At 35.6% G+C, this 142,170-nt stretch overlaps 10 protein-coding genes, 3 long non-coding RNA genes, 5 other non-coding genes and 2 pseudogenes across 24 annotated transcripts; 9 read left to right on the top strand and 11 right to left on the bottom strand.

Annotated features, from left to right (window-relative positions):
• Positions 1 to 17,561: 17,561 nt before the first annotated feature.
• On the bottom strand, positions 17,562 to 22,958 carry LOC112790245 (subtilisin-like protease SBT6.1). 2 transcript variants are annotated; one of them, XM_072232789.1, is made up of 10 exons: positions 22,078 to 22,958; positions 21,715 to 21,843; positions 21,477 to 21,629; positions 21,039 to 21,165; positions 20,655 to 20,839; positions 20,110 to 20,373; positions 18,865 to 19,930; positions 18,132 to 18,629; positions 17,967 to 18,027; positions 17,562 to 17,883 (listed from the first exon to the last, which is right to left on the bottom strand). In XM_072232789.1, the coding sequence occupies exons 3-10, from the start codon at positions 21,503 to 21,505 to the stop codon at positions 17,792 to 17,794; spliced, it is 2,322 nt and encodes a 773-aa protein (XP_072088890.1). In that variant the 5' UTR covers positions 21,506 to 21,629; positions 21,715 to 21,843; positions 22,078 to 22,958; the 3' UTR covers positions 17,562 to 17,791. The 2 variants fall into 2 exon arrangements, with proteins under 2 accessions (XP_072088890.1, XP_025688339.1); XM_025832554.3 differs by having other exon boundaries at positions 21,039 to 21,155.
• A 496-nt stretch (positions 22,959 to 23,454) lies between these two features.
• On the bottom strand, positions 23,455 to 24,790 carry LOC112790246 (protein SYM1). Its single transcript, XM_025832556.3, has 3 exons — positions 24,578 to 24,790; positions 24,380 to 24,471; positions 23,455 to 24,034 (listed from the first exon to the last, which is right to left on the bottom strand). The coding sequence occupies exons 1-3, from the start codon at positions 24,734 to 24,736 to the stop codon at positions 23,632 to 23,634; spliced, it is 654 nt and encodes a 217-aa protein (XP_025688341.1). The 5' UTR covers positions 24,737 to 24,790; the 3' UTR covers positions 23,455 to 23,631.
• A 1,135-nt stretch (positions 24,791 to 25,925) lies between these two features.
• Positions 25,926 to 27,477, bottom strand: LOC140182597 (uncharacterized). Its single transcript, XR_011878522.1, has 2 exons — positions 27,201 to 27,477; positions 25,926 to 26,479 (listed from the first exon to the last, which is right to left on the bottom strand). It is a non-coding gene; the product is annotated as an uncharacterized lncRNA (long non-coding RNA).
• Positions 27,478 to 32,264: 4,787 nt separating this feature from the next.
• Positions 32,265 to 35,755, bottom strand: LOC140183410 (uncharacterized). Its single transcript, XM_072231824.1, has 5 exons — positions 35,545 to 35,755; positions 33,261 to 33,823; positions 32,972 to 33,164; positions 32,649 to 32,859; positions 32,265 to 32,460 (listed from the first exon to the last, which is right to left on the bottom strand). The coding sequence occupies exons 1-5, from the start codon at positions 35,753 to 35,755 to the stop codon at positions 32,265 to 32,267; spliced, it is 1,374 nt and encodes a 457-aa protein (XP_072087925.1).
• A 7,863-nt stretch (positions 35,756 to 43,618) lies between these two features.
• On the bottom strand, positions 43,619 to 44,365 carry LOC112776116 (uncharacterized). The gene has a single exon (XM_025820125.1). The coding sequence runs from the start codon at positions 44,363 to 44,365 to the stop codon at positions 43,619 to 43,621; it is 747 nt and encodes a 248-aa protein (XP_025675910.1).
• Positions 44,366 to 56,888: 12,523 nt separating this feature from the next.
• LOC140183771 (uncharacterized) lies at positions 56,889 to 59,760 on the top strand. Its single transcript, XR_011879766.1, has 3 exons — positions 56,889 to 57,445; positions 58,424 to 58,570; positions 58,670 to 59,760. It is a non-coding gene; the product is annotated as an uncharacterized lncRNA (long non-coding RNA).
• LOC112793565 (small nucleolar RNA Z43) lies at positions 57,032 to 57,129 on the top strand. Its single transcript, XR_003198258.1, has one exon. It is a non-coding gene; the product is annotated as a small nucleolar RNA Z43 (small nucleolar RNA).
• On the top strand, positions 57,634 to 57,726 carry LOC112793563 (small nucleolar RNA snR60/Z15/Z230/Z193/J17). Its single transcript, XR_003198256.1, has one exon. It is a non-coding gene; the product is annotated as a small nucleolar RNA snR60/Z15/Z230/Z193/J17 (small nucleolar RNA).
• Positions 57,902 to 58,006, top strand: LOC112793576 (small nucleolar RNA snoR99). The gene has a single exon (XR_003198271.1). It is a non-coding gene; the product is annotated as a small nucleolar RNA snoR99 (small nucleolar RNA).
• Positions 58,111 to 58,234, top strand: LOC112793670 (small nucleolar RNA SNORD14). Its single transcript, XR_003198372.1, has one exon. It is a non-coding gene; the product is annotated as a small nucleolar RNA SNORD14 (small nucleolar RNA).
• LOC112793659 (small nucleolar RNA SNORD14) lies at positions 58,450 to 58,573 on the top strand. The gene has a single exon (XR_003198361.1). It is a non-coding gene; the product is annotated as a small nucleolar RNA SNORD14 (small nucleolar RNA).
• A 784-nt stretch (positions 59,761 to 60,544) lies between the features above and the next one.
• Positions 60,545 to 62,848, top strand: LOC140183409 (ATP synthase protein MI25-like; annotated as a pseudogene).
• Positions 62,849 to 63,940: 1,092 nt separating this feature from the next.
• On the bottom strand, positions 63,941 to 66,482 carry LOC112790243 (chloroplast processing peptidase). Its single transcript, XM_025832553.3, has 5 exons — positions 65,798 to 66,482; positions 65,013 to 65,150; positions 64,637 to 64,723; positions 64,335 to 64,402; positions 63,941 to 64,229 (listed from the first exon to the last, which is right to left on the bottom strand). The coding sequence occupies exons 1-5, from the start codon at positions 66,305 to 66,307 to the stop codon at positions 64,088 to 64,090; spliced, it is 945 nt and encodes a 314-aa protein (XP_025688338.1). The 5' UTR covers positions 66,308 to 66,482; the 3' UTR covers positions 63,941 to 64,087.
• Positions 66,483 to 67,686: 1,204 nt separating this feature from the next.
• Positions 67,687 to 72,443, top strand: LOC140183770 (uncharacterized). The gene is made up of 2 exons (XR_011879765.1): positions 67,687 to 67,823; positions 71,976 to 72,443. It is a non-coding gene; the product is annotated as an uncharacterized lncRNA (long non-coding RNA).
• On the bottom strand, positions 72,418 to 76,023 carry LOC112790242 (protein LIKE COV 1). 2 transcript variants are annotated; one of them, XM_025832548.2, is made up of 8 exons: positions 75,885 to 76,023; positions 75,541 to 75,767; positions 75,074 to 75,126; positions 74,231 to 74,340; positions 73,982 to 74,149; positions 73,791 to 73,888; positions 73,117 to 73,243; positions 72,418 to 72,764 (listed from the first exon to the last, which is right to left on the bottom strand). In XM_025832548.2, exons 2-8 carry the CDS (start codon positions 75,682 to 75,684, stop codon positions 72,670 to 72,672), a joined length of 795 nt encoding a protein of 264 aa, XP_025688333.1. In that variant the 5' UTR covers positions 75,685 to 75,767; positions 75,885 to 76,023; the 3' UTR covers positions 72,418 to 72,669. The 2 variants fall into 2 exon arrangements, with proteins under 2 accessions (XP_025688333.1, XP_025688334.1); XM_025832549.3 differs by lacking the exon at positions 75,885 to 76,023 and having other exon boundaries at positions 75,541 to 75,873.
• Positions 76,024 to 92,586: 16,563 nt separating this feature from the next.
• LOC112770216 (uncharacterized) lies at positions 92,587 to 93,226 on the top strand (annotated as a pseudogene).
• A 578-nt stretch (positions 93,227 to 93,804) lies between these two features.
• On the bottom strand, positions 93,805 to 96,416 carry LOC112790241 (protein ABIL1). The gene is made up of 8 exons (XM_025832547.3): positions 95,699 to 96,416; positions 95,511 to 95,593; positions 95,182 to 95,329; positions 94,999 to 95,098; positions 94,878 to 94,914; positions 94,568 to 94,725; positions 94,410 to 94,474; positions 93,805 to 94,299 (listed from the first exon to the last, which is right to left on the bottom strand). Exons 1-8 carry the CDS (start codon positions 95,789 to 95,791, stop codon positions 94,213 to 94,215), a joined length of 771 nt encoding a protein of 256 aa, XP_025688332.1. The 5' UTR covers positions 95,792 to 96,416; the 3' UTR covers positions 93,805 to 94,212.
• On the bottom strand, positions 96,386 to 100,073 carry LOC112790240 (proteinaceous RNase P 1, chloroplastic/mitochondrial). Of its 4 annotated transcripts, XR_011879764.1 has the most exons (8): positions 98,425 to 100,056; positions 98,255 to 98,344; positions 97,991 to 98,172; positions 97,774 to 97,894; positions 97,555 to 97,623; positions 97,245 to 97,409; positions 96,957 to 97,078; positions 96,386 to 96,743 (listed from the first exon to the last, which is right to left on the bottom strand). XR_011879764.1 is itself a non-coding variant. In XM_025832546.3 (7 exons), exons 1-6 carry the CDS (start codon positions 99,979 to 99,981, stop codon positions 97,272 to 97,274), a joined length of 2,157 nt encoding a protein of 718 aa, XP_025688331.1. In that variant the 5' UTR covers positions 99,982 to 100,056; the 3' UTR covers positions 96,819 to 97,078; positions 97,245 to 97,271. The 4 variants fall into 4 exon arrangements, 2 of the variants coding, with proteins under 2 accessions (XP_025688331.1, XP_025688330.1); XM_025832546.3 differs by lacking the exon at positions 96,386 to 96,743 and having other exon boundaries at positions 96,819 to 97,078; XR_003196554.2 differs by lacking the exon at positions 96,386 to 96,743 and having other exon boundaries at positions 96,819 to 97,409; positions 97,774 to 97,877.
• A 3,368-nt stretch (positions 100,074 to 103,441) lies between these two features.
• Positions 103,442 to 104,269, bottom strand: LOC140183408 (uncharacterized). Its single transcript, XM_072231823.1, has 2 exons — positions 104,017 to 104,269; positions 103,442 to 103,881 (listed from the first exon to the last, which is right to left on the bottom strand). Exons 1-2 carry the CDS (start codon positions 104,267 to 104,269, stop codon positions 103,442 to 103,444), a joined length of 693 nt encoding a protein of 230 aa, XP_072087924.1.
• Positions 104,270 to 131,493: 27,224 nt separating this feature from the next.
• LOC112790239 (protein tesmin/TSO1-like CXC 5) lies at positions 131,494 to 136,241 on the bottom strand. Of its 2 annotated transcripts, none has more exons than XR_003196553.3 (9): positions 135,329 to 136,071; positions 134,762 to 134,869; positions 134,466 to 134,643; positions 133,748 to 134,101; positions 133,515 to 133,615; positions 133,347 to 133,441; positions 132,387 to 132,806; positions 131,927 to 132,207; positions 131,494 to 131,682 (listed from the first exon to the last, which is right to left on the bottom strand). XR_003196553.3 is itself a non-coding variant. In XM_025832543.3 (9 exons), exons 2-9 carry the CDS (start codon positions 135,646 to 135,648, stop codon positions 131,987 to 131,989), a joined length of 1,797 nt encoding a protein of 598 aa, XP_025688328.1. In that variant the 5' UTR covers positions 135,649 to 135,660; positions 136,107 to 136,241; the 3' UTR covers positions 131,494 to 131,986. The 2 variants fall into 2 exon arrangements, 1 of the variants encoding a protein (XP_025688328.1); XM_025832543.3 differs by adding an exon at positions 136,107 to 136,241 and having other exon boundaries at positions 131,494 to 132,207; positions 135,329 to 135,660.
• Positions 136,242 to 142,170: the final 5,929 nt, after the last annotated feature.

Raw genomic sequence — 142,170 nt, 5'->3', positions numbered from 1 at the left:
GAAAATGACTCTTCTAAAGCAAAACTTGAGCAAATTATACAAGGACTAGCTGAAGTTCGCAGAACAACACGTGAACTGAGAAAACCATCATGGCATGCCGATTATGTCATGACTTGCCATGATTCATATTATTTTGTTATTGAAGATATAGAACCTTCAACCTTTCAAGAGGATGTTGAAAGTCTATATTCTGCTTTATGGATGACTGTCATGTAAGAAGAAATGGAGGCATTATGCAGAACAAGACGTGGGAGCTTGTCCCACTTTCGGACAGAAGGAAAGCAATTTATAACAAATGGGTTTACAAAATAAAGCATGACAATCACGACCAGATAGAACGTTATCATGCAAGACTGGTGGTGAAGGAATTCGCTCAGAAAGAATGTATTGATTTCAATAAAATTTTACTCTAGTAGTTAGAATTTCTACAATAAGAGTAGTTCTTGCTATATGTGCTATGTATGACTTACATCTAGAGCAACTAGATGTAAGACTACATTTCTTCATGGTGAACTTGAAGAAGAAATATATATGCTCCAACCAGAAGGCTTTGAAGAATCAGGAAAAGAAAACTTAGTTTGCCAGTTAACCAAATCTCTGTACGGCTTAAAGTAGGCACTGAGATATTGGTATAAGAGATTTGATTCCTTCATTATTAGCCTTGATTACAATGGACTTCAGTCAGACCATTGTACTTATTATAAGATGTCTAGTAATGGTGATTTCATCATTCTACTGTTGTACATGGATGACATGTTGGTGATAGGCCCCAACAAAGATCATATATAGGAATTAAAGACTTAGTTGGCTATGGAGTTCGATACGAAGTATTTAGGACCAGTAAACAAGATTTTGAGGATGCAGATTTTTTGAGACAGAAAAGATAGGAAGATTTTGATATCCCTAGAAAATTACTTGAGGAAGGTCTTGCGGCGCTTCAACATGCAAGAGTGTAAGCCAATATCTACCCCACTTCCTGTTAATTTTAAATTATCTTGTGAGATGTGTCCTAGCAGTGAAGCAGAGAAGATATAAATGTCTCGAGTACCGTATCCATCTGCAGTGGAAAGCCTTATATACGCCATGATTTGTATCAGACCAGATATCGCTCAATCTGTCAGGATGGTCAGCAGATTCATGGTCAATCTGAAAAAAGAGCACTAGAGTGCTGTGAAGAGGATCCTGAGATATATCAAAGGAACGTTTAATGTTGTTTTATATTTTGGAGGATCTGAATTTACCATCAAAGGTTATGTTGACTCTGATTTCGCAGGAAAATTTGACAAAAGAAAATTCACTATGAGCTATGTGTTCACACTTGCAAGAGGTGTAGTAAGTTGGTTATCAAAATTACAAGCAGTTGTAGCATTATCAACTATAGAATCTTGTAAGGAAGCAATTTGGTTGCAAAAGGTTAATGAAGGAACTCGGGCACAATCAAGATATGATTCCAATATTTTGTGACAGTCAGAGTGCCTTACACATTGCAAGGAATCAAGTCTTTCACTCAAGAACGAAGCACATAAGCATTCAATATTATTTTGTTCATGAAGTAGTGGAGGAAGGAAAAGTAGATATGCAGAAAATTCACACCAATGATAATCTTGCAGATATCATGACAAAACCAATCAATACAGATAAATTTGATTGGTGCAGATCTTCTCTTAGCCTATTGAAAATATGAGCAGCAAGAATACATTATACACCAAAAGAATAATTGAGTGGGAGTGTGAAAAAAGAAGGAACAAAATTCTTCTTTTAGTTTGAAGTCAACAAAAATGGCTAGAGGTTACAAGTGATACAAGTGGAGCATGATGACGTTTCAAGAAAATTAAAGAACATTACAAAACTTAAGCTTGGTCTAGAATCAAGTATGATGCAAATGGTTTTTATCAAGTTAGAAGACTCATAAAACTACTTGCAAGTTGTCCAACTTGCATAGTCAAAGTTATAGTCAAAATTTGCAACTTGAAAATAAGTTAGCTTAGTTGCAATCTTTGACTTAGTCAAAGAATGAGTTGTTACATAAGTTGATATTTATCTACTTGTCATACAACTTGATAAAGATGAATGTGAAAGAAGATTCTAGTACACACACTTCTGCAATTGGTGCACAATTTTATCAACTTGTAAACCAAATGCACCTCCACAAAATATTATATATAAAGGGGTTAAAGCATTTGCTAATGTATGCTATGTTTTGTATAGAATTAGTGAGTGAAACTTAGAGAAAAAAGTAGTAAGGTCTCTCATATGTGTAATCCCTTTATATGAATTTCTATAATACATAAGAGAGTATTATAGACTTTTCTATGTATTATGAGAAATTATAATTTTACCACTTTATCATATTATTTTCACTATTGTCTATATTCTTGTTCAGTTCCATCTATTTCTCACCTACAAATTATCGTTGTATTATTTTGTCCCTATTAACTTTGTTACCTATCAATTCATGTATTACTATTTTCTTTTATTGCTATTGATAGTGAGTCTGCATGTATCTGATCATGTAATGCTGTCAAGCAATGCCTTTGCTGAAACGTGCTTTACAGAGTAATGCTTTTGATGCTGTGGTTGATCCAAGGCTCCAGAATCTATATGAACCCTCTGAGATGGCTCGCATGGTGGTATGTGCAGCCGATTCCTTACGTTATTCAGCTGATCGCCATATTTTGATTATTGCCAGCATAATTTTAATATGACTTATCTCCAATGCATTGTATGGTGCAGATAGTTTGTGCACTGAAGGGAGACGCGTTTCAAGTTGCTGAGTGCACTTCTAATGTAAGCTCAGATTGTGGCTGCACAGTACAAGCAAGACATAAATACAAATTTATAATTTCTTAAATTTTTTTAGTGAAATAATAGTTTTTTTTTTGGTATTAAGACGGGGCTAAAGCCCGGAAAAGAAGACCTAAATACAAATTAAACGGGACAAGGAAATCCCTTTTTCATCATCAAAAAGGATGCTCACAATCTCTCTAGGAGGTGTATCCCAAAAGTGTAATCCTGGTTCTAGCTCTAAGCCTTTGCGAGCGAGGCAATCGGCACCTCTATTGCCTTCTCTATAAATATTTACAAAACAAATATTCCAATCTTTGACTCTCCAAGCATTGATGTTTCTAATCATACTATTCGGATGATTGGTGGTGGACAAAATTGTGATCCATATTCTTTTGTACTTGTATGAAATCATTATTATGGCACCAGTTGAATTCACAACTCCGTTCAACTAACCAGCAAGTGTACTGGGTCGTCCAAGTAATAAACCTTACGTGAGTAAGGGTCGATCCCACAGAGATTGTTGGTATGAAGCAAGCTATGGTCACCTTGTAAATCTCAGTTAGGCAGATTAAATTGGTTTATGGGTTTTCGAAAATTAATAATAATTGGAAAATAAAAAGGGATAGAAATACTTATGTAAATCAATAGTGAGAATTTTAGATAGGTGTATGGAGATGTTGTGCTCCTCTTGAAACTCTACTTCACTACTCACTCTTCCTTCAATCCTTCTTACTCCTTTCCATGGCAAGTTGTATGTAGGGCATCACCATCATCGGTGGCTACTTTCAATCCTCTCGGGAAAATGATCCTATGCGCTGTCACTGCACGGCTAATCGTCTGGAGGCATCACCCTTGGTTGATGGCTACATCCCGTCCTCTCAGTGAAAACGTTCCTATGCTCTGTCACAGCACGGCTAATCATCTGTCGGTTCTCAATCAGGTTGGAATAGAATCCATTGATTCTTTTGCGTTTGTCACTAACGCCCAGCCTTCAGGAGTTTGAAGCTCGTAACAGTCATTCAATACCGGAATCCTACTTGGAATACCACAGACAAGGTTAGACTTTCCGGATTCCCAGGATCCTACTCGGAATACCACAGACAAGGTTAGACTTTCCGGATCCTCATGAATGCTGCCATCTATCTAGCTTATACCACGAAGATTCTGTTGGGGAATCTAAGAGATATGCGCCCGGCCTAAGGTAGAACGGAAGTGGTTGTCAATCACGTGCGTTCATAAGTGAGAATGATGATGAGTGTCACAGATCATCACATTCATCAAGTTAAGTATAACGTATATCTTGGAATAAGAATAAGAGAGAATTGAATAAAAAGAAATAGTGATTGTATTGAAACTTGAGGTACAACAGAGCTCCACACCCTTAATCTATGGTGTGCAGAAACTCCACTGTTGAAAATATATAAGTAAAAGGTTAAGGCATGGCCGAATGGCCAGCCCCCTTGAGTGATCAAGAGACCGAATAATCAAAGGCTAAACAGTCAAGAGATTAAACTGTCAAAAGATTTCTAATACAATAGTAACTTATCCTATTTATACTAGACTAGCTACTAGGGTTTACATGAGTAAGTAATTGATGCATAAATCCACTTCCGGGGCCCACTTGGTGTATGCTTGGGCTGAGCTTGATCTATCCACGAGCTGAGGCTTTTCTTGGAGTTGAACTCCGAGTTATGACGTGTTTTGGGCGTTCAACTCCGGATCATGACGTTTTTCTGGCGTTTAACTCCAGACAGCAGCATGTACTTGGCGTTCAACGCCAAGTTACATCGTCAATTTCCGAATAAAGTATGGACTATTATATATTTCTGGAAAGCTCTGGATGTCTACTTTCCAACGCCATTAAGAGCGCGCCAATTGGAGTTCTATAGCTCCAGAAAATCCATTTTTAGTGCAGGGAGGTCAGATTCCAACAGCATCAGCAGTCCTTTTGTCAGCCTTTTTCAGAGTTTTGCTCAAGTCCCTCAATTTCAGCCAGAAATTACCTGAAATCACAGAAAAATACACAAACTCATAGTAAAGTCCAGAAATGTGAATTTAACATAAAAACTAATGAAAACATCCCTAAAAGTAGCTTGAACTTACTAAAAACTACCTAAAAACAATGCCAAAAAGCGTATAAATTATCCGCTCATCAGTAACCTTGAATACTGATGGGTCAAGAAATAATGAATTGAAGAAGGCAAGTTGTGGAGGCCTCTTGAGGAATGAAAATTGAAAATGGCTTGGAGGATTTTCTTATTTTATTGGTGATTGCACAGCTTACAGAGCTGAGTTGTGGGGTATTGACCAAGGCCTCAAATTGGCGTGGATGTTGGGACTAAAGAAGGTAAAAGTAGAATGTGATTCTAAAGCAGTGATTGAAATTTTAAATAGTGAGAAAAACTTATCCAAGTGGGCCAGCTGAGTAAGAAAGTCATTGAAACTCCTCCCAGTATTCTCCCAAGTAATACAGAAGAGAATCCAAAAGGAGAGTGCAAGGCCATTGATGTGATCAATGTGGCCAAATGCACTAGGGAGGAGGAGGACGAAAATCCTAGTGAGGAAGACCTCCTGAGACGTCCCTCAAGTAAGAAGGAGTTTCCTATTAAGGATCCAAAGGAATCTGAAGCTCATATAGAGACCATAGAGATCCCATTAAATCTCCTTCTGCCATTCATGAGTTCTGAAGACTATTCTTCCTCTGAAGATGATGAAGATGTGACTGAAGAGCAAGTTGCTCAATATTTAGGATCTATCATGAAGCTACATGCCAAGTTGTTTGGTAATGAGACTTGGGAAAGTGCCTTGCTCATTAGTGAACTAGATACCTGGATTCAGAAAACTCTACCTCAAAAGAAACAAGATCCTGGCAAGTTCCTAATACCTTGTATCATAGGCACCATGACCTTTGAAAAGGCTCTCTGTGATCTAGGGTCAGGGATAAACCTTATGCCATTCTCTGTAATGGAGAAGCTGGGGATCATTGAGGTACAACCTGCCTTGTTCTCATTACAATTGGCAGACAAGTCATTGAGACAAGCTTATGGAATAGTAGAGGACGTGCTAGTAAAGGTTGAAGGCCTTTACATCCCTGCTGATTTCATAATCCTAAACACTAGGAAGGAAGAGGATGATTGCATCATCCTTGGAAGACCTTTCCTAGCCACAGCAGAGGCTGTGATAGATGTCAACAGAGGTGAATTAGTCCTTCAATTGAATAGGGACTACCTTGTGTTTAAGGCACAAGGCCATCCCTCTGTGTCAAAAGAGAGTAAGCATGAAGAGCTTCTCTCAGTTTAGAGTCAAGAAGAGCCCACACAGTCAAACTCTAAGTTTGGTGTTGTGAGTCCACAACCAAACTCTAAGTTTGGTGTTCAGACCCCATATCCAAACTCTAAGTTTGGTGTTGGGACTACACAGACATTGACCTGATCACCTTGTGGCTCCATGAGAGCCACTGTCAAGCTATTGACATTAAAGAAGCGCTTGTTGGGAGGCAACCCAATTTTATTTATCTAATTTTTATTTTATTTTATTGTTACTTTGTGTTTTATTAGGTACATGATCATGAGGAGTCACGAAAAAAATAAAAAAAAAACAGAGTCAAAAACAGAAGAAAAAAATTTTCACACCCTGGAGGACGCACAGACTGGCGTTCAACGCCAGTAAGATGCATCTGGCTGGCGTTCAACGCCAGAACAGAGCATCATTCTGGCGCTGAACGCCAGAAACAAGCAACATTCTGGCGCTGAATGCCAGGAATGTGCCCAGAGAAGAAAAGCTGGCGCTGAACGCCAGTAACAAGCATGAAACTGGCGTTCAACGCCAGAAACACGCTTTACATGGGCGTTGAACGCCCAGAACGTGCACCAATGGGCGTTTAAATGCCAGAATGGTGTGCCAAGGCATTTTACATGCCTATTTGGTGTAGGGATGGAATTCCTTGACACCTCAGGATCCTGTGGACCCCACAGGATCATCTCAGGATCTGTGGACCCCACAGGATCCCCACCTACTATATTCCCACCTTACCTCCTAATCCTATTCTTGTGATTTGTATTCCCCATGTCACAATTCCCAACACTCCTCACCAATCACCTCAATTCCTCTTCCCAATTACCCCCTTCACCACTCACATCAACCCACTCTTCCCCATAAACCCCACCTACCTTCATAAAATTCAAAATCAATTTCCCACCCATTCCCACCCAAAATGGCCGAACATACACCCTCCCCTCTCCCTATAAATACCCTTCCATTCTCCTTCATTTTCACACAACACAAACCCCTCTTCTCCCACTTAGCCGAACCTACATCTCTCCCTCTCTACCCTATTCTCTTCTTCTTCTTCTTCTCTTCTTTTCTTTCTTGCTCGAGGGCGAGCAAGATTTTAAGTTTGGTGTGGTAAAAAGCATAAGCTTTTTGTTTTTAATGGCACCTAAGGCCGGAGTATCCTCTAGAAAAGGAAAAGGGAAGACAAAAGCTTCCACCTCTGAGTCATGGGAGATGGAAAGATTCATCTCCAAGAGCCATCAAGATCACTTCTATGATGTTGTGGCAAAGAAGAAGGTGATCCCTGAGGTCCCTTTCAAGCTCAAAAAGAATGAGTATCCGGAGATCCGACATGAAATCCGAAGAAGAGGTTGGGAAGTCCTAACCAACCCCATGCAACAAGTCGGAATCTTAATGGTTCAAGAGTTCTATGCCAATGCATGGATCACTAGGAACCATGATCAAAGTATGAACCTGAATCCAAAGAATTATCTCACAATGGTTCGGGGGAAATACTTAGATTTTAGTCCGGAAAATGTGAGGTTGGCGTTTTACTTGCCCATGATGCAAGGAGATGAACGCCCCTACACTAGAAGGGTCAACTTTAATCAAAGGTTGGACCAAGTCCTAATGGACATATGTGTGGAAGGAGCTCAATGGAGAATAGACTCCAAAGGCAAGCCGGTTCAACTAAGAAGACTGGACCTCAAGCGTGTGGCTAGAGGATGGTTGGAGTTCATTCAACGCTCCATCATTCCTACTAGCAACCGATCTGAAGTTACTGTGGATCGGGCCATCATGATTCATAGCATCATGATTGGAGAGGAAGTAGAAGTTCATGAGGTCATCTCCAATGAACTCTACAAAATAGCCGACAAGTCCTCCACCATGGCAAGGCTAGCCTTTCCTCACCTTATTTTCCATCTGTGTTACTCAGCTGGAGTTATCATAGAAGGAGATATCCCCATTGAAGAGGATAAGCCCATCACCAAGAAGAGGATGGAGCAAGCAAGAGAGACCATTCACGGTCCTCAAGAGGTGCATGAGGAAGCTCATCATCAAGAAATCCCTGAGATGCCTCAAGGGATGCACTTTCCTCCCAACAACTATTGGGAGCAACTCAACACCTCCTTAGAAGATTTGAGCCACAATGTGGAACAATTAAGGGTGGAACATCATGAGCACTCCATCATTCTCCAAGAAATAAGAGAAGATCAAAGAGCAATGAGGGAGGAGCAACAAAGGCAAGGAAGGGACATAGAAGAGATTAAGGACATTGTTGGTCCTTCAAGAAGAAGACGCCACTAAAGGTGGATTCATTCCTTGTTCTTTATTTCTTTCTGTTTTTGGTTTTTAATGTTGTGTTTATCTATGTTTTGTGTCTCTACTTCATGATCATTAGTATGTAACCATGCCTTAAAGCTATGAATAAAATCCATTAATCCTTCACCTCTCTTAAATGAAAAATGTTTTAATTCAAAAGAACAAGAAGTACATGAATTTCGAATTCATCCTTGAATTTAATTTAATTATATTGATGTGGTGACAATACTTTTTGTTTTCTGAATGAATGATTGAACAGTGCATATGTCTTTTGATATTGTTGTTTATGAGTGTTAAAATTGTTGGCTCTTGAAAGAATGATGAACAAAGAGAAATGTTATTGATGATCTGAAAAAATCATGAATTTGATTCTTGAAGCAAGAAAAAGCAGTGAAAACAAAAAGCTTGCGAAAAAAAAGAGAAAAAAATTGGCGAAAAAAATAGAAAGAAAAAGAAAAAGCAAACAGAAAAAGCCAATAGCCCTTAAAACCAAAAGGCAAGGGTAAAAAGGATCCAAGGCTTTGAGCATCAATGGATAGGAGGGCCCAAGGAAATTAAATCCAGGCCTAAGCGGCTAAATCAAGCTGTCCCTAACCATGTGCTTGTGTCATGAAGGTCCAAGTGAAAAGCTTGAGACTGAGTGGTTAAAGTCGTGATCCAAAGCAAAAGAGTGTGCTTAAGAGCTCTGGACACCTCTAACTGGGGACTCTAGCAAAGCTAAGTCACAATCTGAAAAGGTTCACCCAGTTATGTGTCTGTGGCATTTATGTATCCGGTGGTAATACTGGAAAACAAAGTGCTTAGGGCCACGGCCAAGACTCATAAGTAGCTGTGTTCAAGAATCAACATGCTTAACTAGGAAAGTCAATAACACTATCCAAAATTCTAAGTTCCCAGAGACGCCAATCACTCTGAACTTCAAAGGAAAAAGTGAGATGCCAAAACTGTTCAGAAGCAAAAAGCTACAAGTCCCGCTCATCTAATTATAATTAATATTCATTGATATTCTGAATTTATAGTATATTCTCTTCTTTTTATCCTATTTGATTTTCAGTTGCTTGGGGACAAGCAACAATTTAAGTTTGGTGTTGTGATGAGCGGATAATTTATACGCTTTTTGGCATTGTTTTTAGGTAATTTTTAGTAAGTTCAAGCTACTTTTAGGGATGTTTTCATTAGTTTTTATGTTAAATTCACATTTCTGGACTTTACTATGAGTTTGTGTGTTTTTCTGTGATTTCAGGTAAATTCTGGCTGAAATTGAGGGACTTGAGCAAAACTCTGAAAAAGGCTGACAAAAGGACTGCTGATGCTGTTGGAATCTGACCTCCCTGCACTCGAAATGAATTTTCTGGAGCTACAGAACTCCAATTGGCGCGCTCTCAATGGCGTTGGAAAGTAAACATCCAGAGCTTTCCAGGAATATATAATAGTCCATACTTTATTCGGAAATTGATGATGTAACTTGGCGTTGAACGCCAAGTACATGCTGCTGTCTGGAGTTAAACGCCAGAAAAACGTCATGATCCGGAGTTGAACGCCCAAAACATGTCATAACTCGGAGTTCAACTCCAAGAAAAGCCTCAGCTCGTGGATAGATCAAGCTCAGCCCAAGCATACACCAAGTGGGCCCCGGAAGTGGATTTATGCATCAATTACTTACTCATGTAAACCCTAGTAGCTAGTCTAGTATAAATAGGATAAGTTACTATTGTATTAGAAATCTTTTGACAGTTTAATCTTTTGACTTTTTAGTCTTTGATCATTCGGTCTTCTGATCATTCAGGGGGCTGGCCATTCGGCCATGCCTGAACCTTTCACTTATGTATTTTCAACAGTGGAGTTTCTGCACACCATAGATTAAGGGTGTGGAGCTCTGCTGTACCTCAAGTTTTAATACAATTACTATTACTTTCTATTCAATTCTCTTTTATTCTTATTCCAAGATATACGTTGCACTTCAACTTGATGAATGTGATGATCCGTGACACTCATCATCATTCTCACCTATGAACGCGCGTGACTGACAACCACCTCCGTTCTACTCTAGACCGGGCACATATCTCTTAGATTCCCCAACAGAATCTTCGTGGTATAAGCTAGATAGATGGAGGCATTCATGAGGATCCGGAAAGTCTAAACCTTTTCTATGGTATTCTGAGTAGGATTATGGGATTGAATGACTGTGACGAGCTTCAAACTCTTAAAGGCTGGGCGTGATGACAAGCGCAAAAGAATCAAGGGATTCTATTCCAACCTGATTGAGAACCGACAGATGATTAGCCGTGCTGTGATAGAGCATAGGAACATTTTCACTGAGAGGATGGGATGTAGCCATTGACAACGGTGATGCCCTACATACAGCTTGCCATGGAAAGGAGTAGGAAGGATTGGATGAATGTAATAAGAAAGTAGAGATTCAAGAGGAGCACAGCATCTCCACACACTTATCTGAAATTCCCACTATTGATTTACATAAGTATTTCTATCTCTTTTATTTTCTATTTATTTATTAATTTTCGAAACCCAAAACCTTTTAATCTGCCTAACTGAGATTTACAAGGTAACCATAGCTTGCTTCATACCAACAATCTCTGTGGGATCGACCCTTACTCACGTAAGGTATTACTTGGATGACCCAGTACACTTGCTGGTTAAGTTGAACGTAGTTGTGATCACATATGCCAAAGAGCCATTAAATAAATCTCATGCAAATACAAAGAGGGCAATCACAATTTCATCCACCAGTTACCTAATTGTGTGGTGGAGGGTGCCATCTGATGTGGTGTTCTTCTCTGTTCTTGACCCTGCTTTCTCCCTTTTTTTTCCCAAAGGCATCATTTATCTCCTTTATTTTCCTAAGAATTTCAGTATGGGGGTTTGGTGGTCTGTTATATCCTTGTTCAAAAATCTCCCTATTTCTCCAACTCTAAATCTTCCAACAAGCTGTGATAAAAATGTCCATCCAGTTATTATTCGCTCCTCTCCTCAATTCTCTACCGAAATTGAGATTGACCCATTGCTCTAAGTTTGATCCGAAGAAAACCTGCGTTGCTTCTGGATTGATGAGTTGTGACCAAAGGAGGGCGACTCCCCGGCAGTTCCTGAACGCATGCAAGGTGCTCTCCGGCTGGTTAGTGCAGAAGGGGCATCCATCACTCCCCCCAAATAAACGACTCCTTCTCTCATTAGTGAGGAGTCTATTATGCATCATTCTCCAGAGAGTGATTTTTGCCTTTTGGGGTCCCTTTCATTGCCACAATTTGCTCCAATTTGTGGTTGATGGAGGGGGCCAATTGGCTAGGGCTCTATAGGTTGCCGCCACGGAGTAGTCACCATCTTCTGAGAGCCTCCATCCTTGTCTATCCTTACCATTATTGCTGTTGGGCGGCGGTTGGGCGAGCAATCTTGCTGTAATGTTATTTGGGAGGTAAGATTTCAATTTTTCTTTATTCCATCCTTCAGTATCATTTGCCCATTCCCAAACTGAACTGTTGAGGTCCAGATTAAGTTGGGTTGCATGATTTTTCAGGGTATCATCAATTCCTTCGACCCATCTGTCTAGCCAAAAGTTGGTAGCACGACCGTCTCCCACGAAGGTCACCGAGAGATTTTGGAATGTGTCCCAGAGTTTTGCAAGGTCTTTCCACAGATTTGAGTCTGAGCTTTTTGCTTATTTCTGTGTAGGAAAATTGTTGTTGTTGAGATATTTCTGGTATAGGATTTTGGCCCATAGTGTATTAGGGTTCTCCTTTAGTTGCCAAATTATTTTGATCAGGAAAGAATCATTCATGAGTTCCAGGTTCCTGAATCCCAACCCCCCCATACTTAGGTCGGCAGAGGGTCTTCCAGTTAATGCTGTGAAGTCTTCTTTTGTTGTTGTCATCTCCCCAGACAAAATTTCTCTGGAGTTTTTCAATCTCTTTACACACTATTTTTGGGACTTTTTCATGTTGCATGTCAAAATTCACGCTAGGACTTATCACTGCTTGTGCTAGCGTTATCCTGCCAGCTATTGAAAGGCATTTGCTCTTCCACCCCTTGAGTTTGTTGCCCACTCTATCAATCACAGCTTTGTAGTTTTCCTTTCCTCTTTTCTTATTATTCAACATAGCGCCCAAGTATCTTCCCAGCACTTTATTTTCTGTGAAATCAGTCTTTGTCAATATGTTGCTCTTTATCTCCGGAGTTGTGTTTTTCGAGAACACTATAGAAGACTTAGCATTACTGATTTTTAGGCCAGAAGCTTTGCAAAATCTGTCCAAAACTGCATTTATCTTCTCTATTTGCTGGACCGATGCTTCTGCAAAAAGAAGTAAGTCATCAGCAAACATCAAATGAGATAAATGAACTCTATTTCCTCTAAAAGTAAAAGGAGTCCAAGATCTGTTATTGACTTCCTGTTCAATAAACTGAGACAATTTATCCATACTGATGACAAAAAGATAAGGGGATAAAGGATCCCCTTGTCTTAGTCCTCTAGAAGGATAGAAAGTTTCAGTTTTGTTTCCATTCCAAAGAACGCTATAGCTGATAGATTTAACTCCTTCCATAATAATATTGCTGATTTGCTTGGGTAGCCCAAATTCTGAAAGTCTTTGACTGAGGTACTCCCAATTTAATCTATCATAGGCTTTTTCGAAGTCAATCTTGATAGCCATGTAACTTTTCTTTCCTCTAATTTTCTTCATAGAATGCATCACCTCCTTGGCAATAATGATATTATCGTGAATTTTCTGATTAGGGATAAAGCTGGATTGGTGCGGGGATATTCTATCATCTAGCATTGGTTTGAGCCTTTCTACAATGATTTTGGTTATGATTTTGTACTTCACATTACACAACGCTATAGGTCTAAATTGGGATACAAATTCCGGATGATAGAGTTTCGGAATGAGGGCCAAGAGAGTCTTATTAGTGTCTTTAATTAAGCTAGGTTCCCTCCAACACAATTGGACAAAGTTACAAATTTTTTCTTTCATGAGATTCCAATTATTTTTGAAAAAAATCGCTGGGAAGCCATCTTCTCCGGGAGCTTTTAGAGATCCGATGCTAAAAAGAGCTTTCTTGATTTCCACTTCCAAGGGGGTTGCTTCCATATTCCTGCAAGTGTTAGTATCCAAATTAGGGAGAGCCATATGATCAATATTCAAAGGAGATATGTTTACCTCTTCCCTATAAAGGGATTTAAAAAAATTGGTTATGTGAGTCTCAAGTTGATGCTCATCCTCAATCCAAATGCCGTATTGATTCCTAAGCTTTAGGATCTTGTTTTTTCTTCTCCTTATAATAGTCTTCGTGTGATAGAAACTAGTATTTCTGTCTCCTTCCGTGATCCATTGTTCTCGAGACTTTTGAAGCCAAAAAGTATCTTCCTTGTCAAGAATGTCATTAAGATCCTTATTGAGGGAAACTTCTAACTGATCCAAGAACGGGTTCTGCCCATAACTGTTGCTCCTTTGAATGCCAGCAAGTCTGTTCATAATTCTTCTCTTGATTTTGAAAATGTTTCCAAACGTGTCCCTGTTCCATATGTGCATCTCCCTTCTGACTTTGTCAAGGGTGCTAAGAACGTTGTTATTCTCATTGTTGTTCCATTGTTGTTGAAGAAAGGGTTCAAACTCCGGGTGATAAGTCCACATGCACTCAAATCTAAAAGGCCTGTTCCTGTTAAGGGTGTTAGAGACTTTTTCTATAATGAGGAGGGGGTGGTGGTCAGAGTTAGTTCTTGGAAGGACCTTCACAACCGCCTCATGATGGGTAAGCCTCCAAGCTGGATTGGCCAAGGCACGGTCCAGCCTTTTGAAAACTCTTTCATAACCATTCCAAAGGGGACCTTTCCAGGTGAATCTGCTACCCATGAAGCCCAAATCAATAAGACCACTATTATTTATCCAAGCACTAAACCTACTACAAGCTCTGTAATCAACTTGGCCACCCCCTTTTTTCTCTGTTGGGTCCTTTATCTCATTGAAGTCTCCTGTGAGAATCCAAGGACTTTGCATTCTGTTGGCTAAGTTTTGGAGCTTTGGCCATAAAGCTCTTCTGCCTTGTGGTTGAGGGTTGGCATAAACAGCAGTCATGAACCAATCTTCTCTTCCTGGACTGGTAATCTTGGCGTGAATATATTGAGGATCAGATTCAATCGTGTTTATGCTTATGTTGTTATCATTCCAACATATCCATATGCCACCTGAAAATCCCATAGCGTCTTCCACAATAAAAAAAGTTAAAACCTAGATTTCTGATAACATTTCTAGCATTATCACCACTAACTTTAGGTTCCAAAAGGATCACTAAATCAGGTTTATTTTGTCTAACAACTTCTTTAAAGGTACGTCTAAAATCATTGCTAGCCGCACCTCTCACATTCCAAGATAAAATAATCATTAAAACAAAAGGGAGGGATTTAAAATAGCTGCATTTCAGCAGCTTCATGGTGTCCTAACTCATTTCCATCAGGAGAGCTAAAATCAACTCCCTCAATTAGATTTCTAAATCTTTCTGCGTTTCTGTTTCCATGTGATCTGTGCTAACATATTCTTTTTCTCCAGGGTCAGGCGACTTGTCTTCCCCTTTTTGGATGTTTGCTTTTTGTGTTTCCATCCCTCCGTGGATGGGAGTATCCGGATCAGGTGAGGCGTCTTCCTTCGTTGTCCAGTTCTCTTTATATTTTTGCACCAAATTGTTTGGATCTTCCCTGTTGCTATAGCTTTATTTGCTTTGGTTGTTGTCTCTTTTTTCCGTGGGAATATTCCTAGTTTGGAGTTGTGTGTGCATTTGGTTGTTATTTGTAGCTTTGGTGTTGCTTCTCTGGATCTGGTTGGTTCTCTGGGCAATTTTCCTGACGCTGCTACTCCTATTTTGGTTGTCATTGTTAATTTTGATGAGATTTTCATTCTCCGCAACTGTTTCATTCATATTTTCCACTTGGTTGGTTTCTTCTATTTCCAGCACACTAAATCTGGTTTTGCCTCCTTTGTATTTATCTTTGTCCTTATCCATATGGCTTGGGCCAGCTCCGTCTTTTCCTGTGTCCTTTCTTGTTTTTCTATGCCTTTGGACCACCATCCAAGGTCCAAAGTTGTTGCTGTCCACTTCCAATATAGCTTTTCCTTTTTCTGTAATTCTTTGTTCAGCTTCTGCTTCTTTTTCCGGATTGATGTCTACTCTTGTTGTTGTTGTCCTCTAGTTTTAGTATTCTCACCTTGTTTCTCCTGGTCTTTCTCATTTCTTTCCCTCCAAATGGCACAATGCTTTTGTTCATGGTCCGCTTTGCCACAAGTGAAACATATTTGGTGAATGCCCTCGTATTCCACTTGGTAGACATTTCCATTTACCATATATCTTCCTAGCAGTGGCTTGGTTAGATCAACCTCGACACAAAGTCTCGCGAATTTTCCTCTGCATAAATGGGAGGTGTTGTAATCAATTTTGCAAGTCCTTCCAATTAAGTCACCGATTTTTCTTAGAATTTTCCCATTATATAACTCTATAGGTAATCCTGGTAAGCGAATCCAAGCTGTGATCTTATCAATTGTGGTTGTAAGGGGGTTGAAATTTGGCTCCCACAATCTCACTGCCAAGTAGTGATCATAAATTTTCCATGGTCCATCCACCAGGGCAGCATCCAAGTCCTCTTGAGCATAGAATTTCACAAGGTAATAATCGTTTCCCAAGTCAATCACATCCAGTTCCCCTAATCTTCCCCACATGTTTTCTATTCTTCTCTTCATGGTTACATAGCCTACTTTCCTTCCCATTAGCTTGACTATGAGAGATCTCCACCAAGGCTTCCATAGTTCCTTTTTAGCTTCCTCATTGATGACAATGTTGTAGAGCCCTTGTCCCATGTCTTCTACTGTTATCTCTGACTTGCTATTCTCTCTATTGGATTCTTCCATTCCTTCATCTATTTTCTCTGTTTCAGGTACAGTTTCATCCTCGCTGTCCATGACGTCTTCTTCTGCGCTCAAAGGATTATCTTCAAGGTCTTGGTTCTTTCCTGTCACCATGTCTGCATAGGTCCTGTTGTTTGCTCCTCTTTCTTCTTGCTGTATCCATTCTTCAAATCTTGGTACTAATGCTTCTGTTCCAGTAAAACCTTCATCTCCTTTACGCACTTTTTTGACACTTCTCTGTAGGAGATCTCTTTCTTGCTCTGATGGGTCACATTCATTTGGGATTTTTTCCGACAACCCTGCTCTGGTCATGGGGCCGGATAAGAACTGTGACGGTGATAAAGTCACAGTAAAAAGAGCCGTTAAATAATAGTTTTTACTCCCTCATAATTTCCATCAAATTTTTTTACTAATTTCTATAATTTCATCTTTTGATTTTTTGGGTCTAGTATAACTCCATCTTAATCATGGGTCAATACAACACCACTAATTTCCTTTTTATTATTGAAAACCCAATGTCAAGTGAAAAAAAAAATCCAACAACTTCTATTTTTGGACAAATCTTGAATTTTAAAAAACGTTCCTACCAACCTACAATTCAATAGTCCATTAAATCCAACACCTAATTACACAATTAATTACCACATAATAAATAACTACCAGACAAAATTACCACATAATAAATTAATAATTTTCACACGCAGAACGGAACTCTTTCCCTGCACTGTTTCAATGCCACAATCACGCTCACGTGGCATTCTCTCCTATTGACACTCAAAATCAGCATAGTATGGTGAAAAAGTGAATCAACATGATAAAATTTCTCTTTTTATTTTATTAATAGTTATTCATGTTGTTTAAAAAAATCAATAGTTACCTAACATAACCCTTTCTTTATATTTGAAAACCAAGATTGAGACAACAATACTTCTATTGTAAAATACTTAATTAATTTCGATATTATCTTGTAAATAAAAATAATATATACTGTTTTTAAAACATTATTTATCTACAAATTAGATACAAATGCATATAAACAATTTTGATATTATCTTAAACAAATGAAGTGAGTTATTTTCTAGTTGTTGCCTTGTTGGGCATTATCAAAATAGCAAAACACCTGCCATGAAAGCTTAAGGCATTGATTCAAAACACAGACTTGGCAAGGTTCTCACACAGCAAGTTTCTTGATCAAGCTGGATTCGTCAGGTCCTCACAGTATTTTACTCTTGAATTACGGTAACCCGTTCTTAATTTAAAGCTTAATATGCATATAGCTAAACACAAACAACTTACATATCTATTTCTGTTGAATGAGTAGATAAGAGCGTTTCAGATGCATAATTTCTTCATCTGACTCCAAGTATCCCAAGAACAAAACATAATTGATTTCTCATCACCTTATCTGACTATCTTCCTAAGATGACCATAGTTGAAACGCTCCAATTTATCTATGCTACAGGAAAATTTCTCTAGAGGCTACTGTTACAATAAATTAAATAACACAGCTATAATAAGTTGGCCAATCTACCAGCGCCTGATCCTTTCCTTCGCCGCCGTCGCTTTTGGCGAATGCGCCAAAAACATAATAGCAGAAAACCTGCCACAAAAGATAAAGCATTGAAGCGCAAAACGGATATACTAATCTAAAATTGAATGAGCAACAATCAAGTGTTCACTAACCCGTTGCTGCAACTACAGCTGGTACAAGCCAGTTAATACCAACAAGCTTAGGTGCATCAAGCTGCAAGATAAATGAGAAAATTTTAGATTATCAGCCATATGCACTATCTACTGGTATCATACTACAACAAACATGAAAAAGATAAAGTGATTATAATTTCTTGCCTCATCTCCATAGAATAGGCCCAAGTACGTATTCCCAACGGAGTCACCCTTGTTCCGTGTGTTAAATATTCGGTTCCTTCTAGAAGAAGTAGCCAGAGTTGAGTTCAACCCTCTTCCCAAATCAATGAGAGGATAACCAGGCAACTTTTTTGTTCTTCCTTGAAGCTGCAGACTATAGCCCTTGGTTCCCCATACTTCAAATCTTGTGTCAGTTCGGCAAATCAAATCCTTTCCCACAACCGCCGAATATGTTGAGAAATTGACATCAGTTCTCCGAGATGGCAACTGATTATCATCTTCGTACAACGAAATGTCTAGTTTAACTGAATTGGAGAACAGCACAGGATCCCTTGCATCTGTACTAGTAAAATCAAGCATTTTCTTTAGGAGCCAGTAACAATTAGTGACCATATGGCTACTGTCCAAACAATTAGAATCCCCGTAAACAGCTATGCGACCTTCACCCATCTCTGTGAAACCAAGAATTGGAGAGTCGGGCTGTTTCAACCAAAACACACCACTATAATTTAAGAAAGCTTCTCAATGTCAACATTACATGTTAAACTCAAGAACACTAAAAGTAAAAAACTAACTTTCAAGATGATGCCGTATAAGAATAAAATAAAATAAAATAAAATAAAATATCATAGAATGAAGCCATAAAAAGATTGCTTGGCTAGTATAAAATTTAATATATAACGCAATTATAGAGTGCTCTATTAAGTTAACTCACTTTGGTTTCAGAATTCAACAGCACATTCTGAGTGGCTCCACTCTCGGAACTATCCAAGAAGGGAAAGCTATGTACATGGCCACCTCTAGGAAACCTCACAATATTTGTTCCAGAAGCATATCGGCTTTGCTCACCTAAAAGTGAAAAATCACCATTCAGGATCTTGTCTCCAAAAGCAATCCCAAATGGAGCCAAAAGATCATTCAGTGCTGGAATATTTGATCCTCCAGTAACAGGGGTCCACCAACTTCGTGTATTGTCATCAAAAAATCTCATCTTCACCATAGTATCTACATTATACCACTCAGCAAAGATGGCTAGCCCCAATCCAGTATACATGACATCGTCTCTAAGTTTCTCAATCTCCTCGGGGAAGTACTCATCTTCAAGATCTACCATCAAAAGTGTTCCATATTGACGAGCATCAAAGCATGTAAGAGGAGATCCAAGTGTTTCAACATAATAATCAGCATCTCTTAACATGTTGAACATAATGTGAAAATTCGTATGCAGATGATCACCATGCCAGTCAAGAATATCATTTCGAACATCCAAGGAATCTCTGGGAATGTAACCAGGTGGGTATTTAATACTATGAAACTGATCCCACAAAATTCGTTTGGATCGAGGTGGTGTTGGTACCACTTTCAACTTCAATTGAAGCACACAAATGCTAGTTTGAGGGCGCTCTCCTTGAGCAGGTGGGCTAGAAACCGTAAGGGTTACATTGCCTTCAATAATTCCAGAAAACTGGGCACCTTCTTCCTTGATTTGCATGTGAAGTGCTAAATAACCAGTCCAAGGCCAGATTATCTCTGAATGTGTAAAATGAATGCTTAAAAGATTCCCCACCTCATCAGAAGGATGCCATGTTGGTGGGCCTTCTACATAGCCAATAACACCCATTCCATTCAAAATGGTGGCATTGAAGATGACAGGCATAGATCCTGCATAGAGTGGTTGGCGACAAAAAGGCCATGTGTAAGGACAATCTGTATAATCAAGGATGTTGGGGAAGATACTTGCCCTAGGCTTGTAGCTCTTAAGAATCCCATATGATTCGAGCCTGACAATTATGTTAACAAGTAAGAATACATAAATGAAATTATTAAAGAATCTAAAGGTAAAATCATTATTAATTTATTATAGTGGAAATGGCAATGGTAATGACGATGATCACCATATCAAAGTTCAAAATAAGACAAAGACAAAAAGAAAGGGGACCCGTCAAAAAGTGGAACTTACAAATCAACTCGGCCAGCACCTTGCTCAAACATGTTAGGCCCAGAGAGCTTTGCAGCACCCTCAACCAATGCTTGTTTCATACTTGCTGGGTTTAAGATGTCTTTTCGATCGGATGCAGGGATGATACTTACAAGCAAGCACACAACACCGGCAACTACAGGACTTGCTACACTTGTTCCTGATAAGCTTTTGCAACCCTTGCTAATCTTGGATCCCATTATGTCCCGTCCGTATGCAACTATGTCTGGCTTCACACGACCATAACTGTAAGGTCCAGAGGTTATTAGAAATTCAAACACAATGATCTTAAGTATTAAAAAACCAACTTTGCATTTAAATGGCATCTTTTTTAACAAGAATCAGCAGAACCCAACTATTACCACGAGATTGAAAGTAGATGATACAACCCGACGAAATATCTATTGTATGATGAACTCAAAAAAGTACAAATGCTAAAAAGGAAGTAAGTGCAAGAAATCCTCATCAAACCTGTATTGGGAGAAGGATCCATGAAATATAAGTAGAAATAAATAAGTAAACATTACCCATGAGGAAGTTCCCAAGTACTCATGCCACGTGAGGAAAATGAAGCAATATGGTCACTATAGTCAATGCCACCAACGCCAATAACATCACTTTGATCAGCTGGATTGTTCAAAGTTCCATAAAGTGGTCCATCATTTCCAATTGCAGAGACCATGATTATATTATTTGCTGTTATTTCCCATATCTGGTCAACAATTTATCAAAATAACACTTTGTAAGAGGAAATTTCTTACTCAATTGTCAACAAAAGATGGTTTATTTACACATAATAGTTATGTTATATAAATTTAAAACCAATCTATATTCTTTAAATCTTAAAATCACATCAAACATATAATGTTATCAAATTAAAAAGCAAGAATGGATGGATAAAAGAAAATTACCTTCTCAACAAATGGAAGATCCAAATAATCAGGTCCACCAATGCTCAAGTTTAGCACATCCATATTGGTTGCAATTGCATAGTTGAAGGCATCAAGGAACCATGATGTGTATGAAACCTGCAATAGGCTGAATGAATTCTTCTCAAAATATTGCCAAATATTACAAAATAATAGTATTATTAGCATAAGAACTGCGAAACGTATGCAACTTAGTTATGACAGGCCTTTATCAGCTGTCAACAATTTGTGACAACTGCAGTAAAAAACACATGTACATTTCCCTATTCAGATCTTGTTGATGATTTCTTGGTTAGTAACCATATGACAATGGGCATTTAATGAGTAAACAAACAATGAAGATAGTTTTGGCTAACTGAAACTCAAATGTAGTCAAGGAAAAGAACAGTGAGTGTGACAAGAATATCCAACAGGCATTACCTGTGCATCAGTGAAAACACGAAATGCATAAATCTCTGTATCAGGTGCAAAACCAAGGCACTCTGCGTCTACCCCAGCAATAACACCAGCAACAAAGGTCCCGTGTCCAAGATTATCATTTAACGTATCCTCATTGGTCCAATTTGTTCGTTCCTGTAAATGTCCTCAACACTAAGAACAACCAAAGAACAAAACATCTCCAAACAATCGTGGTAATAACAGTTCCAAGAATCAATACCTTGATGTTACGAAAATGAGGGTGATCAGCTCGAATGCCTGTATCAAATATAGCCATTTTGACTTTTGCACCTGTGTACCCTTTTGCCCAGAGATCCTCCGCCCCAAACATGGAAGTCACTTGAGATCTCTGCCACAAGAAGACACAAAAACAAGTCTCACTGTGTGTGTGTGGGTCTCTGAGTTATCTACATTCCCTTTCCCCACTGATTGAAATATAACGAACGCGCAAATAGACAACTTATCCTTAAACTTACACATTAATTCTTAATCCACAAAGCTCTAATAAAATCTAATCCATTTTAGAAACAAGAAAGACTAACCATATGAAACAAATTTTATGACTTTAAGATTGAATCTTCACCTGCATCAAGAGTTGGCGTCCCAACTTGACGGAAGAGTTTCGAGTGAAGGAGCAATGGGGTGGTTCATCATCTCCATCTCTATATGGTTCCTCAGTAAACGACATGGACGTGAATATCTTGCCAGGGCGCTTCTTGCCATCCACAAAGGCACCACCTTTGCCTTTGTGGGTGCGATCCTTGTGGAGAAGACCCCTGGTGTAGCTCATGTCCAAATGCAAGTCCTTGACCAGTGGCAGAGCCTCAATCTGTCGAATCAATCCATCCTCAACAGAAACCAAGGCAAAGTCGGTGGGGAACTTGGCGGCAGGGTTGTGGCGGTGGATCCAGTGCCAGCCTCGGGATCGGAGGTTGGATTCAAGATAGGAGCGGTGGTGGTGGGCGGTCTTGTAGTGGCGGAACCGCACGATGTAGTTGCGGCGAGAGGGGGTTCCGTGGTCGGTAGAATTTGGGGGTAGGGTTTGGGATGGGTTAGGGGAAGAAGGTTGAGATTGAAAGTGGAAATGGTAGAGAAAGAGGGCGATGAATATGAAGAAGATGGAGAGAGAAAAGGCGGAGCTGCTTTGGGTGGAAGCCATGGTTGTTAAGGATGAAGAAGGAGGAGGATGTGGTGGTGATTGGGGTTGTTTGCATTGGTTTAGTTCACGTGGGAGCTAGCTGCTAGCTACTAGCTACTAGCTACATCGGATACTACGAACTGGTAAGTGTTCGGCTTGTCTATAAAGCGTTAAGGACACCAACACAGACACTGTTTCGTTGTTGAATTGAATCTGGTTTTGTTTGTAAAGTACATCTCCGAATCATCACCACATTCAGGGTGCCTGCCCCTGCCCTCTCCTTTTTCTTCTCTCTCCTTTCAAAAAGCATTAGAAATGAAAGTGGTGTTTTTTTTTAACCATTTTTTAGCTTACAAATTATTAATATTGGTGGAGATTTGAAGTTTAATCCCAATTAGTCCAATCCACATGGGTAAGCATGTAAATTTTGTATATTTTACGGCACATATACAAATTGAATCAAACTAGTTATACTTGATAAGTAAGACTTTGGATTTGAATTTCTATAGACTTGATTTTGTAGAATTAACTATGATAATTTTACCAAAAAAATAATCTGAAGTATATTCACCTTCTTTTTAATTGTCCAACATATAATATTCGTTTATTTATAAAATACCAAAAATACTCCTGTTCTCTTCTCTAATTCTCCCCAACCTAGAACCTATATTCATCTCTCTTTTCTCAGCATGTGGCAATTAGCTAACAAGCATAAGTCAAAAGAAGGTCCCAAATGGAGGTGGCATAAGCCGTTATAATAAGTTCATTTTTAATTACCAGTTACCAGACACAAGAATTCTGGGGGCTGGGATAAAAATCAGATAAACAAAATATTTAAATACTAATCAATAAATGCATCATGTTGAGTTTCACCTATGTTTACTCAATGTATGTATGTAGGGTTAGAAACCATTTTGATACTACAGTGAATTTCCAGAACAAGGTTCATGGAGGAGAACCAGGAGTAAAAATATCAATAATCTTTTCATGAGCATTGGCTTATTGGCTTCTTTTTTCACGGGAAGAATGAAATGGTTTAAACCACTGTTTCCAAGGTGCATCCTTCTGTTGCTCCAACCAAGAGAGGAAAGCACTATCCAGCAGGCAGAACAAGTTCACATAGAGAAGCTGGTACTTCACAGGAACATACCGGAAATTGAAGACCTGCACAAATGGCCAAACACCACCTTCTACAATCAAAGCTGGGAAAAAGTTGTTCTTCAAGTCTTCCTTCACCTGAGGAATAGTCTTGCCTGAGCATAATCCTATGTAAGTAAAGAACACAAACAAATGGATCGGACCAAATATGATGCCATCCATTGCTACTTTCGTGGCTACAGCTCGCGCAGACTTTGGCATAAGGTGAAGCTTAAGTCTTATGAATTTGTCCAAACCCTCATACCTACATGAAAAATTGGCATGAGACAGTTAGCAAATTGCTACTATCATGACTTAATTCAACGATGTTTCACCCTCTTTTGGTACACTTGAGAATCATATGTTCTAAATGGAATTTCTGAATTTCAATTTGACAAGTAGTTTTCAATTGTAACCAAACATTAGGCAATAGGCAAGCCTGGAATCTATTTCGAAATAAGCCCTAGTCAACTAAGAACATGCACATCAAAGAGGGATATAAATCAAAATCGATTCAGAAACAGTTATCGGATTCCTTGACAAATTGAGATCTATGTGAATCACTGACGCGACATTGAAGAAATGAGGAGAATGAGAAATAGGTAGGTACCAGAAGTGGCCAACAGGTCCAACGAAACCGAATCCAAACATACTTGTAACAGCAACGCGGTTCCAGTTTATAACAAATTTAGGTTCTTCATCCTACCAAATGCAAGGGAACGGAAATTGGTGAGTGAAACCCACAGCAGAGACGATAATAACAATATAAAAGAGTTGAGTTGCGAGTTGCGAGTTGCGAGTTGGATACCGTGGCAGAGAGTTGAAGACGCTTCTTGGCGGCGGAGTGAGTAATATATTGAGCAGTGACGTCACCAACAGCCCAGAGGACGCCGGAGCTGATGACCTGGGTCTTGACGGGATGAACAGAAAGGCAATTCTGGTACCATTTCCACGCCTTCAGCATCATCCTGCCTACACCTAATCCTCCTCGCTTTCTCACAACTTACAAGACGTTTTTGACCATTCTGCTCAGCATTTTGGGCCAACATAACCCCATTTTGGGCCTTTACTTGGGACGTTGATTGAAAAGGCCTTTTTAATACCGTGTGACTCAGGTCCAAAAAGGGCCTTATTCTTAATTTCTAATTCCTAAATTATGTACTAAAATGAGGCTATTGGGAAATAATATTACTTGTACACTAAAATCAGTTACTAAAGTCAGTCACTAATATTAAATATATATATAAATACATGTTAAAAGTAAATTAAATCACACATATATTTATACACAAATACATTGGTAATATATTTTAGTTAATTTTAGTGTATGGATAGCATTTTTTATTAGAAGTTTAGGATTCTTATATCTACTTAAAACTATAGTTATCAGAATTGAACCAATAATTGAACCAGTTGGACTATTAGATCATATTGATTTAACCGATAAGTTACTAGTTGAACCGATTAATTCGGTCTCACAAAAATAAAAAATAATCAAAATTTTAAATTAAAATTTAAAATACATACTAACATTTTAACAACAATTGTCTCCATTTCTAAAAGTAACTAATTTAAGACTTATTTTTAATAGGTTTAATTACTCTGCAGGTCCCTATAGTTTCACCAAATTTTCAATTAGGTCCCTATACTTTTTTTCTTTTTCAATTAGGTCCCTATACATCATTTTTTTTTCAATTTAGTCCTTGTTAACGTTAAACGTCAAAAAAATGTTAGTAAATTGTGAAATTACCTGTATACCCTTAGGGACCTAATTGAAAAGAAAAAAAGTATAAGGACCTAATTGAAAATTCAATAAAACTATAAATATTCAATGAAAGATATTCCTATAATCCTTATTCAATGATTCTACGACATGAAAGATATTCCTATAATCCCTTTTATTTTGTCATTATCATTCTTTTGCTTATTTATATATAAAATGTACCAAAAATAATTTCTTTTTATTTTTTTGACTTTCAAAATACCTTATCTTAAGAACATACAAAAAACGTAATGAATAAAATGAAACAGAAATAGTAGTAAAAAGTATATATAAAATTCAATTTTCATCATTCAAGTATTTATTATGATCATGTAATATTTTACATTTGTGTAGATTCATGAAATATAATTTATGTCTTTATCATATCATGGTATACTATAGAAAACCACAAGGCTATGTAATTTGAAATCTAAAAATGAAAACCATAGAAAGCATAGTTTCAGTATAATACATAAAATCTGGAAATCAATTATTGTGTTGTAGCCTCCCACTCTCTGAACCGGCATAAGGATCAACAATAACATTAATAACAACCGGTTCTAAAAGAGAAGACTTGAAGCAATGTCTGAATTGAAACCAATGTCACTATCACAAGGCTTTCTGCAGCAAAACCAGGGAACAGAGAAGCTAAGAACTCCAAAGGGTTCAAATTAGTATCATCCACGATTGCATTCTCAGTAAAGATGTCAGTTAAGAATCCATGTCCTGAGTTGTCATCATAAGTAAGCCCCTCTTGACCACTGCTAACAAGTTTGTTGGCACTCCCAATTGGCCTATCCCAAGGATTCGCTGAAGTGTTCAAAGTGCTTTCTGAAGATGGATCCTCCCGAAAGCTAGAATTGGGAAACCTTGGTCTATCAGTAAAGTTATTTCCATTAATGTGCTGCTGAGATAATTCTTCCTGCTCATTGAATATAATTCTTCCTGCTGAGATAAACCTTGGTCTGTCATTATAAACTGCACCAACCATCTTTGACTATAGGATTTTGATTTTATTTTCACCATTTATGAACAAGGACATCAATTTTATATGAATCTGTGTCTTAACTTATAAGAGCTGCAAATTTTCGTTCACATCAAGAACACACCAAAGTAAAAAGAGCACCATGGAAAACTAATAGTTTCCCTTGATGGAGTCTAGCAAATATCATATAAATTTGAACATCTTTTAAGTCTGAACTTCTTGGTGCATGTTTAAATCAATACAGCACCACTTAAAAAGCGAGGAATAGCCTTAAACACCAATTGGTTCAAGCAAGCTAGAAAGTAAAGCAAAAGCAACCAACAAAATCAAACAGAAAGAAGGCAAATTCTTTTGCTTTATTTGGTTTCCACTTACATTTCAACATTAACAAAATATAACAACATTAAACATCCCCCTGCGGGGGAACCCTTTTTTTCAGAGTCACTTAGGATTACTAACAACTCTGCTAATTAGAGTTCAATGAACAGAACCATGAATAAAAACCACATGAGCCTATCCAACTGCAAGTGGATCAGATCACAAAATATTTTCTAGCCCCCAAGGAACATAAAATGAACGATTTTTAATTAATTAAAGGGTAATTAAAGCTCATAACAAAATAAAAGGGGGCATTTAAAGCTAATCCAGCTCCATTGTCTAGGATGACGATAGTTAGAATCTAACCTGGGTTTAAGATGGGAAGGATCTGCCATGAAAACGAAGAAATTGTTAATTGGAAAAAAATATGGGATTTTGGCAGATCGACTTCAGGCAGCAAGGCGAGGTGCGGCGAGGTGTGGCGACGCGAGTAGCGGCGTAGCAATCCACGGCGAGGGAACGCGACAGAAGCGACACACCACCAGTGGGAAGCAGAGTAGAGCAGACGCACGACCAGCGCAGAGCAGTGCAACGCAAACCAAGGACGACGGACGATGACGACGATGGACGCTCACGCCGCCAAGGACGATGACAACGACGCCGCCGCCGCAGATGGAGGACGACACCAACGAATGGATCAGAGGAGAAACGCAGTGACTTCACAGAGAACAGGCGCTGACTAGGTTGTTTTTGGATAAAATGGCAAGGATGTTTTTGGTATTTTAAAAAAATAGAAGTGGGTTTAATTAGCTATTATAACTTAATTAGGAGAATATTCAATTTTTGAATAGAATATTCTGTTATTTTAAACGGTTTTGTCACTGTAGGGACTAAATTGAAAAAAAATTAACATCTAAGGACCCAATTGAAAAGAAAAAAAGTATAGGGACCTAATTGAAAATTTGATGAAACTATAGGGACCTGCAGAGTAATTAAACCTTTTTAATACTTTCCATAAAAAACAATTATGACTAGGACTTTCAAAAGCATATGATTATAAATCCTTCATGCACAGAATATGAATTAATTCAGCTAAATCTATTTGTCAAAGTCGTGTGATGCAGATAAAAGAGATAGAAAAATGTAACACTTTACTACACAAATCCTTACGTTATAGTCGTAAATCAGATGTGGTGAGGCATTACGATACTTAAAAGCAAAAAAGAACATACATAATGTTCTTGTATGAATACTTGGAGGGAGAGCTCGGTCTCTGGGAATCGACGCTGAGTTGTTATTTTCGGTGCCAACCTTTGAGCTTTGTGGTAATCTGAGCTTTACTCCAAAGGGATGTCCAATTGCGTAGAGCTTTCAGCAAGAAACAAGGGGGGAGTGTACCTGCAAAGGCACTTTGAAACTTAAGTCAGTATTGAGAATTCAATGTGTCCTTTTAGGATGGAAGATCATACCTTTTATGGGTGACTATGTGCAAGTCGGTTATGCTTCTGCTTTATTGCCTGTATTAAAGAGCAATAATAAGGATGAGATGTTAGGTTGGACGTTTCACATTTGGAAAGCAGTCTGTTTAGTTGAGTTGTAACGTAAGTGGCCAATTAATAACGTTGATTGCCGATTAATAACTGTAATGCCGAACTAGAACGCCAGCTTTCTGAATAATAACGTGAATAATTCCGAGTTATGAATGATAATGCCGATTTATGATGTTGGATTTGTAATGGCCAGACATAGCCCCCAAGCTAAGCCTGAGAAAATGTTAAATGAAGCAGGTTGAGCTTTAAATGGATCATAAGTCGGCTTATTTAGTGATGTTATAGGTCGGTGACCGGATTGGCCTTGTAGCCCCCAGTTCAAGATGCTTCATTTGAAAAATTAAATGTGTGTCAGTAAGAGAGAGAAAGATTTTGAATGTTAATTAATGAATGTGCGTATTTCCTATGCGCATGATGGCTTTTGATATGACTGATATGATTGTTTAGTGGAATTGAAAAGCGATTTGTAGTGGGAAGTTAATAGTTTTTGGAATCCAAGGGGTTTTGTGTGTTTGTTCAAGGTATGTGTGTTTATCAGTTGCATTTGGAGCAAAAATGAGCAAAAGAGGTATGCTACTTCTCTCTTCATCTCTATAACTTCTGGTCTTCTTCTTCTGGCTTTTATTCTCCTTTTGTTTTTGTTCAAATGGGTTTTGAGAAAGAGAAGAAAGATAAAGTTGATTGGTCATATAATTGGGTGAGTGATGATATTAGGAAATAATGCTCGCTGTTCTAGGATGAAGAATCTATGAAAGAGATAGACAAGGGAAAAGTTTCAAAGGGTGGTTCTGGTGTTTCATTTGAGCTGCTTCCCTATGTTTCTAGTGATCGTGTTTTCCATAGGAAGGAGGGGTTTGAGTTTTTCTATATGTATAGCTGTGTGTTGGAGGAATTGAGGGTGAAGCTTCCGTTTAGTGAGTTTAAGTGTCAGGTATTGAGGCAATTGAACTGTGCACCATCTCAATTGCATCCTAATGGGTGGGCTTATCTTTGTACTTTTGAGATTTTGATAGAATTTCTGGAGGAGGCACCTACAGTGAAGTTGTTTTTCTCCTTGTTTCAAGCAAAATGTGTTTAGAAGGGGGTATGGGTGAACTTGAACAGTTCACCAAGGTTTGTTGTATTCAAAATTTACAAATCCTCTTTTAAGAATTTTAAGGAAATATATTTGAAGGTGAGGAGTGTTTAAGGTGACTTCCCGTTTTATATGGACGAGCATTTTGAGAGAGATTCCCAATTTGGTGGTGCTCGGAGCCGCAGAGTATTCTGGGGCCAGAGGTTATAAGTGCAAGAAATAAGTGTATCATTGAGTATTTGGTTATAGCTATTGATTGGAAGGAATTAATTTCGATGTTTGACTTGCTTCAATGGGACGAGAATAGGGGAGCGGTGATAGAGTATTTAGGTGAGTTATGTGATGTTGTAGATTGAGTGGGATTGTATAATTGTTCTAATTTTTTACTTTGCTTTTTGGTAGGTGGGAAATATCCTGGTGTGTCTGCTGCAAGTTTAAGAGCTCGGGGGAAGAATAAAGGTCTTGACAAAGAGGGTTTTTCATCAAAAGCGGAGAAGGTTGGCACTGAAGAGGTTAATCAGCTAAAGCCAAAAAAGAAAAAGGTAATTTTGAAAAAGAAGAAAGCAGACGTAGTGGATTTGTTGGAAGATTATGAAGACGGGATAGAGGTTTCGGCCGAGGAACTACAGAGGTCTTATGATAATCAGAAAAAAATTGCACGAGGTTATTGATCAGAGTGAGGGTTCCTCTCTTTGGGGGAAAGATTGTCCCTTCATGATTACTACCGATGAAGTTTGCCAGACTCTTACCGATGTTATTTTGGCTGAAGAGGTGGGAGATGTGGCTATTGATCAGTACAGGCAAGTAATGTGCCATCCTTTATTTGTTTTGGTTGATAATTTTATGGATGTCCTTGTTTGTGAATTTTGCTTTTGTTTGTGTAAGGTTGTTGGTCTGCGGCTTGCCAGTTTAGGGCGTAGCCGAGAAAAGAAACAACGTCAAGTGGCCGAGCAGAAACTTGATGTGAGGTTGGAGAAACAGTTGAGCTTGAAGACTGCAAGGGTTACAGAGCTGGAGCTAAGCTTGAGAAAGATTTAAAATTAATGCGGGAGAATTATGCAAAAGAGGTGGAAGATGTTAAAAAGAAGGAGGCGGATCTGTCGAGTATGAGTACTCGGGTGGTGGAGTTGACTGTTGAGTTAAAAAGCTTAGAAAAGAGTAAGGAGATAGCGATCTTGGACTCTTTTATTGAGGGGTTTGAGCGAGCTTCTCTGCAAGCCAGGTTCTTAGCTCTTAATATTGATCTTGATCAGATGGATCCCGGTAAGATTGTTTGTGATGGGGTTATGGTTAAGGATGCTGGTGCTGAAGAGAAGGGGGATGAAAATGTTCAGTAGGTTGTGGTTTGTTGTATTTTTTGATAAACTAATTTTTCTCTTGAGTTGAGCTTGTTTTGTGTTTTGGTATTGCTTCCTGTAGAAAGTGGTTTATGGTGCTTCTGACTTCATGCTTTTATGCATATTATTGTATGTTTAACAGCATTTATCTGTTTTTGTTTAGCCATATTGCTTTTGATAGGGATAAAACGTATCATAGCGTTTCTTAATAGGCGCAGACTTTATTTGTTTTGTAACCTGCTAAATGGTCGGCACTGTAGTTTGGTAGATTTTGAATGGTTGGTTTCCCAGTATTGCTCAGCAATCTGTTTAGTTCAGAATAATCTGATTATGGGTAAGATCGGTTATTTTTTACTGAGAAATTCCAAGTGGTCAATAAGATCGGATATTTGTTTAGATTGACTTGTGGGATTCGGATAAAAATCAGACTTTTGATTGAATGGTTGTTTCCGAATGATTGGTATTTGGTTGAATTGTTTGATCGTAGTGGTCGGATTCTTATGTATATCGGATATTTGCTCGATTTGAATGATCGGCTACCGCTTTAGATAGGATTTTTGAATGATCAGATTCCGAGTTAGATCGGATATTTGTTTGATGGAATGATCGAATTCCGAGTTAGAGCGGATATTTTTTTGATTGAATTTCCGTTTTAAGGTTGGCTATCAGATTGATTGATTGTATACGAGTTATCAGGTTACGATTAGGATCGGTTATCGGATTGATAGATTCTAAATGATCTGTTTTGGAATATGATCAGTTAATTGTTTAATTGATAGTATCCGAAAGGTCAGATCGAGAGTGTAGGTCAGCATTATATGAATGTTATAAATGAAGGGGAAGTATAGAATGGAAAAAATAATGAGTTGAGGAACCTTTGATTTCAAAGGCCCAGGTAGGCTAACCTCGTTAAAACCTCTCCAAGCAAAACCCTTGTGGGAAAAATCTTGGTAGCAGGAAAAAGAGTACTGGCCTGTCCCTGGTATTAACTGTAATATGACTTTAAAGAAGATACATTCCAAGTGTTAGGGAGATCTTTACCCTCTAAGGTTTGTAATCAGTAAGCTCCATTACCGATGACTTCTGTGACTCGGTACGGGCCTTTCCAATTAGCTGCTAATTTGCCATGTGTTGATAGTCTTCTAGCTGCTTCTGTTTTAGTGAGCACAAGGTCATTTACTTGGAAAGACCTTGGGTGAAGTCTTTGGTCATATCTTCGGGCTATATGCTGTTGCATGGCCAAATGTTTGACTACTGTGGACGATCTGAGTTCTTCTATAAGGTCAAGTATGGATTGTCGAGTTATGTCTTTTGTAGTTTGGTCGGCCAATTCAGTGCGCAGTGAGGATTGGGAGATCTCCACTAGTATCATTGTGTCTGAACCATAGACTAGCCGGAAGGGCGTTTCCTTTGTGGTTGAGTGAATGGTGGTGTTGTATCCCCATATGATCTCTGGGATAAGCTCGGCCTAGAGGCCTTTTGCATCATCCAGCTTCTTTCTTAGAGCATGTAGTATTACTTTATTTGCAGCTTCTGCTAGCCTGTTTGTTTGTGGATGCTCTACTGATGAAAAGTATTGTTTGATTTTCAAGTCCTGCAAGAAGGATGTGAATTTTTTATCAGCAAACTGGCGACCATTATCTGTGATAATGTGCCGAGGAATGCTAAATCGACAAATAATATATTTCCAAACAAAAGAAAGCATTTATTGTGATGTAATCTTGGCTAGAGGATGCGCCTCTATCCATTTGGAAGAATAATCAATTGCTACAACCAGAAATTTTACCTGTCCTGATGCTGTGGGGAAAGGGCCGAGGATATCAATGCCCCATTGGTTGAACGGCCAACTTACCTCAGAACAGTGTAGGAGTTTGGTCGGGAGATGTTTGATCGGATTGTGTTTCTGGCAGTTGTAACAGCTTTTAACTTTTGCTTGACAATCCTGTCGTATTGTTGGCCAATATAATCCAACTCTGAGGATTTTTGAAGACAGACTTCGGGCTTTGAGGTGTGTACCACAGATCCCTTCATGCGCCTCGGCAAGTGCAAGCTCAGCTTCTGATCTGCAAAGACATTTTAGTAATGGACGAGAGAATCCTCGTCTATATAGGCAATTATTATAAATTGTAAAAAATGAGGCTTGTCGGCGGAAGTGTCGAGCATTTTCGATGTCGCCTGGCAAGATCCCTGTCCAAAGATAGTCTATGTATGGAGATCTCCAATCTACTTCCTGTGTTACACTTAAGATTTGTGTGAGTTCAATGCTTGGCTTAAGCAGTGTTGACTGATAAAGGGATGACCCATTTGGTTGAGTACTGGCAAGTTTAGACAGAATGTCAGCTCGGCCATTACTCTCCCTTGGTATGTGCTGTATTTCGTATTTAGAAAATTTTGAAAGTAAATTTTGTACGATGTCCAAGTATTTAGAAAGCAAAGGGTCATTTACTTGGTATAAGTTGTTTACCTGCTGGACGATTAGTAAAGAGTCGCAATATACCTTAAGTTCGGTGATGTTTAGGTCGGCAGCGAGTCTAAGGCCAGCAATTAGGGGTTCATACTCACTTTGATTGTTGCTTGCTTTAAATGAAAAATTGAGGGAATGTTCAATGACGTTGTCGTGGCTATCATCAAGTATGATACCTGCTCCACATCCTTGTGGGTTGGAGGACCCATCGACGTATAAAGAACATTTGATGTAATCTTCGGTTGTGTCTGGTACTGAGAACTCGACGATGAAGACAGCCAAGAATTGGGACTTCATAGATGTTCGGCCTTCGTACTTGATATTAACTTCTGATAGCTCCACCGACCATTTTACTAGTCGGCCAACCAACTCAGGTTTCTGAAGGACTTGTCGCAAAGGGTGATCTGTCCAAACATGGATTTCATGGCTCTGAAAATATGGTCGGAGTCTTCTCACCGAGAAGACAAGGGCTAAGGCCAGCTTTTCAATGGTCGGATATCGAAGCTCGGCATTCTGCAATGTTTTGCTGGTAAAATAGATCGGGAACTGCTTCTTTTCCCTTTCTGCAACAAGTGCGGAGTTTATAGCCCAGTTAGTGACAGATAAATATAAGAAAAATGGTTCCCCCTGAAGGGGTGATAAACCACTATTTTATGGTTTATATTGTGTTTATTTGAGTGATTTTTATCAAGTCTTTACCCATTTATTCATATTATTAGCATGTATTTACAATTCCTTCCCAAAATTGTTCCATGGTTGAAAACTTGCTTCCTAGAGATCCTTTAATTACGTATTTTAAATCTCCTTTATACCATTTGATGTCGTGATCTGTGTGTTAAGTGTTTCAAGCTTCATAGGGCAGGAATGGCTTAGAGAATAGAGAAGAAGCTTGCAAAAATGGAAGGAACACAAGAAACTAACGGGATGACCAGCGAACACCGACGCAGACGCGTGGCTCACGCGACCGCGCGAAATGGAGAAAATCACAGTGATGCGTTCGCGTGCCTAACACGAACGCGTGGATTGGAAGCTGCACGAGTGACGCGAACGCGTGGACGACGCGTACGCATGGCAAGGAAAAATGCTGAATAACACGCACGCATGGACGACGCGTACACGTGACATGCGCGATCTGTAGAATTAATAGAAAATGCTGGAGGCGATTTCGGGCCGCATTTTGACCCAGATTTCGGCCCAGAAACACAGATTAAAGTCAGGGAATATGCAGAGACTCAACATATCAGATCATACACACAATTTTAGGTTTAGAAGTAGTTTTTAGAGAGAGATGTTCTATCCTCTCGCTTAGGATTTAGGATTAGGATTCCTCTTAAAGGAATTAGGATTTCTTCTTCTCAATTTTCAGGTTCAATGTTCCTTTTACTTATTTTCTCAATTTGGTTTATGAACTCTTTATGTTTGGATTGATTTTCTTTTATTAATGCAATTTGAGGTATTTCAGATCTATGATTTTATTTAGCTTTTTACATTCTTAGCTTTGGTTGATTAATTGGAGACACTTGAGTTATCAAACTCAGTTGTTGATTGAAATTGGAATTACTGATTGATCTGGATCACTCTAAAGCTAGTCCTTCCATAAGGATTGACTAGGACTTGAGGATCAAGCTAATTAGTCCACTTGACCTTCCTTTGTTTAGTAAAGGCTTACCAAGTGGGATTAAAACCCAATTCTCATCATACCTGATAAGGATAACTAGGATAAGACTTCTAATTTTCATACCTTGCCAAGAGTTTTCCCATTATTAATTTATTTCCTGCAATTTATTTCTCTTGTTCAAACCTTTAAAAACCCAAAATACTGTTTTCCATAACCAATAATAAAACACACATCCCTGCAATTTCTTGAGAAGACGACCCGAGGTTTGAATACTTCGGTTATTTATTTTTTTTGGGTTTGCTTAAGTGACAAACAAAACTTTTGTACGAAAGAATTCTCTGTTGGTTTAAAAACTATACTTACAACGCGATCATATTTGTGAAATTCTTTACCGATAGAAAATCCGATCGTCAAGGGGGGTTTGTAAGATTGGCGGTTTTGAAAGATTTTCTTTAATAATTTTGAATGCTTGTTCGCAGTCATCGGTCCATTGGAAAGCTTTTTTCTTTTTTAAAGTTTGGAAAAAATATAGAGATTTAGAAGCAAGGCAAGGTAAAAATCTAGAGAGGGCAACAAGTCTCCCTGTTAACCGCTGGACTTCTTTGATGGTTTGTGGGCTTGTCATGTCTAAAACAGCTCAGAATTTTTTTGGATTTACCTCGATACCTTGGCTAGTGAGCAAGAAGCCGAGGAATTTGCCGCTCTGGACCCCAACTGCGCACTTCTTGGAATTTAACCGCATGTTGTATTTTCTTAGTTGACCGAAGATTTCTGCGAGGTCATCAAGGTGATTGTTGCCAATTTTTGTCTTGGCGACCATATCGTTAACGTAGACCTCAATGTTTCTGCCGATCTGTTTGGCGAAGACTTTGTCCATTAGACGTTGATATGTTGCACCTGCATTCTTAAGGCCAAATGGCATGACTTTATAACAATAGTTTCCATATTCAGTAATAAAGACTGTCTTATTTTGATCGGATGGATGCATTTGGATCTGGTTATAACTAGAATATGCATCCATAAAGCTGAGTTTTTCATAACCAGAGGCATTATCAACTAAGCAATCAAAAGAGGGCAAAGGATAGGAATCTTTGGGGCATGTGATAAACCACTATTTTATGGTTTATCTTGTGCTTAATTGAGTGGATTTTATCAACTCTTTACCCACTTATTCATACTATTTGCATGGTTTTACATTTACCTTCCTAATTATGTGCTTTGATTGAAAACATGCTTCTTTGGCCTTAAGTTCCCTATGTTTAATCCTCTCTTATTACCATTAGATGCCTTGATATGTGTGTTAAGTGTTTTCAGATATTATAGGGCAGAAATGGCTCAGAGGATGGAAAGGAAGAATGCAAAAATGGAAGGAATACAATAAGTTGGAGAAACTGCTAAGCTATCCAGCCTGACCTCTTCGCACTCAAACGGCTATAACTTTAGCTACAGAGATTCAAACGACGCGGTTCTAGTTGCGTTGGAAAGCTAACGTCCGGAGCTTCGATTTGATATATAATACGCCATAGTTGTCCTGACTCTAGGTGACGCGAACGCGTCGCATCTGTGAACTTCAACCCGCGCGGCTGCGTGGGCGACGCCTCCGCATCACTTGGCCGCGACCTGTACGGACCAGAAAGCGTTGGAAGAGACTTCTGGGCTGTTTCTGACCCAGTTTTCAGCCCAGAGAATACAGATTAGAGGCTATAAAGTGGGGAAATGCATCCATTCATCATCATGCTTTCATAATTCATTTTCCATGATTTAGATTTAGTTTTGAGAGAGGTTCTCTCCTCTCTCTCTTTAGGATTAGGATTTAGTTTTAGGATTTTATTTGCTTCAAGGATTATCTTTTTACTAGGTTCAATGTTCTTTTGCTTGACAGTTATCTCTTATTTTCAGATACCATTAATGCTTGCTTGTATTAGTTATGTTGCCTATTTGGCTTATGCTACATTCATGTTATGATTTTCTTATTTAAATATTTCAGTTCAATATTGCTCTTTTTATTCATGTTATTAATCATTCCCAATCTGAAGATATTCTTATTCCGGTAGATTTAATTTCCTTCCCTTTTGGTCTTGGTTAAGAAATCAGTAACTCAGGAGTTATCTTAGCTCAACATAATTGATAACTGTTATCTTGCTAATTGAACTGAACTTCAATAATCCCAACCTTTTCTTAGGAAATAAATAGGATTCGAAGGTCTAACTAATTAGTCCCTTGACTTTCCTTTGCTTTAGCAAAGGTTAACTAAGTGGAATTAAGATTCAACTTTCATTATTATTGATAAGAATAACTAAGTCTGGACTTCCAATTTCTCATACCTTGCCAAAAGTTTGCTTTACAGTATTTATTTATTTTAATTGTCATTTAAATTACTTGTCATACTTCTTCCTTAATTCCAAAACCCCCAATTTTACCTTTTTCATAGACAATAATAAGAACATACCTCCATGCAATTCCTTGAGAAGACGACCCGAGGTTTGAATACTCGGTTATCAATTTCAAAGGGGTTTGTTACTTGTGACAACCAAAACGTTTGCACGAAGGGATTTCTGTTGGTTTAGAATCTATATCTACAACGCGACTATTTTTGTAAAATTCTTTACTAGCAAAAATCCTAACGTCAAAATGACCCACGCGGCCGCGTGCCCTAATTTTCGACGTACAAAGGGTGCACAACGAATTATTGTGCAAGAGTGGTGCTAGATTGGTGCTGGACGCACAATCTCTATTACGGGACCGCGTCGCCGACGCGTCCGTGTCATTCCCTTCTCAAGCCCACTCACGCGATCGCATGCCCCACGCGATCGCGTCACCCCAAATTTGGCAAAAATAAAAATTCGAACAGAGAGTTGTGCGAGCGCGAGGCTGCCCTCGCGCCAGTAGCATAACCTGAGTCACGCGTCCGCATGACCGACGCGACTGCGTCGATTAATTTAAGCACTAGTCGCACGACCGCGTCCCCCACGCGTCCACGTCGCTTGCGCCGCACAACTTTTTCAACGCAGCCAAATATCTTATCTTCTCTTCCCTATACCTAATTCTTTTCTTCCTTTCTTATTTCTTTTCTTCCTTCTTCTTCCTTTTCTTACTTTCTTCTTCTCATCTTTTTCACCTCTATTCTATTTTATTTAATTTATTTGCATACTTTCTTCCATTGTATTTTAATTTTGTGCATCTTTTTATTTTCTTTTCTAAATTTATTAATTTTTCCATTGGTGTTACTTGTTCATATTCAACTGTTGTGTCTTTTCTGGTATTATTTTGGTACTCAGTGACTTGTTTTACACTGTTGGGTAATATTGTTTAAGTCAATGCTATTCTTTTATGATATTTGTATTAATTTTGCATTGACATGAATTTATATTATCTTGCACTCTCTTTCCCATTGTTACAAATTTTTGCACTCTTGCTTTGCCATGTACTTCTACTGTTTTCTCACTTGCATGTTGTAGCTACCATGTAATTGAGACTCTTATTATCTGGCATTAACACCCATATTTTATTTATTTTCTATCTTTATTTTTGGGTTACTTTTTTTCTTTTCCCTCTTCTTTCAGGATGGCCACCACGAAGGGAGAGGAAAAGCTTCTTAATGGGAAGACAAACAAGTCCACCTGTACAATCTTTGGAGAAAGGCATCAGTTGGAGCAGCCATCCACTTGTTCATCTTAGCATGCACTGAGGACGGTGCAATCTTTAAGTGTGGGGAGGTCGATACTGATCTCCATGGGTTAGTACTTTCTTGTCTCAACACCAATGTTTAAATTTTCTTTGTAGCTAGTTGTTGCATTTGCATATTTATTTGATTTTGTGCATATTTTACCACTTGGTTGAAGAAATATTTTCTTTTTCAAGAAATTTTTATAGTATTTCACTAATTTAAATTGAAAAATTTGTGTTAAACTTGTTTTGAAGTTGTATTTGGAATATGGTTTTTGAGCCAAAGAACACACAACCTGTGAAGATTTTGAGCTTATTTATATGGTTACATTATTTAACCATAAATTTTTATTCTTGTGTGTTTTCTTCTCTATAATTGTAATCTTTGCTTTGTTCCATTCTATATGTCCAATATTTAATATATTTACATGCTTGCATATGATTGAGGCCATTGTTTGATTCTAGCTCACTTATCCCAAAATTAGCCTACCTTTTACATCACCCTTGTTAGTCCCCTTGAGCCTTTAATTCCCTCTTATTCTATAAACCACAACACTAGCCTTAAGCAGAAAAATAAATTTAAAATCCCAAGTTGAATCCTTGGTTAGCTTAAGATAGAAATTGTGTAACTGTGTAAGTGTGGGAAACCTATTGGGAACATGGATGATAAAAATAAAGGGCAGGAAGTTGAAAAGAATGAAATAATTCAAAATAAAAATTTTGGGAAGCATGCTCATGTGAAATCAAAATAATTGAATTACCATGTGCATTTAAAAAAAATTAATTCAGTATTTGAATAAAGGGGATACAAAAGAATTCCCTAAATGCAAAATAAAGCAATGCACATGGGACAAAATTAAAACTAATGCATGAGCATGTAACAGCAAAAGTGGGAAAATTATAGGAAGCTAAGTATAATTTTAAAATTTTTATAGAGTATGTATATGTTAGGTGAGATCTTAGACTACTCAAGGATTCACTTTACTAGCTCACTTAGCCTTATATATACCCTTACCTTTACCTCAGCCCCATTACAACTCTGAAAAGACCTCATGATGTTTGCATTGGTATGCTAAATATTTGTTGATTGATTAGATGAAGAAAAAAGTTTTAGAAAGCATGACTAGAGAAGAGTAGAGTGATTACCCTATACACTAGAGAGATTTGAGCGCATATACACTACCAGTGAGGGTTCAGTGCTTAATTCTATGTTCCCTGCTTTCATGAGCTATCTTCTTACAAGTTTACTTGTCTTTATTTTATATGATTTGAATTAGTGAAATCTGATTTATGTTTGTCTTGGAGAACTTATTTATTTTTAACCAAGTAGGTAGAAAAATTTTTGCATGTAGTTGCATTCATATAGATAGGTTGCATTTCATACATCCTACCATTCCTCTTCATCTTTATAGTTTCTCTTGAGCTTAGCATGAGGACATGCTATTGTTTAAGTGTGGGGAGGTTGATAAACCACTATTTTATGGTTTATCTTGTGCTTAATTGAGTGGATTTTATCAACTCTTTACCCACTTATTCATACTATTTGCATGGTTTTACATTTACCTTCCTAATTATGTGCTTTGATTGAAAACATGCTTCTTTGGCCTTAAGTTCCCTATGTTTAATCCTCTCTTATTACCATTAGATGCATTGATATGTGTGTTAAGTGTTTTCAGATATTATAGGGCAGGAATGGCTCAGAGGATGGAAAGGAAGAATGCAAAAATGGAAGGAATACAATAAGTTGGAGAAACTGCTAAGCTGTCCAGCCTGACCTCTTCGCACTCAAACGGCTATAACTTTAGCTACAGAGATCCAAACGACGCGGTTTCAGTTGCGTTGGAAAGCTAACGTCTAGGGCTTCGATTTGATATATAATACGTAATAGTTGTCCTGACGCTAGGCGACGCGAACGTGTCGCATCTGCGAACTTCAACACGCGCGGCTGCGTGGGCGACGCCTCCGCGTCACTTGGCCGCGACCTGTACGGACCAGAAAGCGCTGGAAGAGACTTCTGGGCTGTTTCTGACCTAGTTTTCAGCCCAGAGAATACAAATTAGAGGCTATAAAATGGGGAAATGCATCCATTCATCATCATGCTTTCATAATTCATTTTCCATGATTTAGATTTAGTTTTGAGAGAGGTTCTCTCCTCTCTCTCTTTAGGATTAGGATTTAGTTTTAGGATTTTATTTGCTTCAAGGATTATCTTTTTACCAGGTTCAATGTTCTTTTGCTTGACAGTTATCTCTTATTTTCAGATACCATTAATGCTTGCTTGTATTAGTTATGTTGCCTATTTGGCTTATGCTACATTCATGTTATGATTTTCTTATTTAAATATTTTAGTTCAATATTTCTCTTTTTATTCATGTTATTAATCATTCCCAATCTGAAGATATTCTTATTCCGGTAGATTTAATTTCCTTCCCTTTTGGTCTTGGTTAAGAAATCAGTAACTCAGGAGTTATCTTAGCTCAACATAATTGATAACTGTTATCTTGCTAATTAAACTGAACTTCAATAATCCCAACCTTTTCTTAGGAAATAAATAGGATTCGAAGGTCTAACTAATTAGTCCCTTGACTTTCCTTTGCTTTAGCAAAGGTTAACTAAGTGGAATTAAGATTCAACTTTCATTATTATTGATAAGAATAACTAAGTCTGGACTTCCAATTATTATTGAGACTGTTGTTGTAGCATTCCCTGGCTTCTCGGGCATCACTGTGAATGGTTGCAATTGTGTTATCCTGCAAAGAGAACTTAACACAGAGATGAATTGTAGATACTATAGCGCCGAACCTATTTAAGAAAGGTCGACCAAGTATTAAATTGTAAGGACTAAAGCAATCAATGACTAAGTGCTGAATGTCTGAAGTTTTTGACGAGGGAAACTCACCGAGTGTGGTTTGTAACCACACAGAGCCCATGACCAAGACTCTCTCACCTGAGAAACCTACCAGGTCTCCAGTGGAAGGTTGGAGGATATTACTGCTTAGTTTCATTTTCTGGAATATGGAGTAAAATAGAATGTTGGCACTGCTTCCTGGGTCCAGTAACACTTTTTTGACTAGGAGATCTCCGACCTGCAGGGCTATTACGACCGGGTCGTCTAGATTTGCTACACTGTTGTTATGATCGGCTGTCTAGAATGTTATCTGTGGAGATTGTGGTAGTGTCTGCTGTTGAGTTTGATCAGCGTTGATGGATAGCTGGTACACGAAATCGTGAGTTCATACTTTTCTCATAACTCCGCGTAGCTGACCAGCAAGTGCACTGGGTCGTCCACGTAATACCTTACGTGAGTAAGGATCGATCCCACGGAGATTGTCGGCTTAAAGCTAGCTATGGTTATCTTGTAAATCTCAGTCAGGAAGATTCAAATGGTTATGAGGTTTTAATGATAAAAAAAGAAATAAAACATAAAATAGGATATAGATACTTATGCAATTCATTGGTGGAAATTTCAGATAAGCGTATGGAGATGCTTTATTCCCTCTGAGCCTCTGCTTTACTATTGTCCTCATCTAATCATGCGTACTCCCTTCCATGGCAAGCTGTATGTTGGTGGATCACTATTATCAATGGCTACCATCCATCCTCTCAATGAAAACATATCCGCTACGGCTTCCCACATGGCTAATCAGCTGTCGGTTCTTGATCGTGTCAAAGTAAGATCCATTGATCCTTTTGCACACTGTCACTGCGCCCAACAGTCATAAGTTTGAAGCTCGTCATAGTCATCCCATCCCAGATGCTACTCGGAATACCACAGACAAGGTTTAGACTTTTCGGATCTCAAGAATGCTGCCAATTGGTTATAGCTTATACCACGAAGACTCTGATCTCACAGAATGGAAGGCTCTGTTGTCAGGAGAGGCAACCATGCGTCGTGAACCAGGAGGCCAAGAGATACACACTCAAGCTCTTGCAGATAGAACGGAGGTGGTTGTCAGGCACGCGTTCATAAGGGGGGATGATGATAAGTGTCACGGATCATCACATCCATCAGGTTGAAGTACGAGTGAATATCTTAGAATAAGAATAAGCGTGAATTGAATAGAAAAATAATAGTACTTTGTATTGATTCATGAGGAATAGCAGAGCTCCACACCTTAATCTATGAGGTGTAGAAACTCCACCGTTGAAAATACATAGGTGATGAAGGTCCAGGCATGGCCGAATGGCCAGCCCCCAAAACGTGATCAAGAGATCAAAAGTGATCCAAAGATAGTCTCAAAAATGATTTAAAGATATGAATACAATAGTAAAAAGTGCTATTTATACTAAACTAGTAAACTAGGTTTACAGAGAATGAGTAACTAAGTGTAGATAGTGCAGAAATCCACTTCCGGGGCCCACTTGGTGTGTGTTTGGGCTGAGCATCGAAGCTTTCACGTGCATAGACTCTTCTTGGAGTTTAAACACCAGTTTTGGTGCCAGTTTGGGCGTTTAACTCCAGCTCTGGTGCCAGTTCTGGCATTTTACGCCAGAAAAGGGTCTCTGACCGGCGTTTAGACAACAGTTTGGGCCATCAATCTCAGGCAAAGTATGAACTATTATACATTACTAGAAAGCCCAAGATATCTACCTTCCAACGCAATAGAGAGCGCGCCAGTTGGGCTTTTATAGCTCCAGAAAATCCACTTCGAGTGCAGGAAGGTCAAAATCCAACAGTATCTTCAGTCCTTTCTCAGACTCTGAATCAGATTTTTGCTCAGGTCCCTCAATTTCAGCCAGAAAATACCTGAAATCACAGAAAAATACACAAACTCATAGTAAAGTCCAGAAATGTGATTTTTGTATAAAAACTAATAAAAATATACTAAAAAGTAACTAAAACATATTAAAAACTATGTAAAAACAATGCCAAAAAGCGTATAAATTATCCGCTCATCAATAGCATAGCTCGGTAAGATCGCTTTCTTGCCGAACTTGTGGTTCCCTCACCTGCAAAACCTCCGGAAATACACTTAATAATACGCCTTGGTTGGTCGGGATAACTGGTGTCTGGCCGATCTTTATCTCGGCCATGCTGTGTCGCTGAGTGTTGTTCACCAGAGGTGTTTGTTCGTCACTGTATGTGGCCACCGATGTATTTGTCCAGGTGGCCTTGTCGAGCTAATCGCTCCAGAAGGTCTTTGGCGATGACACACTCGTCTATAGTGTGTCCGTGCTTTTGGTGGAAAGAGCAGTATTTTGATCTGTCCGCGCCTTTTGAATTTGGGTAACTGCCAGCTTTTCTTGGCGGTTTGATCACCTTCGAATTCAAGATCTTCTTGATGATATCATCGCGCTTGGTGTTGAATTGAGTGTAGGACTCATATCGCGAAGTCAGTTTGAAGTTCTTCTTTTTGTCTCGAGTTCTGTCGTCGTCTCTATAATGAGGCTTTTCTGTTTTCCGAGCTTGCCGGAGTTCCTCAACGTTGATCTGACCTTTAGCCTTTTCACGGAACTCGACCATAGTCTTAGGTTTGGCTACAACAATAGTTTCCTGGAATTTTCCTAGTTGTAGTTCACTTTTTATGGCGTGCAGTTCCACCTCGGGGTGGAGGTCGGGTATACTCATGGCTATCTTTGTGAAGCGCGTCATGTAGTCCTTGAGACTTTCGTACTGGCCTTGCTTGATTGTGTTCAAGTAATCGGAGTCATATAGGTAGATGGCTGATCCAGCAAAGTGCTCCTCAAAGGGCTTTGATATGTCTCGAAATCGAGAAATAGAACCTACAGGAAAAGAACAAAACCAATCAAGTGTAGGACCGTCTAAGTAAGATGGAAAGCAACGATATAAAACTTTATCAAATGCACCATTTACTATCATTATGAAAGTGAACTTCTTGATGTATTTCTTCGGATCACCTAACCCATCATAGGGAGTTAGGGTGGTCGGCAGAGTGAACCTTCAGGGTAGCACGAATTTCATCACCACGGCCGTGAATGGTCCAATGGAGCTTTCCTGATCGTCATTCTCGTTGTCTTGCCGAGCTTCCTCGTTATGCTCGGGTTGCTCCTCTTCCTGTCGAGCAGTGTTTGAAACGTGTATTGGCCCTGACTACTTCTCGGCTTCTTCTGTTTGTTCTTGCCGATCATTGTTGTTTTTGATTCGAGTGTTATTCAAGTTGGCAATTTGCTGTGCCATTCTTTGGTTCTCCTTGGTCATGCGCTAGTTGGCTTGCCATAACTCGGTCACAATCTGAAGGAGTTCGGACAGTGTGGGTGGAAGTTGTTCAGCCATGACTCAGGTGAGAACCTTGAGGCTGATGATATATGGAAGGGATTATATTCTCGGCCCCACGGTGGGCACCAATTGTTCTTGTATGGATACCTGGAGGGAGAGCTCAGTCTCTGGGAATTGACGCCGAGTTGTTATCTTCGGTGCCGCCCTTTGAGCTTTGTGGTAATCCAAGCTTTACTCCAAAGGGATGTCCAATCGTGTAGAGCTTTGAGTAAGAAACAAGGGGGAGTGTACCTGCAAAGGCACTCCGAAGCTTAAGTCAGTATTGAGAATTCAATGTGTCCTTTTAGGATGGAAGATCATACCTTTTATGGGTGGCTATGTGCAAGTCGGTTATGCTTCTACTTTATTGCCTGTATTAAAGAGCAATAATAAGGGTGAGATGTTAGGTTGGACGTTTCACATTTGGAAAGTAGTCCGTTTAGCTGAGTTGTAACGTAAGTGGCCGATTAATGACGTTGATTGCCAATTAATAACTGTAATGCCGAACTATAACGCCAGCTTTCTAAATAATAACGTGAATAATGCCGAGTTATGAATGATAATACCGATTTATGATGTTGGATTTGTAACGGCCAGATCACATAATATTTGAAAAACACTCGAAGCATCAAAGATAAGAAGCGTCGAAAACGGAAACAAAAGGGATATATATATATATATATATATATATATATATATATATATATATATAGTACTAGTCTCGACCTGCGAAGAAAAGACCAATTAAAAAATTACAAAACCAAAAGTGTACAAAATACATCATGTTTCTTCAAATAAAATCTCTAAGAGGAATATGCAATACAGTATTCAAAAGAGGAGAAAAATACTAAATAAGCCAAAATAAAGTCAAAAGATAAATCTTCTTCACTTCGCCAATGGGTCCTGTACTCTCAACAAGATGTGCCACGTCTTGTATATGAAAAACAAAAATTTCATGATGGGTAAGAACCCAAAGATTTTCAGTAGGATAATAGTTCCAAATAGAAATTATATAAAGTGACATAAATCCACTAGACAATCCTAATCTCCAAATATACAAGTTCAAGCCTAGGGTCAAATGGTGCGGTATTTTATAACCCACAAACTAACTGGCAAGTGCACTGGGTCGTACCAAGTAATACCTTACGTGAGTAAGGGTCGATCCCACGATGATTGATGGACTAATCGACATTATCACCCTCCAAAATAGCGTCCAACTCAGATGTTTGACCAATCGACATCAACCGACCGCCAATGACTTTAGTATCAACCATATCAGATGCAGGTTAACATATACAAATAAAACACAGTATCAAAACACGGTAATAAAAAATAACTCTCTTACAAGTACCGAGCTACACCAATCTTACCATCTTCATCTCAATTTTCACATCAGCATCAACCTATGCAAACTCATCGCAGCAGCCATAAAAGGATAACTTTTTGTCCACAAAGAATTCATGGGACCCTCTTTATACTCATGAAGAACCAGCTGACTCTCATAAGCAGTGTTGATCTCCTCAGTCGTAAACACCCCACTATTCTCCTTCAGCTCAGTCAAACCAACAACTTTTGACGATGTATTTCCTCTTTTTCTCTTCAAATTCTCCTTCTGGTAGGCCACAGAATGAGCACCGTCCATCTTACCGACTTTTGCCACATTAATGAAAGATCCTTCTTTCTTGTTCTTCTTCACCTTATTACAAAGGCCTTCAAATTAGCAGTAGTCAGAGTTGAGGCTTTATCATCTAAAACGCAAAGTACAAATACAACAATTTAATCTCATTGCAATCACTCCAAAATCACAAGATAAAACATGCAATCTTAGATTACCTAAATACTCCTCCATTTCCTCTCTATCTCCTTCAAACTTCAACAAACTAGAAATTGATAATAACTCTAACGATGACATTACAGACACTAGAAAATCTAGAATATAATCCTCACTTTTCACCCTATTTTCACAATTCAAAATCTATTTTGGTTCTGGAGACCAGAACACATGAAATCTTTCACTCATCAATGAGTCCAAAAAGAAAGGATATAACTCCTCACTAATCTGAACTTTTACAAACATCTCTTTAAAGTCCTTAAATGAGGACTTATACTGGCTAAAGATGCTACGTCCTGAGTAACTACTCAAATTCACCCAAGCCCTTTTTCATACGCCCTTCGCCTGAAATAAAGAAAAAAAATCCTAAAGACAGGTAGCACTCCAGATATACCATCAAACACTAAAAAGCTTGTACAAAGGCCTAAGATTTATGATGCAGTTGTGTCGGAGCACAGCTCAATTGAGACAGAACTCCATGTTCGAAATCTGAAAATAGAAGTCTCATGGCCAGCTGTGTCAACATGCAAGTATATAAATAAAAGTAAGACCACCCCCTCTCATATACTCTATCACTTTCCCTACAAGGTAAAAACTTCACCTCCAATTGTTCACCATTTTTTATCCACATCACTTCATTCAATTGCAACACTAAACTCATTGTGCTAAAAATTGAAACTCGACTTTTTATGTCACCATCAACCCAACTATATGGGTCTCCCTCATCGACAACAGCTATTTTCTTCTTTCCCATAACCCGACAAAACCCACAAAAGACAGACAACACCAAATCCGACAAACAAACACTAACCTTTTTTACTCATGGTTTTCTCTTCCTTCATAAACGGTACAACTCTAGGAAGATAGAGTTTACAAGATATTTATCTTACTTGGAAGTTATTAAGACAACAAAAGCACATACACTCTCTCTCTTCCCACTAACTGAACGTTTCTTATCACAAAAAACTACCAAATAGAATCCGCCATCCCTAACCACGATCCATACTAACGGTCCAAAACAAAAGAATAATGTTGACCTTAGGGGCTTACAACTATACTCTCTCTGAAATATACTCCAAAGCGAGGATATAAAAAAAGCTCAACCTGTTTATATTTTACAAGCTAAGTTTAGGGGTTGTGAACTATACTTACAACTTCGGTAGCAAAGCTGACAAATGAGTATATATCGAAAAGAGCCAACAAATCAATAACGTTCCAAAAGCCGAAGTTTAAGCAATCAATAACACACTATAAACACAACCTAATATTCAAAATTCGAAATATACTAAATCACTTGAATAATAGGGACCACTAAGTATAAAGCTATTACAAAGTGGTAAGCTATGTCACCTATAAAAAATGAAGATATCAAATGAACAAGACACAACAAAAAAGTGGTATCAAAAGAACAGAAGAAAAAGAGCATTTTATTTCTAGAAATTTTACTAACTTGAACGTTAGAGTATTTTCTACAAGACTTCGGATAGATTGGAATTTCACCGAGCAAAAAGGAAAGGCCAGCAACGTTGAACAAATAGTGCGCTCAAAGAGTCAGAACTATATACCTCAGTTAGATCATTGGTCTACATAGAATAATTTTGTTTATGGGTTTGAATATGGTAGCTCAAAGTTGTTTTTGAGAGATAGAGATACAAAGAGATAACATAAAGGTGATAAAAGCTCTGAATTCTACAAATACTTATGCTGGATTTTTTATAACAATTATTGTAAATCTATGAATTATAAAGTCCTTTTGCATAGATTTAGGTTTTACAAATTCGTAGTAACACACACTAGGGGTGTGCATGGGTCAGGTGAAACCGGGTTTGATGTGACCAAGACCTGACCCGGAATATATACCAGGCCTATTTATTTGACCCGAACCCGACCCTAGACCCGATGAAATCTATACACTTTCGAGCCACGGTTATACAGGGTAAAAACTGGGCCGTTAACATTACATTACCTTGATACCTTCTTATAAGTTAGCATATGAAAATATCCAAATTTCTAATACTCCAACCATTATTTGACATGGTAAAATTTACTTAAAAAATATAACAAGAACCAACTCTTTTCTAAAATTAAAGCATAATCATAATCAATGCTAATATTGTCTAATAACACCAAATATTTAAATCAATACAAATAACACAATATTATGCATTAATTAGGCTAAAATCTTATGCATTTTAAACATAAAACATTAACTTATAGTCTTATAATAACTAATAACACAAAATATTTAGGTTTACAATACTTAAATTCCACATAAGAATAGCCATCATCCATTACTAATAACAAAAAAGATTAATTGTGTATGATAACTGGGCCACCGGGCCAATTTCGGGTGACCCGAGCTAGTCATGGCCCGGATCCGACCCAAAATAATGATCGAGACTATTTTTAAGACCCTTATCCAGCCCTAGACCCGGTAAAATCACATCAAATTAGCCCCTAAAGTGTTTGAGATTGGACCGGATCTTCAGGTCGGGTCGGGCCATGCACACCCCTAACATATACTTGCTAGTTGCTACTAGGTGTTACATAATCCATTCGTAGTACTAAGTTATTTTGGAAGAGACTCTTATAGAAATTTGTAATATGATTTATTTAGACGTCTTAAACCTTTTTTCTTAATATAACTATATTTTATTTTTAAAAAATGTATAATTTTTATATACTTTTTTTGTGTGTGTTTACGTATGAAAGAAAAGAAAAATAAATAAAAAAAAATAAAAAAATAAAAAATTAAGTTAACTGGCTTAATTTCTATCTAAATATATAAAATGATGAAGTATATTCTGATACTGAAGTCACTTTACTCACTTTTTTATATCCGAGACAATAATTTTAGCTATAAAATCAACTACACGACTAACTGTTTTTTGAATTAAGATGGTATAAATTTTTTGATTCTAACTTATAATTTCTAATTTTTGGGTTAACTACTAAAAATGTCTCCGAATTTTTTAAACGCGGACAAAAATGTATCCGAATTTTATTCTCGACAAAAATATTTTTAAATAATTTAAAAAATAACAACAATACCAAATAGTAAATATATATTTTTAAAAAATATCTTAGAGATTGAATTTTGATGTGATTTTTTACAAGAATAATTAAAAAATGAGATATTATTATTATTAAAATTTTGTTTTTTTTCTAAGTATATATTTTTTGTGATTTTTTAAAAGTATTATTATTTGTTAACAAAAAAATTACAAAAAATATATACTCAACGAAAAATCACCAAATTTTAAGGATAATAATATCTCATTTTTATAATCATACTTGAAAAAAATTATATCAAAATTCAATCTCTAATATATTTTTTGAGAAATACATATTTAATGTTAGATAATCTTACAAAAAAACTAACATTAAATATGTATTTCTTAAAAAATACATTAAAATTAAATTTTGATGCAATTTTTTGTAGGTACAATTAGCAAAATAAAATATTATTATTCTTAAAATTTGGTAATTTTTTGTTAAGAATATATTGTTTTGTAATTTTTTAAAAGTATTATTGATTGTTAACAAAAAAAATTATAAAAAATATATAATTAATAAAAAATTGCCAATTTTTATGTATAATAATATCTTATTTTTATAATCATACTTGTAAAAAATTCTATCAAAATTCAATTTCTAAGATATTTTTTGAAAATATATATTTACTGTTAGATATTATTGTATTTTTAAATTATTTGAAGATATTTTTATTGATAGTAAAATTTAAGTGTATTTTTGTTAGCGTTTAAATAATTCAAAAATATTTTTAGGGATTAACCCATAATTTTTTTAACTAGGTATCTTTTGAGAATAACTAGTGTATGTTCCCGTGTCCTGCACGGGGTAATACATAAAATTATATAAAATTTTTTATTAAAGTTTAAGGAAAAATATATATATAATAATTATTATTATAAATATTTTACAACTTAAAAATATTTAAAATAATTAATATTTATTTTAATCAATTTAGATTGGTTAAATGATAATTTTATTTGTCTGCTTAAGCAAGTATTTGGAGTTCGAATTTCGTCTTGTATGTATAAGCAATCCATTAATTAGTGACAAACCCTTAATAAATAGAACATCAATATGTGGTGAATTAGTCATCGACTTGCCGAATTAAGAATCCGTAGAAAAAAATTGTATTTTTCTTTAAAATAGATTAATTTTTCATTAATAACAATACTTATGAACTTTTGTCTTTGTTAAATTTTACTTGGGACAATTTTATTCGTTGGTATCATATTTATTCTTGAAGTCAAAATAATATGATTAACATTGTTACTCGTTAAAACTTCACATTTTATGAAATCATTTTTAAATTTTCAAATTCATAAACTTATATCATTACAAAAGTTATTAGATCGATTAATATTTCTTGGTAACATGGTGTACCGAAATACCATCGTTGAGTATTAGTTAGTGTGAAGAGAAACCAATACTAATTTTTTTTATTCAATATATAATTTATTCTATTGAAAAATAAATTAATATTTTCTAAACTTGTAAATACATTTTCTTTTAATTTTTTACACCATTATTTATCATTAAAAAATAGTAAATGACCATACCATCTTACAATATATACGATGTACAAAGTAATTTCTTATCTTAAATTTAATTCTGGTTAGTGAGATAAATTTTAAAATATTTTTTATTTTCTTACTCAAATTTAAATTTAAATTTAGAATTGATTAATAACTCATCCTTTTTTAATTTCAATAAAAAAATAAATTGGTTAGATGCAAAATATTCAGGATTTAATAATTTCAATCATTTAAATTTTAATTACAAAAAATTGGGTTAAAATTAATTATAAACTTAATAATCAATAATATATATTATATTAGTACTTAAATAATAATATCTAATGTATTAATTATTTATTTTTTTTACAAAATTAATGTATAATTTATTGAGGATTGATTTATTATCTAAAATTTTTTTCATAAACTTTGTAATATATGAAAATAGTGATCTTATTTTTTTATTATTATTTAAAAAATTCTTCATAATTTTTTAATTATGTAATTAACTTTTATTATTACTTTTATACTAAAAAATATCAATTTATACTATTTACATATTTTTTACTATTAATAAATAAATAAGTATTTGCAGTATTATACTTATTGTCTTAGATGATGACTTAAGTTACTTATTTTGTATGTTAAATTTATTAAATATTAAGAAAAAACAATTGTTCAATAAATTATATAAATAGTCATTACAGAAAAGAAAAAAAAATTATATATCATATATAATAATCCTTGATATATATAGTGTCATGTATATATTAAGATTATCTATTTTAATTATGTGAGTGATTATTATTATTTTTATTTTTTTGTTACATTAGAAAATAATATTTAAATCTAAAAAAAGATAATTAATTTTTTTAATTGAATTAAAAAATGTCTTGTAAATATATCCAACTTTTATATATATTAAGTGTTATAATATTAAATAGTATAGTATTTACTATAATAATGACTCAAAATATTAATTCAAGATATAAGTAGGTCTAGTAAGACCTCAATGCAAGTAATATCAACTAAAATTCATTATTAGGATCCCAAATCTAACTTATGTTCATTACCTTAAAGGCCCAATGCAGCTAAAGTCCACATGTCCCCTCTTAAATCTACTCAGATTGGATCTCCATTACTAGTTAGATATGGTAATGAGTACTTAGGGGAGCGTGAGAATCTCCCTTCCCATCCCTCATTCCTATTTAAAAAAAAATACTCTCGTTCCTTTTTCGTCATTGCAAGTTTCCATTTAATTATCCCTTAGGAAACGCAAATCTTCTCAGGTATCTACGAATATTCTTTGAAAACTTTTGGAAAAAAATTAACATAAAAAGACATAATATAATAATTATAAAATAATCAATGTAATATAATTCAATACAATTTATAACATATTCATTATGAAAAATAACATTTTAAAAGGAGAAAACATAAAAATATATTCCAACATAATAACATAACATACTTTTTTGGAACGATATTGAGCGACGTAGTGACGGACTTGAGAAGCAAAGAAAGTGAGTTAGAGAGAGAGGATCGAGGCTGAGAATGAGAAAGAAAAAATTCGAACTGGAGACAGAAATTAGGGTTACTAAATTCAAGAAATGGATTTATGTATATACAAATTAAGATAAATTAATAATTTTATATTTGTGTATGTTTTAATAGGTTTTATGGGGCGGATACTTATGTCCGTGTCTCCATTAGGGGTGGCAAACGGAAAAACCCGCCCTGTCTCGCCAAAAGTCCACCATCTAGTGGGTTGGTCTGCCCCGCCCCGCCTAAACATATAAAATCGATGCAATAAGGTCCGATTTATATGGTCCATGCTAAATCGAAGCAATAAAAAAGTTCGATTTATACTCACTTAATAGCAATCTGACTCATTTTAAATCGAATCTCTTTTGTTCGATTTAGTAGCATAGATAGCATCCAAGTAATTCGAATCTTACAGATTCGATTTACTACGAAAATACATAATTCGAACTTCATAAATTTGATTTACATATATATGTAAATTGAGACATGTACGTAGCCTTTTTTAATTTGGGGATATACGTAAAATTGGTATGCAAATGGTTTATAAAGGTGATTTATCCCACATATTATATCTTGTGAAATCATAATATTTTGAGAAGTGATATATAAACAACTTAAATGTTGATAAATCTAAAAAATTTTAGAAAAAAAAATAAAAATATAAAAAAATTACATGTTGATCTATAAGATTTTTTTAAAAAAAAAATTGTCCATAGTCTATGATTAATAACTTTAAAATTATATATATGTTATTTATTTTATGTATTTTTATTTTATAGAGACTTATAATTTTGTTATCGGCGATGTTAGTGGTTATAGAGAAATTTTTACCTTTAAATAAATTCTAGAGAAATTAAAAATAAAAGTAGTTGCTATTTTTCTGACAATTCATTTAGTTTTTAGTTTAAATTAAAATTAAATTATATATTCAATTTATATTTGTTTGTTTATCCTAATGATTGTATATAATAGATAATATATTTAATCATATTTTGAAAGAAACTATTAACTTTTATATAATTGAAAGTTAACTATAAAATTAAAACTAAAATGAAGTGAAATACAATAAACATACGAGGAGTGAAAGTAAAATAAATAATTAAAAATAAGGTAATAAAATAATTAAAAAAAGTAAAGAAAGACATTAAAATAGTGTCTGTAGTTGATAAAAATAGACTGTAAAAAAAATTAGTATAATAAATAAATATAAAAGATGAAAGATAAAAATTAAGATATATTTTTGTTAAAAAAATCAAGAAAAACGTTATGAAAAAGAACCTATTAATCAAGTTTTGTGAAAATATTATAAAAAATTTAAAATGTTAGTAAATAAAATAGTAACTCCTTTAAGAACAATTAATCAAAATACATAAAAGCACATTCTAATTTCTAGATATAGAAAATAATAAAAAAATAATTCAAATTAAATTTATTTATTTATTTTTTATTTATTAAATAATTTAATATTTATTTAATTTTGGTTAAATCAGATAATATAATTGATTAGTTATAATTAATGTTTTTCACTCTAATAGTATAATTGAAACATATTGAAACTCTAAATGTAAAATTAAAACTAAATGTTAAGGATAAAATTAAAATAAAATTGCATTTACTATCTTGTAAATTTTTTTAATAAAAATCTCATTTATATATCTTTAAAATGCATCACTTTAATATAATGATATTTTTATTAAAAATAAAAATTATGATAAATATCTCATATATTTGTTAGTAAATTATATACAAATATTTTTTGAAGCATATCACTTTTATTATATGAAAATAACTTAAATACTTTTAAATGTGATTGTATATGATAATTCATTAAGTATTATATTTTGTTTGCTAATTTATATTTAATAATTTATCTCTAACTTTTAATTATAGTAAAAATGTAAGATATGATGCTAATAAAAAAGTTAAAGCGACATAAATTTTTTACTAACAAAAAAATATTTTTTTCATTTTTTAGACACGTATCTATTTTTTAAAGTTATACATTTTAATTTATATAAATTAATGATAATTAAATGTACAAAAAATACTAATTAATAAAAAAATAAAATTTAAAATAAACATGTCCTGAACAAATTAAAATAAAACAAAGACTTTTGATTATGATCATTAATTATAATCACATATATTTACTTCAAGATTTATATTTCGAAAATTCAGTATATTAATATTTTATATTTTTATTTTTCAATTTTAGACTATCACAAAAATTAGTTACTCTCCAATAATGACAATGCTTTTGAAAAAATAAACATAATTAAATAATCTTAAAATTATATAATAATTTTTAAAATAACATAAAAAATATATAATTACCTAAAATATAATATAATATTTGTGTAGTAACTTAAAAAATATGATGGCTTTTATAATTTTGTGTGGCTATCTATATATAGAAAGACCAAAAGACCATGATTATCTAACAAAATTAATTTTATTTATTGCGTTCAATTTGAATGAGTACAAAATAATCTTATTTTAGTTTGGTCCTTAATTCACATTATTTAAATTTAGCTCAATAAATATAATTTGATTTGATTTAATTATTAGTGAAAAATATCTCAAAAACCTATTTTATTCATAAATTTATTATTTTAATAATTAATTAATTAATCTAATTAGTTAATTAATACAGATAATTAGTATAATTAATTTGGTTTAATAAATTAAAAAAAATAAATTAAAAATTACTAGCTAACAAAATATTAAAAGAAATAAATTAAAAAATACTACCAAATCAAATTGACATAAATTATGTGATATTTAAATATCTAATCAAATCAATTAGTTGATATAGTTCATAATAAATTGTATTTAATGAGTTAAAAGAAACAAATTGCTAAACACTCTCATAAGCATGTCATGTTAAAGTGCAGAAACCTGATTTTTATATAATAGAATAGATAATAAATAGAATATATGAGAATATGATACCTGACATATTTTAATTATGAAATTGGTATTATATAATCGATTTTTTCTAAATCCTTATTGCTTGTTTTTTGCTAATTTTTACGTAATTACTTAATAATTTTCGCCTATAAAACTATCAACTACCTAATATTATGATTTAATTAATAAAAATGATGATATTAATATTTTTTCATAAGTCTTGTTATTATTATAATTAGAAAATAGCCATAAATAAATTTATTTTTTTAATGAATGTTATTTTGTTGTCAAATTCTAAATTACCTTTAAAATTTTAGCGTAATTGAGTCTAATTTCTACATTTAATTTTGAAATAAATTTACTCAAAAAAATTAATATGTAAATCATATTATTATTATAAAATTACTTTTTTAACATAATTAATGGTGCTTGTTTGAACTATTAAATTTAGCTTCTAGTAATATTAAAGTCAACCTATTTTATTATCTTGTGCCTTTAAAAAATTTACACGACTGACATAAAAATATAAGAATTGAAAAAAAATCATTACAATTGGTATATTCATTTTAAAAAATATTCTTTTATCTAATACTATAAAAAAATACATTGGACATTTTGAATTGTTACAGGTCAACTTCCATCCACAGTAGTAGAATGCCTAAATTGAGATATATTCATCAAACAAACAATCAATAAAACACTCATTCATCAAACAAACAATCAATAAATTTATTATTTTAATGACTAATAAATTAATCAAATTAATTAATTAGTACACATAATAAATTTAGTTTAATAAATTAAAAAAATAAATTAAAAATATTAACAAATATTAAATTAATAAATAAAAAATACTACCAAATTAAATTGATATAAATTATAATAAATTAAATGACATTTAAATATCTAATCAAATTAATTAATTGATATAATTAGTTTATCGTAATAACTTGTATTTAATGAGTTAAAAAAAATAAATTGAGAAACACTCTTAAAAACATGTCACATCAGTTCTATCATTAAGTACAGACATCCAATTTTTATATAATAGAATAGATAGATATGCTTCCTTAATTTATAATAAAAGAATATTGTACTTAAATAAACAAAAATATTGTATTTTATAATGAGTTATTCGGTGTAGTTATTTTCTTGTTATGATGTGGCAGTGCAGGTTAAGGAGCGGCGCACCCTTCGCACATTCTAGAGATTTGACCGTTTCAGCGCATCACCCAAAACCCTAGTTGCCTCTCAACCCCTCTTTATAAAGCATCCTCCTACTTCTATTTCCCTTACGCCTCGTCTAAAATCTAAATCTAACATCTAGTCTAGGGTTTTTACATCCACTTCCAAGCTTCAAAGATCGGATCTTTATCCTATTCATTCTTCGTGACCGTCTTCAATTTTATTTTACAATCAATCAAACTCATGTATTTGGGACCGTGACGATTATTGTGATTAGGTCTCGTTCGTCGTAATTGGCCTTATCGGCCTTGCCGACCATTCTGCTATATCACCACCCATATTCTGAGTCCCTTTTTTCTGCAACCATTTCCTTATTTTTCTTTAATTTTCGATTTTTTGTTGCAAAGGCTCGTGCTTTTTCAATTGGCCAATGATTAAAATTACAAAAAAGACAAGCATATGTCTGAAGTAATTCGTGTGGATCAATCTAATCTTCTCTATGAGGCCGATCAAATTCCAGAATTTAGCTGAAAATTTTAAGTTTTTGTACTTTATTTTTTCCATAATGTCTTGTTTTTGCTGCATAGACTTAAATGCGTGATTTTACTTTTTCCCTCAGATACCCAAATGCTTTGCTTGCCAGTGATGAAGGTTTATAATAAATGGGTAATGTATGATATTCCATGATTTCAATATAACTGCTGCTTTCCTTCTGAGGCCTGTGTTTTTTATAATTAGGAAGTCATATGCTCTTGTTTGTTTGCGATTTTCTTTTCACATGTTTTGTTGATGTTATTCTGCAATGTTCGGTTGAATAACCCAAAATGTATTGATCTGTGCGATGGTTTTCATAAGGGGGTCATATGATGATTAGAAATGCATAGTTCAGATGATTTTTCTGTGATTAATTTCTTGTTTTAGTCTTTCGCTCCTATCTGATGACTCCTCATGTTATTTCATCGCACTCCCTTATCTGTTCTAGTTTCTCATGATTCCATTTTAGATTAACAAGTTATTAAAATCACATCAATTGTTCTGAAGTTGTATTTTTTGTTGCTGATTATAATTTTGGAATGAAATGTATATGGGACTTTACGTCTGCCCCTTTAGCAGTGTTTCTGATTGCTTTAGGGATGAACATGTCCCTAACATTTAATTTACCATCCAATCACTTTGTCAGTTTGTTTTCTTTTCATATCTCGCTGATCATTATAGGATGGAATATTTTAAATTTTACTAACTCATTAACTGTTTAAGTATGTTTTCCTATGTTGGATAGGTTTTATTGCTCTAAGTCTTAGTGTCATGCATTTATTGTATTTGAGTGTTTCTGTCGATGATGATATCCTGTAAGGCTTGTTTCTCAAAACATTCGCAGTGGCCGCCCAAGAGCTTTCGCCTTCGCCAGGCTCGAGAGCTAATGCTGTTTATATCCTTCCTTGGATGTCTGAGCTTTCAAAACTAATATTTCAACTACTTTCTAGTTTATTTGTACATATAATGTTGTTTGAGTACAATGTGTGTGGCTTATTGCTACCTTGAGTTTTTTATCTGCTTTAATATTTACTTGGATGTTTAAGAGTTTGTTTATTCGAACTTCTCGTTGATTCTGGTTTTGATTTGTCTTGTGCTATATTTTGTTAGATGGTTTAGTGTGCTCAAGTTTAAATGGCCAATGATGATAAATCCAAAGGCTTGTTTCTCTAAACATTCGCAGTGGCCGCCTAAGAGCTTTCGCCTTCGCCAGGCTTGAGAGCTTGTGCTGCTTTAATCCTTCCTTGGATGTCTGAGGTCACTTAATTTGCCAAAATTTGTCATTAATATAGTTTTTGCTGGTTTTTTTGGATAATGTTACGGTTTCTAGTAAAATGTTATTGGCTTTGTTTTCAGGATTATTAAACACTTACTTCGGTGCGGTAGCCTATGGTTGGAGCTTTAGTAATGAAAATAATACATAAGAGGGTACATTGAAATCAAGAGGATTGACATTAAGTCTGGCCAAGATGAAATCAAATTAATGGGGGCCTGTTGCTGCGTTTTACATTTTAAAAAAGGAAAAAATGGGACCTTATCGATCGTGCAAAAATCCCTTTAAATCCGAACCACCAATCACATTAACGTCTTCTACGTGAAGGGAAAATAGAAAGATTATTTTGAAGAAGTGTATGGTTAAAGGGTGGAATTGATTAAGCTAAATAGCCAATGGCAATAATACACAATTAATATGAAGGGATTTTAATCAGAGTTTGAGGCTTGAGCATGAAATTAGCCTCTCTTCCAAGATACGTGCTTCCAACTCCGAGCTCCACTGAACATGCCTAGTATCTATAAAAATAAGCAGAACGTCATACATTTTTGGTTAATTTGTATTGGTTACTAAATATTTTCGACATTTTTGAATCGCCAATTTTAAAAATTGGAATTGAATTAGAAAATAGGTCAAAAATTGGTTGGTTGAACTGAAGGGTAATCTGACCGGTTTTCCAAAAAATTTTCAGACGAAAAATTGTATGACAACTCTGATGCCAAAAATTTTCCTCTTTACTCTCAAAAAAGGAAATCTCAAGGTGACTATGAAATCTCAGGATCTTGAAACTGGAAGCTCAAGCTGCTATTTTCTCCTTTTTCAAGCGCAAGTAGTCCCTTTCCTATACAATCGCCTCATTCCATTCTGCTCTCTTGCAGTGGACAAAGGAGGCGGTGGCAAACATGTGCGGATAAGACTTATAAGTGGTTATAAGGTGCAAAGGGGAGAGGTGCTCTAGAATCGAAAGGGAGTTAAAGAGGGAGAAGAAAGGAGACTAAATTGAAAGAGGTTTGCTGCCATAAAGGAAGATGTGATTTTTAGTTTCGGTTCCTTTTTCTAGATGATTAAATGAGGGCACAGATTTGGTGCACCAATGTGTTGAAAAATCTGTATGTAATTTTTTTTTCTTTGGGTCTATTCTGTTATAATTTTTAAGAATTGGGTGTTTTCTTAATTTTCTTTATCTATTCGGTTAACCTCCTTACCTCCAGTTTTGTCTCTTAATTTTTCTGGGTCTAAAGTCTGAAATCGCAAAATTGGAGTGTCGCTGTGGCATGTGGCTGGTAGTAGTGTAAGGTGGCTCAACCACTATCTCTGGTATTTTTGTCCTGGTTTGATGCTAGCTTTGGTGCCTTTGGCTAAAGTTTTGCATCCTTAAAGCTTCTTCGTAATAAAATTGATTAGAATATCAAATTGATTTGAAGCTTATCAGCACAAGGCTTATAAATTGAAGTTCCTGAAGAACACATTTCCTCTGAAGGTTATGCCTCTGTTCCGAACAAAAGAAAACACTAAGTCCTTAAGGCATAAGTCACAACTGATTTCATGGGGTAACGGTCAGATATCACAATGAAAAACGGCATCCCAAAAGGCAAAGACTAAAAAGGGGAGGTCAACACCAAGTAAATATACGAAACTCTCTTACAACTTCACACTCTTGACTTTAGTCTCCAATTTTTTCGGTCTGCACTTGACGAAGTTGAGATTTTCAGTCTCCACCTCTCCAGATTGTGACCTCACTTCGAGCACGAACAGCCTCCATCCATTATATTAATTCTACCCTAAACACGCACAACATTTAATCTTATCCAACCTCCAAACATCCCAATATAAAACATTCTACTGGTAGAGTAAACTCTGTGCAAAGAGAAAAAAATTTTGGAACTCTAGCTCAGTTCTTATTAGATTGATATTACATTTTTCTAGTTGTAATCTACTCTTAAAAATGGAGGATAAACATGTTATCTTATAAAAATGTGACTTTTTTGTCCTTGCTTGTGATTCTGCTGAGAGGTGTTCGAATTACTGATTCAACTGATGTCTCACAAGAAAGATTTGCAAAGATTACACCAAATATTAGCATGTCAAAGGAATCTGAGCCACATGATGCTCTAGTTGTCGGAAGAAATGAAGATCTAGTCACACTTTACATTTCAAATGGATCTGCCAATGTTAATTCTTCAACTATGAAGCACGGACCGTGTCTGCGTGTCAGACACATTTCGAACACAACACTCACCGATACTCGACACGTGTGTCTACTGTGTTCAAATCGTGTCTCAATAAAAAATAAAAAATTCTTCTCTGTACACATTTAGACACACTTAAATATCATCACGTGTCAGCGTGTCCGGTCTTATTTTTAATATATATTTTTAAAATAAATTTAGATACAGTATATATTATTATTTATTAAAACAAAAAATATTTTAAATATATAATATAATTAAAATAAAATATTAAAAATAATTTAAAAAATTAATTTATATTTTAATATCAATAAAATATTAAAATATCATTATGATTTATCTAAATAATACTTTATATTTTATATGTATATGTGTCCCCGTCTCATGTAAGATTTTAAAATTCGCATATCGATGTGTCTCATATTATGTTGTATCCCGTGTCTGCGTTAGTGTCCGTCCATCATAAATTCTTCTTCTTCCTTGGCCACTGTTGAAATTCCAGTTTCTCTACGCTTCCCGTGTGGTCTGGATGACACTTCACTAGTGAATCCTGTATCTAATAATTCACCTAGTTTAGTGACGGTTCCAAAGAACATTTTTGTGCACAAGAATAATATATTCTAGGAGCTTTTTTTTTCAATAAAGAAAGTATATTTTGATCTTTCATGGACCAAAATTTTTTATAAATCGTGGCTGTTGAAAATTTGAACTAATGACTAAGATTTAAATTAATTATATAATAATTATATTTATATTCAAATATTATAAAATATAATCTTATTTTAAAATTTTACTTTTGTCTCTTTTTATTTTTGTTCTAATATCTTCTATCATTTAAATTTTTTTTTTCATTTAGCATCTTTTTTACTATCTTTCACCCTTCCTTAACTACTAACCACCACTTTCTATTCTCTTTTTCTTTTCTCCATCCATCTATTGATCATGTCCAAAGTCCACAATCTTCTAAAGCACAGTACTTCCAATCCCAAACTTTGTCTTCTTCTCGGCCTTGCCTCACCACTGCCATTCTTCTTCTCACCGTATAAGGCAGAGTAAGGAGATAGACATAAGGGAAAGAAGCTGAGTTTGTAGCCTTAAATATATGTGCATTTTGTTAATATTGTAAGTGTGAGGAGTGTATGAAGTTAGTTACACATTAAAGAAAACAAGGAAGCGTGAAAAGTTTATAAGACGAAAGACTCTTTAATTAATAATCTTAAGGTTTTAAGTTGGATATGGTGTTTTTTCATGTTATGTTATACGTAATATTGGTTCAAGAGTTTCAAGGTCATCAGCTCGTGGGGCTGCATACTCCAGATCTTATAGGTTAAACATGACTCCTAGAGAATTACAAAAGTACGAAGTTCTATTTTCTCCTTTTGTTCTCTTTTTTCTTTTTGATTTTGACTTGGTTGGCAGGGTCAGGGCCTTTCTCGTTGGACGAGCGCATCCGATTGATTCTAAAGTCCTTTCCTAAATCACTTCGGTTCAATTGCTGAAAGATAGAGAGAACCTTTCTAAATGAGATTGAGTTTCACGAAGTGCTACTATTCCATCTATTTGTGCATTTAGTTCAAAGAAGTCTCAATCTATAATGAAGAAATGATAGTAGCTCGTTGTTTTATAGGCTTCATCATATTCAGTCGGAAGAGTTTAGGTAAGACTTTCAAAGTAACTCTCGACGGGAGAATCTAAGCTATTCAGGAAGAATCACAACAATTCTCCCATCCTAAAGAAGTAGTTCCTCCGGAATTTAATGAACAACAAGATTACTTAGGATCAATTTACGAATTTGTAGGACCGTAGTAGAATCATTACCAATTGCACGTTGTGCACCTAAGTGCGAAAAGACAGTGCAAGCTTTGTTATGCCCAAACCTAAATGTTAAGTCAGCAACACTTCCAAATGCCACTTCCTCCCGGTCGCATCCGTCTTTAGGACGATCTAGGCACAAAGTTTAACTTATTAGTTAGGAGAAAATTTTGTCTCCAGAGTATCTCGAAAGCAGACAAAATAGAACTCATTCGAGAGAGCTTGGTGATCTTACGAATAAATAAGACGAATAGAATCTAATTCATGTTCATGCTAACAGAAGAGCGGATCCAATACAATGTCAATATTTGCTCCTTCGACAAAGAGTTCTTCTATGCCTTTCTATTTGTTTTATTGAGTTGCATTGAACTAAGAAAAAGACTTAATGGACGAAGAAGAATATTAGACCCAAAATTTGCAATTCCAAATGCTTAATTACAGATACAAGTGATAGAGTGCCATGAAAGAATGGTCATATTTTAAAATAGTTTACTGAAAATTTATAGTACTGAAACCTTCACCACCCATTCTTTCATAATTAGTAATAATAATATGAAAAGGAGAAAAAATTAGTTATAATATTATAACGTTGGTTGCACAACAGTAAATAGTGTGTTGGTTGCTATCGTTATGGAGAAAGATAAGGATACAGTAAATGGTGTGATAATTGCTACCGTTACAGAGAAAAACAAGAAGAAGAAGATGATAGTATCCTGTCTTTATAAACAAACGCAACCTAATTTACTATCTTTTATATATATATATATATATATATATATATATTTTCATTTGGACCATCAAGGTCCCCAATATATCTTTCCCTACCTAAGACAACCAACCTTGAAATATTAAATAGCTTGTATTCGAATTACTCATCTCTTCCATGTATGTTAACAATGGCATTCGTACGACATATATCCAATTATATATTTCATTGTTTAATTTATACAATTCAATATGATCTTATTTTTGACATTTAGAGTTTCAAATATAGTACACAAAGCACTTTCGAATATGTTCCCTTATATTCGAATATATGAGAAGTTATAATGTGTACTATAAATTAAAGAATTAAAAAATGTTTAATGTTTAAGGAGAAGAGAGAAGAGGATGTCAATGATTTTCTATTTCATAAGTAGGGCTGATTTTGCAATTTTGGAATTTCAGCTTGTTCCGTGTGTTCATGGAATGATAGGGAAGTAGAGCCATATTGGCTTGTTGACAATCATGACTTGGTTTATCAAATAAGTTAAAATCTTGACTAGTTAATTAGCATTGGATTTCAACTTGTACCACTTACTCTTGCAGTGTGAATTGCAGAATAACAACAGAAATGAAAAACACAAAAAAATATTTTAGAAAAGTTTGTCAATTACTCGTTTCTTTCCTTCTCCAACTAATAGGATACATAGGAATACATAAATAAGAATTGATGTACTGAAGAATACATAGGATACAAAAATTACAAAATTCACAATATCCTTTCAGTTAAAGTGGGCATCATTGAGAAGAAACTAGAGTAGTTGTGTCCTGCTTGGTTTCAACGGGACATGTATCCTCCGAAACAGTGCCGGCTATTCTATTTGGAGGCCAGTATCGGAACACTGATCTTCCGATGATATTCTTGGCTGGCAACGGACCCCTAACAAAACCAAATCACACCAACATTTAAGGAACAAGAAAGGAAATAACAATAGTCACTAGCCAGATAGTATGCATATGCATTATTCTGATTTGTGAACATTACCACACATGGGAATCATAGCTATTATTGCGGTTGTCCCCCATCACAAAGACGTAGTTTTCCGGAACACGCTGCAAGAACAATATCATCAGTTAATGAAATGCAAGGTCAATTAACAGTAGTCAATGATAGAAACTAGTTAAGCCGGAAACAAATATGCCGCCTTCTGCATAAGAATGCCAATCACACTTATATTCCAAAGATGATGCAGTGATTAGTCCCCAGTACTCTTAGCATACCACATTGCACAAAGGGATAGAAGGAGTCTCAGAGAACTGAGTTTTAATGCAGAAGGGGGAACTTACCGTGGGCTTCATCTCATAAGAAGGTGGTTCAAGGATGAACTTTTCACTCCTCTCAACCCCGTTAACTATGAGACGACCTTTGCGAACCTGCAATGATTCAGTTGTCAGCCTTTAAGAGACCAAGAATATGATTCAAAAAATAAAAAAAAAGACAAGTTCTCAAGCCTAGGTTGTAACTGAATACTAACTGCAAGATCCTACAGTCGTCAACAAACATTAAGGCTATTGATGGAAATACACGTAGAAAACACAGTATACATAGTAAGCTAAATAGGTTGTTTGGTCACAAAGTAGAACACTGCAAGATATACCAGATATTGAACAAACAATGAAAGACCATCATTAAGCAATGGGAGTGTCAATCTCAAAAATCTACCTCCACAATATCACCTCCCTTTGCAATAATCCGTTTTATGAAAACATCATCATCAGTATATCCAACTTCTTGAAGGACTGGAGGACTTTTGAATATCACTATGTCATTTGCACATGGCTTTCTAAAGTAGTATGAAACCTGAAAAAAAGGAAGATGTTTACATAGAGTAACTTCAACACATTACATCTGTGTCAAAATCTATTGAAGATAGCCTATATATATATGGTATTGTTCCAACTTTTGAGACCATCAGCTTAGCATTCACTTTTTGTTTTTGTTTTTTTTTTTTTTTGGGGGGGGGGGGGGGTTACAATTTCTTATTGCAGTTGTCAACTTAACATAATCTCATTGCATTCAACATGTACTCACAAGTCGTGAATCCATCTACTATTATTAGTAAACACCTCAGCAAAAATTATTCTGCTTCAACAGAAAATCAATCAAGTTACCAGCATATTAAATTTTATTGATCAATGCATATTGCATCGTGAACTTCTATAAACAAAAACATGTTTACACCATAAATTTCCAAAATTAGTATGTAAGATGACTAAGCTTCCATGTTACCTGTGCCTGCCAGGCTCCCTATATGCTATAAGGCACTAAATTCCAACTAGGTAACTGGTGATAAATTACAGAATGAAAGAGGAAAACTTAACTTAAAGCCGTTGTTTTGTAAAGTTTTCTTGTCAATAATTATAGTTGGGGCAGTTAAAATGCAAAGCTTATTACAAGTTCAAGCACATCATTGTGAAACTCCTAAAATATAGCAACGAAGTTACTACCTTTTCAGCAACAATTCGATCTCCAACATCAAAGGTAGGATACATTGACAGCGAAGGAATGTACCTCGGCTCAGCCACGAACGCACGAAACGCAAGCGATATAGCCAGAGCCGCGAACACCGTCTTTGCGTCATCGGAATTGAAATTCAACCATTCTGGCAAGGGCCCCGAAGACCCTTCTTTCTTCTTAACCTCTCTCTTATCCCCACCATCGCCATCGTCGTCGTCGCCGCCGCCGCCACCTCCGCCGTCGGAGTCCAAAACCACCTTAACCTCTTCCCCAGGATCCTTCAAGACTTTGCAGTGTATCCTCCGGGACGGGATTCTATGGTTCTGTACCCTAGAGAGAAGAGAGAGAGTGGCTTTGAAGTGGTGCGAGAAGTGGCATTGACACTCTGTTCGTGAAGTTAAACTGAAATTTAGGGTTCCGATGGATTTGAAGAGGTGGGCATGCTCCAAGTTAGGGTTTTGAAGCGATGGCAGTGACGGGAAGATAGACAGAGAAGGCATATCTTCAGTCTTCGTTTGTTGCTCAGTCTGTTACACTCTGTTGCTGCCAACAAATAAAATCTGTTCTTCAGTTTTTGGTGCTCTTTATCTTCTTCACTTCACTTCGTAGGGGTTTTAGACTTTAGTATTGAACTATTCATATATGCCAACTGTTATACTAGCTTTTACATAAGCTGTCTCATTTATTTCTAATAGATGTGAAAAAATATTAAAAATTTGTAAAGAATGATTGGTTTGTGAAAATATTTTTTATTTTTATTTTTATTTTTTGAAAATAATTTGTTTTTAACTTTTTCATATTTTAAAAAATGTAAGTGGTTTGTGAAAAGAAGATTATTTTTAAATATCGAAAATAATGAAAATATATTTGGTTGGTTTATTTTTAAAATATAATGTTCAATATTTTAAAATCATTAAACTATATTTTTATTAAATGTATGATTTTAGTTATTTAATTTTTTATTAAATTAATAATTAATTTTTATATGGTATCAATATGAAATAAATTATTATTTTATTAGTTGGTTTTATATTTTCTATGACACTATATAACAATAAAAAATATCAATTGAAACTAAAATTAGTTCTACACCAATCGAATCAATTAATTAATATCAAAATTTATTGATGTAAATAATTTTTTTAATAAATAATTTAGTAAGTAAATAATAAATAAATAAATATTAAAGTTAAAAAAAATTTAAAATAAAAAACCAACTTTCTCGTCAATGTTTTTAAGTTTGTATGTATTCTTTTAATTTTTATTATCGATACTTTCATAATTGATATAATTTAAAAAAATTATTTTTATAACAAAATTATTTTTTAAAATGAAAAAATGAAGGTTAAAAATAAAGAAATTTAATAAATACATATTGATTCAAAAAGTACGTACTCAAGGATGTGTCTAAATTCATATTTTAATCCTAGTTAGAGATTTATTTTTTCTTTAATTATCTCGTCTATTTACTCAAAGATATAAAAATCAAGCCTAAAATAATATATTGTTTTCAAGTGTGCTATAGAACATTGTAATTTTAGAGTTGCATACGTTGTTTTGAAGAAGAAAAAGAAATGCAGAGGACTATAGAGTCATATAATTGATTTTGACTTTCCTAGTTTCAATGTATACTAATATTAAGAACATGTTCTGATCTGTATTTGCAAGTGAATGTGATTCCCCTAAGATTATGAATTATATATAGAGTAAGTATAGTGATGTGCATACTTGTATCCTATTTTTGATACCTAAATTAACTAATTAAAAATTAGTAGTAACAAAGGAGAGTTACCTGTAAGCACATATTAAATTGGAATTAATTTAAGTGTTTGTGATTATGAATTGAATTGTTTGTGATTGAAGCTTTCGAACATGATGTGATGGCTAAAATTGATGTCTCAGCGTCTTCTCTTACTTGATGTCTTGTTTCTCTGATCATCATTTTTCTATCAACTAATTCACCCAACTGGACGGCTTGAGCCCAGAGTCACCATGCTTTCAGTTTCAGAATCAGAGGTAACAACAATAATTCACAAATTATACTCATTCTCTCTCTCACCCTATATATATGCCTGCTTTTTCCATCCATTTTCTTCTGCTATTAAGCATAATTTTTTTTCCAGCAAGTTTATTAGATCATGTATATCATTATTGAATAGATGTGTCGGTGAAAGACGATAGTGACATTTATTTTCTCTGTGGTGCTACTCATGAATATATATGTCAAATATGTTTTGGACTGTATGAGGTGTTTATACTGGAATTGCAATTGAAGTTGTGTTATATGTGTACCTCTTGTTAAGTAGTCTCTTTAATTTTCTCGGTTGATGAATAATCCATTAAATCAGTGATGAATCTGTTTTAGAGAGAATGAAGCACAGATTTTATATTTGTGATTATTAGTTTCTGTTTGGTCATAAACTTTTAATTTAATAGAAAATAATCAAAATGAATACCTACCTATGCTCTTATTATGAGAGTTTATTGTTATCTTTCTATCTGCAAGTGAAATTTTGCATTTTCCGGATGGACTTGCATCAATAAATGAATATACTGTGAAATTTAATTTGTACCTAAAATAAATGAGTATACAAAAGGAGTAGAAGAATTTATTTCCTTTCGATCGGTACATATAACTATAATGAATTTTTCACCGGAATATGTATAATTTAGAGTGACATCTCAGGTTAACTCGTAACAACTTCTGTATTGGATAAACTAATACAGCCCACCATTTTATCTTTTTATAGTGCTGCAAACCTTTTCGCTTCACTAATTTTCACGAGTATTATTATTAGGGTAGGTTTTTGGTGGCCAAAGTTATAGTGGCTAAAAATGGTTAAGTTTTGACTGACTAATTAACACATGATACATACGTGGAAAGTTAGGTGCAAGTTGGTAGTTAAAATGATGGATCTATTGTTAGTGATTACTAAAGAACAAAAAAATGAATAAACTAACTAAAATGATGTGTATATCATGTGGACTTGTTTTTAAAGAAAAAAATCTGTTAGTGTTTTTTGAGTGGATAATTTCAAAACTTTACTGGTTGGGCCTTAGTGTGAAAATCTATTATAATGTTGGATCAATAAAAGGTCATGAACTATTAATGATAAAAATAATTTAAAAAAAATAAGAACTAAATCATGAAATATTTATGTGAGCTCTTATTATTAATATATTTGTGTGATGAAGTATATGAATATATAAATTTATAAAGTATTAAAATTTTATAATTAAATATTTTTATTTTGAATAAAAATAATTATTAAATAGTATTGTTGATTTTATCATAGTTATTATTATTTTTGTTCTTGTTATTATTTATATTATTATTATTATTAAAAGATAAATAATAATTTTATTAATGTTATGTCCTAATATTTTTAGAATCACACCGTATAAATTTGGTTAGACTTTTATAAAATTTTTTATTATAATTATTTGTTATTTTAAAATTTTAAATGTAAAAAATTTATACCGAAATACCACATTAGAAGGTTATATATAGGTTATTAATTTTTTTTCGAAAACAAAATTTATGGTTTAAATTTATATATTTGTGGATATACAATTTTATTTAAGTTGCAGTTAAATACAAAATGTGAATTTCAGTTTTTATTCATTTTTATTCTGTTTTTATCTTTTATTGTAATATGTATGAGATAGTTACAGCTTCGATCATCTAAATATTTTGAAAAACTATGTCTACATATGGAATATATATCTAAGGAAATAAAAAATATTATATAATTTAGTAACTTTATATGTATTAATTTTTTATTATGTAATGGATTTATATTTTAATTATTTAGATCTCTAATATTTTTTACTTAACCAATTTAATATCATACACTCAAATTTTTGTACTTATCAAATTAGTTTTTATGTATTTATCCCTATATCTAATTTTAAGAAAAATTATTTGTTCTTTTAATAATAACATATTTAGCATTTATATTATTATATAAAATCTTAGTAATAACTTACAGAATTATGTTATGGTAATTATATTGTGTATTTTAGATGTTATTTTCTTGTAAAAAAAAATATTCAATTTTTGGTTTAATTTTATATTCTTAAAAAAAAAAATAAACCTAACTTTTTTTTTATCTTAACTTATTTAATTCTAGCTACCATTTTATTTTAATATTCGTATCTTATATTTGATAACAGTATTATACCTTCTAAATAATTAATAATTTATAATTTTTTCAAGTAATTTTAATTAATAATTTTTGTAACTAAATACACTATAAATTGTTGGTCCATCATAATTTTATAATATATTATCGATATTGTTGTCTCTTTTATGTAATTGTCATATAAAAAATGATATTATAAAAATAATTTATAAGATTTTTTTATATTTGGATAAAATCAATTCAATAACTATATATTATTCCTAAATTACTTTTATGTAATGAAAAAATCTAAAAACAAAAGTTAAAAAAATTGTCTATAATTCAACCCCTCCATATTAAAAATCTTAGATTCGTCTTTGGTAATCTAAATACAAAAATATTTTGTACACTATTATGATTAAAATATCTTTTACCATAATTTTACATGAATATCCTTAAAAAATACGAGTGGCTCTTTTTTTTATATTTTTACGTTTTCTGCTTGTCAATGCCCATTTCTTCTTTAGTTTTAAAAGTTATATCATGGAATTAACAAATAATATGTATAATCATGGATATACAAATTAAAAAACAAAGATTTTTTAGTTAAATAAAAATTAACAAATTAATATCGTAAAAAACCATAAACGTTAATAAAAACTAACAAATTTACTTCACAAATCGTGGTGATTTTGCAGATTTTATATTTGTTTCTTTAAAATTTTATACAAGGACCACATTTTATATAAGTATTAAGAGAAAAAAACAAAATTAATAGTGAATTCAGTTTTAAGACAATCTGGTATAATTGATTTTCAATTAGTTTATTTAAATAAGTTATAGAAGGTATGGCATTATAAATTTAAGATTTACGGACGTTGATTTTAGTGAATTCACAAAGTAAAAAAGTAAATCTTATTAATAAAACTATTATGAAGATTTTTAATAATTTGTACTTATATTTATAGAGATTTTATACACAATAAATATACAATTTACACATATGCTTATTAAAATTGTGCACATACACATAAATCATTACCATTTGCACTCAAAATTTTTAGAGTTTGAACATATAAATTAATAAAATTTATCTGTTTAAAATAATTTTGTATTTATATTCACCAAAAAATGAACAAAACTACTAAAAATTACCAATTTTCAATAATAATAATAATAATAATAATAATAATAATAATAATAATAATAATAATATCAATAATAACAAGAACAAAAATAATAATAACTATGATAATATCAATAATACTGTTTAATAGTTACTTTTATTCAAAATAAAAATATTTTCTTATAAAATTTTAACACTTTATAAATTTATACTCTCATATAATCATGTCACAAATACATTAATAGTAAGATCTCACATAAATATTACATGATTTAGTTCTTGTTTTTTTTATTACTTTCATTATTAATAATTCATGACCTTTTATTGATCTAACATTATAATAGATTTTCACACTAAAACCTAATCATTAAAGTTTTGGAATTATTCACTTAAAAAATATTACCAGATTTTTTCTTTCAAAACAAAAGCCCACATGATATACACATCATTTTGGTCCTTCTATTTACTCTTTTACCCTATTACTCACTAACAATAAAGCCTATCACTCTAACTAACAACTTTCACCCAATTCTACACATGTTATGTGTTTATTGGTTAGTCAAAATTTAGCCACTCTTAGTCACTATAACCTTGGCCACCAAAAAACTATCCTTATTATTATAGGGTATAAGTGTATGTACAACAGTACATAGATGAATATATAGGGACAAAGGATGAATGCATGCAGTGTAAATAAAGAATGAATAATTGGAATTGGAATTGGAATTGGAATAGTCGGCACATAGCAAGTAGGCTCTGGATTTTGGAGTCAGTCTCTACATTTAATTTGTTTGCTTCTTGACTGGTATCGCGACTTACCATTCTCTTTCAAAATTTGTCTCTTGTTGGATCTTGTTATTTTGTTATCATGATAATTATATTGAGAGAATTAAGGCATGTCTAGATATATATGTTTAGAGCTATTGAAAGAAGAGGAACAAGGCAAGGATGACCACAATCAACACAGAGGTAGACTATATGGGGCAGCAGCAGCAGAATCGTGGTGCTGACAACTGTAGTAATAGACGTTGCGATGAAGAACGGCGACAACGATCTTCTACAATCCTAGGAGAGCAAGGAGGCAAAGGTGTTATGTGGTGATGAGTGATGACAAAAGCAGTGGCGGAGGTGCTGAGTATGCTGCAGGGTGGATAATAGAAAAGGGAAAGACCCCTCTTCAAAAGAATGTTTTAAAAGGAAAGGAAAAAATTTTGGAAAAATAAAAATATAAAAGATAAAATATATAATTATGAACTTATATATAAAGAAAAGGATCAATTTGTAATTATCTTTGTGATGATCTATCTTACTCTCACATAAATGTGAAAGTGTAAAATCTTTGGCCTTAAAAACATAACTATTTTAATAAATAACTTTTTATCATAATTATTTCACCGATTAGGTGTAAATTGTAAAAGCAACCCATGATATGCACAACTAAAGTTATTTGAGACTCGAACAAAAAACTAGAATCCTCTGCGCCTGAATTATCAAAACTATATTTCAAACAAACTAACTTTTACACCTTAATACACAGAAAAAAAAATATTACATATGCCATCAGAACCTCATAAGCTCCTAAAAGAGCAAACTATAATGCCCATTAGCCTCGTCATCTTATCTCATGTCTACTTGAATCCAAAGGAACACGAGAATCCAGGGTTGATAGGATTTGCGGCATGGACATGCCTCCAGAAACGACAATCTCTGCAAAACTTAGCACATGTTAATATATTGGAAGGAATTAAATTAAATTGGATTAGTTTTACAGTTTAATGTTTGCTTGTATTCCCACTTAAAATGGAATATATTTGTTTATTGTTTCAACATGAACGCATGAGTTGGCCTACAAATGTTAGTTTGAGTAACACTCAAACTGCAACATGACTGGAGACCATGTTCTGGTTTGCACAGAACGCATTCAGAGTATCTGATTGAAGTGTAAATACAAATACCATTATCCCAGTCCTTTAAATAATTAGGAGTAAATAATTAAGGCTGCTGTTTACTCTCACTTCTATAATAAACACCCTGAATAATTTCCAAAACTATAACTCACCGATCCCTTCCCGGACTGATAAGTTTGGTCTAATGACATCCCTGGTGTTGATAAGAAATATGTCACCAATATAAAGATGGTTTGTTGGAACATAGACACAGCATAGCTCCTCATCTCCAGCATAATTCTGTGAAATAATAAACTACATAAACATATTTTCATTTATTAACCCAAGTACAGATTGTTTAAATCTCTGGTAATCATAAAACATTTTCACTTATTAACACAAGAACTGACTTGGAAACCAAAATTATATAAAATAAACCTATACAGATGGCTACATGGCAAGTTGGCAACCAAAATTATCAGAAGAATAATAGTTGTAATATTAATTAACCCAATAGAGAAACATCAGCTATAGGTGCTAAAGAATATAAATAGATCATAAATTCGTAACACATTAATTCATAGTGCATTATCATGTGGACCAGTACTACTACATATATCACCAGCAACACATGGATCACCACACTATCAGTAAGTGTTAAGCAATGGAATAGTTCAAACTATTAAATATGCAGACTGACACAAATCCATTGAAAAACAACATTTACGAAAATAAGCAACTTTAAAATAGTGACATCATGGCTTTCACAATTGAAATATATTCAACCAAAGATGAAATAAAATTTTCTGAATTTATAAGCTATCAAACATAGAGGTGTCTAAGAAACCTGAAGGACGACTGATGAGGTGATAAATCCAAATGCATATTCACCAATACGTGGATGCCGAATAATGGCTACTTCCTTGAAAGCTTGCGTATTTTGATCTGTGATAAACGTATATGTTAACAAAAGTAGATCCCACCCAACAGTACACTCTTATAAACATCACAATATCAGTGTTGGGTCGCTAAACACACCTGGTGAGATAGCAGCGCTAATCTGCTTGGAGGCATTATAGATATGACGAACTAGGGGCATTCGCTTGATAAACCACTCCCCGAGTCCCAGGACAGATGCACCCAACCATGATGACATGAAAACCCCAATCAAGAAGATGAAAGTTATTGACGTTACAAATCCAAGACCTGAACACACCCTAGCCATTAGCAACTAATATCAACATGTAAAGGTTAAAAGTGGAGTATCATAAAAATAGAAACTCTTACCGAAAATATTAATGCCAAGTTGAGCATAGATTGGAGAGAAAAACCCATCCACAAAATGAATAAACCACCATGTTATGTAAAAGGTGATTGCAATTGGAAAAAGAATGACACTGCAAAACATAAGAACAGTAATCTATCACCAATTCACCACAACAGGTAACTACAGGAATTCATACACTTGGTTGCCAGTGCTATTATTCAGGTATAGTGTCCCGGAACCGGAATAGAACCTAAATGACAAGATAAAATACAAAAAAACGCAGGCATGTGCTAATAAAAAGGAAAGATGGCATAATAGACCATATTATAAAACAAAGCAACTGAAAGTCTAAAAGGTTGGAACATGAAGACAGCCATGAGACACCTAAGATACGCACAAATAGAAAGATGAATACTGGATAAGAATGAAAATTCTTTGCCGTAAGCCTTCTAAATAGAATCATCTTTGATGACTTAAGTATAATAATAACAATAACTTTCTCCATCTCTTATTCTTCTAAAATCAACCACAGGGATAGTATTGAGGACTGTATATATTTTTACTCTAAACATCATGGGGAATTGGGAATACAAGGGCTATAGTTTGGCTAGTATGGTTCTATAAGCAATTCGGAGATTCATGATCAGAGAGAGAGAGAGAGAGAGAGAGAGAGAGAGAGAGAGAGAGAGAGAGAGAGAGAGAGAGAAGCATCGAAAGATTCCTTCAGGAAATAGTAATAACTAAATGAAGATCAAGGCGCAGTGTACACAGTCATTCAATATTTAACGGAGGTAGGTATAATGACATAGCACTTATCCAAGCGTTTAACCGGAGCACGATGGTGTGAAGAAAGAGTTACCCACCATCCAGTCATGAACTTTTTTGAAGCCCAGCTCCTAACAACTTTGTAAAAAGTCTACAAATTAACAAGAGAGAACACAAGGCAGTTTGTCAGACAAAAACTCATTCATAAATGCCGAGAAATTCACATAACAGAAAGTGTCAGATAACTCTTGCTAGATATTCAATCAAAATCCACGATAAAATACACTCCAATACACGAGAATGCAAATTTAATGAAATTACACAAATCGCTTAATTCTATCACCAAAATGGGGGGAATTAAAAAGAGGATTATGTTGTGAAATTTTATTATCTATACTGGTATGAATTTCAAAGCAACGAGCTCATCGAGTGATATGAAAAGAAATGAATCAAAATTGAAGTTCATAAAATCCCTAAATTGAGTCCAAAAAAAAGTCAAAGAAGCTCCTAACACAGCAAGCATGAACAAGTGAAACCCTAAAAGAGTTGAGGAAGAAATAGTGACCTCGCGACCAGCATGATGCACAGAAGAGGAGGAGGAGGAAGACGGTGATGGCTTGGAGGAGGCGCCTTCATCGCCGGAATCACCGACGGGGATAAGAAGCTCTCGATCTCTATCTCTGTTCGCCATAGCTTTTTCCTCGGCCATCACTTCAGAAATAGAAAGCCCACTAACGACGCCGCCGTTTCGAGATTCCGGAAGCACAGAACCTTCTTTCTGCAACTTTGGTTCTGAAACCGATAGATTCAGAAATGACAATATTTTGGAAATTACCTCAAAAGTTGAAAATTTGAAATAATAATATTTATTTAAATTATATTAATTGGTTATTTCGATATTTCTCTTACGCGTGAGTCGTGACGCCCCGCTTGTAACGCCTTTTGTCTTCTTTTTCCCGTCGTGCCTTGTGAGTTGTGAGGGATTAAGTTAACTCAGGTGAAGCGAAAATTCAGAGTAATGCTGAGCTATTAGAATTTAAGTTTTTTTCCACTAATAATTAGTTAATAATGTTGGATTATTAAAAATATATTGTTGAATTGTTAAATTAAAAAATTAGATTGATGATTAAAAATATTATAAAAATAATAAATTTTATTGATTCTTAGACTTTTTTCGTAAAATAAGAATAGAAAAAAGAAAAATAACAAAAAAAAAACGAAAAGAAAAAGAAAAAGAACTATCCTACTTAGTATAATTTTAGTTTAATTAGTTTATTAACTTATTAATAAATTGAGAACTAGGCGAGGTGAGTAAATTTATTTCATCCACTTAGTTAATTTATTTAATTATTTAATAAATTGGCTACTTAATCATAGTAGATTAGTAGTAAACTAATTAGTAAAAAATTAGATATTAAATTGTACCACTCTTTTTCATTAAAATGTTTTTTTAAAATAAGTTTAATATAAAATTGGACCGATTAGTAACAAAAAATATATACAAATTATTGATTAAAATACCCTTAAACTGAAAGTAGAGTCTAAGTTACTACATTGATTCATGTGGTTGATTGTTGTAGGTAGTTAGGGACAGAATGTATATTATGAGGGACCGTGGGAGGATGTGTAGTTTAGTCTATGTTAGTTTTGAATTTTGATCACAGGTGCTTGTGTAGATACATCAGTTTGTCGCTGTCAAGTGTGGTTATGAGTTGTCACTTGTCACTAATAATCCAATGTTTGTGCTAATTCTATTTAGTGAGTGTCCATCTGACTAGCTAAGAGAGGCCGTTGTGCAACCATGCATCTCAATCTCAAATATAAGAAATGAGGCATGTTTTTTAGAGAGGGATTCAGTGTGGCTGCAAAGTTCCCAAGCCTATCTCTAATCTCTTGGTTGAATTTGTCAAGATGAAGAGTCGAGATTGCGTAAGTGTGATGAGGTATGAGAATTTAGAAGAGTCAATGCTGTGTTTCAGTTGGTCTCATGATCTCATCCATATAAGGCGGCACAATACACAATGCAATGCACCACCTCTGATAACATTTTTCTCCCCCCTTCTTTAAAATTTAAATTAGTTAGATATATATTATCAGATTTTTTATTTTAATAAATAAAATAAATATAATAATTACTGAATTAAATAATTTAAAAAAAATTATCGAAATCTGCATTCTTTGTTTATCTCCTTTATACTGTAAACGAGATAAGATACGTCAGTTTGACACGTGTGTTTACATTATAAATGAGATACGTAGATGCTTATTTCGTTAAACATGTGGACACCTATAAGTATATGTCGTTCACAATGTGTTCTGGGCTCCACTTTGACCTTGTCAACCCACTTTCTCGCCTATATTATCTCTTTCTGACTATATTATCGACTGACAGTGCGATGGCGTACTAGACGGGGAACAACGGAAATATCAATAGGCTGAATGAGACATTGCACTATGCCGGGACAGCCGACTTTGAGGTTAGTTTAGTTCTGCTTAATTCTTTGCAATCCCATATGGTACTTATTTTGTATGTGACCATGGTTAGGGTAGTCGCGTATAACCAGAACATAGTTTGTAGTAGATCTCTAGTAGAAATTTAGAACTCTTTTTTCTTGTGGAAGGTTGTTAGGACATAATTTATTAGTTTGGAACTCTATTTTACTTGTTCTAGGTTGTTACTACTTACATCGTTCTACTTAGGTTTCATTTAGTATGTAATATGTAATTTAGAAATATGTGTAACTTTGAAACATAGAAATATGTTCTTAAGTCGAAGTAGCAAGTTAGAAAGAAATATTTATTTAACTTAATTTTGTATATCATACTAAATTGATTTAATGAAAAAACTACAAAAGAGTTTAAGAATTCAATAAATAAAAAATTTAAAATTATTTTCGTATAAGGCTGAATTTGTTTTATTTTTTAGAGGCCTCGCCTTCTACTGCCCCGCCGTGTGAGTCATACCCTTCCTCCACCGGATGTCATCGTCCCGTATCTGACGGAGGCTGGATTCGGCGACACGGTACCCTTCAGGGATTTCACTTTTGACAATTCCCTGATTTTAGCATTCGTGAAGCGATGGCGTCCGGAGACGCACATGTTTCATCTCTCATGGGGTGAGGTTATGATCACTCTGCAAGACGTGGCGTACTACCTAGGCCTACGTGCACACGGGGTGCCAGTTGGGGGTGCCTCCGTGACTTCGGTAGGTGGTATGACATGGAAACGTGGGCGCTGGTGGAGCAGCTGCTTGGTGCGAGGCCTCCCATGGCTCCACAGCAGGCGGCACAGAAGAAGGAATCCTTCACGATCAAGCTGGTTTGGTTGCGGAGATAAGTCTCAATGTGGTCTCTGAAGTTGCACTCGAGTCTCATAGTAGTCCCTGAACTTAAAAGTTCCTCAGAGTCATCCCCGAACTTGCACTCCGGGACTCAAAGTTGTCCTTCCGGCAATTTCTGGACACCTGGCGCAACCGGAAAGTTTAGCTGGCAGCATTCATGACATGTGGGACTTACTAAAACGACGGCGTTTTGGCTGTAGCGCCAAAATAAAATGAAACGACGTCGTTTCACGCTGAAATCCTCCTTCCTTCAACGTAACTCTAACGTATAATCTCCCTCCTCTCAAAACACAAAACAAACACAATAGAGACTGAGGTTTCTTCTTCTCCGAGACAATCACCAATGGCGCATATACGATTGCATTAACCGCACCGATTTAAGTCGAAAACTCAGGCCCTGGAGCATCGCTTTGTCATCTCCTTCATACACAGAGTTGGGAAGGCTAGTTTCTCTGAAACAGGTAAGCCAAAAATAAAAAAAAATACGTGGTTTCTCTGTTTTTTGATATTGTTGTTAATTTAATATTCACAAAAGTTCAATCCATTTTTTTCGAGTGTAATGTGTGGGTATGAACGCTGCTATTTTGTGCTCTTTGCTAGGATTTGATCAGAACTATTACTTCATGGTTCCCCTTAATCTGAAATAGTGAACTGTGATCGTTTTTACTTTTTTTTTTCCTCTTTCTCTTATGGATATGGGTACTGCACGCTACAATTAAAGTGAACAAGAAAAAAATATCTTTCCTTTGAGTTTTAGTAAATGCATCTCAAATTCATATCCCTAACTGCCTAAGGAAGTGCTTATGCTAATTAGCTTAGATTTCAGGTAAGAATTCAGTTACTAGGTAAGAATATATTGTTAAAATTCGTTTTATTATGCAAATTATCGAGTGTATCATCCAAACTGTGAAGTTGGTGATATCTGCGGGTTTGAAATGTCATGATATGGGACATAGGAACTAAATTCAATCTGTTACGAGTTGAATTTTTAAATTTGGTCACATTTGACAAAATACACAGATTAGATTAGGAAACCTTTAACTTCTGTCTTCAAGAGTATTTAAACTGCTTACATTAGTTTGATTGACCTTAAAAGTTATTTACTACTTACTATAGTACATAAAAAAGCATCTGAAGAAGACATAAGAGTACATAGATATAAGAAGACACTAATTTTATATTGTGTTTGGTAAGTTAGACATGATAAAAAAATGTAAAAAAATTAGTGTCTCAAGTTAAAAATTAGTATTTCAACATTTTAAAAAGACACAAAATATATGATTTTAATGGGTATTTGTGTATGACCGTATCTTTCATCATTTTTGTCTCAATAAACAAATATTATACATATACTCGTGTGTACTTCCGTGTCTATATTAGTGTTTTGTATTCTATAGAAGATGATAAGTTTGGATAAGAAATTACCTATGTTATTAGATGGAGGGAGTATAACCTAGTAAATTACATAATTGAATTCAATTTCTTGTTTTGATCCAGCTTATAGAGAATTGAATAATCTATTTTTTACTATTATTCCCTTCATTAAATAAAATATTGAAGAAATGCCTTACAGCTCATTGGTAATTGAGAATAATTTCTATATATAAACTAATTCTATATTGTCATCTTCTTATGTCATTTTTTTAAATTAGTTTAATATAACTGCAAGGCGACATGATACTTTCTTGTATTTTTATTGTATGACAAATGTCGTTGCATAGATATTATTATCTAATATTATGATTAAAGTTGTAAGAGTGTTTCAAAGAAAGGAGACAAGTCTAATTAGTTGTGTTCTGGATGAGTGAGTGATATCTAATATGTTCTGGATGCAGGGATCAATTGATTGAGTATGTGCACGGCCTGATATTAATGATTATTACTAATATTGATATGGAAACTTGTTCTTTATGTGTTAGGATTTATTGCAGTTATTTGTGGAGTTTTTAAATTATTAATGTGTTTGAGGACAATGACTCTGATCAATGAATTTTTTTTTTTTAAATTACAGATGGGTGATCCGATGATTACCATCATATTTCACCATGGAGGGTCATCATATTGCAGATGAGTGACTTAAAATGATGTTTATACACTGGGCTGCTGATTATATATGTTGAATTAATCTATTGTGACTTAAAATGATATTTATACACTGGTTGTGACTTAATAGTTCTTACTTATAACAAGTCACTGGTTGTTACTTATTGTTACCTATTGGGTGTGTTTCAACATGATGTTTATACACTGGACTGCTGTCTATATGTGCTGAATTAATCTATTGTGACTTATTTATACACTGATTGTGACTTAATAGTTCTAAGTTATTTAGTGTCAATCTATCTGTTGTTACTTATTAGTTACCTATATGATGTTTATACACTGGACTGCTGTCTATATATGTAGAATTAATCCTAGACTAATTACATGTTGCATAATGTTCTGTCAATCTATTGTTACTTATTTATCCTGTTCTGCATAATGTTCTGTAACAGTGCTGTGTAGGGACTAGTTTGATGTCACTTACATAAGTGTAGGGACTAGTTTGATGTCACTTATAGAAGTGTAGGGACTATTTTGATGCCCGAAACAACTATCTGACCCATTCTTTGGTATCTGAAACAGGGCCTTATAAATGCATTTAAGGAGGTTTTTCCAGATGTCCATCACAGATTCTGTGTTTGGCATCTGTGGAAGAACTTCAATAAGCAATGGAAGGAATAAGGTGAAGCTGAATTCGAACACTGGAGTTCTACCTCCTATACAGCGCAGTAGGTTAGAAAAGATACGGAAGGAATAAAAAAGTTGGGTCCCGATGTGGTCTGGTGACGCAGATTATGAGAAGTTCGAAGTACATGGCTGGCCGACCAACATGGTTGTGGATTTGGGAAAGAGGCTCTGCACATGTGGTTTCTGGCAATTGAGTGGTAATGTTTTTTAAATTCATTATTTTAGTCTTATTATCATTATCAACCTTTGTTGTAGGCTTACTGTTGTTGTCTTCGTTGTTGTGTGAATGCTATTTAGGGATGTCATGTGTGCATGCGTGTGCTGCACTGGCAAGTGCTGGTAAGAGACCGGAAGACTTTTGTCATCAGTGGTTGACCATGGAAGCATATAATAACACATATGCCTTCCATATCAATCCAATTCCAGGTCAAGCACTATGAAAAAAGTCACCATATAACAGATCACAAGCACCAAAATTTAGAAACAAGCCCAGACCACTTAAGAAAAAAAGAAGAAAAGATGCAGATGAAGAGCCAAGTGGGAGTAAGAAGTTGAAGACCAAGATGAAAAGAATATATAAAAAGGTCGATGTCGTTGTTGTGGTGAAGCAGAACACACCAAAAGGAACTGTCCAAAGAGAGCTGTTGCTGAAGAGGCTGCTGCAGCTGTAGAAGTTGCTGCTGCAGAGGCTGCCGCTGCACAACCCACTGTTGCTAATGGTGGTGAAGGTCAGGCCAACTTTGCTGCCCCTATCCCACAAGCCCCAACCGAAATCAATCTTAACCAAAGTGAACCACCCTTGGAAGCAACTGATGACTCTCAACAGGTTCACAAAGTTATATGATTTTAAATTTATCATATTCACATCCTTACCTAGTTTACTAACTATCTTACATGTTTTCGCTAATAGGTTATACCTTCACCTGTTAGGCCGCCAAAGCTCCCTCTAAAAAGAAAGTTAGCCAAGCATTATGAAAAACCGGCTTTAGGAAGTAGCAATCCACCAGCAACCACCCCACCTGCTGCTACCCCACCAGGAAGTAGTCATACAGCAAGGAATCTCCCACCTAACTCTATGCAAGGTGCAACACAGGGAACTGCTACAAGGCTTGCAAACTTCATGAAGTTTGTGCCCAACCCTGGATTCAAGGCACCCATACACAAAAAATGAAGATTAGGATAATTATGTTTAGGAAAAGAAGGCTATTTTTTTGTATCTATTTTGCTGAAGTTGTTTACAATGCCTTAAACGTTGTCCTAGTGTTGGGAATTTTAGTATTTGAATTTTATCAGGTCAATATGTTAACAACTTTGATATACTTGGTGTTTTGGCTCTATAATACCTTTTTTGAATCAAACATTACCAATATGAATTATGACTTTATTGAACTGAGTTTTGTCATCCTTTTGTTTATATTTTATCCTCTGTTACAGACTTAAGAGTAATTCAAATCCTGTCCATTTCTATTTCATTGAAAAGAAGTCCAAGAACAGAAGTATGCATATAATCAAACACTTTAATTTGCATTTCTTTCAAACAAAAGGACAGGAACAAGTACATGAACAACATATGCATATAACATGCATGTCATTTGTTTTTTGCTAGATACAGTTGACCCTGCTGTCTATCCAGTTTTAATACAAGAATACCAATTACAGTCAACAACATGAACACAAACATCAAAATTTTCCCCATTTTTAGAACCCTAATTTCAGGTTCTAATTTACCAAATTTCCAAGCCATCTTCATCTTCCATTCTTCATCATCAACTGAATGTCTTGTTCTATCATCACATGGCATGACATCTTCCAAAACTTTATCAACCCACAAAAATAATCCACACCATTTCTTACCCACAGTCTGCACATCTAAGAAAATTCAATCAGCAAAATTTATATCCATAAATACAGCAATTAACAACAATAATACTTACATTGTAGTTTGGGCAACCCAGGAACGATCTCCCTGGATTAGAATCTGTCCCTGACCACCGCAGCACTGGTCTCGACCCGCAGGTACACCATTCTGGCAAACGAGCTTCTCTGTTTCTGTTCATTCTCCTCATGATGTTTCCAAATAATCGTGGATTGTTCGAACTCCCAGCTGCATTGCTCGTGCTTGCCATAACCGTCAGACTTCAAAGAGGGAGAAGACAAGTATACAGCACTGACGAGAAGAGAACAGAGTGAGCAATGTGGCCTTCAAACTTGGGGATTAGGGTTTTAACTTCACCTGAGGGACCAAATTGATGCGGGAGAGTTTACTCTGCCACATCAGCTAGCCATTGTAAGTCCCACGTGTCACGAACGCTGCCAGCTAAGCTTTTCGGTTGCGCCAGGTGTCCAGAAATTGTCGGAAGGACAACTTTGAGTCCCAGAGTGCAAGTTCGGGGATGACTCTGAGGAACTTTTAAGTTCAGGGACTACTATGAGGCTCGAGTGCAACTTCAGGGACTACATTGAGGCTTATCTCTTTGGTTGCGGGATCATGTCTACTAGATGCCTCCTACGGACGGCCCAGAGACCCTTCGACAGTACACCAGATACTACATTGTGTTATTGATCAGAGGATATCTGATGATAGACAAGTCAAACAATTTGGTCCACGTGCATTGGGTGCCTCTTCTCCGGGACTTTGGGCAGTGCCAGGTGTTGTCTTGGGGTTCGGCCGTGTTGGCATGGACGTACCAATCTTTGTGTTCGGTGGCACAGTGGGGTGTCATAGACATCGCCGGTTGCACTCTGTTGCTGAAAACTCCATCACCTGTTCCGCTATGATCCTCCCATGAATGTCGAACACATGCTCGTCCCCTAGAAGTCGAAATAGTCGAAATTGAAAAACTTCATTACCCATGGGTGCTAGCAACCTACACCCCGCTCCTCCAACCTCCCTCGCTTCTGAACCACCTAACTTGCTCAATATCAAACTCTTCAATTCCGACAACATACTTACTCACTGAGTTCACAATAGTATCGGATTTTCACACTCAAATGTCACCCGTTGTCGCCATTTCTCATACGACAATTGGGATAAACACACACAACTATATATACATTGTTACTGGCCATTGTTGCCTTGTTTTTGTGAGAAAATCGAGACAGAAAAATGTATGAAATATGTGTGAAAAATGCCAAGGATTACACATCCTTTTATAATAGATTAAAATTTATCTTCTTGTATCTTGTTTATACTATAAATAAGATACATGCAGATTCATCTTGTTTACAGTGTAAACGAGATAAGTCTATCTTGTTTACCGTGTCTATACATCAGCCTAACACGTGTATATCTTGTTTACACTATAAACGAGATAAGCAAGGGACGTAAATTTTGATAATTTTTTTAAAAAATATTTAATTTGATAATTATTATATTTATTTTATGTATTAAAATAAAAAATTTATATATTATTTATATCTTGTGTGTTATAATATATATATATATATATATATATATATATATTATATCGCTTTTCGTTTGTTAGAATTATTACAAGTTCAGTTTAAAAGCTTTCACTCTCTGAAATATTTTTTATGTATGTGTCAAGTTTAACATTTAATTTTAATCAATGGAATGTTATTTAAAAAATAAAATAAAATAAAATGATAATGCATGCTATGTTCTTTAATTTATAACTTTAAATAAATGACATCAACGCAAGCATTAGATTAGTAATAATATTTTTATTCGAATAATTTTATGAGAATATAAATTTTTTAAAATTATATTAGATTTGTCTTGATATTATAGATTATGTTATAAAAGATTTATAGAATCAAACTAATTTTATAAAAAAGTCGTAGAGGACAAAAGTTTCATCGGCTAAGAAGAGCAGGATCTACGTAGATTTTACGGGAATATAAATCTTTTAAAACTATGTTAGTTTTGTCCTGAGATTATAGATTATGACACAAAAAATTTATAGAATCAAACTACTCTTACAAAAAAAATTGTAAAAAATAAAAGTCCTCGTTGAGTAAGAAAGACTAAATCTCCGTAGATAAAAAAGTCAAATAATAAGATTTTTAATTATTATTTTTATGTGAAAAAGTTTAGTTTATTAATAATAATTAATTTTAACAATCGTTATCTAAAATTTGAAATAATTTAACGTGTATATTTTTACATTTGATTAGGTATTAAATCTGTTGCACAAATAGAAATAATTAATTTTTATGCTTGCTATTTAAAATAATTATTTTTTCTTTTTATTTATATAAAAATATAATTAGATATTAGTATAAAAAATTTATAATGATAGTTGTAAAATTAACTCAAAATCAATTTTTTTAAACAATTGAATCTTAATTCTAACTTTAATCATAATAATATTAGTATTCTCTCCAAATTATATGTAATAAATATTTGAAAGAAGAGAAATAAAAATATAGATTAAAAAAATATGTGGTGAAAATTTTATAACTAAATGAAAAAACTAAACAAATATGTATATATAATAATAATAATAATAATAATAATAATAATAATAATAATAATAATAATAATAATAATAATAATAATAATAATAATAATAATAATAATAATAATAATAATAATAATAATATGTTTTATTTGAATTATATCATTTTGTTAAATTTATTTTTTTTTTAAAATAGAAAGGTAAAAAATAGAGATTGAGAAAAAAAAAGAGAAAGATAAAGATGAAGTATGAGAGATGAAGTTTGTTAATTTTAAAAAAAAAACTTATTTTAATTGTAATAAAAACTATCAGGTAACACATTTTGATTTGTCAAATTACTAATATAAAATATAAATTATAAATTATATATAGAGAGGGAAGGGTAGAGAAAAATAGAAAAAAGAAAAGGTAGATGAAAGAATTTAGGAAGAGAATTTATTTATTTTGGAGAAAAATATTTTCTCTTAATTTAATAAGAGAGTGTCATATGACACATTTAGTTATTAAATTAGATAGTAATATATAATATATTATATATAGAGTAAAAATGGTAGAGAGAAATAGAAAAAAGGAGAGAGGTAGATGAGAGAATTTAGGAAGAGAATTTATTAATTTTAAGGGAAAATATTTTCTCTCAATTTTAATAAAAGAATGTCATGTGGCATATTTGGTTATTAAATTTAGATAGTAATATATATATTAATTTTAATGCAATTAAAGAATGTCATGTTATATATTTTGATTGTCAAATTTGTAATTAGTTATTGTGATATATAAAAAAGATAGAGTGGTTGAAGGAATGAAAGAGATAGAGAAACAGAAAAGGAGGAGGGGAGAACTCTTTAATTTTAGAAGAAAAGATTTGATTTTAATTGTAATGATGGAATGATATGTGTCATATTTTGATTGTAAAATTAGTAAGAAAGAGAAAAGAACTCTTTAATTTTAGAGAAAAAGATTTGATTTCAATTGTAATGAAGAATTTTTTGTTGTAAAATTAGTAGGAAAGAAGAGAGAATTCTTTAATTTTGGAAGGAAAACTTAGATTTCAATTATAATAAAAAAATAACATATGACACATTTTAATTATAAAATTAGTAATATATAATAGATATAATAATAATAACAACAACCCTCGTATGATCAAGAAATAAAGATGCAATAACTAAATTTTTAAAGTGACTCTTGACATTAAACTCATGTGTGATGTATCAAATTAATTTTTGAGATTTTATTTGTCTTATTAAATAGTAATACCTTTGAAATTAATTTTTGGATACTATAATGATTCTTCAACTTCTTTTCAAAAGTAACTCTTCAGGCAGAGTAATGAGTTGAAATTTCGAATACTATGCAGGACATATGTAACTAAACAAAATTTTGTTTGATTTTGGCCACTAATAAAAACATATGCAATGTAATTTTGTTATATCTAGGTTGCATTTTTTAGTTTGATTTTGGAAGAAAAGGTGTGCTAATGTTGGTGAAGAGTAAAAGAACATAGAGTGACTACAGATAAAAGAAGAGAACCTAGAGTGGTTCTACGATTGTAGGATTTCTAGGGCTGAGATCAGCAGTATGTACAGAGAAAGTACAACTGCGAGTGGGGTGCGGCGCGAATTGAATGACGTAGTAGAGTGCGGTGATGAATCCGGTAGGTCGAGTGCGGCAGGGACACAGCGTATTGATGGTGGCTTCGAGATAGCGAGGCTGAAAGGGGAGGTCTCATCTGGGTTGGTGGGTCCTCTTGAGCTCGTCGACATGCAGAAGGGGGAACGGGGTTGTGATTTGGCAAGGGAGGGGATAAGGACAGGTTGCGGTCCGTACAAAAAATGTTCGAAAAGGGTTTGACCGGTTAAAGGACCGGACGGTTTGGAAGGCCAAGGTCTGGCAGTAACGGCGGAGGTAAGGTGTGTATTGCTGGTTTTAAATGATTTTTAGCTCTTGGAATGTTAGGGGGTTGGCGGGAGTTGGAAAATTGAGTATGGTGAAAACCTTTAGGCGAAATTTTAATATACATATGCTATGCCTGGTAGAAACTAAAAGAGAGGTAGTAACTAAATTTGATGTTGTGCAACTGTGGGAAAATGATGCGGTAGGATGGGAGTATGTCGGGGCGGAAGGTGCTTCATGCGGTCTATTATTGATGTGGGATGAAACGGTTTTTAAGATAGGCAACTGTTATAAAGGAGATAGATGGTTATGCGTGGAGGGGGAGCTGATCAAGCGTAGTTTTCGTTGTGCTATTTGTTTAGTGTATGGTGCGCATATTAGGAATGAAAAGCTGGTTGTGTGGGAAGAGCTAAGCTTTTTATCTGGGTTATGTCAAGTACCTTTTTGCTTTATGGGAGACTTTAATGAGGTCGTTAAAGTGGAAGAGAGAAAAGGGGCTACTACTTTGACGGGGTCGGCAGCGGACTTTAAATCATGGATTCAGGGTATGGAACTAGTGGACTTAGACTTATCTGACCGCCTGTTTACCTGGTTCAGGGGCCAATCTTGTAGCCGCATTGATAGAATGTTGGTTACTTTGGAATGGCTAGAAGAGTTTCCCGATACTAGGCTACGAGGTGGTCCAAGAGGGTTATCGGATCATTGCCCAGTGGTGATGGAAGCTGCAAGGGTCAGAAGGGGGTCGAGACCTTTTCGAAGTCTTGAATCATGGTTCACTCATGAAGGGTTCTTGAGGATGGTGAAGGAGTAGTGGAGAAGCCTAGGGGAGGTGCGGTTCCTGGACAAGTTAAAGGCCATGACGATTCCTTTGGGCAGATGGCATAGAGAGAATTTTGGGTCTATGGACATGAGGATTAAAAATTTTGAGGAGGAGATCAAGAAAGTAGACGATATGGTCAGTAATGGAGTGCATGATGGAACCTTGGAAGCAAGAAGGAAGGCACTGGTTAGCTCTTGTAAGAGGTGGTATATCAGGAAGGAGGTACATTAGAAGCAGATGTCAAGATCCAGGCATGCAAAGGAGATAGACAAAAATACTCGATACTTTCATAATTTAGCCTCAGCTCGAAGGAGGAATAATCGGATTGATGCTTTAATGATTCATGGAAGAGTAGTGAGGAATCAAGCCAGGATTAAGGTGGCTATAAGAGATTTCTACAAGGACTTGTACTAACAGGAGGTGTCACCTAACGTAGGTTTTTGGGATGGGTTAGTAATGCAGATAGATGTGGAAGAGGCAACAGAATTGGAGTTGATGTCATCTGTTGAAGAGATAAAGGATGCAGTATGGGATTGCGAGTCAACAAAAGCACCAGGAAGTGACATATATAATATGAATTTCATCAAGAAGTGTTGGAAAAAAGTTGGGTAGGAGTTTACTGGAGCAGTCTTGGATTTTTTTCGGTCTTCTAGGTTACCTAGAGATTCAAATATCACTTGGGTGGCGCTGGCACCGAAGTTTGTTGGGGCTAAAGAAATAAAAGACCTCAAGCCGATTAGTATGGTGGGTTGTGTGTATAAGGTCATATCTAAGGTATTGGTTCAGAGAATGAGGAAGGTCATGCCAGGATTAGTAAGAGAGACACATAGTACGTTTGTGAATGGCAGGAAAATTCATGATGGGGCATTGATAGCCTGTGAGACTGTGCAGTGGCTGAAGGCTAGGAAGAAGAGTGCTGCGATTATTAAACTTAATTTTCAAAAGGCATACGACCGGGTCAAATGGAGTTTTGTGGATATTGTTTTGCAGAAGATGGGCTTCGGCCATATATGGAGGGGGTGGATTAAGGAGTGTGTCTGCTCTGCGTCTATGTCGGTTTTGATAAATGGGTCCCCCACTGAGCCTTTCAAGATGGAAAGGGGACTATGACAAGGAGATCCTTTATCGCCGTTTCTGTTTGTGCTAGTTGTTGATATGCTACATAGGATGATTAGGGAGACAGTGAGGAATGACCGCATCTATCCACTTTTGGTTGGAAGGGATAACATTGAGCTGTCACACTTACACTTTGCAGATGATACCATTCTCTTCTATCCTACTGAGGAAGAGACTATTAGGAACTACAAGCGATTGTTACGTTGCTTTGAGCTGATGTCGGGGTTGAGTATCAATTTTGAGAAGTCTAGCTTCATTCCGGTTAATAGTGATCAGTATTGGGCGCGTAAGATGTGTCAGTTGCTGGGATGCAAGGAGGAGTCTCTACCAGTCTGATATCTTGGCATTTCTCTTGGAGCAAACCCGAGGCTTGTAAAGACTTGGAAACCGATGATTGATAAGGTGGAAGACAAGTTAAGTATGTGGAAAGCAAAGACCCTAAACAAAGCGGGTAAGCTGGTTCTTATTAAGTATGTTCTGAATAGTTTGCCTATCTACTATCTTAGCCTATACAAGATGCCGAAGGCGATAGCGAAAAAGTTGATCTCACTCCAAAGGTGCTTCTTGTGGAGTAAAGAGAATGGGAGAAATGAGATACCACTAGTAAAATGGGAAGTGGTGATGGCTCCAAAAAAGGCAGGTGGTCTGGGAATTGGAGACGCAGTAATTCAGAATACAACTTTGCTCTTTAAGTGGTGGTGGAGGTTCTCGAAAGAGAATTGTCTCCTGTGGAAGAAAGTCGTCTGCTCCTGTAATAACTTGAATCCGAATGAGAAGCTGTGTGGTCAGCCTATACCTACAAGGAGGGTCCTTGGAAGGATATTTGTCAGTTACAAATCAATGAGCCATATGTGAGAGAAAAAAAATGATCAGGGGTTTGTATATGGATGTAGGGAATGGCAGAATAGTACGGTTCTGAGAGGATATCTGGTTACCTCACGGTGTTCTTAAAGAGTTATTTCCAAGGCTTTTCTCGGTCTCAAACCTCAAATGTTCTGTTATTGGGGATTATGGATTTTGGGATGGGTTATAGTGGATATGGAATTTTCAATGAAAGATAGAGTTTTTTTAGTGGGAGTTGACACTAGTAAACCAACTCCATCAGGTTTTACAGTCTGTTCAGCTAACATCTGAGAGGAAGGACAGAGTGGTCTGGAAATTTGATAGATTTGGTATTTATTCGACTAACTCATTTATGCAGGTGTTGCAGGAAGTGGTTCTCTCGGAGGAAATAACAAGCTATAGCTTCACAAGTGCAATTTGGAAGGGTTTCGTTCCACCAAGGATCGAGTTATTCTCTTGGTTTGTGTTGGTGGGGAGGGTGAATACTAAGGACAGACTGTGTAGACTAGGTGTAATTAACCCAAATGATAGTACATGTGTCTTATGTGGTAAGTCTGTGGAGTCTGCTTTTCATTTGTTTGCTGGTTGTGAGATTTCCTGGCAGGTGTGGTGTGCTTGGCTATTCGTTCTTGGAAGGAAATGGACCATGCCTGGTACACTCAAACAACACTTTGAAAGCTGGACGAATGCTGCAGCAAGAAGAGGTGATAGGACGAGGTGGGTGATTAACTTCTTTGTTGTTATCTGGACAGTTTGGCTAGAATGGAATGATAGAATCTTCAGGAATCAAAATTCATGTGTGATGGATATTATTAGTAGATCCTTCTTGCTCTTCGAGGAGTGGAGTAGTGGTGAACCCTATAGTTGTTGATGACAATGCCGAAGATAACTAAGGGTTGTCATGACTAAAGTTGTTGCTCCATCTTGTTGTGTTGAGCTTTTTTTCTTAAAAAAAAAGAAAAGAAAAGAAAAGAAGAAGTGGAGAAGAAAAAAAAGTCTAACACTGATGAAAATTTTGTATGTACAAACTGTTTTGATGCCCAAATATAACAAAACGATGTAGCATTTGCTTTTTACATGTGTTTAGTGTGATATTGGTGGTATTAATTCATTGCTCCGTTTGCTGAATTTTTATCAAAAACAAGTTGAAGGACCATTATAGTACTCGAAAATCAATCTCAAAAATATTATTAATACAACTGAAACTCTAGAAATTAATTTAGTGTAGGAATTCAATTTCAAAAACTATTTTAGAGTTTTAGTCTATGCGACACCCACATGAATATTAATAACTTCTCCAAAACGGAAGTTATATTTATTTAGTAGAGTAAAGGCAGAATGAGTGCAAAACGCTACGTCAAGCACAAAGGTTTGCGACTCTGATTTGTGGTAATCCATGGATAGACGGTGCAGTAATCCTTGGATCTGGATACACAGATTAAACAAAAAAAATCGTATTGTTATTTATTTAGTGTAGTGGAAATTTTATAATATTGTTATTTATGCATTGATGCAATAATATATAATTAAGTTGTTATATAATCTTTTAACTTATTCATATTATGGTTGTAAAGCAAGTTGATCATTATCAAACAATGAAGTAACCATTAAAATCAGTGTGTAAATTTTAAAAAATGACATCTGATAAACTATTTATTATTTAAAAGATTTTATTAGGTAGTCAATAATTTTTGTGAATAATTTGAATAAAAAATTTTAAAGTTGTCACATTGTTTAATATTAGAATAACCATTCGCACACCTAATGAATTGAATATCGGATATATCCATTGTCACATTGTTTAATATTTTCATTGTCTACCTATACTTTTCTTTATTTAAAACATCTTTTCGCTAAAGCTAAAATAAGTTTTTTTTTAAAGAAAAATATAATTGTTTTAAGAAATATTTTTTATTTTTAGTATTTTTTTTACTTAAAAAAAATGGTCAAACATACTTGAAAACTAAAATATCTTTGTCTTATAACTTAGTGCCATCCAAATATACAAAGAGATTTTACAATTAAATCCTAATTTTAGATTAGTTAAAATTCAATCTTATAATTTTGTATCGCACAAAACTTAAACGGCAATACGCCAATAGCTATTACATTTTTTACGAAGAGTTTTCGGGTCAGTAAAATTTGCGATGTTTAATTATCAATTAGCTATTATTAATATTTTTAATGTTGTCAGATGACATCTAATAACGTATGATTATTCATTTTTTTTTGATAAATAAGTGCAGATCAAATTTTAACAAAAATATTACCACCTAGACTTCTCTCTTTTTCTACTGTGCGAGTGAAATACGTATCTTGAGGAACTATTCAATATTTCGAAAGTACATCACTTGTTACTTAGTATAAAAAATAAAGAATTTAATTTTTACGTGTCGTCATAGATTAAAAAATTAATTGAAATCTATTGTTAAGGGGGGAAATGAAGATTTAGAAAAGGAAACTGAGGAGGTTACGTGTGAATTACAAAATGGTGCCATTTCATCTGCATCTATAAAATCTCTGAATTGGCAAAGCAAGGCAATGTTGGAAGCTAAGCTTCATAAGCAAGCCCTTCTGGCGGAAGAAGGAATATTAAGATGTTGGAAGGGGAAGGTATGGTGAAAGAAACTGACATGCCGTTAAAGATGCAAATCCAGGCCATGGCATGTGCTTCTTAGGCCCTTGACCTTTATGATGTTCATGATTGCATCTCTATTGCTGCTCACATCAAGAAGGTAATTAATTAATCATTAATGTACTTTTGTATTTGTGTATGTGTTGATCCAATCAATAATCATGATTCATGAAGTAGTTTTTTGATCTGCAGGAATTTGATAAGGTGTATGGAATGGGATGGCAATGTGTGGTGGGTTTCAATTTTGGGTGCTTCTTCACCCATTCACCTGGCACTTTCATCTATTTTGCTCTTGAGACCCTTAATTTCCTTATATACAAGGGAACCTCCTCTGATCTCTCTTCTCTTTCTGTAACATAGCATAGGTTTTCTTTATCATCTCAAGTATATCAATCAAACCATAATTAATTAAAATGTATGTTCTCCTTGTTTTATTCATTCTTATTTCGTGTCCTTAAGCTGCGTTTGTTTCTCAGAATATGATAAGACACTGAAAATAAGACATAAATAATATATATACAAAATTTAGTGTTTTTGTATTTTATTTGGTGATAAAGTAGAATAAATTATAAAAATCTAATTTATTCTCATTTTTTATTAAAAAATTTTGAGAAAAAATATAATAATAAAAATATAATAATGAAAAATTAACAAAAATAAGAAAGGAAAAAATGAAAAATAAATTGTATCATTTGCTAGTATTTCTATGTTTTTACTGTTAAGATTAATACAAAATACACTAATTCAATATTTTTAGAAATAATATTTCTATTTATATCTTATGTGTCAAACATGAATCTGTGTCCCTGGCTCAGCTTCCCACACAGTCTAAGAATATATTCATTCCCTCCTTTTAACACAATGGGGTTACTTACCATTTTAACAAGAGTTTTGTTGTGATGATATTAACAAAAAGAAGAAATTAAAGAAAGATCAAAGATCGCATATCTTAGCTTGTTCCCTTGTCAGTCTCACTTGTTTGTTTGTCGTTATATCATTTATTTTCAACGAGGCCCGCAGAAAGGGATATATATCACATACAACTATTCAATCGTTAAATAAGTCACAAACCAGATCGCAATTGTAAAGGGTTACAACTCACATGCTGTGAGTTTGGAATTACAACAATTACATGTGATATCATCATCATGTATTGTAACAGAATAAACAGAAAATTGTTGGAGCAAAACATAAATTGTGGAACCTGCCACAATAATTTTTTGTTGTGAAGATATTTACCCTATTTTGTAGTTAAAATTTCGCACTATTCCAGAATCACACGCAATTATACAAATATTTGCTTACTACATAAGACACTTTAATTAACACTGCATTGTCATACGTGAAGAAGAGCAGGGAATGTGATACAAGGACCAAAAAAAGGAAAAGAATAACATTTTCCCTTAAGGAACTAACAGGTGAATATGGTGTCAAGTCTTTCACTGGATTCGTCTAGAACGTCGCATGCGCCATAAGAGGTCACTACCATGCGAGGATCTTCTGTGGCGTCCAACCTTCTGGGTACTCTACCCAAAATTGAAAATCAATGATACAGATTAGTGGATTACAGAGTGATCAACTCCATATTATGCAGATCAATCTACCATGATATATTAGATATAGAGCAGGCACTCACATGGAAATGAAATGAGGAATTTGGAACTTTTGTTAAGACTTCTAAACCATCCTGAACAGGTACCACTGTTGTTTAAGACGGAATTCGGAAAGGAAACTTTTGTTAGAGAAAAATAAAAGAAAATGATGAGAACAAACATGTGTAATAGCATTTGTTACCGGTGGCCAGGTTGTGATGTCCCTTATTTGAAGCGGTTGTTTGCTTCAACTTAGAAGTTGGGCATGGTTTGCAAGTATACATAAAAAGTGGCAAGTCCACAAGAGCCTCTGGTACATGTTTTTCTTCAGTCTTTGGTGGATTTTGATTTTCAGAATCTCTGCATTAGGGTGCCAAAACCATAAATATCAAGCATAGATGTATAAAAATATATTTCACATTCATAGATTAAGCATGGTGTTTCTTGATTCTGACTTGTGGTCAGACATACATTACTCTATTAGATTCGGATATTAAGGATTGAAGTAGTACCTTAATTTGTCTTTGTTTGATCTCTCAAGGGAAGGTGCTGATCATGGAAAATACTTTAAAATAATAAATCATATAAAATAGGAATTGATTTGAAAAGTTTTGAGTGTTACGGAATACTTACGTGATGATAGATAACGTTTATGATACCTTTTCACGTTGTCGCAAAATTGCATTTTTGAAAGACCAGTTGTATGAGCATATTGTTCGCATGAGAGGAGTCTCTGTCAAAAGCATGTATAGTTCTCATTAGCATACTTTTTTGAATAAATTTATGATTTTCATGTAGCAAAGCAATAGCGCTAACTTGTTTGAGGCATTGGACTCGTGACTCAGCTTCAGAAAACGCATTTGTCTGAGAAATAAGGCCATCAAGTTTAGCTGAGACATTTCCAAGATGATCAACAACAGTGACCATTGTCTTGCGTATGTAGTCCTTTGTATTTTCCACCACACTGCAACCCTTATAAAATCCAATCAGTCATTTTCAATTATTCATACAAATTTACTTAGAATGTTTTATCAATTTTTTGTAGTTTGTACATCTAAGAGTAAAAAAATTCACTAAACATAACAGAAACCAATACTGGAGAAAATAATGTTTGAGCATGGTGAATGTTGTATTGTAGGACTCACATGCTTCTCTCTTTGCTGTTCAGGAATGTTACTTCACAATACTCTGCAGCGTCGTGAAGCTGAGACCGCAGCGCCCTTAGCTCCTGAAACAACCATCAACAATACAAAGATGCAACTTTTCTGAACAATTGGTCGATATGGCATTGCTAAGAGAGTATGGAATATATATGATATATATGGATGTGAACCTTGAGAGACTCGTCAAAGTGCATGATTTCTTCTACCCTATCCTCAGCTTGTGCAGGATTTTCATAGGAACAAGAGTTCAAATTCATCTCCATGATGCAGTTACTGACTCTCTGGATGAAACACTAATTTGAAGTAGTGAAGGCACAGATTGTAATGAAAAAGAAGCAAACATAGGGTCTAAATGCTTCTTTTTTGACCGAGAATTGTGCATGTATTGTGTCCAATTATGACAAATCAAGAAATACTATATTGTATAGATTTTGGAGGCATATGTGATATGACAGAATAGACAAACACATAACTCACAAGCCCCCTTATAAAAAGGTTCTGCAGCCATGGCTAGCCAACATAGAGGATCATGACAAATAAACAGTTTCATTCCCGTGATTTTCTGTCTTTACCTACTTTTGTGCTTAAAAAAAAAAAAAAAAAACCAAGGTAAAACGACTCAGCATATAATGTAATGACAGAAAATAAAGAGACTATGTCCGTTTAAAAATTGACACACAAATTAGAGCTGCTCACTCCTCACTACAGTTTGATTGTTATATCTCAGTTTTTAAATAGATGCCTTGCAGTGTTGCGGTCAGTAGTAAATATTATATAATATGCATCAATTTCCGGGGCCAAAAGAAAGGTAACGCATCAATCTACCTCTCTGAAAACGATAAGAGAAACAGGAATCAATAATTTCATGTTATCTTTATATTTTGAATTGCACATGACTTGTTGGAGGGTGGAGAGCTTAACTGTGCTTGGCATAAACAGCATTAGAACGTGCAATACCTCATGTCATGTGAAATACAAATAATACACAAGCCACAGCACCTTACTGGTTTTTGGTCATATACTAATACAAAAGTTCCTATCATGGGTCGTTTGGATTTGCTAGACCCAAGGCCAGCTTCAGCGATTGGGCCCATTTTCTTGCTTAAATTTTGTTGAACAGTGATTAATTTATGCCAATGAGTCGTAACTCAAACAGCATATGTCCTCCCTTCTCGCTAGGAGGTCTCGGGTTTAAGCCCCTAATGTAACTTGACCCTTCCAAAAAAAAAAAAGATTATTCTATAGCAATCATGAACATACCCAGTTAATTTTCTAATTCATAGTTCAGTATACTTGAAAAATGACAATTGAACTTCATATATGAAAATCAATGGTACAACCAGCAATCTATCCTACAGCCGCAATTTTAGGTAATATCCGAGTTTGTATATTAGGACAACAATGCTTAAAAAATATAAAATTTTGTACATTTCTCGAGGTGATTCCTTAAGCTCTTTGCGCTTGCCAATATTCTGCTGTTGCATTGTAACTCCTTGGTAGAAGCGGTTGTAGTTGTAAGAGCTGATCTTGCAAATTCCCCTGATTAGAGTCTAATTTAAAGGATCAGAATATCATGTTATTCACCATTGAAGTGATATGCAGAGTTATTAAACTAAGTAATGAGTAAACTGATATCAGTAATTTCATTGAAACAACAATAGCCAATGACATTGTAAACTGTAGAGTTCTAAAAGGAACAATGGAAACAATATGTACGAGATACAATCCTCAGTGATTAAGCCTTCAGTTATTTCCAGTAGCCGTTGAAGAATCTTCACAAACCATGCCTGAGGTCGAGCGGGTAATGCACAACCATCTTCTCTCTGATTCATAGTTAACTTCTGTCTCAATTGGAACATGCCAGTGGCCTTGCTCTGATTCCTGCTAACCAAATATGCCATGTTATATTCCCTTCTCATTTTCTTCTCTTTACATATCCATTATTTCTATTCAGCTTCACATTTTTTAGGAAAAAACAAAAGATGAAAATATTAGCTCCCTGATGTTCTAAAGAGCTTTCCAGTACCTGAATTACAACGGAACAAGGAGGCGGCATGTGAAACTGCGGACCAGAATCAGTGAAACTGAACCGTACCTTAAATTTGAACAAGGATACTAGTGTTAAAAGTATGGTAATAGAATTAATGGCGATAAATTATACCCTATTTGATCAAATATATTATACAAAAAGCATGCAGCAAGACTATCAAAACAAAGCCTTGATAGAAAAACTTTCTTTGCTCACCTGATGCCTCTCTTTCCACTTGGGGAAGAAATCATTTCCCAGAAGCTGAAATAGATGATCTCTCATCTCATCGTTTGTAACAAGTAAGCATTTAAATTTTATAGCTGCATACAACCAATACCTGAAGCAAAGGTCAGCAAATGAAGGATGATATGCATAATTTATTGAAACTGAATGAATAAGTTGTTGAAATTATATCATCCCATATTGTTCTTACCAGTCATCATTTGATCCTGTAGGTGTTGCATAGAGTGCATCAGCATTATTCCACCTATCAATTAGCGCCCTGTTGATTGGTTCACCCATTTTCTCTCCTTTGATTCGACGATGATGCAAAATAATAAGGGGAAATTTTCTTGAAGGGAGCTTTTGCCGTATTCCATTAACAACAGCATTGACCTAAAGGTTTCACCTCAGAAAAAATTAATCAACAGTCACAGCATGCATAAAAGCTGAATATTTTGTACATTCAGTAATTTACCATGGATGGCTTGAATTTCCTTTGACGGAATAGACCTACATTTGCAGCATCTACCACTGCTTCAAAAGGTCCATGGTTGTCAAGCCAGGCCTGCAATTCACAATTCTATTCATTCCACTGCATCCATGTAAAATGAGACCAGAACTAAAATACATTATCTAGTTGCTTACTTGAAATTTCTGAAAGTTCAACTTTTTCTCCCTCATCACAGCAATGGATGCCACTGACTTAGCAAAATTCTCAGTTTCAATAGGATCAAGATCAATAGTGGCTAAATGCACTCCACAGCATTTACACATTCCATCATCTCCAATTGTTGTATGAGAAACTTCCCATTTTCCCTTTCCCAACCAACCTTGTCCATGCCAACCTCCACCACTATTTTCCATTGCTTCCTTTATTGATCTTATATCCCATTTTCTTTTCCCTAATCTAGAAGCCTGTCTACCCTTAAACCAATCAACAATCAAAGATGCAGTAGAAGGTGAGACTTTCCTTACACTACTTCTTAGTTTATGCAACACATAGTATACCTTGTCACCCTTGCCGGCTTGTACGCTTACCCTTAAGAGTGCCTCCAATTCAGGCTCTTCAGGGTAGACGCCATCGTCAAGCATGTGCTTTTCAACATCAAATGCTTTATCTATTTCTCCATTACTACAATAGGTAGATAGAGCAGGACCATAAGACCGTAACCGAGGATTTATCCCCATGATCTTCATCTGCTTCACCATCTCAAAAGCCCTATCACCATCTCCCATGGACATGGCCATTCTAGCCACAGATGTCAATGCAGCTTCATTCACTTGGACCTTATCCAAACACATACTATCATATATTTCGAACCCTCTCTGTAGTGCATATTTCTTGACATCCTCACTAACCATAATTCCGTGATCTTCTTGTCTGCTAGAGCTAGAACCATCTTTTACAAACGAAGAATCCTCATTTGCAAAAGGGTTTCCTGATTTCTCAGCAGAATTGAAAGCTGACACCAAGACTTCACTGTCTGAAGCATAATTCAACTCTGCTGAATCATTGCCCTCATCAGTGGCTGATGAAAGCAATGCATTCAAAGTTCGAGAACCGGTTCCACTTTTAGCGGGTCGAACAACACCAACAGCAGCAGAAGAACAAAGATACAAGAGAACGGTGTAATGGTGCTGGCCCAACTTGACCCCTTTAGCAAGAGCTGAGTCATATAAGGACAATGCTCCCATCACATCCCCTCTTTTGGAGCACATATCAAGAGCAACCCGCAACTTCAACTCTGGCGAATCTTGATCTTTCTTCTTCCTCTTCTTCTTATTCTTCTTGTCCTGCTCCTCCTCCGTCATGTTCACCAGATTCTCCTTCTCCTTCTTCTGCCATCTCTCAGTAACCGCTTGTCTGCCACTACTACTATCACTCAAGGTAGAGGAAGAAGAAGCGGTTCTGTCTCTGTAATCACGTGTTCTCCTATTGAACCTGGTGTCAGGGTCAGCTTTCACTGAGTTTCTGGTTGGTGTTTCAACTAGAGATTTGACCGAAGAGTAGCCAGGCCCGGTTTGATGTTGTTGTTGTTGGCGTCGTTTTTGTTTGAAAGAGATGGTCTCGTGAGGATGATGTGAAGAAACACGTGATGTGAGTTGGAAGGGGTTTCTAAGAGGAAAGGAGGAAGAGGAAGAAAAAGAAGAGAGGGAAAATGAGAGAAGGCGTTGGGGTTGGAGTGTGTTGAAGGTGGCCATGTGTGGCTTTTCCCTTCACCTCTCCGAGCTTTGAAGGTGATAACGAAGATTGGGAGAATTGAACCGGTCAATGAACGGTCAAATGACTGGTTCAACCGTTTAATAATTTAACCATGATCGACCAGTTTAATAAAAAATAAAATAAAATAATTAAAAATATAATATAAATGTTTTAATATTTAAATTTAATGACAGATATAATAATAAAATTTAAAATTTTACACTCACATAATAACTTATTTATATTTTATCATTAAAATTTCACATTTAAATCTAAACATCAAAATATATTGTTCTTGCGAGGAACTTTATTTCGAGATATAGGTCAAATGCAGTTGGAACGGTGTTTGTGATGCATTTCTTTCGTGCGCTATACCTTAAGATCTTTCTCAATCCGGGTAGTGTGGAGTACCTGCAAAAAGGGTTCCGACGCTCAAGTCAGTTCACAGATACGATAATATAAAACCTTAATCTCAAGAATTATGTCTTGTTGTATACTGTTCTTTTCTTTTGATCCTAGTTGTGCCTCTATGCTTGTTATGATCCCTATTTATTATCTTTCCGGAGAGGTTGTGCTGAACCGGCTCTTCCGAACTATTCGGGATTTGATACGAGCATTTTTTCGGCTGATTCTGTTTGTGCTGAGTTATGCGTTGAAGCTATGAAGGTGTGTTGTAACGGTTACTTTATAGAGATATTTTGATTTTCAAATCAGGAGTTCGGAGATATAACCCTATTTGTTCAAGTATCTCGGGTGCGGATCATAGCCCCTAAGCTTGACTTGCTATTGTGGAGGCAAGTTGAGCTTTTCCCGACACTTATATCTCAGAACGGTGTAAGGTTGGTAGCCCCCAAGCTCAACGCGCAAACCTTTGAAATCTTGGGCTTTCATTTAATGTTGTTTTGGTAATGGCAATCATTTGTGGTATTATTACCGCAGTTATTACTTTGTTTTTGGAAGTTGCAATCAGGGCCGTGTATTCACTTGATGGTTCAATTGGACAGTTTCTAAATCAGACGATCAATAATTATTAGTTGTCGTGATTTGTGTTTTAATGGTGTGAGGGTGTTACTCTCATTTGCACGACTGTAAGCCACCTATTTCTGCCAAGTTTGAAGCAGCATGACATCAAGAGGTTAGTTTTCCTTTATTGTCTCTTTCGCTTGTTTCTACTATGGCAAGAGAAAAGAAGGAAAAAGATAGTGACAAAGTGGTTGAAGTAAAGGATGATATTTATGCGTGGATTCACGCTGATGTCAAGTGTTGTTCTTTTTTGTATGATAGTGTAGAAAAAGTTTCTTGCTTGTCGCTCAGTAGGTACATTAGGGCTGGTACTGTAGCAGGGGTTGAATTTCTTCTCTGCAATGCGGGGGACAGGGTTTGTGAGAGAAGGGGAGATTGGGTATATTTTTATTTTTACACATGCATATTTTTTGAGTTAGGGATTAGGGTTCCTTTTACTGGTTTTGAATGCAAAGTCTTAACGTAGTTGAACTGCGGTCCCTCACAATTACATCCGAACTCGTGGGCTTTCTTGCGTGATTTCAAGTGCCTAATGGCGTTCTTAGGGACTCCTCCTACTTTGACTTTGTTTTTTTCACTATTTCAGTCGAAAGGAGTTTGCAAGGGGCTCTGGGTATATCTCAGTAGTTACCTGGGCGAGCCCTATTTGTTTTGTACAAATCTTCTTTTAAGAGTTTTAAAGAATTGTATGTAAAAATAGGATCTAGTGAGTCAGAATATCCTTTTTACCTGGATGATGAGCTGATAGAAAAATTTCCTTTGTATTGGTGTCCTGAACCTATGCAAATTTTGGACGCCCCTGGGCGTGGGGACGAGGAGAATTTGATTTTAGACTTTTTGCTGGAGAGTTTCTCAACAGGAAAACTATTGTTGATTTCTGAGCTTTTGAAATTTGAGGGGGATAAAACTGCTCTAGAAAGCTATATTGGTAAAATATTGTGTTTGATCAGTCATATTTCATTTTTGATGTTTGTTAGTTTTGGCTTAAATTTCTTCTTTTCTGTAGGTGGAAAAGTCCCGAGCTTATCCTCTGCTCGTATGAGATCATACTTAGATAAGAGAAAGAAAGAGAAGAAAGAGAGCACTGTCGAGGTCATTGAGAAGGGTTCAGGACCTATAGTTGAAGCTGCTTAGTCCATTGTTGGACATTTGAAAAGGAAAAATCCTAATTCTGAAATATCTCTAGAAGTTCTTTCTAGTGCTGAAGCTAATTTTGGGACGGATGTTGAGTTGGGAAAAAAGCTACGCCTTCATAGCTTTTCTAGGGGCGTTAGTGCTCGTTCTGGTTAGAGTGAACGGTTTCCTTTCGCCGAGTTATCAGATAAGGTGGGTCAGCATCCCATCGATGTTGCTATGTTGAAGGACATCAGTCAGGAGGCCGTTGGCCATTATCTGCAGGTATATTTATATTTTTTGCCTTTGTCGTTTGTTTATGGATATGCTGCTTTTGTCATTCTTCACACATTTTTGTGTTAGGTGATTGGTGCCAGGATGTTGTGTTTGGGATGGACTACTGAGCTTCGGGGCAAAGCGAAAAGAAAGGACGAGAACAAGATTTTGGAGCTGGAAAATTCTCTTAAAGAGAGGGACAAAGTGGTTGTGGAAGTTACCTCGAAGATGAAATTTTGGAGTTGGAAGTGACCCAACTTCAGGAGCAAGTTCGGGCTCTGTAGGGGCAAATTAGGACTGCTGATGAAGAAAAAGGACAGTTGACCGCTAGAGTGCATGAGCTAGAGGAACATTTGGTTGAGAAATTTGCCGCTGGCTTTGACCGAGCTGTTGGCCAGGTGACCGTGTTTTCTCCTAATTTTGATGTGGGGAAGTTGGACGTCACGAAGATTGTCGTGGACGGGAAGTTGGTTGACGATGAAGTCGACGAGGAAGCCGAGGGGGATAATGTTGCTTCTGTTAAAAAGATAGTTAATTCTAACAATTTGTATTTTGTATAACTGTTCGTTTTTGCGGTCTTTTGGATGACCATTTGACAAATTGGCCAGTGTTTTGTATACTGTTTTATAAATATTTGACTTTTCTTTTGAATTTGAATGGTATTTGATGTTTATAGATGATAGTAGAACTTTACAATGACTATTTGGATTAGAGATGTGAAGTGAATGGCCTCGTTAAAACCTCCCCGAGTAAAACCCTGGCTTTTTGGGATAAAACTTCGGTGGTAGGAAAAAGAGTACCTTTCAGCTTCACATTGTTACATGTAATAGAAATGTAATGAGGATATATTCCATGTGTTTGGTAGTTCGGTTCCTTCCAGTGTTTACAAGGAGTATGCACCTCGTCCATGCACTTTGGATACTCAGAATTGTCCTCCCATGAGGCGGCAAGCTTTCCGTGTCCTGTGGGTTTGCGAACGTCTTCTATCTTCCTTAAGACAAGGTCGCCTTTTTCCAGTTTTCTTGGCCAAACTCTTTTGTTGTACTTTCATTGGATAATATGTTGCATTGCTTGTTTCCTGATTCTAGCCATCATCCGATCTTCATCGATGGTGTCAAGTTCGGCTCTCCTTATGTGCTCATTGTCTGCATCAGCTCTGGGTTGGATCCTAAGTGACCCATATGCGATCTCCACTAGTATCATAGATTCTGCTCCATATACGAGGCGAAATGGGGTTTCTTTTGTTGTGGAGTATGGCATTGTATTGTAACTCCATAGGATTTTCAGTATAAGATCGGCCCAATGCCCTTTCGCATTAGCTAACTTTTTCCTTAGGGCCTGCAAAATAACTTTGTTAGCTGCCTCGGCGATACCATTTGTTTGTGGATGCTCTACCGAGGAGAAATGATGCTTAATTTTAAATTTCGCCAAAAATGATGCTATGTTTCTATCAATAAATTGTCTACCGTTATCAGTAACAATGTCACCTATTATGCTGTATCGGCATATTATAGATTTCCATAGGAAAGATTATACATTTTTCGAAGTTATCTTCACTAACGGTTAAGCCTCGATCCTCTTGGTAAAGTAATCTATGCCGACCAATAAGAATTTTACCTGACCTCTGGATACTAGGAATGGTTCGAGGATATCGAGCCCCCACTTATCGAAGGGCCATGACGTCTCGGAGGTATGTAATAGTTCAGCGGGGGTGTGAGTGATTGGTGCACATTTTTGGCAATTTTCGTAGTATTGTACTTTCTTCACACAATCCGTTTTCATTGTCTGCCAATAGTAGCTGGCGCGTAGGATTTTTGTTGCTAAGCTCCTTCCTCTGATGTGCATTCCACAAACTCCTTCATGTGTCTCGTCCATGGCTGTTCTGGCTTCCTCTTCCCGGAGGCATTTTAATAGGGGTCTGGAAAATCCCCTTTTGTATAGGTCATCACCGATCATGATAAAATGACTCGCTCTCTTTTTGAATAGCTTTGGGTTCTCCTCTGTTGGCGAGATTTCCCCTGTGGTCAGGTGTCAGATGTATGGTGTTCTCCAATCTTGTTTATCTGAAATAGAGAAAACATGGATACTAAAAATGCTTGGTTCTCCAAGCGTTAGTTGTGATAGAATAGGTGTTTCCTCCATAATTTTGGAAGTAGCCAGTTTGGATAGGATTTCCGCCCTGTTATTCTCTTCTCGAGGTATGTGGTTAATCTTAAAATTTTGGATATATTTAATGAATTCTCTTACCATAGCTAAGTACTGTTCGAGAAGTGGATCTCGTACTTGGAAAATGCCATTTACCTATTGCACTACTAAAAGTGAATCACAGTATACTTTTATATTTTGGATATTGCTGTCTTTAGCCAACCTCAGCCCTGCAAGGAATGCTTCGTATTCTGATTGATTGTTGCTTGTCTTGAAAAGGAATGTTATAGATTGCTCAACATAAACTCCTTGGTTATTTTTGAGGATTATTCCTGCTCTGCAACCTTGTTCGTTTATTGCTTCGTCGACATATAGTACCCAAAACTGCTGATCATTTCTAGCTGTTGTGAGTTAGGCCAAGAAATCGGCCAGTATCTGGGCTCGAAGGGCTTTGCGGGATTCGTATGAAATATCATATTCGAACAGTTCGATGGACTATTTGATGAGTCGGCCTGCTAAATATGGTCTTGTCAGGTTTGCCTTAATGGTTGGTTTGTCCAAACTATTATTCGGTGGCTCTGGAAGTAATGTCGTAGTCGTCGTGAGGTAATTATTAGGGCAAATGCTAGTTTTTCTAGTATCGGGTACCAATTTTCCGCATTTTACAGAACCTTACTGACAAAATATATTGGTTCTGAGCTTTCTTTGTTTTGGTAACAAGAACAGAACTGACAGCATTAGTGGAAACTGAAAGATACAAATAGAGTGGGTTACCGCTTATAGGATTTCATAAAACACACGGAGAAGAGAGGATGGTCTTGAAATATGCGAATGCCTTTTCGCAATCTTCAGTCCACGTGAAGCTACGTGCCTTCCTCAGGCTGTTGAAAAAATGCTAGGACTTCTCGGCCACTGCTGGTAAAAAGTGGGATAGTGCTGCCAATCATCCTGTAAGTTGCTGGACTTCTTTAACATATTTCGGTGATGTCATTTCTGTTATTGCTCGGCACTTTTTTGGATTTGCCTCTCTTCCTTTGTGCGTTAAAATGAATCCGAGGAATTTCCTCTTGGACACCAAAAGAACACTTTTTCGGGGTTCAATCTCATGTTATATCGTCATAGTTGATTGAAGACCTCTTCCAAGTCTAGGTAATGCTGTGTTTCGTTTGTGGATTTAATGACCAAGTCATCCACGTAGACTTCCATTTTGTGTCCAATTTGGTTCCAAAAAATCCTGTCCATCATTCTCTGATAGGTTACCCTTGCATTTTTAAGGCCAAAAGGCATTACTTTGTAACAGAAGTTTTTGTTATATGTGACAAATGATGTCTTATTCTGATCTTTTGGATTAATAAGTATCTAGTTGTAACCAGAGTAGGCATCTATGAAGATGAGCACCTTGAAGTCGGATCTCTTGTCTACCAGTTTTTCAATGTTCGACAATGGATATGAGTCTTTCGAGCAGGCTTTATTTAAATCCGTGAAGTCGACACACATGCGCCATTTGCCCGAGTTCATATTGACCATCACTACATTGGCCAACCAAGTGGCGAATTGAATTTCCTTGATGAAGCCAGCATGTAGCAGTTTTTGAGTTTCTTGTTTTGCCGCTTCATTGCATTCTCTGCCGAGGTTGCATTTCTTTTGACGGACCGGTTTGATAGAAGGATCGACAGCTAGGCTATGACATATGACATTTGGATCTATCCCGGGCATGTCTGTTGGAATCCATGCAAACAGATCGGCATTTGAACGAGGCAGTTTGGCAAGGTGTTCATTTTCTTCTGCAGTTAAAGCGGATCCAATGTTAGTATATTGTGTTTGGTTGTCGGAGAGAGTTACGTTATATAGTTCGTCTGTTGGTGTTGGTCGGCCCTCTCGTTCCGATCTCGGGTCGAGCTCTGCCATCATTGGTAGATTGTCGGCATTGTATACCGAATTCACGTGTTGTATGACATACGAGGTTGGTCTGGGAGTCCTCAATCCAGTGTTGTAACATTGTTGTGCTTCTTTGTAATCATAGTGTATTGTTGCAATGATATCATCCTGTACCTGAAACTTAACACACAGATGGATAGTAGAAACAATTGCTCCAAATGAATTTAAAGATGGTCATCCTAGTATAATATTATATAGGCTGGCACAATCAACCACTAAGTACTAGATGTCCATTGTCTTTGAATTGGGATATTCCCCTAGGGTTGTTCTCAGCCATACATAACATGTTAACGGCACTCTTTCGCCAGAGAAACCGACCATATCTCCCGATGAGGGTTGCATGCTACGTGGATTTAACTGCATTTTCTTGAAGGTTGACAAGAATAAGATGTCGGCGCTACTACCGGGGTCCATCAGCACCTTTCTTACCGTTGCTTCTACAACAATAATCGAGATGACTACAGGGTCATCCAGATTCTGGCTTTTGTGTTGGAAATCAACATCGTTGAAGGTTATGGCTGGTGCTATCCTGTGTCTTTGCTGAGATTCTGTTTGTTCATTGGCCATGGTGAGCATGCTTCTATAGCTCCTTTTTCTTACTGTGTTCATTAGCCCGCCACATGCGAAACCCACTGATATATAGTTTATGATTCTTCTCGCTGTCAGCGGCTGATCCGAGTTGTCTTTGGTTGTGGTAGCATTGTTTGCATTGTTCCCTGTGGATAGGAAGTTCCCCGGAGTTTTTTGTATTCGTCCCATAACATACTTTTCTAGCAATCCTAGCCTTGCTAGCCATTCGAGTAGGTCCTTTGTGACCATGCACTCATTGGTTGTGTGACCGAACTTTTGGTGGAATGCGCAATGTTGTCTTGTCGACATATTTCTGATCTTGGTATGTGCCTGCTCTGCTTGCTGGTTTAATGATCTTAGTGTTTAGTATCTCTTCGATAATGTCTTCCCTTTTTGTGTTGAACTGGGTGTATGAGTCAAATTTTAGTGTCAACCTGAATGGCTTTTTCCCTTTTCGGTTACTGGTCATTTTGTTCGGTTTTTCCTCCTCTTTCCAAGACGGGGCTCTTTCCATCCTTTGAGCCTCTCTCAGTTCTTCAACTTCAATTTGTCCGATGGCTTTGTCCCTGAACTCCTCTAATGTTTTTGGCTTTGCTATGGCTATCGCCTCCTGGAACTTTCCAGGTCAGAGACCGCTTTTGATGGTGTGCAACTGTACTTCCTGGTTAAGGTCAGGGATCGCCATGGCCGCCGTTGTGAAGCGTGTCATGTAGTCCTTCAAACTTCCAAGCTGTCCTTGTTTGGTAGTGCTGAGGTAATTGAAGTCTTGCATATAAATTTTAGATGCTGCAAAATGATTTATAAATAGCTTGGCAAATTCATCAAAACTAAAAATTGAACCTGTAGGTAAATTAGAAAACCATAATAAAGCGGCTCCATCCAAAAAGGTCAGAAAGGATCGACACAAGATAGGATCGGAGTCATTATTAAGAAACATCATAGATTCAAACTTTGTAACATGAACTTTAGGATCTTCGATCTCCTTATATGGCGCTAATGTCATCGGAAGTGTAAAGTTTTTAGGCATTTAAAAATTCATTATTTCTTTCGAGAAAGGGCCAATCCGTCGCCTTTCAACTTTGGGGGTGTCTCTCCCATTTTCACGTTCGACTCGGATTGGTGCTCCTCGTGGAGATCGTTAATGGCCTTCTTCTTATCGTTCTTTTCCTCGTCGTTATTCTGTAATATTGCTAAGAGGTCAGCCATTCGTTGATTTTCTGCCTGCAGGGTAGCATTAGTAGCCAAGAGCTCAGCGTTTGTCGGGATCCGTCATGTTCTGGCTCCTGCAAAGAAAGGGAAGATACAAGAGTAATAAAGATGTTAAATAAGAACTAAAGAGTGAGGCGTGGCCCCACGGTGGGCACCAAATGTTTTTGCGAGGAACTTTGCTCCGAGATATAGGTTGGATGCAGCTGGAACGGTGTCTGTGATGCCTTTCTTCCCTGCGCTGCACCTTAAGATCCTTCTCAATTCGAGCAGTGTGGAGTACCTGCAAAAAGGACTCCGACACTCAAGTCAGTTCACAGATACGATAATATAAAACCATAATCTCAAGAACTATGTCTTGCTGTATACTGTTCTTTTCTTTTGATCTTAGTTGTGCCTCTATGCCTATGATGATCCTTATTTATTATCTTTTAAGAGCACTTGTGCTGAACCGGCTCTTCTGAGCTATTTGTGATTTGATACGAGTATTTTCTCGGCTGATTCTGTTCGTTTCGAGTTATGCGTTGAAGCCATGGAGGTGTGTTGTAACGGTTATTTTATAGAGATATTTTGGTTTTCGAATCAGGAGTTCTGAGATATAACCCTATTTGTCCGTATATCTCGGGTGCAGATCATATATAATTATAAGAAAATTAAAAATACACATGAATAGTAGAATAAATAAAAATAACCCAACAATCAGTCATAAGAATAAAACAATCAAAATTTACGACTTGGTTGACTCCAATATGAAGACGAAGAGAAATCAGAGGGGTTCACTTCACTTCACTTCAATATGAATAACCCAATTTTGATTTTTGAGTGACATTTATTGCTCAGTACTAATTAACATATCTTTGTATATTGTACTACTACTATATACTACAACTTAGATCACTCATCCTAATGCAACACTAACCGTCATAGAAGCACTATGGCTTCTTTAGAATGTAATTATGAGTTAATATTTAAAATGGTCCATAACATTTAATTTCTGATTTAATTTAGTCTTTTAATTTTTAATTAACTTAAATTATACTCTAAAATTTTAAGGTGTGACTCAAGTTGGTCCCTCCGTCTATTTCCGTCACAGAAAAAAGGACGTGACACGATTAAACGACATCGTTTTGCTGTTTACACCTAAACGATGTCGTTTTACTTATCCCCTCTTCTTCTTCCTCCACCTCAATATTTGAACCTCTCACCACCCCATTGCCACCACCCTCAATTACATCTTTCCAATCTCACTATCCTTACTACCACCACTACCATCACCCTCTTCCTCATCTCTCCCTCGTCCACCACTCCAATTTAGGTACAAGTTCTTCATTTCTCAAATTTTTTGAGTTTAAATAAGGAAGATAGTGTCATAAGTGTTGCTTGATAGACATGATGTCTCACATGGTTATTATAAAGTCCCTGTCTAAAGCATCTTGGATTCACAAATACATATATAAGGTGTTTTATTAATGGGATAAGTTAAGAGAAAGATGTCGAAGGAAAAAGGGCGATAGATTAGTGAAGGCAAAATGTAAAAAGTTTAGGTTAATGAATTAAATTTAATCCTTTTGTTCTTGGTACAGATTATAGACCCCGAATTCGATTCATTCTTTGTTTGCTTTCATTAATGTTTATGACCTTCTTAGATTCCTGTTTGTCTGGTTGTTTGTGCTTTGTAGTTTGATGTAACTGAAAATAACGCAGTATTCTATTTCTCTGTTTATTGCTGGTAACATTGGATCCTGGTAACGTTGCTATATAGTTTGATGTAACTGAATTGGAGTGGTGGATGAGGAAGAGGTGAGGAGGTGGGTGGTGATGGTGGTTGTGATGAGGATGGTGGGATTGGAAAGGTATAATTGAGGGCGGTGGCAATGAGGTGGTGAAATGTTCAAGAGGAGGAAGAAGAAGAGGGAGAGGAGTAAAATGATGTCATTTATGCGTAAATAGAAAAACGACGTCATTTAATCGTTCCACGTCATCTCTCCGGTGACGAAAATGAACGGAAGGGTCAACTTGAGTCACGTCTTAAAATTTTAGGGTACAATTTGGGTCAACTAAAAATTGGAGGACTAAATTAAATCTGGGATCAAATTTTAGAAGCTTTTTTGAGTATTAACTCATGCAATTATTTTTGTTAGCAAGTTAATAAACATGACTAAAGGATGCTTGTAAAGGTGGCAAACGGGCTAGCCCACCCCGCCCCACCCAGTGAGGCGATCCCAAATTCCTCCCCTACCCGCTTAATGATGGGTTGGCGAATTTGCGAGTTAAGCCCGCCAATTTTCTTTTTTTATTAATTTTTTATTATTTCTGTTAATAAACAATATATATAATTTTATAACCATTTCAATAAATTTATAATTTCTAAAGATATAAAAATTTATAATTTCTAAATTCACAAACATCAAAGTTTTTATAATTCTAAATATGTAATAAACATAATCATCAACCAAGTTTTTTGAAACAAAATAATAAAACCAACATTTAAAAAATAAAACAAACATTGTCCAAAATATATAATTAAACATCTTCAAGTTTCTAATAAAACAAACATATAACATAATCCAAATTATAACTTAGAATATCTTCAATTATCATCCTCGATTAAAAAAAATACAAGTGCGTCGAAGAAGCCTGCTCCGCTCACCGAAACCTGCTAAAGCCTGCAGATTTAGCAATGCAAGTTAGGCGAATTTTTTAATTATGGTAGTTTCAAATTTTCAGTCCGAGCCACCCTTTTTGGTAAGCTACGCAGGATGGTCTAACGGATTTCGACCCGATTGCCACCCTAATTGCTTGCACGTTGCACTTGACAAATGAAAAAAATTAGTAACACAAAATTAAAATAAAAATGAAGACGAAATAGAGAAAGAATTCAACAACCTTGTGAAAGTGTATTAGTACCTGTTTTCCAAAGAGAAAAATGCAAATCAAACCCATCCATGAATGAAGGCTATAAAAATTGGCCACAATCCCATCGTTTCCCTGAAATTTAGTCCAAATTCCAAATATTCCATAAACTAGAGCCACACCTTAAAGCCCTAAATGCACTGATTTTTTGCAATTCCATAGAACCATGCAACCATCTGTGCACCAAAATTGAAGCAAAAATGACATTGATTATAAAAATAAATAAATTAATTTAAATTTACATTATGATTTCTTTCAAACAAGTTCCAGAGCTAATTAAACCCAAGGTACCTTTTCCACTTAAGAGAATAAACCAAATGACCATCAGCAAAGGATGAAGAACCTGTAATTATTAGAGCATTTAAGAAAAAGTAAGTTCTTGGAATAGAAAGCGTAAATAGGGGTGGCAACGAGACGGGTAGAGGCGTGTTTTTGCTCTACTCGATCCTGCCCCACCCTACAAAAATCTGCATTGAACTCGTTCCTCCCCTACCCACGGGTAGTAAAATGATAAACCCTAACCCGTCCCGCCCCTACCCGCTCCTATAATTATTAAATCCAACAAATAAAATTAAATTTTAAAAATTATATAATCATCATTTACATACATAACATAAATTAAAGTAAAAAATTTAAAATATTGTTCTTGTATGGATACTTGAGGGGAGAGCTCGGCCACTGGGAATCAACGCCGAGTTGTTATCTTCGGTACTGACCTTTGGGTCTTGTAGAAATCCGAGCTTTACTCCAAAGAGATGTTCAATTGCGCAAAGCGTGAGCAAGAAACAAGGGGGAGTGTACTTGCAAAGGCACTCCGAAGTTTAAGTCAGTATTGAGAATTCAATCTATTCCTGAGGATAGGAGACTATACCTTTTATGAGTGAAGACAGGTTGGTTACGTTTCTGTTTCACCGTCTAAATTGAAGAGTAATAATTGGGTGATAAAATCCAATGGGACGTTTTGATTCTAAGATGTCCGTTGATATTGTTTCGAATAACGTCAGCTTTCTGAGTAATAACGTGAATAATGCCGAATTATGATGTTGGATGTGTAACGGTCGAATCATAGCCCCCATGCTTAGCCTGGGAATGTGTTTTAATGAAGCAGGTTGAGCTTTAAATGATTCATAAGTGAGCTGCTGAGTAGCTCGACAGATGATGGTGTTGCCTTGTAGCCCCCAGTTCAATTTACTTTATTAAACAGTTATTAATGCTAAGTAGTTGTATGATTATGAGAGAGAAATAATTAAATGCACGTTGCAGGGCGTGCGTGTTTCCAATGTAGTTCACATCTTTTGAGGTAACTGATTTGAGTTGAGGGTAGTGGAATCAAAATAGGTAGTAAAGTGTGTTTAATTGAAGCACTCTTGGAATCCTGAAGGGTTTCACTTTGGCTGCATTTCTTTTTGTTTATCAAAGACATTTGGGAGAAAAATGAGTAAGAGAGATATGTTCTAACCTCTGTGTTCCTCCTCCTGTATTTTTCTGTTTTTCTTCTTTGTATTCTTTATTCTATTTTTCTGCTTATTCTCCTTCATTATTTGTTGGTTACTGATGGGTTTCGAAAAGGAGAAAAAAGAGAAAATTGATTGGTCCTATGATTGGGTAAATGAGGACATGAGGAATCGTGCGTTTTTATTTTTAGATGAGGATGTTGTGAAGGAGATTGGTAGTAGTAAGATTGTCAGGGTAGGTGCTGGGGTTCGGGTGGAGCTATTGCCCTGTTCTCCAGGTGACAGGGTTTTCTACAGAGGCGAAGGTTTTGAGTTTTTCTATATGTACAGCAGTGTTTTGGAGGAACTGAGGGTGAAGTTGCCATTTACGGATTTTGAGTATCAGGTGTTGAAACAGCTTAATTGTGCACCTTCCCAACTTCACCCTAATTGCTGGTCATTCCTTCGTAGTTTTTAAATTCTGATGGAGTTTCTGGAGGAGGAACCGACAGTGGAGTTATTCTTTTCATTATTTCAAGCAAAAAGGGTTTGGAAGGAGGTTGGGTGAACTTGAATAGTTTATCCCGTTTTGGTATTTTCAAACTATACAAATCCTCTATTAAAAATTTCAAGAAAATGTATGTAAAGGTTAGAAATGTTGAGGGAGAGTTCCCTTTCTATATGGATGAGCATTTTGGGAAGAAATTTCCTGTGTATTGGTGTTCGGAGCCTCTGAGTATTCTGGGGCCGAAGGTTATAAGTGCAAAGAATGAATGTGTAATTGAATATTTGACTGAGGTTGTTGATCGTAAAGAATTGATTTCTGTATATGAACTGCTGCAGTGGGAGGATAATAAGGTGGCTGTTATAGAATATTTGGGTAAGATTTACAATTTGGTTGTTGTATGATATCTGAGTAATGTGATCAGTGTTTGGTTTTGTTTGCTTTGCAGGAGGTAAATATCCAGGTGTTTCAGCTGCTAGTCTAAGGGCTCGGGTGAGGAGTAAGGGTGTTGATAAGGAAGGATCTACATCGAAAGCGGATAAGGTCGGTACTGGTGAGGTTGATCAACCTAAACTAAGGAGGAAAAAGGTTATTTTAAAAAGAAAGATAGCTGACGTTGTTGATCTGTCAGAGGAGTTTGAGGATGGTCAAGAAGTTTCGGTGGAGGAAATTCGGAATTTTGTAGAGAATCAAAAGAAGTTACATGATCTTGCCGAGAAATCTGATGGGTCGTCGGTATGGGCAAAAGATTTTCTATATATGGTTGTTGCTGACGAGTTTTGTCAATCGTCGGTAGATGTGAGTTTAGCCGACGAGGTTGGTGATACTGCTATTGATCAGTATATGCAGGTAAGGTGGTATTCGGTTTTGTGTGTTTTATGTTTTTTGTGTAAATGGTGATGAATTTGGTTTGATGTAGGTTATTGGCTTGTGTTTGGCGAGCCTTGGTCAGAGTTAGGAAAAGAAACATCGAAAGCTATCGGATCTGAAGTCGTTGAATGAAGAGCTGGGTTTGAGAAATGCGAAGGTTGCTGAGTTGGAGACGAAGTTGTCACAGACTAAAAAAAGATTTAAAGCTGGTGATGGAAAATTATGCCAAAGAGGTTGAAGATCTGAAGAAGAAGGAGGCCGAACTTTCTTCTATGTCTTCTCAGGTAGTGGCAGTAACAGCGAAATTGAAGGAGTTTGAAAAGAGTAAGCTAACAGAAATTTTGGACTCTTTTGTTGAGGGTTTTGAAAGGGCTTCCCTGAAAGTAAAGTTTTTGGCTCCCGACTATGATTTTTCTCAGATGGATCCGGGAAAAATTTTCAGAGATGGAGTTATGGTCAAAGATGATGGAGATGCCGAGGAAGAGGACGAAAATAGTTAATCAGTGTGTATGTTTTGTTTGTGTGTTTAGACATGTATTTTGGTGGATTATTTCTCTCCTGTAGTGAGCTTATGAATGTTTATGTTTTTAACTTAATGTTGCTACTGTTTATGGAAACAGTTTATTTGGCTTTTGTCTATGTGCTGTTTTTGCACATGTTGATTTTGTATAAAACATATTTTTATGATAGGTGAATTTTGCCTAGTTGTGATTGTGGCTTGGAGCCAATTTGTTATTAGGTAAAGTTGTGTTAATGGTGTAATGCCATTAATTTGGTGGAGAAGTATCATGGAAAAGCTGAGTAGATCGAGTTTATGCCGATTAATAGGCATTGGGTTTGTTTGATAATATTTTGTGTAACTGGATTCTCTTTAATGGGCAGCAGGTATTTTTGATAAAATTTAAATAGTCGGTTTCTGAGTATTTCTTGGCGATCTGTTATTAATTCCGAGTAGTCTGATTCGGTGTAAGATCTGCCATTTGTTTGACTGATGAATTCCGAATTGTCGGTTTCGGATTAAGATAAGCTATTTGAATGATTGTTTCCGATTGGTCGGATTTGGATTATAATCGGCTATTGATTGATTGTTTTTGAGTGGTCGGGTTTAGATTAAGATCGGCTATTTGATTAAGTGATTGTATCTGAGTTATCGGTTTTGGTATAAAATTTGCTGATTGTTTCCGAATGGTCGGAATCGGAGTATAGATCGGAGGTATAGATATCAAATAAATGAGAAGCATGAAATGTAAAGAGTATTGACTAGATAAGAAATTTATGTATCGTAAAACCTTTGATTTCAAAGGCCCAGGTAGGCTAGCCTCGTTAAAACCTCTCCAAGTAAAATCCATTGTGGGAAAAATCTTGGTAGTAGGAAAAAGAGTACTCGCCTGTCCCTGGTTTCTAACTGTAATATACCTTTAAAAATGATACATTCCAAGTATTAGGCAGATCTTTACCATCTAAGGTTTGTAATCGGTAAGCTCCATTGCCGATGACTTCTGTGATTCTGTAAGGGCCTTCCGAGTTAGCTGCTAACTTTCCATGGTTTGATGGTCTTCTAGCTTGTTCTGTTTTCCTGAGCATAAGGTCATTAACTTGGAAAGACCTTGGGTGAAGTCTTTACTTATATCTTCGGGCTATGTGCTGTTGTATGAGAAGATGTTTGACCAATGTGGACGATCTAACTTCTTCTACGAGGTCGAGTTTGGACTACCGAGCTATGTATTTTGTGGTATGGTCGGCCATTTCAGTGCGTAGTGACGATTGGGAGATTTTCATGGGTATCATTGCATCTGAACCGTAGACTAGCCGGATGGGTGTTTCTTTTGTGGTTGAGTGAATAGTGGTGTTGTATCCCTATATGATCTCTGGGATAAGCTCGGCCTAGAGGCCTTTTGCATCATCCAGTTTTTTTCTTAGAGCATGTAGTATTACTTTATTTGCAGCTTCTGCTAACCCGTTTGTTTGTGGGTGCTCTATTGATGAAAAGTGGTGTTTGATTTTTAAGTCCTGCAAGAAGGATGTAAATTTTTTATCGGAAAAATGGCGACCATTATCTGTGATAATGTGCCGAGGAATGCCGAATCGACAAATAATATATTTTCAGACAAAAGAAAGCATTTGATGTGATGTAATCTTGGCTAGAGGCTGTGCCTTTATCCATTTTGAAAAATAATCAATTCCTACAACAAGGAATTTTACCTGCCTTATTGCTGTTGGAAAAGGGCCGAGGATGTCTATGCCCCATTGGTTGAATGGCCAGCTTACCTCGGAGCAGTGTAGGAGTTTGGCTGGGAGATGTGTGATCGGACTGTGTTTCTGGCAGTTGTTACAACTTTTGACTTTTGTTTTACAATCTTGGCGTAGTGTCGGCCAGTATAATCCAGCTCTGAGGATTTTTGAAGACAGGCTTCGGGCTCCGAGATGTGTACCACAGATCCCTTCATGTGCCTCGGCAAGCACAAGCTCGGCTTCTGTTCTGCAAAGGCATTTGAGTAGCAGACGAGAGAATCCTCGTCTATATAGGCAATTGTTATAAATTGTAAAAAAGGAGGCTTGTTGGTGAAAGTGTCGAACATTTTTGATGTCGCTTGGCAAGATCCCTGACCGAAGATAGTCTATGTATGGAGATCTCCAATCTTCTTCCTGTGTTACACTTAAGATTTCTGTGAGTTCAATGCTTGGCTTAAGTAATGTTGACTGATAAAGGGATGACCCGTTTGGTTGAGTACTGGCGATTTTAGACAGAATGTCTGCTCGGCCATTACTCTCCCTGGCTATGTGTTGTATTTCGTATTTAGAAAATTTTGAAAGTAAATTTTGTACGATGTCAAGGTATTTAGAAAGTAGAGGGTCCTTTACTTGGTATAAGTTGTTTACCTGCTGAACGATGAGTAAGGAGTTGCAGTATACCTTAAGTTCGGTGATGTTTAGGTCGGCAGCGAGTCTAAGACCGGCAATTAGGGCTTCATACTCACTTTGATTGTTGCTCACTTTGAAGGAAAAATGGAGGAAATGTTCGATGACATTGCCGTGGCTATCATCAAGTATGATACCTGCTCCACATCCTTGTGGGTTGGAGGACCCATCCACATATAAAGACCATTCGATGTAGTCTTCGGTTGTGTCTGGTATTGAGAACTTGGCGATGAAGTCGGCCAAGAATTGGGACTTGATGGATGATCGGCCTTCGTACTTGATATCAAATTCCGAAAGTTCGACCGACCATTTTACTAGTCGGCCAGCCAGCTCTGGTTTCTGGAGAACTTGTCGGAAAGGATGATCTGTCTGAACATGGATTTCATGGCTCTGAAAATATGGCCGAAGTCTTCGGGCCGAGAAAACAAGGGCTAAGGCCAACTTCTCAATGCTCGGATATCAAAGCTCTGCATTCTGTAATGTTTTGCTGGTAAAATAGATCGGGAATTGCTTCTTTTTCCTTTCTGCAACATGAGCGGAGCTTACAACCCAGTTAATGATAGATAAATATAAGAATAATGGTTCCCCCTGAAGGGGGGCTTGTAAATTGGGAGTTTTGAAAGATTTTCTTTAATAATTGTGAATGCTTGTTCGCAGTCATTAGTCCATTGGAAAGCTTTTTTCTTTTTTAAAGTTTGAAAAAAACATAAAGATTTAGAAGCCAGGAAAGGTAAAAATCTAGAGAGTGCAGTAAGTCTCACTGTTAACCGTTGTACTTCTTTGATGGTTTGCAGGCTTGTCATGTCTAAAACAGCTCGACATTTCTTTGGATTCACCTCGATACCTCGGCTAGTGAGCATGAAGTTGAGGAATTTGCCACTTTGGACGCCAAATGCGCACTTCTTGGGATTTAACCGCATGTTGTATTTTCTTAGTTGACCGAAGATTTCTGCGAGGTCATCAAGGTGATTGTTGCCAATCTTTGTCTTGGCGGCCATATCGTCAACGTAACATCAATGTTCCTGCCGATTTGTTTGACAAAGACTTTGTCCATTAGATGTTGATATGTTGCACCTGCATTCTTAAGGCCAAATGGCATAAATTTATAACAATAGTTTCCATACTCAGTAATAAAGGCTGTCTTATTTTGATCGGATGGATGCATTTGGACCTGGTTATAGCCAGAATATGCATCCATAAAACTAAGTTTTTCATAACCAGAGGCATTATCAACTAAGCAATCAATAGAGGGCATAAGATAGGAATCTTTGGGGCATGCTTTGTTGAGATCGGTGAAATCAACAGACATGCGCCATTTACCATTATGTTTTTTCACCATGACGATATTCACCAGCCATGTTGTGAATCTGATTTCTTGGATGAAGCCTGTGTTGATGAGCTTCTTGGTTTCTTCCAGGGAAGCTTGTTTACAGTCATGGCTGAGGTTTCTCTTTTTCTGTGCTACAGGTCGGACAGATGGATCTAATGCCAACTTGTGGGATATGATGGATAGATCGATGCCTGGCATATTGGTGCGGTATTTTATAACCCACAAACTAACCGGCAAGTGTACCGGGTCGTACCAAGTAATACCTTACGTGAGTAAGGATCGATCCCACGAGGATTGATGGATTAAGCAACAATAGTGTTTAATAGGCTTAGTTAGACAAACAGAAAATAGTGTTTAGATGTTCAAAAAGTATTAAAGAGTAAAGAAGAGTTTGAAGAGACAGGTGAATAAGTGAATAAATTGGGAATAAAATATAGAGAAGATAGTTAAAGTTTCAGAGTTATCTATTTTTCCGGATTTAACTTTTCTTACTAACTAATTTAATTATGTAGGATTTAATTTATGGCAAACTATATGTGACTAGACCCTAATTCCTTAGACCTTTCTAGTCTCCTCTAAAATTCATTAACTGCCAATTCCTTGGTCAATTAATTCCAATTAGAAGGTGAAGTTCAAATTCCAGTTTATATGCCACAAAAATTCTAATTACCCAAAAATAAGGGGATTATATGTCACGTATCCCGTTAAATCCAAATAACTAAAATTTAGGAAAAATTATTTTCAAGTTGTTGTTAAAGTAAAGAGCTTTTTCAAGTTTTACAAGAACTCAAATAGGAAGAGGGTCATACTTCCGTTCCACCCAAACTCATAAAATAAAGAGCAAAAACAATTCTTAAATTATAAATCCATGCATAAATTAAAATAGAAAAAGCAATAAAATCAATCCATACAAATAGACAGAGCTCCTAACCTTAACAGTGGAGGATTAGTTGCTCATGGAATATGGAATGTAAATTTGTATAGAATTTCCTAATGGAATCCCCCTAATAGAATCTCCTAATAGAAGAGAAGTCTCTCCTTTTTATAACTAATCCTAATTAATTTAAAATCTAATTTCTAAAATTAAAATAATATCTTTTCCTATTTTCAAATTCAAATTTGAATTTAAATCAGAATTAATTATAACAATCATCAAGTCTTCAGTTGATGGGTGGGGACTACTTGATTCCTTCACTCTGCAGCCTCTGATCTGTACTTTTTGGGCTGAAAATTGGGTCAAAAGCAGCCCAGAAATCGCCCCCAGCATTTTCTGTATTTTCTGCACGTGGCGCATGTCACGCGTACGCGTCAGTCACGCGTACGCGTTGATGGTCATTTTCGCGAGTCACGCGGACGTGTCGGTCACGCGAACGCGTCGCTGAGCAAATCTTCAAATCACGCGTACACGTCCGTAACGCGCACACGTTGCCATGGAAAGCTCCAAATCACGCGTACACGCCAGTCATGCGTATGCATCACTCCTCGCTGCCATCTCCTTTTGTTCTTGTGCTGCAGAAACTCCATCAAATCCAGCCGAATGCTACCTAAAATAAATAAAATTGCAAAAGACTCAAAGTAGCATCCATATTGGCTAAAAGATAATTAATTCTTTATTAAACTCAACAAATTAGATGCAAATTCACTAGGAAAAGATAGAAAATATGCTCACGCATCACAATACCAAACTTAAACTGTTGCTTGTCCTCAAGCAACCAAAACTAATATAAGCTTAAGATGTGAATTTGCATGAGAATGAGAGTTCGATTAAGCCCATGTCTCTTCTTATAGTGGGGTTTACAACTACACTCCTGAATAGTTTTGGCATCTCACTTTATCCTTTGAAGTTCAGAATGATTGGCCTCCATAGGAATTCAGAATTCAGATAGTGTTATCGATTCTCCTAGTTCAGTATGTTGATTCTTGAACACAGCTACTTTATGAGTCTTGGTTGTGACCCTAAGCATTTTATTTTTCCAGTATCACCACCGGATACATAAATGCCACAGACACATAACTGGGTGAACTTTTTCAGATTGTGACTCAGCTTTGCTAGAGTCCCTAGTTAGAGGTGCCCAGAGTTCTTAAGCACACTCGTTTTTACTTTGGATCATGACTTTAACCGCTCAGTCTCAAGCTTTTCACTTGACACCTTCACGCCACAAGCACATGGTTAAGGACAGCTTAATTTAGCCGCTTAGGCCATGGTTTTATTCCTTTGGGCCCTCTTATCCATTAATGCTCAAAGCCTTGGATCCTTTTTACCATTTGCCTTTTAGTTTAAAGGATTATTGGCTTTTTCTGCTTGCTTTTTTTTCTTTTTTTTCCGCCACTTTGTGTTTTTCGCTACTTTTTCTTGCTTCAAGAATCAATTTTATGATTTTTCAGATTATCAATAACATTTCTCTTATTTTCATCATTCTTTCAAGAGCCAAAAATTTTAACATTCATAAACTTCACTATAAAAAAATATGCACTGTTCATGTCATGCATTCAGAATTACAGAAAATACCACCACATTTAAGTAAATAAGACTACTTTTAAAATTAACTCAATTTCTCATGCAATACATCACTTCTGTATTTTTTTATTTGAATTCAAGCTCAGTGAGTAATACATGAGACATCTTTTCAGAATTAAAGCAATTAAGAAAAAAGTTAAACTAGTCCTAGGATTCTAACTAATAAAGGATCATGAAACAAACAAAGCAAAATAGTAGAAAATCGGAACATAACATAGAAAAAGAGGGGAGGAATAAAAAATATGAAAGGAACTCAACCACGTTAGTTATCCTAGCGGTTGCTTTATTCTTCAGGTTGTGTTCCTCAGTGAAGATGAGTCACCTCCCTTTTTGTGTCATAGGAATAAACAGAAAATCCTTAAGCGAAGCATCAACACCAAACTCAAAGGTTTGCTTGTCCTCAAGCAAAGAAGAACTGAAAATAAAAACAAATAGTGAGAGGAAAGAAGAATATAAAGATAAAAGAACAAGAGAGAATTAGGATTGGGAGAGAGAGAAAGAAAAGTGAAAACTGTGCAGCGAACAAGTGTAGTTGTGCGGCGAAGGCGATGCGTACGCGTGCAGCACGCGTACGCGTGGGTCGCGAAATTTTCTTAATGACGCGTAAGCGTCAGGCATGCATCCGGGTGCCCTTGGTTTTGTGCAATTCGCTTGGATCCAGCCGCGCGCACGCACAACTCTCTGTTCGCGTGGCTTGGGGACCAATATTGGCATACAACGTGTTCGCGTCATGCACGCGCACGCGTAGATGGTCGTTTGGTCAAATGACGCGCACGCGTTAGGGACACGTATGCGTTGTCAATTTTGTGCGTCTAGCACACTTTCAGCCCCAAACCAGCACAAGTCTCTGCCCAAACACATATTTACGCCATTTTTCCGGGTCACGCGTTCGCGTCAGTGACGTGCACGCGTGGAGTGCCAAAATCACCAGTGACACGCACGCGTGGGCTACGCGTACGCGTGGGCTTTTTTGTGCGAAAGGCATTATTCCTACGCCACTTCCGTGCAACTCTCTGTTAAATTTTATTTTTCACACACATGCATATGACGCGTATGCGTCAGCTACGCTTGCGCGTCATGTGCTCCTCTTTTTTTTTAATTATCCGGTTCCTGTTCTAAAATAGCTGCATGATCAGAAAATTAGTAAGAATTCAATAAAAATCAAATAAGTAAGAAAACTACTATTACGAAAAATAACTAAGAATGAAAAGGAACGATCATACCATGGTGGGTTGTCTCCCACCAAGCACTTTTAGTTAAAGTTCTTAAGTTGGACATGTGGTGAGCTCCTTGTCATGGTGGCTTATGCTTGTATTGATCCAGGAATCTCCACCAATGTTTGTAATTCCAATGGCTACCGGGATCCCAAATTAGGCGCATAACGCCTTTGAGCAAGTTGAAGCAAGTGACAAGGCCCCAAGAGTGTTGATTGTGGGAATGAATCCCAGGGTCCCAAACCTTGCTTTTACATCCGTCTTCTTGTGGATCACCATTGTTCTCACCGGGTGGCAAGCAATCTGAATTCTCACAGAGACATCCAAACAACCTTTTAGACCCATTCAATTAAGCTTTACACCAATCCTTACATTTCAATTTGGAGCATGCAACCATATTGAACCTTGTTTGACATCTCTTGCCACTAACCATCTTCCTCTTACTTTTAATGCCACAAAGAGCTCTAAGTTGACCATTCGTCTCTAGTAGCCCATATTAAAGTGGAAAAGTAAAGGTTAAGGGTAGGAATTTTACCCACTTGAATGTTGTATTGGATGGTGATGGCTTTGTAAGAGGTCTTGCAAGCTCCACTCCCTTGTGTTCTTTTTTGAATTCTTCTACCTCTTTGCAAGCTTCCTCAATTTCAACCTCTTTCTCTTGGTAGCTTTCTTCTAATTCAAACTCTTCTTCATTGCTTACCAAGGGCATGGGAGGTTGTGTATCTTCCTTTTCTTCCATATGTAAGGGTGGAAAATTCTCTAATTCATTGGAGTATAAACTCCTTTGATTGGTTTTCTCACTTTCTTCCATAAGATCTTGCATTGTATCTCTTAGAAAGGAATTTGCTTGTTCTCCTTCCTGGTTCTTGATCATCGTCTGCACATAATTCTCTACATTTTTGACACTCGTCTTTATATCATGTGGGAATTCTTTCATGAGGAGCTCAAGATATGATGGTATTTGAGATGAATAAGGAGATGATGGCTCTTGATATGAATAAGAAAGAGATGATGGTTCTTGATAAGTGTAAAAAGAGGATGGCTCTTGGTATGAATAGGGAGATGGTGGCTCTTGATATAGGTAGAAAGATGATGGTTCTTGATATGGGTAGAGAGGTGGTGATTCTAGATAGTTGGAACATAGAGCATTGAAGTTTCTTTGGTTTTGACTTTGCCAACCAAAATTTGGATAGTTCCTCCATCCACCATAATATGAATCATTACTTGGGTGTGAGTAGTAACCCATGTGATCTCTTTCCATTATTTTTCCTTAGCACAAAACACCAAAAAGAATTAAACGCACCATGTGGTAAACAGGAAAGCAAAGAAGATAGAATAGAAATATTTTTTCGTTGAAAATATATTTTTTAGAGAAAAATTAATACGGGGACACCAAACTTAATTTCAAAAATTAAGAGGAAAAAATTTTAAATAAAATAAATCAATATATATATATATATATATATATATATATATTTCAAAATTTTTTTAAAATAGATTTTAATAAAATTAAAAATAAAACGCCTAATCTAAGCAATCAAACAACTAATATTTGTTAATCACTATCAATCTCCGGCAACGGCGCCAAAAACTTGGTGCGGTATTTTATAACCCACAAACTAACCGGCAAGTGCACCGGGTCGTACCAAGTAATACCTTACTGAGTAAGGGTCGATCCGACGAGGATTGATGGATTAAGCAACAATAGTATTTAATAGGCTTAATTAGACAAACAGAAAATAGTTTTTAGATGTTCAAAAAGCATTAAAGAGTAAAGAAGAGTTTGAAGAGATAGGTGAATAAGTGAATAAATTGGGAATAAAATATGGAGAAGATAGTTAAGGTTTCAGAGTTATCTATTTTTCCGGATTTAACTTTTCTTACTAACTAATTTAATTATGTAGGATTTAATTTATGGCAAACTATATGTGACTAGACCCTAATTCCTTAGACCTTTATAGTCTCCTCTAAAATTCATTAACTGCCAATTCCTTGGTCAATTAATTCCAATTAGAAGGTGAAGTTCAAATTCCAGTTTATATGCCACAAAAATTCTAATTACCCAAAAATAAGGGGATTATATGTCACGTATCCCGTTAAATCCAAATAATTAAAATTTAGGAGAAATTGTTTTCAAGCTGTTGTTCAAGTAAAGAGCTTTTCCAAGTTTTACAAGAACTCAAATAGAAAGAGGGTCATACTTCCGTTCCACCAAAATTCATAAAATAAAGAGCGAAAATAATTCTTAAATTATAAATCCATGCATAAATTAAAATAGAAAAAGCAATAAAATCAATCCATACAAATAGACAGAGCTTCTAACCTTAACAGCGGAGGATTAGTTGCTCATGGAATGTGGATTGTAAATTTGTATAGAATTCCCTAATGGAATCCCCCTAATGAAATCTCCTAATAGAAGAGAAGTCTCTCATTTTTATAACTAATCATAATTAATTTAAAATCTAATTTCTAAAATTAAAATAATATATTTTCCTATTTTCAAATTCAAATTTGAATTTAAATCAGAATTAATTATAACAATCATCAAGTCTTTAATTGATGGGTGGGGACCACTTGATTCCTTCACTCTGCAGCCTCTGATCTGTACTTTCTGGGCTGAAAATTGGGTCAAAAGCAACCCAAAAATTGCCCCCAGCGTCTTTTTTCATTTTTTGCACGTGGCGCATGTCACGCGTACGCGTCGATGGTCTTTTTCGCGAGTCACGCGGAAACGTCAATCACGCGAACGCGTCGCTGAGCAAATTTTCAAATCACGCGTACGCATCCATCACGCGCACGCGTCGCCATGGAAAGCTCCAAATCACGCGTACGCGTCGCTCCTCGCTGCCATCTCCTTTTGTTCTTGTGCTGCAGAAACTCCATCAAATCCAGTCAAATGCTACCTAAAATAAATAAAATTGCAAAAGACTTAAAGTAGCATCCATATTGGCTAAAAGATAATTAATTCTTTATTAAACTCAACAAATTAGATGCAAATTCATTAGGAAAAGATAGGAAAGATGCTCACGCATCACATATCAGCTGGGGTCCAAGCAAACATGTTGACATTTTTTTGTAAAAATACTCGAAATGAGGATTCTCTTCTGAGGATAATGTTGAGCCGACATAGGTGAATTTGTCCGAGCTTTCTGTGAAATATATTTTATGCAGGTCTTCTGTTGGGGTCGGTCTTTCAAGTGATCCTGCTCTTTGATCAAGATCGGCCAGAGCTGGTAGGTCGTCCATGCTGCCGATGTTGTGAACATGGGCTTTTGTGTTTAAGTTAGGTCTTTTAAGACTGTTGTTGTAGCATTCCCTGGCTTCTCGATTATCACTGTGAATGGTTACAATTGTGTTATCCTGTAAAGGGAACTTAACACAAAGATGAATTGTAGATACTATGGTGCCGAACCTATTTAAGAAAGGTCGGCCAAGTATTAAATTGTAAGGACTAAAGCAATCAACAACTAGGTATTGAATGTGTGAGGTTTTTGACGAGGAAAACTCAACGTGTGTGGTTTGTAACCACACAGAGCCCATAAATGGGACTCTCTCACCTGAGAAACCAATCAGGTCTCCAGTGGAAGGTTGGAGGATGTTGATACTTAGTTTCATCTTCTGGAATGTGGAGTAGAAGAGGACATTGGCACTGCTCCCAAGGTCCAGTAAAACCTTTTTTACTATTAGATCTTCGAGCTGCAGGAAAATCACAACTGGGTCGTCTAGATTTGCTACGTTGTTGTTATGGTTGGCTTTCTGGATTGTTATCTGTGGAGAGTGTGGTAGTATTTGCAGTAGAGTTTGATCGGCGTCGATGGAAAGCATAGCTCGGTAAGATCACTTTCTTGCCGAGCTTGTGACTCTTCCACCTGCAAAACCTCCGGAAATACAGTTAATGATCGTCTTGGTTGTTCGGGATGGTTGTTGTTTGGTCAGTCTTTATCTCGGCCATGCTGTGTCGCCGAGCATTAGTCACTAGAGGGGAGTGCTCGTCGCTGTATGTGGCCGCCGATGTACTTGTCCAGGTGACCTTGCCGAGCTAATCGCTCCAGAAGGTCTTTGCCGATGACACACTCGTCGGTAGTGTGTCAGTGCTTTTGGTGGAAAGAGCAGTATTTTGATCTGTCTGCACCTTTTGAAACTGGGTAGCTGCCGGCTTTTCTTGGCGGTTTGATCAACTTTGAATTCAAGATTCCTTGATGATGCCATCGTGCTTGGTGTTGAATTGAGTGTAGGACTCATATTGCGGGGTCGGTTTGAAGTTCTTCTTGTTGTCTCGTGTTTTGTCGTCATCTCTGTAGTGTGGTTTGTCTGTTTTTCGAGCTTGTCGGAGTTCCTCGATGTCGATCTGACCTTAGCCTTTTCATGAAACTCGACCATAGTCTTAGGTTTGGCTATAGCAATGGTTTCCTGGAATTTCCCTGGTTAGAGTCCGCTTTTTATTACGTGCAGTTCCACCTCAGGGTGGAGGCTGGGTATACCCATGGCTATCTTTGTGAAGCGCGTCATGTAGTCCCTAAGGCTTTCGTGCTGGCCTTGCTTGATTGTATTCAGGTAATCAGAGTCGTGTAGGTAGATGGCCGATCCAGCAAAGTGCTCCTCAAAGGGCTTTGATAGGTCTCGAAATGGAAAAATAGAACCTGTAGGTAAAGAACAAAACCAATCAAGTGCAGGACCATCTAAGTAAGATGGAAAGCAATGGCATAAAACTTTATCAGATGCACCGTTTACTATCATTATGGAGGTGAACTTTTTGATGTATTTCTTCAGATCACCTAACCCATCATAGGGAGTTAGGGTGGTCGGCAGAGTGAACCTCTTGGGTAACAGAAATTCATCACCTCGGCCGTGAATGGCCCAGGGGAGTTTTCTTGATTGTCGTCCTCATCGTCTGGCCGAGCTTCCTCATTATGCTCGGGTTGCTCCTCTTCATGCCGAGCAGTTTCAGAGACGTGTGTCGGCCCTAACAGATGCTCGGCTTCTTCAGTCCATTCTTGCCGATCGTTGTTGTTTTCGATTCGGGTGTTATTCAAGTTGGCAATTTGATTTGCCGTTCTTTGGTTCTCTTCGGTCATGCACTGGTTGGCTTACCGCAACTCGATCACCATATGAAGGAGTTCGGATGGTGTGGGTGGAAGTTGTTCATCCATGACATCAAGCGAGAACCTCGAGGACGATGATATATGGAAGGGATTATATTCTCGGCCCCATGGTGTGCGCCAATTGTTCTTGTATGGATACCTAAGGGGAGAGCTCGACCCCTGAAAATCGACGCCGAGTTGTTATCTACGGTTCCTACCTTTAGGTCTTGTAGAAATCCGAGCTTTACTCCAAAGGGATGTCCAATTGTGCCGAGCGTGAGCAAGAAACAAGGGGGAGTGTACCTGCAAAGGCACTCCGAAACTTAAGTCAGTATTGAGAATTTAATCTGTTCATGAGGATAGGAGACTATACCTTTTATGAGTAAAGATAAGTCGGTTACGTTTTCGTTTCACCGTCTGAATTGAAGAGTAATAATTGGGTGATAAAAACCAATGGGACGTTTTGATTCTAAGATGTCCATTGATATTGTTTTGAATTGCCGAACTATAACGTCAGTTTTCCAAGTAATAACGTGAATAATGCCGAGTTATCATAGATAATGCCGAATTATGACATTGGATGTGTAACGGTCGGATCAAATATGATACAATATTATTAATCATTATATATATATATATACCAGGGCGGGTTTAACCTAAACCCGACCCCGCCCCGTCCCGCCCAAGAACCCACCCTGTTAAAATTTGTCCCAGCGGGGCGGGTAATTACCCGCTCCAAACAGGTAGGGGCGGGGTGGGTACCCGCGGATTCGAGTAGTGTTGCCACCCCTAAGGTAGCGTTTGTTTTTAAAGATAGAACAGAACATGACACTGAGACAGAAACAACATGACGGAGACATTAAAAATTATTCTTTGTGTATTGTGTATGTACAAGACACTAATGTAATGTCCAATATTATGTTTGGATACACATGGACAAGACTAAAATATTATATGAAATGACTAAAATAGCCATATGATTCCAAATTTTCTACATCAAGTACAAACTAATTTAATAGAGAATGAGAGTAGAACTTCAAAAAAAATGTTTGAAGGGGCAAAAAATTTTAATAAAAAATTATATAATAATATTTATATTAAAATAAAATTTATAAATATAATTATTTTATTTTTAAATTTATTATAATATGTAGGAATACATATGGCAAAAATTAACAAAAAAATAAATCTGAGTTTGATTAATAAAAAATTTGTTTAGGTTAATAAGTTAAATTAATTTTAAATAAAAAATCAGTTTTAAAAAAGAATCCATTTTTACATGAAAAAAAAATAATTTTTGCACATAAAAATCTATTTTTATTTAGAAAACCAAATTTTTTTTATCTAAAAATTAATTTTTCTTTTTAATTTTTTTTAAATTATATAAAATCAATTACAACTTATAAATTATTTTTTAATATTTTAAAAGATCAATTTTACTTTTGATAATATTTATCTTTCAAAAATTTTAAGACTAATTATTTTTGTTATTATTTTTATTATAAATCAAATAATATAATACAAGTTTAACATGATATTGAAGTAAGAACGATAAAAAAGAATAAATTATTCAACCCAATAAAAATTCTATAAAAAAAAAGGAACATGGAGAAGAAAGTACGTTTCTAAGAACAACGCAAATTAGGAAAAATAAGAAGGGGTAACAATGTAATAATAAAAAATATCTATGGACAAAAAGAAAAAATTCATAAAAAATGTCCGTATCTCTCTTTCAAATTTTGTGTCCATCATTATCCTTCATAAAAGAGTGGACACAAAAGTATAAAAAACTTTCTCAGAGACAATGTGTTCATTGTCCATGTCTTTGCTTCCAAACACTTTTTAAAAATGTGTTGTCCATGTCTCTGTGTCATATCTCCAAAAACAAACGCTACCTAAGTGTAAAGAAGAAAAGCAGAAAGTAAAGAGAAAAGAGGATGGTGATGCGAATGTGCATACTATATAGATATAGATGAAGTCTTGTTGGGAAAAAGAAGAAGGGAGAGAGATGGATTTGATTTTTTTAAGGCAAGGGCCCAAAAAAGGACTGCAACTGTGGCCTTGAAAGTCTTGCTGTACAAAAGACAAGTGTGGCATGGCGATTGCAAGCAGAAATGAGGCGACGACGACAGCGAGCGACGCCGGTGATTGTAGAGCTGGTCGACGGAGAGTAGTTCGACGATGGAGAAGGCGGGGTGAGGCTACTCTCTCTTCTTTGGTTTTTTTTCAGAAATAAAATCAAAAATAATTATTTTTTCATATCTGATTTTTTAACTTTAATTATCTGAATACAATTTTTTTTGGGATTTAGTGCTTGTTTGGGTGCTATTATTAGGGGTGGCAACACGTACCTTATCCGCAGGTACCCAATCCGATCCCACCCGGTCGGGTAGGGTTACCAATCCGATCCGCAGCGGGTAGGGTAGGGTGCGGGTAGGGTATTCATGCAGGTTGGGTAGGGTGTGGATTGAACCTCAACCCGCACCCTATATATGTATATGTCATATACTTATATAAAAATACATTTCAAAGTGGATGTTGAATCAAAGACCTCTCACTAAATGCAAAAGATCCTTAGTCATTAAAAAAAGACCATTAATTGATAATTTAATAATATTTTTTTTTACATAAAAGTTAGTTCTATTTTAAATTATTATTAAGTTAAATAATAATGTTGCATCTTTTTTGTAATCCGTGGGTAGGATCGGATACCCGCAGGTTAAGAGCGGGTAGGGTTAGGGTTGGAATATTCTCAACCCGCGCGTAGGGTTAGGATTGGCTCCAAACCCTACCCTACCCTACCCATTGCCACCCCTAGCTATTATCTTAATTAAAAAAAAAAGACATATTTGGTAAATTTCTAGTAAAAGTAAAAACACTAAAAAAAAAATCTATTTTGAGAAGCTGTAATTTATATTTTTTTAAAAGATCTTTTTTCTTAAAAAAAAAGATATTTTTCATATAATAAATAAACAAAAAAGTACTTTTATATTGTTATACCCAAATATAATTTATAGATAAAAAGATATTTTTGTATAAGATATCTAAATATAAAATTATTTTTACTTTTCCACAAGATCTTTTAAAATAAGATAACTCGAAAAAAGATTGCTTTTTAAAAGTACTCAAACAAGCCCTTAGGGCGAGTTCGCCTAACTCCTCGGTGAACTTCATTTTAATTTTTCTTTTCAAAACCTACGAAACTCAAATTTTTAAGTTATTATTATAGTATCCAAGAGTACGTATGAGTACACAAAAATACATAGACAACAAGGATTTTTTTTCATTACAAAGTAAAAAAAATTGTTATTTTTCCAATAAAAATATAACTTATTTTTGTATACTCTTGTGTATTCCTAATTCTTATGTATTTTGGAGATGATAATAATGGTTGTCATTGCCCATGGTGAAGTTTAAGAATTTGAGTTAGCCATTTTTTTAGAATTTGAAGTGGAGATCGCCGGAATTAGGCGAACTCTAAAAAATCCGAGAGTGCGTGAACTTTGGAAAAAATAATCGTATTTACAAAAGTTAAAAAATAAAACTTTTAAAAATAATTTTTTATTTTATTTTAGAAAAGATTCCTCGGGTGAGAATTGGAGTGGGTTTAGCGTCCGTGGGTTACTGATTTCAAATATTTGTAAATTATAAAACTAAGCCGCATAGAGTATTTCAGCAGACTGGTTACACCCTCGAAAACCATTCCGGTTCACGCAATTCACCAATTAATTACAGACTTGATCGATTTTTTTTATCAAATTTTTGTTAAATAATTTTTATCATAATTGAATCCGTTAAAAGACCAATTTTCAGTTATTTCAGTTTAACTAACCGATTATAAGAAAAAAAAAATCGCAAGTGTGAATCCCTTCATTTAATATAAAGGGACAATAACTAAAATTAATACTGCCATTGAAAAGTTAAAAACTGATATAAATTGTAAAAAAAAAAATGAATTAATTTATGCTGTTGGTGCAAATTGATATATAGTGTTGAGTATGTAATCTGTATATGTCTATTGCTCTAACAATAATAATACTGTATAATATATTTTCAGAAACATTAAGTTTTAGATATATCATTTTTTCACTCGAACAGTTGAGTAAATTATCAGTAATATATAACTAAATGCACAATTATCTAAAAAAATTATATATAAAAAATTAGTGAAGCATAATAATCAGACCCCTAAAAGAATACAAGTGAAACAATTAAAATTAGCATAAACTTTAGAAATATTCTAAAAGTAGTTGACATGTCAAAAGAATTTTTCCCTCTTATTACATATCCCGCAATTGCGTAAAAAGTCTCAGTAACTTGTTCCTAGGTAAATATTTGAAGGTTGGTCGATTTCAATTATTTTTTTTTTAAAGGAAAGAAATAAGAAATAAGAGGTCAACGACTCAAGGTAGAGTCAGTTATTGTAGGAGTGCATAGCTAAAATTTAAATGCAAGGATTGTAGGCAATACATCATTTTATATCTTGATAGTTCAGAGAATACAACTACATAATTATATGAAACAAAATAGATAATACAAGATCGGTTGAACTGTACGTAACAAAACCGCACTTATAGTGTGCTGTAGGCCAAACTGTAAGGCTCTAACATTTGAACAATAACAAATGAACAAAGCCCAGAAAAGCCCTAAAATGAAAACAAATAAGTTAAATATGAAATTAAAAGTCTGGAATTCACAAGCTATATTGATTCTAATTAAATAATTAATTCAGATATATATGAATGGATAAGAAAAGAAAGAAATTGATAAAAACAAAAATTGATCCTGGTTAAAAATCAATGGCCTGCCTGTATGCTTGACACCTACAGTCCTACAAAGCTAAGTTAGAAAAAGAAGAATGACATTTATATTACACAAGTTCTAGCATACCTCAAAATACTTCTAATGGTATTTTCTGGACATCCTTCATCCTTGTAAGTTAGATTCCTTTCATACCTCTTTTTCACCATTTTCAGGAACAAGATTACTATGGACCAAAGATATTGAATTAGACAAATTCCTACTTGTCGCCAGAGGATGAACAACAGCTTTGGCAACACCAATTTTAGTGGCTCCTTCATCTACTGTCTCAGTTCTAGCATTTTCAGTGCCATTGACAACTGGGTCCCTACTCTCCAATTCACTTCTGGCTAATGAAGAATATTTTGTTTCTGTTCATGGGAATTTAGATTAGCCACTTCTAACGATAAAAATAGGTAATGAAAAGCAGAGATAATATTCAATCTATAAATTAATATGAATATATATTCTCCACTTCAGAAAATTAGAATATTTCAATAGTCTCCACCACAATAAGTTAATAATTCCTTTTTCCCTAATATTAACTTACCGTTTATTTCTCCCATAGTGATAACTCTATTAAGAAAATCTCTGAACTTTGTCAAAACAATCTTTTCTTGCTCTGCATATAACTCAGTCATTTTTTGTCCACAAGGCAATTGAGAAGATATGTTACAAGTGTGAGAAACTGGCTCACTAGGAGAGACAGCAGTCATGAACATTGTATCATGCTCATCGCACATTAATGCTAAAGTTCCAGGAGACATTGGCCTCCCTTTGAGGACACCAACACCGTCTGAACTAGAATTATCTGGGCTGACCTTATCTATTCGGTTCTCACTTGAACAATCACCAGACGTAGCTTTCTCAACATTAGTTCCCGTTTGGCTTGGTAACTGTTGTTGAGTTGAAGAAGCAAGGGAAGTTTCTGTCTGATCTTCTATATGTTTGTGCATTATATTTTTCTGGTCTGGTTAAAATAATAACGGTAGTTGGTGAGAGGAAATTAATCAATAATTTGCGTTGACCATTCTCATATCATTTGGTAAATAACAAGAAGCACCAATTGAGCAGAAACTTAGCACGCTCTAGCCCACAAACTTTAGTTCAAAGTCTACATATAATAATATCAGGGACCATATTTACTGGTGAATTTACTACTGAAATTTTCAGTAAATAACAGAACCAGTTATCTTGCTGTTTTTATTTGGCAATTGAGGGTGGTGAATAAACATTCTGAACCCTGTAGTGATTAAAAACCTTTTGTTATTCAGTTGTAGTTGAATTTAGAGCAACCATTTTAACAAAATTCAATTTGTAAACACAGATTTGGCCCATATATAATTGATGCTAACTGATTATATGGAACTACTCCGACTTCTAGCAGGAAAGTGAAGAGATTCCTCTTCAAATTTAATATCAATCTACACACAAAAAAGATGAAAGAAAATACAACGGTCTTTCCAAACCTGTCAGGAAAATTCGTATCGTGACTTAAATGACAACTTACCTGTTACTGTCTTCGCGGCTTGTCCAGATAGTAGCACTAGGACTGAACAAAGCTCCTTCAAGTGCTCTGGTTGTAGTATGTCTGCCAATACAGACCTTCAAAAAATAATCTAAGTTAATAACTAAATTGATTACAAGCATCTTCATTCATGAATATAACTATCCCTACCTGTATATAAATTTTGAAGGACCTAATGTTGCAGGTCCAACATGAGTACTAGGGGCAGGAGAAAAGGAGGAGGAGGGTAAAGGACCTTTGACATGGTTTGCCTGGTGAAAATTAAGAAAATATTTAGTTATAAGGTTGTAAGTATATAAAATTCGAGAGCAACTTCTTTTTTTTTTTCATTTTTTTAACAAGAAAAAGTCTCTGCTGCTTCTCATACTATGATAAAGTTCTACCTGTTTTCCTAGCTTTCCAATGGATGGATCCTTGGCTGTTGGCACAAAAGAGAGTTCCTGACCTTTTCTTTTCTTTGATGCTGGCGGTGATGAAAAGCCAGAGGAACCGACAGCACCAGTTATTGCAGCATTTGCTGCTTGCTGAATATATGTCATGTTGATATTTTGATCTCCATGGAACAATGCTTGTCTCTCTTCACTTCCCTCAAAATTCTTGCAATCCATGCATTTACAATTTTCGGAACAAAGAATGTTGGCTTGGAAACACTCGCAGTACTTCTTGAGGCAACCAGACTTTTTACAATGACATCCCTTATTGTGCTTTCCCAATATAACAACTTCGCCAGCATCCTCCTACATTATTTTGAAGTTCACAAATAGAGAAATAAGAAAACTTTAGAGCATAAGAAATTAATAAATATACAAAATAAAAATTCAACACAGTTTATGATACAAACCTATAACATTTGGGGTGGCCCAAATAACAAATACAAAATAGGTTTCAATATCACATTATATTTGAGTGAGCCTAACTCAACTCCAAAGACTAGCTCATGAGGTGAGGATACCCAAACTTAAAGGCTTTTCAAGTCTTATCTCTGGGCAGTGTGAGACTCTAACAAAGACCATATCATCAATCAATACTTATAATTAGAGGGGGGAGAAGTCAAGAACATGGCACACAACACTAACCATTGAAATAGTTAAACCAACATACCCTGTTGTCATGTGGTCCATGAGGGCTGCTCGCAATCTTTGGCCTAAATGCATTTGGATTACGTTCTAAGGTAGCTCCAACAGCTTCTCGTCTGGCTGCTTCATTATCAACATTGTTGTAACAATTTACACAGTTGCAACCATCACAGTATATTCCCGATGCAAAACATTCACAATATCTGCTCACGATACTTTGAATGTTAGTATCACAGTTTTTAATTGCAGGCTGGTAGCTAGCCAATAAGCTGCACCAGTGCAATATCAAGAGCAGAGAGAGTGAAAGGGGATTATACTTACAGCTTTAAGCACTTTGAGTGTTTACAATTGCATTGCTTTTGCTTCTTTGGAGTAGCTTCTTTTGTTTCAAAATTGGTCCTTGATCTTGGTTTTGGAGATTCTGATTTACTGAATACAATAGATGTTGGTTGAAGAATGAAGATTAAATCATTTTAGCTAAGTTTTCATGTAAAGAAAAATAATCTAAATTAGCAAAGATTTGAACTCAAGGGCATAAATTAAACCCTCACTATCTACTAGATTATTCATATCTGGTTTCCCAACCACAAAAAAACACAGAAACCGAAATGGAAATTACAGTAGGCAAAGAAATAAAAGAATATATCGTTTGCAAGAAAGAAATAAGTTGTTAATAGAGTTGAAGCGAAGAATAATAGAGGGAGAACGGTGTTAAGGAAAAGACTGACTAATAATTTTGAACCAACCCTATCCAGAAGGAGGGAAAGCGAGTAATGAACATGAAGTAACAAAGGCCACAATTTTTCGGTTTTAAACTAAAGCAAGAAAAAGAGCAATTTCAAAATTGATGTTGTCAAAACTCAGAAGACTAAAACAGTTAGAACTCACCCAACCCTCGTTGAAAGGCGTGGCGCCTGCGGCGGATGCGGCATCGGCATCATTAGCATCGGCTGCGTCATTGTCTGCGGATGTGACCGTGACTGTGACTGTGCCACCACTTGCGGCTGAAGCTGTTGTTGCTGTTGCTGCCGCAACTGCGAGTGCTCTGGAAATGGCGCGCCGCCCGGCATCCCGGCTAAGCCGGTGAAATCAAGCTGCCTTGCAAGCTTCTTGGCGGGAATATCCGACAGCGGCACCGGCACCGGCACCGTAGGTGCATCCGATGCCACATTTCTCAAAGCGCAATCACCTCCTTCTCCTTCCCCCATCACATATAAATACTAAAAGAAAAAAAAATTAGAAATGTTAAGAATTCACGGAGAGTTCCGAATTCCTTTCTCAATACTTGGATAATCAAGAAGAAAGAAAGCAGAGGTTGGAGCAACGATGATTCCCTCAGAATCAACAAAAATCAGCTGAAATTGGCTGACTTCCAGATCCAAAACCCATTCCAAAGTCTCGAAAAATAAATAAAGCGCAAAAATACACGCGATTGAGCAGCTCGGTAGCCAAGACCCCAAGCTCGAAGAATAGTGGGCACAATTCAAGTGACTTGGATCCGGATAGCAACGCAGAACCGAGGAACCACACAGAAAGAGACAGAGACTCAGAGAGCGGTTGAGGGAACCGCACAAAGAAGAGGGAAGATAAGTGCTGAAGCTGAACTCAACTCAACCAAGAGATGGGAAATGGAGAGAGAAAGAGAGAGAAAGAGAAGTGAAGGGACCTTTTTGATGTTCGGCTTCGCCCTCCCCTCTTGCTTGCTCTGCTCCCTCTCTCTACCAAAGCTTTTGAAATTCAATTTTTGTAAATATTCAACGGCCGGATCCGCATGCCATCTTCATCGTGCGGCCCTTGGTTAAAGCATGCATCGTTCGGTTCAAATTCATAGAAGCATTGCTCATCTCACCTTTGCAGCCGTTCGACGAAACCCTCATTAGAAGCATTGACTCGTGTGTTGCGACCACCTTCCATGGGCCACGTGTACAATTCCCTCGTGCAGATGCAGTGATAGATGCTGGCTATGCGTATCACCGCTGCGGTTAAAGACAGGGAATTTCACTTCGGGATTAAAGAGAAACGCGTTCAGAAGAGAGAGAGTATTTGGCGCTAAAATAGAGGAGGTCCCAGTGAAAAAATTGTTGACTTCGGAGAGCAAATATTTTTACGGTCAAACTTGCTCTCGACCTCTTCTATGATCGATTTCAGTAAATAAACTTTGGTTACTATGGAAGGTCTGGCATTACTATCTGCATATGCCGTTATTCAATCCGTTTCAATTTGACAGGAGGGAGTTTACAATCCGACCCTTAATGATTGCGGAGTAGATTGATTGAGAAGAGATTCGAATTAAGACACTTATGTATAAGTATTCCATGCCACTTAGACATTTTAGTTGCTAATAATACATAAATAATTTTCGATGACGATGTAATGTTGTATTTGAGTTGGGAGATGAGCGATGATAATCTTGCAACAATTTGAAATTGAAAGAAGAGTTTAAGATTGATAGTCTGATTTACTATGAAATTGGAAGTGGAGCAATTGAACTGTGGATAGAATAAAGTTCGAGTTTGGTACTAATCCTACCCAACTTACCCTTACCATTGAATCTGTATTTTTAGCGTGTGTAAATATTTAATTGATTATATGTAAATGTATTTTGTTTCTGAGTGTGAATGTGCATTTCTAGTTTTTTAATAAAATAAGCAATTGAATATATATAAAATGTATTCTGTTTTTTTTATTGTGAATGTGCATTTCTAGTTTTCTAATAAAACAAACAATTGATTATACATTAAATATTTTGTTTGATTGAAAATAAATTAATATTTTGTTGATAGGGTCAGTTGGAGAATTTTAAAGTACAAATAGTGTTCAAACTAAAAAATTTTAAATTCGTAAATAGAGTAAGATTGAATTTAAGAAAAAAAAAATTTGTGAATAGAGTTAGAAGTTGTACCTAAATTTTTTCTATAAATTTTGAGTAATTAGTAAATAATGAGTTAATAAATTTATTATTATTTAAAAATTAAAAAATTAAATTTAATAAGTTAAAATGGTAAAAATAATTAAAATATAAATTTTGACAATAATTTCAAAAAATTTAACTTAAAATTAGGTCAAACGAGCCAAACCAAACGAACTGGGCCCATAACGGGCGCAATGCCCAACCCAATAGCCTTTAATAAAGAACTTCAGCTCTTCTTCTTTCCCAATTCATATGGGTTTCACGCTGAAGACACAAGGAGGGAGAAAAAGCCATAACCAAACCCTTGATTGAGTTTCAAAGCCACACATTTTTTTATTGGAAGTTTCGATCGCTATATCGTTTGCGGTCACACAATTACTGCGTCGAGCTCTACCAAACCCACCGAACAAAATTGTTGGTAATCCTCATTCTCATTCTCAGCTGTCCAACCCTTGAATTCAAAATTTATTTAGCTTTGGCGTTGAGATTTTGTGTAATTTTGGTATTTAGGATCAAATTAACTTTGTGGTCTTGTCGAGTCTTGTTCCAAACCTCCGTTGGTAAGGTGGGAATTCTCTAACCCTTGTGTAATTGTTGGTATAACAAACCTTATGTTGATTTAGTGATATTTATATAGTATTAGATTGAAATCATGAGTTTTGGAGGCTAATTGGTGGTATTAAAAGTTTGGATTTGGGTCTTGATGGCTGAAATTTTGTTTGGAGAGGCTTTGGGGCTTTGGACACTTGAGGAACGGGTATATTTGTGGTGCTTTGGCATTAGGGAGAAATCGACCAAGGTATGATTTTGCTTTCTCGTAGATAATATATAATGTCGTGTGAAAACGTAGGCTAGATGACCATAAGATAGGTTGAAGCATGTTTGTATGTTATGAGTTAGTAATTTTAATGAAAATATTGAGTTGTCTTGAAATGGGTTGATGATTGGTGATTTGATGATGATTAATGAGGATATTGAATGTGAATGTTGAGCATATAATGAGAATGTGACGAATCATTGATTGTTGATGAGTTTTGATATTGATTATAAATAATAATGATAATAATTAATTGTTTATTTATAAATAATGTTGTTTGATTATGAATTTGTTGGATTAAAATTGATAGAATTGAATATTGATACGTTAAGACGGGGTGATAAGGGTATGGAAGGATTTTGGTTGGAATTTGGGTTGTTTTGTGTTGAGAAATTTTGGTTTGAGAATGAAATGTTGGAAAATAGAGGTTTTGAACTTTTTGGAAAAAATTTGATTTTTAATGAACTTCGCCGATCTATAACTTGAGTCTTGGATTTTGGATTTGAATGAAATCTGTTTCAAATTAAAGATAATTTCAAGAGCTTTATAACAATATAAAGTTTGTGGAAATTGAATTTTTTTTAGAGAAAGTTATGGATATCGGAAGTTATATAACAAAAACTAAATTTTTCTAAGTTGCAGAAAACCATGAATTTTGGTGTGTGTGTGTGTGTGTACGTACATACAAGGGGGTGTGCGCACGCACACCCTGAGGATTTTGCAAATGTGCTTACGCACACAGCGATGCGTACGCACAAGAAGGAAAAGTCACTTTGTTGCGTGCGTACACACAGCAATGATGCATACACACAACACCCTGTTTTACCCAAAAACTCTAATTTTGACCGTTTGACCTTTCTGATAAGCCTATAAACCTCCGAAATCACTGTTTTGATAAAAATTCATTGTTTTTGTACTATCAATCATTCCTCTGATTTTTCAACACTCTAAAAGTTCTGTTTAAGGTTTATTAGTGAGGTTTTGGGTTACAAAATAAAGGTTAATGAGTGGAAGAAGATAGAATTGGTATCGGAAGAGTTGAAGAAGGGGATGTTTGATTTGATGAGATGATGAAAGTAATGAATGAGACAATTTTGAGAATAATGCAATATTGATGATACTGATGAATTGTAATTGACTGAGTGAATGAATTGAATGGTAATGAGGTATACGTGACCGAGTAAGAGGCGGTGGCATTGTCCACTCGCTCCGAGTATATGTTAAGACTCCGGGTAGGATGCAGTGGTCTTTTTCACTTGCTCCGGGTAAGAGTCAATAAGCCGGGTAAGATGCAGTGGTGTTATCCACTTGCTCTGGAGAGTTCGAGACTCCGGGTAAAATGCAAGGGTTGAGTTTTGTCGTCGCTAGCTCCGGGTCGAGAACTGTAACACCGCTTGGGTAAGAGGTAGTGGTGAGGTTGTCCCCTGCTCCGGGTATACGGGTAAGATGCAAAGGTTACAGTTTGGTCCCACTTGCTCCATGTTTGGTGTTCTGTCTATGGTTAGCTACTGGACATGTCGGGTTTGGATTTATAATTAAAAGATGAAACTCATCAGCTATAGGGCAGGCATACATCATATGTATTTGTTTGAGCGTGCATTCTTAGGTTTGCCTATTTGATTAACTATGCTTATTTGCTATATGTTCTACCTAATGTAACTGCATTCTATTTGTATTTTCCTTGCCTGTATTGTTTGTCTGTGCAACTGAGAGGCCTCTTGTCTGGTGGAGGAGTGACGAGGGTAGTTCCACCGGAGTTCGAAGGGTTGGAGGAAGCAGGAATTGAAGGGTTAAGCTAGAATTTGAGTTATAACTTGGAAACCTTAGAGTATAATACCAAAAACTACTTTAGCTTATTCACAAGTTTAATTCTGAGTGTTGGAATTCTAGGATTGTTTCTGGCTTTTCTGAGACCTTATATATTATTTATGTGGACACCATTACTATGCTGAGAACCGGTATGTTATCATTTTTTAAATGTAGGTCAAGATGCACCTCGGTGAGCGTCTGGAGTTCCCTCTGCAAGCGAAGTTGATTATTTCGGGGTTATTGTATTTTATTTTATGCCTTGTATATATGTATATAGATTCTCCACCCTGTATATATTATGTTTTGTCCCTCTTAGAGGCAGACTTGGAGAAATAGGTGTTTTGTCATATATTTTGGGTTATATATATGTATATGTATACTCTGGTTGGCCTTTGCATCGTAGGCCGAGCCTAGAGCTTGTTAATTGTATTTTTGGAAACTCTGATCTTATATATACATTATCCTTTTTTCGTTTGACCTTACCTATCTTTCTACGTTTATCCGATCGTGAGTGGTGCACATTCCTGTTTGTATTTCGTTTAACTTCTTTTTAAGGCTCCTAGATATAATATCCTTGTTATATTTATATGTATTTTATTTTTAGAGGTCGTAGTGCCTCGTCACCTTTAATTTACGTCCTAGGCGTAAAGCTCTGTGTGGTAGAGTGTTACACTACCAAACTATATCCATTACGAGTCTTACTTTTAAATTTAGCATAGATTTAATGATGATATGAGTTGTATGGTGTAAAAGTATTAAATTTTCTATACATATAGAAATGTGATGGCATGATAGAGATCGTGACGAGTGGCCAAATAGAAGGAACATAGAGAGGACATGATATGGGTTATGATCTGAAGTTATATAGTGCTCCTAGGGAGTATTGCAGGCTTTTTCTAACTCAATTACTAATATTCTATCTACTTATATACTATAGTTGTTAAATTTAATTTAGTGTTGTTGAATTTAAAAAATAATAATAACATTTTTGGTGATGACAAATATACTTTGGTTAGGTTGATAACCCAAATGTGTTTTTTATGAGTGGTTTAAGTGTTGCAGGCCCAAGTAAAAAATCATTAGTGCGGCCTAATATAAAGAGCAAGCAGCATATTGTATGAAGACTTAGACAAAAGCATCAAATGCAAGCACCAGCCTAATGCCTTCATGGATATAATAGTTTCTAGTTAATGGTGATGTTATGATTTGGGTATGGCACTAAGAAGGAAGAGAAAACACTTTTCTCTTAAGCACCAAAAAGGAAGAAAGAAAAAACAATCTTTAATGACTATGTCAAATTAAGATTAAAGTGAAAGCAAATGGTCAAGTCAAGAAGAAAAAGGTAAAATATTTCCATAAACATGCAAGTAAATTACTTGTTGATCTCACTTTCTTCTCTGCACAACTATTTCGAGTAATATGGAAAAAGTGGAGGTTACTTTAATCTACTGTGAATCAAAGGTTAATATTGAAACTTGGGGCCAAAGCACTAGATTAATAGTTTTGATTTATCAAACCCATTGAGGATCTATTACCAATGAACTCGCTGATGTCAATCTACTCGCTGCATTGCTTACCTCTGATTTCAAATCCCTATTTTTGGGTTTGAGTAAAGAAAAGAAAGTGAAGATCTCAGCTGGTTCAAGAATCAAAGAGCTAACTTTGAAAAGAAAGCCCTAGCCTTAGCAACCTCACTCCATACAGAAAGAAAAATCAACTTCAGTTATGATACAGGAGAGAGAACCCAAATCAGAGAAGAGAGAAACCTCACAAATTGAAGCTTGAAGTCTTGGAAGTATTGCACCTTCACAAAATGGAGCATTCCGCCAAGATGAATGGTAACATTTGAGAGTTCAGAAGCTAGGTTAAGCATATAGAGTTTGAGCTATTCAACATTATTTCCTTCATAATTTATCATTGATTATTCTGTTTGTATGTTGTATCTTTCTTTGTTTCTATTCAAAGGAAAAAGGTATATAAAAGAGGCATTAAAAAAAAGCCATTGAGAGAAAAGGCTAAGAGAGATACTTGGAGAGAAAAGTCAAGATTTATTTCAGATCTCCTTTGGTTATATTTCTATTTTGTATCTTGTATCTGAGGTATCCCTTGCTAAGTTGAGTGAGCACTTAGTGTGTTAAAAGCCTAGGAGGTAACCTAGCCAAGTCAAGCTTATGTTGAAGCTTGGCTTATCCC

The sequence above is a fragment of the Arachis hypogaea genome, chromosome 3, assembly GCF_003086295.3.
Source record: "Arachis hypogaea cultivar Tifrunner chromosome 3, arahy.Tifrunner.gnm2.J5K5, whole genome shotgun sequence".
NCBI classification, from domain to species: Eukaryota; Viridiplantae; Streptophyta; class Magnoliopsida; order Fabales; family Fabaceae; genus Arachis; species Arachis hypogaea.
This window is presented reverse-complemented; position numbering and strand designations above follow the sequence as displayed.

Coding starts and splice junctions, on each gene's coding strand:
- LOC112790245 (XM_025832554.3), bottom strand. CDS start 22,653: ATGGCTTCCACCCAAAGCAGCTCCGCCTTTTCTCTCTCCATCTTCTTC. Junction 21,156..21,476: donor GTGTTTTCACTGATGCACAG/GTAATGCCTGTT, acceptor AGCCTATTGCAG/GTTTCATACACATCATGGTT. Junction 18,630..18,864: donor TGTTGAATTCTGAAACCAAA/GTGAGTTAACTT, acceptor TGGTTGAAACAG/CCCGACTCTCCAATTCTTGG.
- LOC112790246 (XM_025832556.3), bottom strand. CDS start 24,736: ATGATGCTGAAGGCGTGGAAATGGTACCAGAATTGCCTTTCTGTTCAT. Junction 24,472..24,577: donor GTCTTCAACTCTCTGCCACG/GTATCCAACTCG, acceptor TGCATTTGGTAG/GATGAAGAACCTAAATTTGT. Junction 24,035..24,379: donor GGACCTGTTGGCCACTTCTG/GTACCTACCTAT, acceptor TTTTTCATGTAG/GTATGAGGGTTTGGACAAAT.
- LOC140183410 (XM_072231824.1), bottom strand. CDS start 35,755: ATGGACAAAGTCTTCGCCAAACAGATCGGCAGAAACATTGAGGTCTAC. Junction 33,165..33,260: donor CTTTACTAATCGTCCAGCAG/GTAAACAACTTA, acceptor TACGAAATACAG/CACATACCAAGGGAGAGTAA. Junction 32,860..32,971: donor TTGGACAGGGATCTTGCCAG/GCGACATCGAAA, acceptor ATGTCTTTGCAG/ATCAGAAGCTGAGCTTGCAC.
- LOC112776116 (XM_025820125.1), bottom strand. CDS start 44,365: ATGATAGTAAATGGTGCATTTGATAAAGTTTTATATCGTTGCTTTCCA.
- LOC112790243 (XM_025832553.3), bottom strand. CDS start 66,307: ATGCCTTCTCTGTCTATCTTCCCGTCACTGCCATCGCTTCAAAACCCT. Junction 64,724..65,012: donor AGGGAGGTGATATTGTGGAG/GTAGATTTTTGA, acceptor GAATCATTGCAG/GTTCGCAAAGGTCGTCTCAT. Junction 64,403..64,636: donor CTTATGAGATGAAGCCCACG/GTAAGTTCCCCC, acceptor TTGTTCTTGCAG/CGTGTTCCGGAAAACTACGT.
- LOC112790242 (XM_025832548.2), bottom strand. CDS start 75,684: ATGGCCGAGGAAAAAGCTATGGCGAACAGAGATAGAGATCGAGAGCTT. Junction 73,244..73,790: donor CCTCATCAGTCGTCCTTCAG/GTTTCTTAGACA, acceptor ATTATTTCACAG/AATTATGCTGGAGATGAGGA. Junction 72,765..73,116: donor ATCAGTCCGGGAAGGGATCG/GTGAGTTATAGT, acceptor TAAGTTTTGCAG/AGATTGTCGTTTCTGGAGGC.
- LOC112790241 (XM_025832547.3), bottom strand. CDS start 95,791: ATGGAGATGAATTTGAACTCTTGTTCCTATGAAAATCCTGCACAAGCT. Junction 95,099..95,181: donor GAGTCCAATGCCTCAAACAA/GTTAGCGCTATT, acceptor TGCTTTTGACAG/AGACTCCTCTCATGCGAACA. Junction 94,475..94,567: donor ACATCACAACCTGGCCACCG/GTAACAAATGCT, acceptor CTTAAACAACAG/TGGTACCTGTTCAGGATGGT.
- LOC112790240 (XM_025832545.3), bottom strand. CDS start 99,981: ATGGCCACCTTCAACACACTCCAACCCCAACGCCTTCTCTCATTTTCC. Junction 98,345..98,424: donor TGAACTTTCAGAAATTTCAA/GTAAGCAACTAG, acceptor TGTGAATTGCAG/GCCTGGCTTGACAACCATGG. Junction 97,895..97,990: donor ACAGGATCAAATGATGACTG/GTAAGAACAATA, acceptor CCTTTGCTTCAG/GTATTGGTTGTATGCAGCTA.
- LOC140183408 (XM_072231823.1), bottom strand. CDS start 104,269: ATGGACGAGACACATGAAGGAGTTTGTGGAATGCACATCAGAGGAAGG. Junction 103,882..104,016: donor ACCATTCCTAGTATCCAGAG/GTCAGGTAAAAT, acceptor ACAGCATAATAG/GTGACATTGTTACTGATAAC.
- LOC112790239 (XM_025832543.3), bottom strand. CDS start 135,648: ATGGGGGAAGGAGAAGGAGGTGATTGCGCTTTGAGAAATGTGGCATCG. Junction 134,644..134,761: donor CACTCAAAGTGCTTAAAGCT/GTAAGTATAATC, acceptor TATCGTGAGCAG/ATATTGTGAATGTTTTGCAT. Junction 132,807..133,346: donor AGCCGCGAAGACAGTAACAG/GTAAGTTGTCAT, acceptor TATTTTAACCAG/ACCAGAAAAATATAATGCAC.